At 44.2% G+C, this 144,179-nt stretch overlaps 2 protein-coding genes and 1 long non-coding RNA gene across 7 annotated transcripts; 2 read left to right on the top strand and 1 right to left on the bottom strand.

Moving 5' to 3' along the window:
- Nucleotides 1-3,162: 3,162 nt before the first annotated feature.
- Nucleotides 3,163-77,937, bottom strand: AKT1 (AKT serine/threonine kinase 1). 4 transcript variants are annotated; one of them, XM_055717071.1, is made up of 15 exons: nt 77,744-77,937; nt 76,103-76,177; nt 70,561-70,742; nt 38,425-38,553; nt 31,718-31,829; nt 28,776-28,923; nt 26,854-26,985; nt 26,624-26,689; nt 24,858-24,926; nt 24,012-24,137; nt 22,609-22,737; nt 18,113-18,327; nt 10,035-10,122; nt 5,200-5,302; nt 3,163-4,480 (listed from the first exon to the last, which is right to left on the bottom strand). In XM_055717071.1, the coding sequence occupies exons 3-15, from the start codon at nt 70,604-70,606 to the stop codon at nt 4,401-4,403; spliced, it is 1,443 nt and encodes a 480-aa protein (XP_055573046.1). In that variant the 5' UTR covers nt 70,607-70,742; nt 76,103-76,177; nt 77,744-77,937; the 3' UTR covers nt 3,163-4,400. The 4 variants fall into 4 exon arrangements, with proteins under 4 accessions (XP_055573046.1, XP_055573044.1, XP_055573045.1 ...); XM_055717069.1 differs by lacking the exon at nt 77,744-77,937 and adding an exon at nt 77,263-77,713; XM_055717070.1 differs by lacking the exon at nt 76,103-76,177.
- Nucleotides 77,069-82,762, top strand: LOC129736544 (uncharacterized). Its single transcript, XR_008733299.1, has 3 exons — nt 77,069-77,284; nt 78,645-78,850; nt 78,951-82,762. It is a non-coding gene; the product is annotated as an uncharacterized LOC129736544 (long non-coding RNA).
- A 26,692-nt stretch (nt 82,763-109,454) lies between these two features.
- On the top strand, nt 109,455-115,640 carry ZBTB42 (zinc finger and BTB domain containing 42). 2 transcript variants are annotated; one of them, XM_055717134.1, is made up of 2 exons: nt 109,455-109,626; nt 110,938-115,640. In XM_055717134.1, exon 2 carries the CDS (start codon nt 110,952-110,954, stop codon nt 112,380-112,382), a length of 1,431 nt encoding a protein of 476 aa, XP_055573109.1. In that variant the 5' UTR covers nt 109,455-109,626; nt 110,938-110,951; the 3' UTR covers nt 112,383-115,640. The 2 variants fall into 2 exon arrangements, with proteins under 2 accessions (XP_055573109.1, XP_055573110.1); XM_055717135.1 differs by lacking the exon at nt 109,455-109,626 and adding an exon at nt 110,150-110,250.
- The last annotated feature ends 28,539 nt before the right edge of the window (nt 115,641-144,179 follow it).

Below are 144,179 nucleotides of genomic sequence, written 5' to 3' on the forward strand. Positions count from 1 at the left end.
CACTGAAAAACCAGAGAGGGAAGCAGCGCTTTCACATACAAAGTCCTTGATCGGATCCTTAAGAAAAAACTCACCACGCTCACAAAACTAGGATGGCGACCAGCAGTTACAAAAATTCAAATTAAAAAAAAAAAAAAAAAAAAAAAAAAAAGGTGGCATGCAGGGACTACTTCAACAAAACGGTTTTGTTAAAAATGATGTCAGACACAGAGCAACTAGTCATCACCTGATTAGAATGCAGCATATGTTCCATTAGACAGCTACCCAACGTCTGTACACTCAGCTGCATTGGGGATAATAAGCTCCTGTTTGCTATAGGCACTGTGTGTTCTTTTCGTTTTACTTCTAGTGGCAATTAACCTCCCTGTTATTAAGAAAATTGAGCTAAAAGTGGGAGACAAACACACTCATTTGCAACACAGAAGAAACAAGACCCTTTTATGCTCACCCATTCCTTCAGATGTGTTTTTACCTCTGAAGCTTTTACAGTGAAATAAATCAAACCTTCCTCCTAAATTATCCTTTCCCAAACTTCGCGAGCAGAACACCCATGCAGCTTTCACAGGCGCTTTATGTGCGTGGGCTTCTTTTCTGCAGCTCCATCTCCTTGGAGTTTGGGTTCCCACTATAGGTTGTGACCTCTAATGTGGAACCACCATCCTAAATCCTGCTCCTGCAGATAAAAATCTGGCTTGGTATATGCCCTCTAGGAAGCAAAGGGTCTTTTCTCTGACAAAGATTTAAAGAAACACCACAAACGCTTAGGAGTGAGAAGAACACAGTACTCTCATACTGAACATTTAAATGCCCAAAACCAATCCAAAGTAGCAGCCAAGGAAATTCAACCCAAGTTAAAACAAAGATCATCCAGTTTGAACACATAAACTTCTTACCCTCAAACCTCCAAAAACTCTCTTAATTTGTTTCTCATGTGGCAAATTGGGACCAAATTCAAATAGCAGCTGAGATACTCGAGGTCTGCATCGCAGTGGGGCAGCAGGTGGAGGTTACCTGCTGGAGGGGCAATTGTGTAGGAAGAAAAACAAAGAACAGTTTTAATTTATTAGGGTGGGGGTGGGAGGTCATAGTTTGTAATGCCATAAACCAGTGATCTTCACCCAGTTTAAAGGGAGAACAACCTGCCATACCCTAATGGGACTGTACTGGATGTTTTAGTTACACAAGGGAATATAAAAGAAGTTTTCCACAATTACCTGGCTTCTGCCAATGTCTCTTAACCCCAAACAGCACAAGCAGCAGCGTTGCCTCCGTTTTGACCAGACCTCAGCTGACCTCATCTTCTGTCGGCAGTCAGAGGCATGCAGAGAACTGCATGTTACTTATTTGCTCCTGCAAAGGTGACTTTTTTTCCTGTTTTTCTCCCAGCCTGAGTTTACAACCAAGTTCCTGGGCTGTAACACATGTATACTACCAGCGTTCTGCACTGGGGATGCACCATCTTTGCTGCAATACACAAAACCAGAGCAAGATGACATTTTTCAGTGCCAGAAGGAAGAACGAGGAGGTTTTGCCTGTACCGAGAGTTAGGGAAGTTTTTAAGTTTCCAAATAAAAGAGCTCGAGGAATGTTAAGATTTAAGCAGTCTCTGCGTATATCATACCAAAGCAATCCAAGGTGAACGACACTCAGGTCACAGGCTTTTGTGCTAAATCAAAATGTAAAGAACACATTCTACATGTGCAGGTAGACAGCTGTAACGCTGGCAATCACTCAGTTACAGATGACGGGCACGGTGTTCTGAATAATGACAGGCAAAATGAGGGAAACATCCAGAAGACCCTGCATTCAGGTGTGGCCCTCCCAGCTTTCTGCTGCTGACAGTACTAAGATTCTCAGCTTTTTAGCAGTTTTGGGGGGTTTTGAGCTCCATTTTGTATATGGGAATTAAACCAAAAATCCGTTAGCAACAACCGGCAGGAAAATACTGTTCTGAGACAGGATCAACCTCAACAAAACCACCTGATCCGTGTCTGTTCCTGCATTTGAAAGAGCCGATTTTCCTGGGGCAGATTACGGTAACCTTTGCTCATTTGTGCTGCCTATATTTGGATGCACAAAGTATGTTAGTTCAGAGCTCGCTGGGGCTTGCAGACTTGCAGAAGAGTTCTTTGGACTCCATCCCTGGGCTGGCTGGCAACTCGGATGAAGGCTTGGAAGCAAAGGAAGGAGAGCAGTTAGGAGAGATCATTTGCAGAATGGGACAGGCTGTCCAGCATCAGTCTGTACAGAGACACAGATCCCTTCTTTCACCTTGCCTCCTTGCATAAAACATGCAGTAAATTGTACTGGGAATTATAGCTTATTCTTTGGACAAAAAAATGTTTTGGATGTTTAATGGCTTACTACAGTTGCAACTTCTGTGTTTAGTTTGAAGCATACTGCAGTTGTTCTTGGACACTCTTGTATTTTTCTCTGTGTTCTTGTTTGAAAGAGGACATTCCAGCCTTGTACAATTACCTCCTAGAGGTGGTTAATTTAGCCCCTAGAAAGGAAACACAGTATTACATATTGTACACTGGCCCAAGTGACTGGAACAGAAATATCTTTGAATCTTAGGGCCTTGGTAACACAACCTCAGTGGCATCAAGAGAACAGCAAAATGTGGCCTGTCCTCGTTCACCTCAAGATGAAACTATTTCTGGCACAGAGCATACTTAACAAAAATTTTCCGAAATTATCTTTGCATAATGATCAGTACAGAGATGACACAACTGAGGGGGGGCAGAAAAGCCTAAATCCCTCCGTTACATGCACATCAAACTCGCGGAACTGGAGCAGCTGTTGCATCTCCACAAATTCAGAAGGCTCCTACCACAAGAAATAAGAACCTAACTTGTTAAAGCAATTTTTATTTAAGTATTTGGAGGGAAAAATTCATATCATGAGTAAAAATACTAAAGTTGAATGTTGTTAAAAAGAAAAAGTCAAGATGATGGGCTCCCTGTGCAAACACAGCAGTTTCTGATGGAAAGGGAAAGCGAAGATGTTCATAACATACTCCCTTTCAAATAAAAAAAAAATAAATGCTAGTTAACTGCAGTACATGTCATCATTTTTTATACAGTCAAGAGAATGAAAAACAAAAAAAAAGGCAATTTAAGAGAACGCAACCTACAATGGAATAAATTCATTCGCAGCAGAGACAGAATAAGACTGCTTTTATGAAAATTACAAAGAAACATGGTACAACAAAAATAGGGTGTGGGGAATTTTCCACTAAGATTAAAAATGAAAAACAAAACAAAAAAAAAATCAGTTTTTGAACACCATTATTATTCAAACACATATGAAGTTTCAACCTATTTTTTTTCTTATACATGGGAAACACTGTTAAAGTGAATCTTCGAGAGTGAGAAGGCACCATGAACTGTTGGCTGATACCTTTAATGCACTCAAGAAAGAAGAAATGATCTGGCATGACGCAAAAAATCATTAAGTGTTTATATATATTCATGTATCTTTTCATTAAAAAAAAAAAGCGGCAACAAGTCATTACTTCAGTGCCAAAATGTACTTTTGTCTGGCTGACTCACTCATTAAGGTGATTTCTCCCTTAGACCTGTACGGTATTTCTAACAGTGGTGAAACTGGGTGATTTTGCATCGTTGCATTTCATATTAGATTGGTAAATCAAGCATTTTCTAGGTTCTGAGAAGCCAATCCTATGAAGTATTCCTAAACTCTATGCAAATGGAATAATTAAATGCACTGTCAAGAATGAAATACTCATCTGTACGATGTGGCAATTCCACTGGATTCCGTTTGATATGTAATGTCTTGTAGCAGATGTTATAACAAAAATAACTTTTGCTTTTTGATTTACCTCACTGAGGCCATTAATGCTGTTCCTATAGTTGGTTTTCTGGAGTTGGTTGACACTTCACTGCTGTCCAAAATGAGTTTGAACCTTAACCCTCCAGAGTTTGTTCACTTTGTTGCTTATATTATTGCACTAGCTACTAAAGTCTTATATCTTCCTATATAAATCTAATTGTTCAGAGTGCAGATTCTATATTTAGATAATGAACTGTATGAAATAAATAAAACAAGGGGATTTTCTGGTCAGAGTTGCTGATATGTTGAATACCTTAATTATTTCTAAAGTAAACAGTTTTGGTGTATATTCTTAAAAACCTACAGTCATTCAGCATAAAAGCCTTGACGTAATACTTTAAGAATGGATTTGTTTTCCTTCTCAAAAATGCATCAAAGAATTGTTTTAAATACAGAATCTGTGAGGCTTCCTACAAATTCATCTAAATCGTAATACAAACACAGTTTGTAATTCAGATAATATAGAAAGTTCTCTAGTGTCCATTGAAGTAAGGTCCCCAAAATGCAGTCTGTTTTGTTTCTGAATGGGAAAACATTGCAAAACATTAAGCGGTTCCACTGGCTGAATAGGAGAACTGAGGAAAATGAGGTCTTCTCTCATTATCTACACAATCCATGCTGTCATCTGAAAAATGAAAAAAAAAAACCACAAACCAGTAGATAACATTTGCTACCTTTTTGATTTTAAGTAAACAAACAGTAAGATAATGCATGGTGCAGTTATTTCAGAAAATTTCACTGTCACCTTTTTCTTCCACAACTTGAAAGGACAAAGAAACAGGAAGTCTTAAATCTCACCCCATTAAATGGGCATCACAGAAGATTCTGATTGTTGTATGTAAACAGCTGGTTGGATGTCCATTTAAAACTGCTAGGAGCTGCACTGCCTAAACCCATATTCTGTGGTCCGAATTTCTGGCAACTGCTATTTCAGAGCATCAAACATGCTCAGTTACCATGAAAATAAAATGGGTTTTGATTGAATATGGACATTAGTCCAAACTCAGTTGACTGCTCGCATATACACAGCGTGTGTGCAGACGTACACAGGCAAAACTCACGAACAGAATTATTTCCCAGTGGAAATGCGCAGATTTGGAAAAGACAACAGTACAAATAATTTCACTGTCTTCTAAAACAGGTTTTTTTTTAATTTCCCAAACTGGAATGATATGTGCAAAGTTTCACATTAATTTACTGACTCCTTGGTCAAATACCTATATGGATAACCAGCAAGTTTACACCAGTGCTTCTTCACGTGGTCTGAAGAGACCAAGTGACATTGCAGGAAATTATTTCTGGTGGTCTGGAGAACACAGTGGGAGACATCTGACAAAACTTTACCTTGGTCAGGAGGAGTGATTGTTATCATCTGTGCTGTGAATTCTTCATCAAAGTATCTTGTATCTGTTTCAGATGTAACTTGTGGCTTAAACAGAGGTACAAGCTGTGAAAATAAAAAAAAAAGGCAAACACTGTCTATTCACAGGTTCTTGCAGTACTGTTTGAAACAGGCAGAATTTAAAATAAAGTTACAAGCTACTGTGCCTTCTCCTACATTCCTAAAATAAGTTTTAAAAGCACCAGTTTGTAAAGAAGGAATCGTATAGAGAAAAATGTATTTATTTAGGTATACACTTCCTATTTATGGGGCATTGAAGGCAATTTTGTCTCTAGGATTTAACTGCACAGAATAAAACCTAGAATCCTAACATTTATTTCTGCAAGTAATAACTAACATGCTTACAAATGTTTAAAAATAACTGTATATAGTGTTTCCCCACCCAATTATATGGAAATGGTCGACTGCATCTAGTCAGATTTATGCTTCAGGAGGATGAAAAGAAGTAAGAGAGATGTTTAGTGGTGCCCGACTGACCAGCTAGACTCGAGGATCCCCGCAAGGCTTGTAACATTCACAGTAACATTTCAGCTGCAGAACTCCTGTGCCCATGCAGCCCTGACAGCAACTGTGCTGTCGCTTCGACCAAACTGGGAGAATTTAGGACAAGGCAGAAGCAACATTAAGCTTTTATACCTCCAGTCCCCCAAACCAGTTTGAGATCAACTCTGAACTTAGAAAAACTGCCGTGCTTACAAAAACCCGAGCACACCTAGCTGTGAACGGCCTCGTCTCGTTACACCCCGAGTCGCACTATTTGGGTTTTACTCTTGATACTCGCTCGGGCAGACAGGCTAGAAATCATCCCCGTCTACCTAGGCAAGCTCTGGCAGGAGGAACTGCAGATGGAGCGGAGCTGCTTGACTGGGGCTGGAGGAGGAGTGTGCCTGGGAAGCGGCGTGGTGGAGCTGGCTGCATACAGATGCACCGAGTTGGAACACGTACAGCTTCGGAGGGCGACGGAGCTGGGAGTCAGGTCTTGCTCACCTCCCTGCTGCACGATGCGGTGGAAACAGAACGTAAACACTGCTCCAAGCCCTCCCACAGAGGACATGTAATAGCTCTCGGCGCTGGGCTTCAGCTCGCCCACCACTGGGGTTAAGCGTGGCCATCTTTTAATAGCGCAGAGCCACACCAGGCAACAATTCAGGAGCGTGATTGAGGAAGTATACGGCTTCCAACCTGACATTGCAGAGAGAGGTTTATCAAGGCAAATGGTGAACTGCTCCAAGTGGAATTAAGCAGTGACCTCGAGACTCGCACTTCTGCTCTTACAGAAATAAGAATGACACCGACAGAAATCGCTATCTGGAAAACATCAGCAATTCTTGACTACACAACACATCTTTCCCCATCCCCAGTTTTTCCTCCTGCATAGATCTGAAGAATCATTTGCTTGGCAAGCTGGTAAATTAGAAAAGCACTGGCTTCAAGCTCCCTATCGCCAGGATCGTCCTTCTGATCTGTTTTGAGAGCACCTAACAAGAGTGTTGTCCCATCTTCCAAACAACAATCCAATGAAGCTCCTTCATTTTCAATGTAAAGACTTTTAAGAAATGTAACCTACATATATGGTGGTATTTCCAAATACAAAGAAACATTTACTGTTTAAAATCAATCCTTAAAAACTAAGGAATATAGAAATTTTGCTTGTTATAAGAGAGCACAGTTGTAGTATACATTCATCATCATCTTTTTTTAATTACTCATTATTTTCTGTGCACAAGAATGGCTTAAAGCAACTTCGCAAATGTTCCTGTCCAAAAAAAAAAAAAAAAAAAGGCCTTAGAAGTGGTCTTTATGTCCTGAATTTAAAAGGAAATGGAAACAGGATATCCCAAAGTCACTCTGAGCCTTACAGTCCTCCTAAAGCTACTGAAGAGGGAATACTTCACATTTTAATGTTAATAACAGTATTCTCAATCAAGTCACACAAACGTCTTATATGTAAAAACCCTGTTGAGGATGAGCATTCTTTCTTTCACAGTTTGACTCTATTCCCTTTCTCATTACAGCAGTTCCTGCCTACTCCTCAAAGCGAACCTTGGTTTGTTTTTGACGAACTGTGCGTGCACATGTCTGTGAAGTTCTATCTGTCCTTTTAAGCTAATGGTGGTTTTGGCACCCGCAATACTCCCAGTTGCTCTTGCTTGCTGTGCACAGCACAGAGTGATTTAGGACTTGGGCACTGCAACAGACACCTGAACTATGCACATCAGAATGACTTGGAGCAGCGATCCTAAGTAAGAACACACGTGTAATGGGCTAGCGCTGCCTGTATCATTTTCCTTTTTATTTTAGTATCTGTTAAAAGCAATTTGAGACAGATTATGATGCACCCACAAGACATTTTTTTTTCCCCTAGCTGTCAAATTCAGAACATTAAGCTGGAAACAGAGGGGAAGCCGCAGAAAGCTCTAACGCTGGCTTTACCAAGCAAATATGCTGCTTTACTGAAAAGCTGTCACTGCAATAGCTCTGCGGTTCAACTGGTAGAGAGGTGCCACCTGTAGCCTCCCACTGCTGCAGACCAGCATGACACCCGCAGGCTTATGTTGGTTTAAGAGACAAAAAAGACCAGAAGAAAACATGTGATTAAAATCTCATTGTGTATGTTTCGCTCGTGGGTGGGCAAAATACTGCAAATTAAATCACACCTCCTTTGCACTAGAGACAAATAACACCACTCTTCCAGGAGAGTCTAATGAATATTTAAAATTCTTGGGACAACCCCAGCTATTCAAAACTCCTTATAATTCAAAGGAAAGCTGTGTTTCCAAAAAGCTTAATTACAAAGTAAGTGTTCTCAATTACCACAAGCCTATATTCATAAACATATTCACCATCATCTGGAGATAGTGGGTAACCAAGCTTAGCACATGAACACCTCTAGGCAGCTGACAAAATTCAGCTTTTATCCGTGAGACTGCATTTCAGGTAAATCCTGCAGGAGTCTCTTTGGACCACCTAGAACGTAGGCAGCAATTACTCACAGGCTTTTTGAAATCTCTTCAGTTGCATAGCATGGACTATTTCAGATGCACATGCTAACAGGACAGGGGCAAAACCAGAATCGAGCCTTCTTGGATATGCCAAGGTCAGAAATAAGTCTCAATTAGCACACCATTTTCTCCAAAATATGTAACATTTGGAATTTCCTGGTAGTTTTCACAACAATCTGAGCCAGTACTACTACAGGACAACTTGGGAATTTTCTCAGTCCTATGGATAAATTAAGTTGCCTCCAGCTTCTGTGACTTCTCCTGCATACAGGGAACCAGGACTACCATCAAGTAACAACTTCACTGAAGACAACTTTTTTCCTTCAACTGCAAAAAATAGCAAAACCCCAAGTATTCAGCTTGTCAGCCGGGTGAAAATGGGGATAACCTCCTGTTCAGAACAGTAACTCTGACATCCTTTTTACATTACACTGAGTAAACTCCACACAACTCCCTCCTGCCCTCATGACTGCAAGCAATTCTCTCTCTCGGGATGCTTTGAAAGGACAGGTCTAAACTCCATCTACACTTTCAAGGCACAAAACCTTAGAATTTTTCAGTTCCCTTTAGCGACACAAATCTATGAAGAAGTGAGAGATGAGAAGGAAACAGCATGCTTTGTGATTGTATACAGGCACCGGACAATTCTCCCACTACGGTATGCCAACCAGCGGTGTTACACTCTATTTTTTGAAGAATACAAACCTTGCTAGTACATCACTGTGTTAGTTTTACCAAAAGAATCCAAGAATTAAAACCCAGTTTCTGCTACGTTTCTTACCTGTGCCCACCAACTGGAGGGAGAACTAAATGTTATCTAGAGATCGAACAAAATTTGGTATCATGAAGGACTGCAGGGAGAAAGAACGAAATCGGGAAAGGCTGGGATTCAGTGAGATCACGTGGCACCAGTAGATGGGACCCTTGAATCACCAGACCTAGGTTTTAGTTAACTACATTTCACATGAGCATCATGGAAAATGTGGCTGGTGAGAATCAAATGGGAAAGGACAACAGCAGATTGCCCTGACAGTGTGAAGCAGGGCATCTTGGAGGAGTGGAATCAGTTATCTGAATGAAGGAACAGTGAGGTGTAGACAACTGATGAAATACACTCATATGGAAAGGCATGCGCTCTTTGACTTCAGTGGCTTGCACTGGAGAGCCTACAAACTCACTGGGTCTCAAGGAAAACCAATGAGAAACACCATGAAGTGCAGACACTTCGCATCAGCCCTCTGCTACCAGAAGGAAATAAATAAAAAAAATATGTCTTGGATTGATGTAGAAGCCTACACTTCTCTGCACTTGCCTGTTCAGTCTAATTTCATCATTCAAGGCAGGAAAAATGCAAAGGGAACAAACAGCCCGTCTTCCACTACTGTTTCTAGGAAGTTTTGTTTCAGATGCTCAGGAACCAACAGTAACTCCTGGGCTTGCAAGGGATATGTCAGTTGACAGCAAGAAATGGCAACAAAAATTCACAGGAAAAGCTATTTTATAAGCTTATCTACTGTCTAAATTTGGAAGCAATTTTGGTTACATCCTATTTATTCAGTCACAGAAATAAGTGTCTCATTGTGAAAAAAAAAATTGGTTCAGAAGTAATCTGATTACAGTATTTTAAGAAACATGAAGTAATTTAGCCTTGTTAAAAACAACTGCAAACCTCTTCCATGGATGGCTTCTGCATACCTTACAGAGGGCAATAAAATTTGAACCATTCAGTATATCCATAGCTACAGTTCACCTTGGGACAACTGTTGTGTAAGTACCTTTTTCTCGTATACATCTTGCCAAACAATGCCAGCGAAGAATTTGTGCTGCATAATCTCCTTGGCATCATCAGGACCGCCACCTAACCTGTTTGGGGCAAAATACATAATTAAATGTTTGAGTAGAGTTATTTTTCTCATACAATTTTTATTAAATGGTAGTGAAGAAACTCTGAGTTTACATAATACATCTGGGAGCAGTTCTAGCATTTGTTTAATATTTAGGTTTTGCGTAAAGGCTGCAGGTTAGTCTATTTTAGGCTTCAGCAGAGTTCCACGAAGAGATTTGAAAACATGCTAACAAATAGCATAAAGGTCTCTCAAACAAACAAAATAAAAAGAAAAATAATCACAACTCAAAAGACCTGCCCTTCAGGAAAGATGCTGTCCTAGAGATCACAGTGGATCCTGCAAGTAAAAGGTCTGAGCCACACACCCTTCTCTCTTTCTAAATTAACAAGTGACCAGCCCTTAGAAATTTCTAGAGCAGAATGATGCCAGCAGTAAAACTGAATTTGATTTTGAAGTGTAAGAGAGGCAAAGCTTTTAAAGACAAACTGATTTATGCAACCTGATTTAAATTTCCATTAAAGAAAACAGTTGACAACTGCAGTGATAATACCATGTTGTATGCAAATCTTTCCTCCTCCTTGGCTTCACGAAAGCACAAAGGGTGTTTTATTGACTTAAGGTATATCAAGATAAAGCACTTTTATTCCAAAATAAAACTGTCCGCACAGCTTATAGATGTAATCATTTTAGGTGCAGTCTTGAGCTAACAGCTGCTTAAATTTTGCTGTGGAGGTTAAAATGTTCTCTAAAAGACTGAACCACGTCTGCAAGCAGAGACATGCACCGAGAAAACAAAACGCATATTGAGCCATCAGCTGCAGACTTAGTCTGAGGTAACAAGGTGAAGACGACGCTTGGGATTTTAAGTACAAGAGGTGCCACCATGTTCATCAAGGCTGACCTCCAGTGCCTGCCTGCTCTCCGGTTCTTGGTGCCACTGACAAACTGAGATATTATCCCTGTTTAAGAGCTTGGAAAAACGGCTCTACGTGACCAAGGCTAGAGCTACGCCACTACAGAAAAAGGGCCAAGGACTGTTCTTGGAACCTGAAGCCAAGCTGCCTGGTCAGGCCTCATGGGTGCTGCACAGCAGCTGGCCCTGAATCCCCTCCAGATGACATGCAGTAACCTGTGGCCCTAATACATGATTCTTTGGGGATAGAGGGCAGAGTTTTGGTTCAAAATATCAGAGATAACATGACAGCTGGGCTAAAGCCCACTGAAGTGGTATTCTTACAGCTTGAGACTGCGCTGCATGCTCTGGGATGTAGCTTGAAGGGACAATGCTATTGGGACAGCGCTGCACAATCATTTAGTGCAGAGGAGTCAAATATGGTGACACTTTGGCCATACTGCCAACTGGCAATGGCTCCTGGGGCATGCAACCCTCTCAGCCATGCCCAAGCACTGTCTTCGGAGAACACAAGCTGGCAGAGGCCACAGGTGTCCCAGAGAGACCAAGCAGCAGAGGTGCCTGACAGTTCGGAGTCCATGCTTGCTTCCCGGCCTTCTTCCATCCAGTGGCATAGCAACCTAAAGGGTTTCCTCCTTCACATTCCTTCAGGAGATGCCCAGGGAACAGGTTCCCAGTCTTCCAGTAGCAAAGTGTTGGGCACCACTCTCCTTCCCCCCAGGCAAGCACTAAGACCAAGCCTAAGTTCACCCTAGAGTCCCCACAGGCCAACCCAAGCCAGGGAGAGCCACCTGCCTGGCAGCCCGTGACACAGCTGCAGAACAGCCTGGAACACAGACAAACTGAGTAATCATCTCTCGGCTGGTTCCCCGCAGATCTAGAGGCTTTGCCAAGTCTCTACCAGGCTCCTTGTTACTTCCCCAGCACAGGTGACGATGGCCGGTCAAAAAGCAGGTGGAGTTAATCGTTTTTATCCACAGATGTCAACAGCCTGCACTTCTGCACAGAAGTTCAGGAGTGACTGTGAGCTAAGAAGAATGCGAATCGTGTTTTGCAGAAGCACGCAGGAAGGCCGGCTGGCTGCAGCCATGTATGAGTGCTTCGGAGAATACATTACCCAACACGATTGTTCCATGAAGGGCAAACACATACTCAGGGAAATGCCAGGAAAAACCCCAGATGTTTTACTTACCTTGTAAAAACCTACACTATCGAACAAATCCATTCAAAGCAAATGGGAAACAACAGAAACCTCATATTTTGGATATGGCCTTATTCCAAAATACACTCTTGTTTTTCAGAATTACTGTGAAAGGACCCTCTTCAAGGAGAGCAGAATTAAAATCAGCAGCTAACGCAAAAATCATGGTTAAGCACCACTGAGAACTGAAAGAGCAGCAGGTTTGTCTTTTGTAAGGACATGCAGTAACTGAAGAAATATAGCAGGACTAAAAGTCTTGAAAAGATTCTTGTACAATAAAGTTACATTCTGCGCATTTAAGCCTTCAAACCGACCAAAAATAGTATAAATAGGACTTAAAAAGAAAAAAGCTACTGAGATTTACAGTACACAAAGAAATACGACAAAGTGTAGAGGCCAAAAAGCAATACCCCCCCCCCCCCCCACACCCTCAAAATGCAAACTTCTGCCTAAACTGGTCTCCTTAAAAAAAAATCTGTCAAACAACTGTGGTTATTCATTTAACTTCCATCTGTGTTTGAGAACCTTTGTTTCTCTATTTCAGCTAAATCCCAAGGACAAAATTAATAAAGGGCAACATCAATATTAAACTGAAAACATTTCCACATTTTTAATTTTTATGAAATTGTGTATCGCTTGCAAGTTCCTTTAATCATTTAACAACAAAAGCCTGTGTTCCACAAATCAAGGGCAATCAGCTATCATTCCACAGACAAATCATGTGCAAATATTTTTTTAAGTTTATGTACTATGTTTTATATATAGATAAAAATATAAATACAGCGTATAAGCACACACTCAGCAGTGCAAGTATTATTACCACAGGAAAAATATACTGTTTCTTTACTTGTCTGTGTAAAAGTAAACGCTGCTCAGCGCCTGGGTCCACTGCAAGCTCTTTAAGAAGAAACCCACAAACTTCTAGTTTTAAAGTTAAGAAGTTTCTACAGTAAAGACAGCCAGGCTCCAGTGCAGGAAAGCAAAAAGCAACTGCCTTCACTGCCCTGCCAAAAAAACCCATTCACAAACTCAAGCTTCACCGTATCAGGAGCCGCAATACAGACCCTGACTGCGGGCATATCCTCATCTGAAGAGATTGTCATGATTTTCGCCGACAGATTTCTGCTGATTGCAGATTTGCACACGCACCAGGCTCATTTGAGAGGACAGCCAGTTTTAGGCACCGCTTCTGTTACCATTCTGTCTTCACGTGATTTCTCTGACTCTACCCCCCCAATGCCAAACCTGGTTCTACAGTGCAAATAAACCCACCAGGCTCAAGAAAATGGCTTGGCAAAAGCTACTGGCGTTCACCAGCTCAGAGCACAAGACGTGTAATTTCTCCTTCTCCAATACAGTCAGGATGGAGACTAGTAACATACTTTACCATGGCTCTGACCTTCAGAGGCGTCTAATAGCCACAGGGAAGGATTTGGGAACTGCATCTACATCGCTTTCCTGTGACCCGCACTATCAGCACAGAGAAGTCCTGGCTGGCTTTGGGAACAGCAGGATTTCATGACTCCAGATTCGGAAGGATAAGGCCACATTCTTCCCAAAGCCCTATACACACAGTTTTGGGGGGCTTTCCTGCTCAAATACTAAGCCTTTTGGAAAACCTAAGGCATCTCCCAGCTCTGTGCTGAGCTTTACTCCCCCACCTCTTCATTAAGCACATGCATGAGACATAAACATAGCGGATCCAGTAACACTGGGAACACTCCCCCTCCTCAACACCAGTAACCATGGAGGAGTCATGTGTGAGGATGCTGAGGCTTGGGAAGTCTCCAAACTACCGATTTCTAGAAAGCTGGGGTGGGGTGGGGCAACCTCTTCAAATTTGCCTTTTATGTTTTCCTCAGCTTCAATCTGGATCTCTTACAGGTGAACTGTGCGAGTTTTTCCAGATTCATTCTGAATAGCTTTGGACTGAACCAATTTAGACTAAAACTCTCATACACAGCAGCTAAATCTCAGTCTACCTCAAAGCACCTGGTGAGACACGTCTGCAGTCCTGATGAGCACTCTGCACCTCAAGTGATGGCCAGGACACCGGAGTTATCTGGAGACAGAAACACTTTTGTACTCAAGACACACACATTTGAGGGCAAACACGAGACACCTGTCATGTGTGGTTTCAAAACTCCAGATGCCCACAAGGCATGAAGTCTGCTGCCTAAGAGGTCCACCTACTCAAGGCTACCTCCTCCTGCCTGCCACCAGCTACCTGGGACCACCTCCAGGATCCTGCAGTCCCCATGACTGTCACCTCTACCTCTTCCAACTCCAGCAGCAGCTGCGTGGACTGCAGACCTAGCTGGGTCTGAACAGCAAGTTTGCTCAAGCCATCTACCCCTCGCACAGCAGAGCATCACAGAGGACACAGGCATACACCTTAACTACAAACCACCTCCTTTCACACAGAAAAAACCCAGGTAGTCTGGTTTTCATACAGGCAAAGGCTTGATTGACCCTGATATACCTGAGCATCTGCAGCCAGTGTTGCACTCTGGATGTGGAAAGAACAAAGTGTCAGATCTCTGCAAGGACTGATCACCAGTTCCCAGTGACTACCTTCAGCACTCCAAAGCCACAACTACAACTCTGTGAAGTCATTACATCTTTTAACAGGCTTTTTGAAATGCTGCATTTTCTTCCGCTCATTCTTCCTGAATGGCAAGGTCCAACAGCACCACAGAAGACAGAAGTAGATGAAGCAGCTTGTGACAAACCCCATCCGAAACAGGCTGAATGACGCTGACCTATGACAGGGAGCACTAACACATGTAATGAAAACACACCATCGAAATTCAGATGAAACCATGCTGAAGTTTTCTCAAGTTTTAAACCTGCCAAGATTCAGAGCTTGCGAGACACCCTGCTGCTTACAAACCCACCCGCCAGCCTGTTTACACAGGGCAAACTGATCCATACCCACTTTCACAGATTGCAGTCTCTCTATCGAGAGAAAGAATAATAAGAGTAAAAAACTTTGCTATTTTATGTGTGAAAAAAATGCTCTGATTACCTCCTTCCATTTGATGCATGTCACAAAGCAGCAAAGGAGAATTTCTGGTCACATTAAAAGGGAATATTTACAGAATACATTTTTTCCTTCTTAGGAAAATTAGGGCTCACATTGCAAGATTAATAAACTTATATCAATCCCAAAAGGAACTTCAAAATTCCTTTTCTCTTACAAAATGGATTTTATATAACCAAATTTAGAAAATGGCCATTATTAAAAGCAGAATGCAATTTACTGTTCTTCACATTTTCCCCATATGCCTGTGAGTTTGAGACTGAACCGATATTACTGAACGCAGAGTGCTAAGACTGCTTCTATATATCCAGCTCAGCTATACCAGGTAATTATTAAGATTTAATTCACTGATGAAGGTCACAATTCCCTAGTTCCTTGATATTTAACTTAAAATGTCCTTGTCACTGAGCTTCGTTGTATCAACCTTATTTGGCTAGTGGGTTGTTTTGGGGTGGGTTTCTTTGAGAATTTTACAGGAAGGGACAACATCTCCCAATTTCATTTTTCTCATGGTTCGGGCTGTCTCCTTCATCCCACTCTGAAGTTCATCAGCAGTTACTAAATGCTGCCAATTCTCATGTTTTTCTGCCACATACATCATTATGATGACACCAACTTCTGTCCACCACTGGGCTTTGTGGAAGAAGGGACTTCTTTTGAATCACACAATGGTTCCCCAAAGCATCATCAACAGACTAATGCCAACCAGACTATCACACACTATTTAACTTTTCACTGCATGTATTTTTGTAGCTATCTGGCTGTTTTTCTTCAATATGGCTCCATGAACTATGAGTCAACTACCAAGTATGCCAGGCGTCCACCCCAGCATACAGACCACACAGTAAAAAGAACATAAAACTACAAGGCCAGGACTCAGGACTTCTACCCCTAGTGCTTTCAGCTCATTCTCTGTACCACCTGAAACAGCACGAAGCACAGGGGATTTGCGGAATCACAACTTCAGTTAAAAAGTTCAGTCAACGGTGATTGGTGAGAAACCTGTATTTAAGAACGGTCCATGAGCCAAAAAGCGTGTGAAGCACCAGTGTAATTAGCAAGCTGCAGGCATGTGTGCAGGCTTGTCTAGTCTATAGTTATTTCTATCAGCAGCATGAAAATCATCTGTCCAACAGATCAGAGCATCGTTGGTTCCAAGCCTGCAGAAGATACATGTGAAGAAGTGGCTATTTGTATAAAGTGAGCATATTGTGGAGTCATTATTGGCATTGGGAAAACCTTGTAATTAGAAACAAGTGGGTGTTCTTTGTTTGTAAACAAATTGCATTTTGGTTCATCAGAGATGCTCCTTTAAGAGAACAAATTACAGCAGATGCTGTTTGTGTTTCCAATGATTGAAAGGCCCCACCTGAATAAGCTACAAAAGGGTCACAATTGTATTTAACCCAGCACTTTCCCGGACAGGACACTGCCGTTGGCAGGGGCTGCAACCACGCTGGAAGAGCACAGTGCCTGGGGGGCTGCTGATCAGTTACACAACCTTCTCCTGGAGATCCCCTTGCAGGCACCGGCTTCAGGAGGGGTGTGCAGCTGTTGCCACCCAGTACAAGGCTGGCCATGTTCCTGATTCCAACTGTTCCCAGCTCCCCATGTCACTGCAAAGTTGAATCCACCAGTAGTACAAGTTGTGGATTTGCATTAGAAGACCTCGCAACAGGATCTGCCATCAAACACAGCAATAGAAACAGCCTAGAGTGATGACAAAAATCCTTGCTACAAGTATCCATCTACTGGCAAAAAACATTTTCCTGCTAAGCCCACACACACACACACAGACTAAACAAACATCAGAAAGCACAGCAGAATACTCCGCCTGCACCTCACATGAAAGATTTCCTATTTGGGGCCCATTTAGAGTGGAAAGTTTGCAACAGGACATCAGGGCAGAGTCACAATATTACTTGTTTTTGAAATGTGTGGGTTGACAAGATGGCAGATTTTTAAACGGACATCTATGTTTGTCTGAGGGTCAACGTCCCTTTTTGGATCATGTTTTGTTTTCTGTTAGCTTTAAGGGCTTATGGTTTTTGTTTTGATTTTTTTTTCTGTTTTTAAATCAAGAGTTACTTTAATATAGCATAGCAAAAAAAAAAAAAATAATCAAAGAAACAAAACCAGAAGGAGGAAACAGAAGTAGATTAAGCATGGCATAAACCACCACAAACATGGTACAAACACCACCACCTACTGTCCAAAGCAGGATGCTAAATCACTGGCACAGATTTAAACAAAAATTTGGAAAACGGAAAGCAACTCGAACTGGGACGGAAGGTGAAAGCCTTCAGAGTACAGCAGCTTATAACCCACAACAGCCATTGGATTCGTTATAGCCAAAGACAGTTAGCTTGCTTTGTCCCAGGCTACAGTTCTGCATTAATGGCAGCCATCATATCCTGAAGTTCAGCCTTCTGATCACCGAAGCTGCTTCACGTTGCTATTTGCGGTATCAGCTCACGTCAAAAGTTAAAAAATGAGGAGGTGCACTTGCTGCACCTTGCTGGATAATCACTTTGAATCGATTAGAAACAAAACTGCAATTTTGTCTGAAATACCTTCCTCAACTTTAAATAAAAAAAAAGCCATTTGTGCAGTACCATTTTCAACTGGTTTTCAATGATGGGTATATGGTTATTTAATATGGCAGCACAAAACCAGACACTTTTAAGTCACCTGTCTTACAGATAGTTCCCTTTCATAGACATGCCTCTGCACAGCACAATTATTAACTTCTCTGTGAAGCCTTTAACACATTTACCAGAATTCTTTCTCCTGGGGGTTGTTTTTGGTATTTCTGAGGACACAAGTGCTTAAAAGTGCAACAGTCTCACCTTTGCTTAGGATCTTTCTTCAGCAAACCTGACAAGAGAGATTTTGCTTCAGGTGACAAAGTGCGTGGAAATCTGATCTCCTCCATAAGGATGAGTTCAAAGAGCTTTTCGTGGTCCTGATTGTAGAAAGGGAGCCGGCCACACATCATTTCATACATCACAACTCCTAAACCCCACCAGTCCACTGCACGACCATAGTCATTATCTTCCAGCACCTGCAGAAATGTAAGGAAAAGGCTTTAGAAGACATTCCCAAACCAGGCATGAACACAGAACTTGAGAGGCAAAATTTACCCCAGCAAGTTCATCTTTTCACATCACAGCAGAATCTACCAGCAGAGCATTTGCAGAAGACCCATTTGAAAAGAACTGGCATCCATCTTCACCGCTCTAGGTGAGCAGAAGGGGGAAAAGGAGGCAGCAGGTACGTTATGGCAGCTTCCTTCTTCTCTTCCTCCCACCCTCCCTCACATTATGGTCATGATAAGCACAACCTTCGAAAGCCCAAAAGCTGAGAACTGTTCTCATCTTACAGAGGCAGCTGTTAAAATTCCCACTTATTCATCACAAACTGTTCCAAATGGGATCCAATTTTTTAGAAAATCCCCAAACCACCAAGAAACCAGTACAGGGAGAAAAGACAGTCAACCTGTTACTTCACAAAGCGACAAGCCAAACATCCCCATCCTCTTCATATCAACCTGCACCCCCCTAAAGGGTGGCTCTGCACATCCTGAAAGACCACGCACAAATATGAAATGACTGATCTACATTAAACACTAAAAGCCAGAATGCCACTCCTAACATTTGAAGGGCTGTAAAGATGTAAAACAGTGGCCAAATTGTCTGGAAATGTTTCCCTTCCTCCCCTCTGCCTCCCTCCAAAGGCACTTGCTTGCAAGCTCTAGCACTCCTGCCTCTGCTTAGAGGGTTGCAAACTCAGGAACTGTCAGTGGCGTGGACTTCTGCCAGGTCTCACAGCAGAAGGAGTCCAGCGCAGCTCCTTTTTCCCTTCCCCTGTGTCCCTCCACCTAAAAAAGCCCCAGCTGGTGGCTGGGACTCAGGACCCCAGCAGTGCCCTCCATCTCTCCCGCTTGCCCTGGAGAAGCCCTGTCATTGTGCATTTCTTCTGATCTTCTGCACTGCAGGTTGCTGAGGGGAGCAGACAGTGTTTTGCAGCTTGGAGAGTGGATGTTACGAAGACTTCTCTAGACTTTGTGTCTCCTACACAGTTGTCTGTAGCTGACACCAGGAGTCTCATGTTCCAGACCCTGTCCTCAGGTTTTAGTTGTCATCCTTACTCTTTTCACAGGCCTGCGCTTAACTGCTAAGAGCACAGACCATGACCACACCACCACCATCGTGTTCTCTGGTTGCACTGTGTCTGTGTGAGCTTTACACTGCTACAATTCAGAGTAGCACCCAAAATTAAAAGGGTGAAAGAGCCAAATGAAATCAACACAAGTTTAACAGCAGCAGGATCTGAACCTTTTAGAAACCTTGATAAAGTTAAGCACACAAAAAAGAAGTGCTGAGACACTCTACGTAACAACCGTTTGCACTCTGCCTCTCTTTATTCACTAATTATTCCCCTTAATTATCTGAACGAGGGAAAGGGCCTGCAGTAAAATTCAAAAGGCTGCCAGGTATTAGATTACCCCACATTGGTCTATTTACAGCATCCCCTGACGTATGATTCACACCAAACGACAGCTGGCTGTGCAGCTGCCCCGTATATGTATACGGCGACACAGCTGCCGGCCGGACCAGAATTCCAGGAGCCGGCCCTGTCCTTCCCGAGGCAGCGGCCCCCCAGCTCGCAGGACATACTGTGTGACAGCGCAGTTACCGCTCTGAGTCACCCTGTTCAAGAAGCGCTTCCTGTTCGCACTCCCCTACACTTGGGTTACCTAAAATAAAACAGTCACTGGGCCTCCAATTCTTATTTTTATTTTTTAAACTGCCGCAAGAACTGCAGTAGGAGAGACTGAAAGAAGAAAACCACAGAGGCCTTTGTTGTGTGTGTTAATAAATGCTACAGGTGCTTTTGAAATGCAGCAAATACTTCAAACGTTACTTTAGTAAACATATTAATAGTCTGTATTATAATCTAGGTTACTAACAACTCTTTCCTTCACCTCCATTAATTCTAAACAGAATATAAAATGCTTGTTTCTTCAAAGTTCTTTATCACAACCAGCATACACTCATATTAGTGACTGCACAAAATACAGCAATGGTGTTAGTATCAAAAATACACCGTAAGAAAAAAGGTACTGCACTCATCCATGATTTATTGCAACACACAGGATAGCTGGGGAGCAGTAAAGTAACAAGGTCATTTAACTTAAATTAAAGGATCATCATTTCCTAACGAGCAGCTCTAGACTGCTGTGAGATGGAATTTGAAAGAGAAGGCAGAACAGCTGTAAACATCACAGCCATCGATGCATCTGACACATCAAAGCTGACATGGTTCAGTCACTGTCATCCATGCACAAGATGCCAGTATGAGCCTAAACCCAGCGATGCAACAACTGTACAGACACACCGCTATGCCGGACTCAAGTTACAAATGCAGACAAGAAGATTGAGACCCCTGCTTTTAAGGATGTATGACCTTAGACACATGGAATATTGCTCATGCACAATTTCCCAGATTTTTTGCATGCTATTGACCAGATGACAAAAGCCTCCAGAATTTAACACTCCAACTCGCAGATGGGATTGGCAAGTAAGGGAGAGTGCTGGGTTAATCAAAAGGATTTGTCCTTCAGGGTTTTGGATGAGCCAACTCATCATAAATATTAAAAAGGAAAATAGCAGCAAATAATATAACAGAAAGAACAACATAACGCCTGCACAGGGAATCCCCACATTCCAAGTTAGGAAAAAACAAAACCAAAACAGTAAATATTTTTAGTCTCCTCATAAAATCCTTGATGAGAAACTGAAGTTCAGCAATTGATTTTAAGTGGGAAGCTAAAATAACAGCAATGTTTATGAATAATAAACACTCTGCCATGCTGCTAATTACTCCCTGCATCAGTAAAACTCAAATTGTGGTGCATGAACCCCAATTTAGATTGACTGAAGACTTCTAGTGATCCATGGAGAGCTGGCAGCTATCATGAAACTGGCTCCACCTCCTTGCTGCAAGCTACTTCGACAGGTGCCCACGTTCTTCATTATTACAAAGAGACTGGAGGCCCTTGGAAGCAGCTGGGAGTTAAAAAAAAAACCAAAACCAAAAAAACAACCACCAAACAAAAACTGAGCACACTGCTATGCAAGCAGAGAGCGCAAAAGCGCCGATCAGCAAAGACATCAGCTCTCATTACAAATATTCCTCCTCCACTTTGGTTTTCCATACTTTGTACTTCTGCATACTTCAACTCGAGAAAGGTTTGCAATCCCCAAGCCTCTCATCCCAAAGAAAGGCTACATCCTGGCTGTGCCAACAATACATAATCTGCCAGCAGCCCAAGACTTGCTTCTGCCTGTGCTCTGAGCTAGATGGAAGCCTCAACACCACGGGTAGCAAAGCACCCACTGCAAGGCAACCAGCCCTTCTGCGAGACACACCGCATTAGCTCAGGCTCCGTGCCCTACTAATACCGTGAGTCTGCTTCCAGACAGCTCAGAGTGTGGGCAGAGAAAACTAGCGTCTGCCTGCAAAATACCATGTATACATATATCCTCTATCACACAACTTCACTTTTGATCTGCCCGTAACTAACTCACAGCTATAACACCACCTGCGTTGCACAACTTTTAGGATTATTTCCAGGATGAAAGCTGCCAGCTCACATTTGCATTCCACATTAAAAAAAAAAAAAAAAATTAGTACCAAAAAATCCCCCAAACATACACAGTTTGATCAAGAGATTACTGCTTGAATTTATTTCTTCCGAAACTGAAAAGTTCAAATTAACATTGAGAAAACATCTTGTGCTCTTACAGTCACAAAACAGTCAGCACTTTTAATGCATACCATTCTAAACGCTGCAGAAAAAGCTTGGTCTGTCCTCTTTCTGAAAACATGGCCTTATACTATCCTCAAAGAGTAAAAGAATTGGACAATACTTTTACATCTTAAGCAAAGTCCTGTTGATAGCTTTCAAACAGGCCAACACACAGCAAACAAACTGCAAAAGAAGCATCAATTCATCATGTAATATTTGAAGTTATTTAGAAGTCCGGGTTTTTTAATTAGATTTCTGACACAAGCAGCAAGCACTGTTCCAGTAAAATGTAAATATTGCCTGAAGTGGAAGGAAAATACTACCCTGCCCAAAAATTATTACATATTGTTATGCTGAAGATAAGTCCCAGAACATGATGAATAAAAGATTCTCAGTATGTGTTTTGACATAGCAGTAGTTACTGCATGAACACATTACGGCACAGGAATTTTTCTTTACTTTAGCATCCATGCTGGTATCATGGATGGCATTTGAGAAGATAATTTAGTACAACAGCCAACATAGGTGTACCTCTGGTGCAAGATACTCTGGAGTGCCACAGAAAGTCTTCATTGTTGCTCCATCCTTGATACCTTCTTTACATAGTCCAAAGTCTGTTATTTTTATGTGTCCATCTTTATCCAGCATAAGATTTTCCAACTGAGAAGAAAATCCAAATGAAAGACATTACTATGTATAACATACATGGCTCCTGAGCAAGCCAACGAAAGATAATTTCTGCAGATCAGTTTTCAACCTCATTCTCACTGGGGTCAGAACCATAGTACCTGCCAAAGCAGGTATGATGTAAATATACATTTGTGTCACTTTCCTCGGTTCTTTAGGGAACCTTACGTAACTGATTTGCAGTCTTTTGAGTAACTGATCATATATACAAAAACAACGCAGTATGCAGGCATTGTATTTATGCTTCTGCAATATTATCACAAGCAGAACACCTGTTTTTTTAAAAGTATATGAAGTATTCCCCTTCTTCATACAGCTCCATCCCTACTTTTACTCTACGTGATTTTATGAAGTATCCTGTACCAGCAAATGATAGCAAATGAAACAAAAATCAAATGCAAGGGAGGCTAAAGAACCATTTCCAAAGAGACTCTTCACATGAGAATCACTTTATACATTTACTCAGCACGTGGCATTCATCCTAGCATATGCCACTAATTTTTGAGAAAGTCATCCAGATTTCAGGGCAGAGTTTCCACTGTGTATGAAATAAAGCAGTCGTTCAAAGAAATCATGGTGATATGGGAGACCAAATCCCAGCAGAAATCCCAGAATGACTATGACATAGCCTGAAAACGTTACATGAACTACCAGTATCCCCTCATCCTCTCCTGCAAACACGTGGGGGTGGGGGTGTGTGGAAAGCTATTGTTGTATTTTCCTTAAGAACTTCCCAAGCTGGTTTGCAGATTTCTTGTCTGACTGGGGTTTTTTTTTTTCCCTTCTGTGCTCACCAAACAAATCAGCAACTTCAAGCTTACCCGATTTTCTAACTGCAAGCAGGTACTATGAAGAGAGTGCTGTGCAGCACGTTGCAAGGAAGCACAACAGCCACGCAGTACGAATATGCAGCTATCTGCTAAGGCCTGGCTTGAAGAGCCCAGGATTATGTTCCGCCACACAGAAGAGCCAGCAAGGTTTCTCTTGGAACATATGCAGGCGAGTGAAAATGAAACCCAAGAAGCTCGGTACCCCTTCATATTCTCTTAAACGCTGCCAGGGTCCTGATAACTGCACTGTACAACCTCTTAGACTATACAAGTGTTCAGCCATCCAACAGCTGCAATAACTGTTACGTAAAAGTTCAGTCAGGAAAGGTTTTCTAATAGTTCAGGCTCATTTGCTTTTGTGACTAACAACCAAAAAGACCAAACCCCCAAAGCCTATGAAATTACTGTTCTACATACCTTCAAATCTCTGTAAACCACATTCTTCTCTGAATGCAGGTAATCCAGTGCTGAAACGATCTCAGCTCCATAAAACCGAGCCCGGTCTTCAGAAAAGACACGCTCTCTTGACAGATGGAAAAACAACTACAAGAACAACAATTTGTTACCCTTAGACTGCACACGTTTCTGAGTTGTCTCGCACTTTGCAGGCCATGCTGCTTGGAATGTGGTAGTACCCGAGAGAAACCCCCTTCCCATCCTCACCCAGCTGGGTTCCCAAATGCGTTAAAAAGCATCATACATTAAACAAACAATTATATTTCATATTCACAGACGCACACTGATAACTAGTCTATGTGCTGCACATTCCTGTATGTACAGAAAATGACAAAAATTCATTTTGATTGAACTACATTTACACATTAAAACTACAGCTTAATCCATGATTTAGAGACTTGTTAATGTTCCAGCTTCCCCTTCTTGACTGTCTAACAGTAGCTTGCTATTTCTGGTTCTCCCTCCAAAGTAACAAGCGCTGACAGTATTCATTAAAAAGTGTTAAAAGTTGTCCAAAGAGCAACTAGGAAGCAGCCTTGCCTTCTTGAATTACTAGATGTCAGATTACAACATTACTGTCACGTAAAATATGAAGCTACACCCAAAACCTCTATTTTCTAAAAATGGAGTTAAGAAAATTAAGAGTCTTAATTCTTAGTATTAGTTAAACCTGCAAACAGCTGTTTAACTGGGACAACTTGGATTAACTGGAATTGCAAACATGGACCTCAGCTAAATAACATCAAGCAGAATTAGTAGTAGTAAAGGAAAATCCTGAAGTATTAAACATTTTTACGTTTCCCTTACCTCCCCTCCATTAGCATACTCCATAACAAAACACAAGCGATCATGTGTCTGAAAGGAATACTTTAAAGCCTGAAACAGATTCAAACCAAAACTTAGAAGACAGGTCACACCAACAGTTATAAAAGCATTTTAATAGATTTTCAGAAATGTTGACAGAGATGAGATTTTCTATTTTAATGGACTTTTTGTCCTCGGATCTTATATAATACTTACACTTCCCTGTTGCAGCTGAGAACTGATCCACCACCAGCTTATTTCATTAAATAAACTGAATAAAACGTTAAAACATTCCCTTGCAGAAGCAATCAGCAATGCCTATCTATAATGCTGTGAGACAAAGCCCTGGCTCGTTAGCAGCGATACAAAACGTCCCAGTAGCAGCTCTGAAGCTTCCTCCCCAGGCCACAAGCTCCCACAGTTTCACCTCACAGACAAGGGGCCACAACCAAACGCCAGAGCTCAAGGTTTTACTGTCCTGGCTACAAGCCCTCTTACATGAAACACATGTATTTAGACACACCAGCCTTCTGCTCTCTGCCCTGCTGCCTGCAACTGCTCCCTGTTGACAACCTGCCAGAGGATTGAGCAATGCTGTCAATACCAATTTGTGAGCAATTCACAAAAACAGACCAGACAGAGGGTGTGATGGAGCGTCACAAGGTGCCTTTGTACAGTGCTGTCACATGTGCTCCTGTGGCAAGAGTAACATCAACTTGTTTGTCAGAGTCTTAAGTTTTTTGGTCATAACCTAGTCTTGTAGCTGACCTCTCAAGACAGCCCTTGTTTTGGATATTTGGGTTTATGAAAGAAAATCAGAGAAAAGAAAACTCCACATACGGTATCATTGTCTTCATTACTAGAGAGGGCGTTTTTAAACCAGTCATATTTTTGCAGAGAAAGGGAGGATCAGGTATTAAGACATGCCAACAAACATTTCCTGATTATACCCAATACAGCCAATATTTACTTCCAGAGGCCACGCTTAAAAGGTCTAAATTCCAGCTAAGCCCTTGTGTACCTGGACAAAGGAAACAACCAGGATCCTACACTGGTCTCTTAGAGGGCTTAAGCAGCTGGAAACAATTCAGACCCAACTTGTAACAAATACTAGAAACAATCTTGAGGTGGAACTTAGGTATCTGAACTCAACCCAGGGAAATGCTGGCGTTGGAGGACTAAACTGAGAATATGGTTTGATTTTACAGCTGTGCCAATCCAAAAGGAAAGCAGCAGATAAAGCATGGTCTTGCTCTTTCCTGTCCCATCCCACATGCTCCCACCACTATCCTTTGGCTGGCATTACCAGTGCTCTGACTCCATAGCAAGCTGCTTCTGGGAGCTTAAAAAAACCCAACAAATAAAAGGCAAAATTAAAGGGTTTTTTCCCCCCACTGTATATCTTCCTAAATTTGTTTGTCACAAGATCAGGATCACCCTGATCTCTGCTACAGAGAAGAGACCAAGCATCTGGAGGACAAGGAAAGCAGATATTTCTCCCGGACATAGAAGCCATTAAACACGGGAGCCAGCAAGTCAAACCACACCCTGAAATGCTGTCTTTAAGAGGCACTGAGGACCTGCTCTGCAAGAATCAGAAGGCTTGAAAAAGCATTTTAATTTATGCTACCCAAAAATGGAAAGGTACAAAAATACACAGCTGCTCTGAAAACACAGATCTCAGATGTATTCTACAAATAAATAGAAAAAATAAGGAAAGCCTTGGTTGTCACGATGTCAAGTTACACTCAAGAGGATGAAATGCTTACCGTTAAGAATGGGTGCCGCGAGTTCTGTAAAACCCGGTTTTCTGTCAGCGTGTGCGCTACTTCATCCTGCAACACAAGCAGAAGGAGATCAGCAAAGCGATTCCCCAAATCAGGGGTTCATTTCAAACACTAACAGCGCAATTTTCTACAAGTACTCAGAGAATCCTTGGTATGACTTTCCCGAAGGCTGTATCAAGGATGAACTACATTCCCGTTTCCCATCTACTCACCTTTGCTACAATAACTTCCTTCTTCAGAATTTTCATAGCATAATACCGTCCAGTTGCTTTTTCTTTAACTAAAATGACCTTTCCAAAAGTGCCTTTTCCCAGTAGTTTAAGGTATTCAAACTCATTCATGGTCTGTTAAAGATACAAATAAACAAGAACTGAATGACATGAACCAACAAGAAGTACGTTATTCTCAGACTAGAACTTCTCATTCACATGAGAATGCTTTGCATATATTGCGTATGTGAGGTTTTTAATCCTTTTGCTTAGTAGAATTCAGGAGCAGAAGTGATTCTTCCACAAAAATGAGTACCAGTGCACTCCCAAAGATAATTGACAAAACTATTTAGGGAAAACCGTAAGCTTTCAATTAAGAGAACACTCTCACATGACTCAACACTCAACTGTGCAAGTACCACTCAACATATGATTATTCCATAGACATTTTGACCACTTTGTCAGCGCAGACTTTTAGTAAAAGTCACACGTTGCTCTAATTCCAGAGATTAAACCCATTCTTTTATTCTGATGTTCCCCACCGCTCTAGGGGACCAGCTTTCTTGTGCTTCATTGAACAGCACCAAAACTCACAGAAAAAAACCTGCCTCACAGATTAGCCATTCACTCGTATTTGTCTCACCACTAGAAAAAATGTTGGGGGAGATCAGAATCTGTTGCAGGCTGAGGATAGTCTCCGTACTGTCACACCAATGACCACTGCCAACACAGCAACAGTGAGACTTACGCAGCCAAAGGTTACTGCAGCCTCAGGCAGAAAAAAAACTTAAGATGCTCCCAACAGCAAAGTTCCTCCATATTCTTTCCCAAAGCTGGATGAGGAGACTTTCTGATCATTATTCCAATACTGTTGAATCCAGAACCCCAGTAATCATTTTGCTTATCCTCACTAACATGCCCAGAGACAGTCACTGTCTCAGAAGAACGTGTATATTTGACCAACAAGTTGGTTCTTGCATTTCTATGAAGAGCTGCACAGTAAGAATGGTAATCTCTTCAGTCAAGGACACAGAAGTCTAATGGCAGCTACAATTGCTGCTCCTGTGACACAAGAGTGACACACATACTTAGTGATGACGCTGGTGGATGGATATCTTTTTTCTTTAAAAACTTCATCCGTTTTCCCAAAACTGAAACAAACTTATGAAAGTAAGTGGGGATGATGATGGTGAGGTAAGGACACAAAGAAGTGCCTTGGTACAATCCGCCGACATAGCACTCACGTGGGAGAAGGTTCTATCAATTCTTTCTTACAAGAGTGGGTGGAAATGGTTCAGGCAATGGAAACCTAACAGAAGACCACAAGGGGGTAGAAAGAAGTTAAGGGATGTTGAAGACAGATAGCTAAAAGGGGTCTACAGGGCAAAGATCTCCCCTGGCACATACTCCTTTCAAGGAAAGCCATTGCTGAGCTGTCCCTGTGCATTCAGGCAATGCTGTGCTTGATGCAAAAACCCAAGCTCTAGGAACACTATGGACACACACTGCAGCATCTGTCTGGGAGTTAGCCTAAACCCTTAATCCAGAGCAATTAAATCCACTAGACCCACCCTAAATCCCGCAAATCCACTGGAATATCTTTGCACCAACCTGCAAAAGTTTACACCATCACATGGTCCAGCAGGAGCTATGATTTCAGGCCCTGTACCACAGGAAAATAGGCAAACCAAATCCAGACCTGAGCTGGCCTTTAAAGGCCACCCAGTGACGACATCTGAACTCAGAACTCCAGTGGACCCAGACAGGCTTTGCCTGGTACTTGCTAAGATCAGATAATTGTTTTCTCCAGAAGCAGCATCCACAACCATGTAATTGTTATGGGAACAGGTATGTCTTGATGGCTATTCCTTGTCTACATTCAAGAAGACCTAGAGATACTGTTATTCCTGGCTCTGCTCACTTACCACTTTGTGTTTTGGCTTTGTCATAGAAACTTCCATTTCTTCAGCACCTGAATTATCACTGGGAGAGCCGGATCTAAAATCCATCATCTCTTCCTCTTGTTTCTTGAGACTGTCTGCTACTGTTTGGATGGCTTTTGTCCATTCTTCCCTGGCAATATATAATCAAAGACATTTGTTACTTGTGACGTTAGATTACTGTCTGCCATGGCAAGGGTCACAAAGGAATACAGAGCAACTAACGTTCTCTGATGATGAATCAATGCAACATACAAAGAATCATGTGCATTTCCAAGCTCTGTAAAAATGCATTTTAAGAGCACGTTTAACAAGAACCTTTATAAATCATACTAAAAACAAGAAACAACTGAAGTTCTCCCAGTCTGGATACAATACAAGGCTTTTCTGAGAACAGAATTTCTAACAGGCATTCAATCAGTGGCTACAGATATGACCTGGTAATAGAGATTTACGTAACAAAAACAGGTTGCCAAAACCAAAAAGCAAAAGGTTCCCATGCAACACAAAGCAATTAAACACAGCTTCTCCACTTCTGTGGCACACTGAAACAAACATATCTAACTGCTGGGGTCACCGTGCCACCTCTTTGCACACATATCCTGAATTTTAATGGCAAGGGGTATTCTAGAAGAAAGTATTAAAGCCCAGGACAGTCAAGTTATTCCTCTATTCTGAAGATGATGACAGAAGTACAGCAATTCCTGTGTATAGTTTAGCAGAATGTCAGCAAAAGCAGTGACATTTTATCTTAGGCACAGGCACAGGTCTTGGTCATAATAAAAGTTTCCGCAGCTGTTTCAAGCAATGGGTGCTCTAATACTGACCCCTTCGACATCCATGGAGACCACTTCCACTCCAGTGTTCTTTGGGAAATTTCACACCTTTGGAAACTACTGAAGTGAAAGTTCTTGGCGTTCACTTCATTTCACTGCAAATTTATTGAACATAAAGCACACAGCTCGTAAGGTTTTACAAGGTTTTGGGACAGGCTTTAAGGCATAGAGGGGCTGAAGACATATTCAGTGGGCTATGTGAATTTACCATGGTTTACTACCTTTGCATCCATAGGGAAAAGGACATAGTGTTTAATTCATATTTTCCGGGCACTGGCTAAACTCTTCTCCCAAAAACAGTGCAGGTAAAACTTTGCTACTGCGGCAGAAACAGAAGTAGCCAATACTGAACAACTCTACAATCTGCAGTGAAGCCATACCATCCTTAGCAATGTAAAACATTTCACTGGTTCTGTGACGTTATTAAAAAAAATCTGAAATATCATATCTGAACATGTGAATTTCAGTTTGTGATGGACGGAAGAAGCAGATCACCCCAGAGGAAGCAAAGTCCATGCAAAAAGGTACCCAATGTAATATTCTAATGAAAACTGCACCAATGACACATAAGGTCTTTCCCACCCTGTACATTTTTTATCTGTGATTTTGTCTGAACATGCACTATCCAGCCCTGTCTGGGGCAGCAAGGTAATGCTAAACATTCTGAACATTCCCCCTATACTCCCAGCACAGACTACTTCATTCACCATCACAAACACATTCCTTTACTTACTGGTAATTTTTCATATTCAGAGTGATTACAAGAAGAACTTTTTCTTCTATATTTTTATCTCTGTATCTCTCTCAAAAAACAAGTGTTGGTTTTAAAGGCACAGAGAAAGCAAAAGACATTTCACATCTCTTTTAAGATTTTTTACTGACTTGGTTGAGATCTCGGCTCTCCTGGAGTGATTATCTTTGATTTCTGAGAGACCAGCATTTCACCCTCAGCTTTCAAGTCTCAAGCTTACACGACAGAGGTGACTAACACTCTGAGCCCTGAAGTGTTACAAAGCTGACTTAATTGGCTAGGAGGGAACAAAACAAGACTGCAACACAATCTTCCCCCAAGTGGAAATTGTTATTCACTTGCTTTAGGGTCACTGACCAAAAAGTTACTAAAAGAAACAAGGACCGGTTTCTTTTTCTTTGCTTTTAATTCGAGTTCACCTCCTTCTGATCATTCTAATAGAATCAAAAGCAATAAACAGGAACTTCCTTTTAATCAGCGCATGCAAAGGCTGTGCAAGAAAAAAAGCAAAGAATATTAGGCTGAATTCGCTGGTCTTCAAAATAAACATGTACCGGTTTCATATCTAGGGAGGACAATGGTTTTAAAATACCCCTTCCCCTAGGGCAACGGTACTGGAATAATTTAAATTCAGTTCCTGAAGAGCAAGTAAATATTTAAATACTCTGTAGTTGTAGAATAGCTGTGCTGGAAAACTGTTCTCTCAGGAGGTAAGAGATCAATTCTCCAATGATGAGAACACAGGATGCATGCTCTTAGCTTTGTTTCCTAACAGCTGAAACAGAAATCTGCACCTGCAGCAGATAACTATCACCTTTATTATCTAATTTGCATAAAACATTAGCAATCAGCAATGACACAACTAACTTTTTTCCTTTAAAAACAAGGTGTCTAAAAAGACTCTATAAAGGTCAGTATTTCGATACAACTCAACTCTGCCTGAATCTCTGTTTCACTGGTGCTCATTCTTCCAGAAACTCCCAGGTCAGAAACCCTTCATTTCACATACCACAACATTTCCAGTGAGAAATGAACCTTAAGTTTCCAGAAATAACTACCTGTGTGCTGGCGCACACCTGCATCTGTCTGCTTTGGATACCCAACGTAACAACACTTCATTTACAAATACTACTCAAAATCCACTCCCTGAAACCCCATTTATGGTACCTTTTATACTGGAATGCTCTGAAACTGAGACGCTCAAAAAATATTTGTTGCTTTTCAGTCTAGACGTACATCATCTGATAAATAAGAGCTTCAGCAAAGGACTCGCTATTAATGCTGAACACTTGCATCTGCTTTTGCAAGTAGTTTATGTATTAAATATGAATGAAACATACCGCTCCTCTGGAGTCTCCACATGAAATGTTCTTTCAATTACTGTGGTCCACTGGAGGCATCTAATGATAAATGTGTTTGGTTTAGGTCGTTCTGTCTTCATCAGCTGGCACTCTACCACAATCAAGGAAGAAAGAGTCATGGTACATAAGCAGGTTTAAATAATCATTTGTCTTTATTCTTATCTAGCAAACTGTTGCAATTAATCAGCCATAGAAATCTCTGTAAGTACTTCTTCAGGAGACTTGAGACAATTTACTGTGTTGATGAAACCAATAAATAGCTTGGGAGATAGTCATCTAAGCAGCACCGAAATCAAATTCTGCTTAGAAAGGCTCCACATTTGGTCTGCCCATAGAGGTAAGGAGAAACATGATGTGATGACACAGAAGCCATTCAGACTCAGGTCCTACACTCCAAAGGTCATCCAGAGCACGGCACACAGACTAAGTCAGCTGATAATGCAGCAATTACACCCACTGAAATTAAAGTCAAACCCCCACATTCCCTCCCTTTGACTTTCCCGACATAAAACCCTGTCCTTGGCTTTCAAGGAGTTGGTAGAGAGTGTGTTTGGCCTTTTGCAGCAATCAGACGATCATCAGACTCAGCATTTCCAGTCCTCAAACACTAGAGGGAACATCAAACTGCACAGGCACCCCCAGAAAAGACCCCGTCGAAACGCCTTCGGGACAGTGGCTGGATGCTCCAGGACAGGCAGCCAACAGCTTCCATCATTGCCAGGAATTAAACACAACCTAAACAGGCTACAGAAGTACGGCTGCATGCAAAACCGCCGCTTCCTTCATAAAAATGCTCTCTCTCGAGCTATGAATTTCTATTTTTTATTTTAAAATCACACCTACTATTTAAAACTTCGTAAGATGTTATGAGTGTTTATCCTTCAGATTTGGGCCTGAAAATGCCCCTTATTAAAGGTACACTAGCTATACTAAAAAAGAGGATCTGAAAAACAAAAGAAAATCAATGAAATAACAAGAGAAGGCAAAACACCACATTTTTCAGATTCATATTACTAGAAAATCTAATGCTAATTAAACAGCTCCTGTTAAAGGAAAGTCAAATTAAGAAACCAAGTGAGCGGGGTGGGGATGGGAAATAATTGGGCTTTTTTTTTTTTTCTTTTTACATTAAACTCTTTTCCTTGCTGTTAATGAAACCACAAGCTTGCTTTTATTTGGTCTTCAGGTCCTAAATCAACTACTAAGTAAATAAAAAGGCGCTATGAAGACAAGAAGAAATGTTTGCTTACTGCTAGCTATGAACATCCTCCACCATCAGCAATGCGCAATTTGAGGACAGAATCTGGCCAAAATAACAGTGCATGTTACTAAGGCTACACTGGTATCGTTAGGTTAATTTTATTATTGTGAAAATTCAGAATGCTCAGTTTTAAATTCAAGATCTTAATTAGCACCAAGATAAAATATTTACCACCAATGTTTTTGGGTGCTGTATTTTTGACAATATATTTCATGCCTCATTTGTTACTGGAATTATAAGCTTTTCAATGAGTAACTTTGCATTTTTCATGACGAGAAAATCTAATTTTTCTTTACTAGCACACTGAGGTTATACTGCATCCTACTAAAGCACTGCAATTAGATAAAAGAAAGTTTATTAATGAGTCATGAAAAGGTTTTAGTGTGATGAACGGCACTCCTTCATTCACCAAGATTAAAGAACTTCCACACAGCGACGCAGCCGTGCTTGCCATATTTAGCCTTCCAGCCACCTCCATCCTCTTCTGCAGAATGGCAGTGAAAGCCGAACATAACTGCACAAGCTGGGGCAGCCCAGTAAGCCCAGTTCTGGTAAACTCAGCTCGAAAGATCACATTCCTGATCGCTCACCTTAGCTCAGCTGCTCTTTTTTTTTGTTTGTTTGTTTGTTCTGCCTCCCATTTTTGTCTGCTTAATGTCGTTCAATTAAGGCTGGGGTTGTCCTCTATGAGCCTGCACAACACAGCCCTAACAGAACCCAATTTTCTTCTTCAGCCAAATTCAGTATATTTCTAGGATCATGCTAATCCAGAACTGTTCTGCTATACTAATCCAGAAGTGCAACATTACAAAGAAATAAACTGAGAGGTTTTGCTTATTATTTTAAAACAGACCTTAGATTCACATTTAGTGTCTCAGATTAAGCATTCTGAAGTAGCAGCACAGTATTTAAACTAGCCATGAACCCTACATTTTAACCATTTCATTTCAGCATAATAAACCACACAAGGCATTTTCTGTCATAGAAGGTGACCAATTAAACATCACCACTTTTCCCCTAAATCAGCACTGTCCATTGATATTTGTTAAGCTTGCTGATCCAGCAATCTTTAAGGCATACAGCAAGATGAATAATAGAGATTTGTCAGTTAATAACCACTATAATTCAAGTATGTCACATAGAAGTGTTTTGTTTAGTGAACAATATGCTGTCTAATTACCCTGCTCAATCATAACAGCACATATCAAGAAATACAGAAGGCTTTATTTTTAAATTGCTTTACCAAAGTGCTGTGACACATAGGTTTCAGAAACTTTGAAGCTACCACTTAGTTCTCCCCATATACAACAATCACATGGATTTTATCAGCAAAACGATGAAGCAGCAGATTTTTTCTTTTGAAACCAACTCCATGCTCTTTCCTGTAGTTGGCAAGCTAGAGAAGCACCAAACCTGCCTTCTATAATCAGGTACCACAACATGCACTACTACAGCAGAGCACACAGAGAGATGCTGTATAATGCTAGGTCTGATTCATGGCATGTTTGGGGGTTCTGCTATAAAAACATTCAAACGCGGGCCAAAGGTCACTTACCCGCTTTGAAGACAGTTTTTCCTGTCAAACAGGCCAGTGTAAGTATCCCCCATTTGCAACAAAGTAAGCACTATAAACAGCAGCCTGTTAAAAATGATTTAAATTGCTCTAAAGAACCTCTTGATTCTTTCCTGGCTTTGGTCTTTTAAAGTAAGTAGGACAGAGAAATTGTTCCTAACAGGAATAGACACCAAGGCATTCAAATGTAAATTACCATTTTGTATTTGAAAGACACTTAGTATTATCCCAGTGACTTTCTAAAATGTCACAATATTTGCTTCCCCAGCACTTAAGCTAAAAGGCAGATTACTCACGATGAAAAGTGTCAAACTCTGCTCCCTATATAATGACATCACACTTAAAACAATAATGTCAAGGAAAGTCTTTCCCGTTCCTGCTTTGGTTTCTTTAAGGAAGGCAATGAGGGGGGAAAGACAAAAAAAGAAAAAAAAAAAAAGGAGGTACATCAGACAAGAATAATGATGAACAAATAAAACTTTGGAAAGGGAAACAGGCATATTATGTTGAAGTACTCCTTTTCTGCTAGAACCACCAGACAGATTCGCCCCTAAACAGCTCAGCATGGCAAAAAAGAGGAGCTGGGAGCCCTGCGTTACAGACCTGGGCTAAGATGGCCTCTAGTAACAGCAGACAAAAGATCTGTCCGCTAATCTGGCCATCCTGTGCCCTCTGATAAATGCTTGACTGCAGACACGTAGTCCTGTCCCAAAAGGAGCGAGCATATTGTTGATCAATTATGTTTTCAGCTGTAAAACAAAACTACCACAGTCCACCCTCCTTTTTGGCAGTCGGAGAAATAATCCCCTCTTTCTAACAGGAATAGCCTCTCTCTCCATGTGGTTTTTCACAATATACTGCTCTTCTCAGCTATATGGTTTTAAAGGCTTATAACCTAATAGGCAGACATACATGATAATCCGAGATTACAATCGGTATGAAGGCTACTTAACTTGCAGATTCACAACACAGGCTCTATTGGTTATTTATCTGCAGGGTCTAGCAGAACTATTTAGGTACAGGCTTTTTTATTCCTTCTGTCTTGCTAGCATGAACACAAATATGACTCAAAAATCACAGTTAAATGCTCAGGCACCATCTTTCAGAAGTTTTGCTTTGATTTTGGTTTCTGCCTTTGTTTATTTTTTTAAATAAATCACCAACAGGTAACTTCCAAAGAAAATAAACTCCTTCAACATATTATTAAATTTAAAACATAGATATATGGCTATTTTAAATGTAAAGTTAAGTGGAGAAAAAGGTACCTAAAAATATGAGCCTCTCTTTACACACTGGGGGGTCCTAGAAACAAGTTTTCAAGGACATATGATCAAAACCCCTCACAGACTGAAAGGAAAAGGCTAGGGTAGGAGAAAGAAGAGAGTCAAGCGCACAGAAAGCACACTTTATTTATTGCTAATACTTTCCTCATACCTGTTAAGAGAAAGGACAGATCATTAAGTGTTACCTTCTTTCACTGTTTTCTCCTGGACTGAGTGTCTCCTACCTCTCAGGGGTTGACAAAAATCACTCAATATGAATTTTACACTAAAAGTGTAAAAAAACTGTACACTAAAGTCCCCTAGTCATGAAAAAAAGCACCTTTTACTTGCAAAGATAAAAAAGCCTACACTATTTTACAACAGAAGAAGGTAAAGATTTTAATCAGAAACATGGGACCACTTCCAAAGAACAGACTGACAGAGACAGCCTGCCATCTCATTTAAAAAAAAAAAATATCCCTAATTCACCAATTAACAAAAAAGTCAGGGCTATTATGATCTCGGGGGGCACAGGAAGGATTAATTTTTACAAAATATTTAAGCTAAATTTCCCCCACCTTTCACTGGCAGAAGGCTTCTACAGGCGCATGAGGCTGTGTTCTGGCCTGAGCCTTCCTCCAGAGGCAGCTGGAGTTCACTCACGCTAACTCAACAATTTAACCCAAATGAAAACACCAGGCAGGCATGTTCAAAGGGAAAACTTGTGGTGCAAAACACATCCAATTGATACAAGCGTGGAGGGCACCCAGAAGGGAACCACACATCAGGTGCTGGCAGCACCGCATGCCAGTGCCTACATGAGAAATTAAATCCTGGTGGGGCAACAGCTGCTTCTGTGAGCCCAAAGCCACAATAATGACTGCTAGCAAGGAGGCCCCCACTCTAATCATTGAGTCCTTCCCCAACCTGCCACTGGTTCACCAGGTAAGAGCCAACACTAGAACATCGTTCCACCCACCACCATCCCCGCAATCCCCCTTCACAGGGGCTACACCTTACTCTGTAAGCATGTGTCACATCTTTTTTGACAATGCTCCAATACCATGGTAACAAACTTGTTTATCTATAAATGCCAAGACCGATGGGCTTAATCTGCCAAAAAAAGCACCATATTCCTGTTGTGAAAACCAATTTAAGTTAACCCATTTTGAAAGGAACTTGCGACTAACAGAAGGCAACGGATACATCTTTTTTTTACTCCTTAGCACGGAGCTGCAGTAAATAATTATGGTAAGTAATGCAGTTAGCAGCAACAGGATGGAAGTGTCCCGCAAAAAGTGCATTTGTTAAAAGCCTCTGGCTACAGACCAAATACTGAATTAATTTATGAATTAATGGCTTTCCGCTGCTTTTCTTTACCTTCTTGATCCATAAGGAGATACCAGTCTAAAGAGGAAAGTATAGTGTCATTACCAAAATGAAAACACTACAACAATCCTCTCTCAAAAACAAGGCAAAAACCCAAAAGCACTCTTGGCAACCTGCACGGAGGCACCAGGCCACAGCATGTCCATTATTTATTCCCAGCATCAGTCAGAACAGGTATATGTTGCTACCAGCAGAAAAAAAATTAACATCTGCATTAACTCCTAGTACTGCCCAGCCCTCTTCTAGGGCCAGGGTGTTCCAAAACAAATCTGTCTGCTTGAAGGTCAACTACAAAGATGAACCCCATATATTTCAAGCTACCCTGTACTGAAGAGGGAAAGCCCCTACCCCTTCTCTCTGCAGAGCTTCACTTCTACTAGTCACCAGGAAGGCAGAACAGATCTGTGTTAATAACAGGTGCCACAATGATCTATTTTTAAGTGGTGGAACGAGATACAGGCAGATCATGAGACAGGAAAGATTAAGAACAGGAGAAAATAAAAGCTGGAAGTATACAGTGAAAGGTTAAAAACATGAGCAAGAAAAGGAAATTATCTTCAGCGTCTTCTATCACATCCTCTGCTGCAGCACCTGAGCAAAGTCGGAAATGTTTGCATAGGACAGAGTGCAGAGGTTAGGAGGTGTTATTATTTCCAAACCCTTTTGCTGGCTCTAACAGAAGAAATATGGTTTTGTGTTCAAAATTAAGAAAAACTGAACGTGTTTCATTAAAACAAGCGCTCACTCTGCATTCTCTTATGCTAACAATCAAGTAACTTTGACCTATGTCAACGCCACTTGACTCCAGATCTGGCAGCAGAACAGAGGCTGAAATGCTTTGGCTGTGCCTACCTGCCAAGTACCGAGACATGCACCTGGCTTACTTTTCACTTTCAAGCAGCTTGCTGAATAGCAGACATACAAAATGTTATCAAATAAACCCATTTTATTCTATAACCAGAAAGAGTAAATTAGTAGAAAACTGGAGGGGGACTGGGGAGGGGGAAAAGCACAGCATCAAACCTGCACATCACAGTCACTCCTGAGAAACACAGCAGGGTTTTATCATCTCAAACACATTTAGTGTTTAGGTACATCGCTCTGGGCAGATTCGAATTTTACTGACGCAGCTTAGTGGTCTTCTGACTGCAAGATGACATCAACGCCCAAACTGGATGAGGGAACAGGTAAAAACACTTACGAGCTACTGAGAAGTTATTTAAAGGTGATTCTCGCTGGTCAACGTCCTGCGGTCGTTCCTTGTAGCCAATGAATGTGCCATCGTTCTTTAAAAGAAAATACCGCGGCCTCCATGTTTTTATGTACTCTCCTGGAAAGAAAGGATGGGCAAAGGGAGAGAACATCAGAAAACACCCCGAAACACTGACTCACCAATAATTTTATTTTTAATATTGAAACTATATGTCATCCTGACATAGCAGCAGTTTTAAGAACATTCTGTTCATTCTAATACAAACAGTGGAAAAATACAGGCACTGAGTCAGATATTGCTAGCGATGTTAACCATAAAAATGGGACTTCATAAAAGGTAAACAGCTACGTTTTGTTCTTCCATCTACTCCGATTTCCATTCAAATTCTGCAACATCTGCCTTAAATGCATTTTAAATTTAAAAAAAAAAATCAGAGCAGATGTCCTATGTATTATTTTTGCTATTGTCATTTTTCATACTGACAAGTGGAGAAATTTTTTTCGTTTACATTTTGCAGCGCAAGTATTTCAAACAACAATGGGTAATTTACTAATTAGTCAACTGCTTTATCAAACCAACAGTCACTTTTAGAACATTAGAAGATAATTCTCTGCTTATGTTACATAACATCATTCACCCCTCTCACAACATCTCAAGCATGAAACACGAGATGATATATCACAATATGAATGGGAAAACACTGGATGATGTATAGCCACCACAAAGAAGAAAACAAACATCCATTCCAAAAGATATTCCACCTTTCTTTGTCAGAGAAAGCATCCCTTGCTTACACCATGCTACTGCTCATCTGAGTAATCTGCACAGGTGATAGTTATGTGTGTTACGGCCACATCCAAAATGTCCAGCAGCAGAATAAAAAGGAAAGAGTTGATCACTGGATTTCCTCAGCTGGGCTTCAGGGAAGGAAGACCAGGGTTCCACCTGGGGCTGTTCTGGGTGACTTTATTAATGTGCCTCAGCTTCCCCCTTGGCTCATTGTTCATGTTGTCACCTTCTCAGGCAGTCTCCCCAGAACCTCAAACAGCTTTATGTGGTGTTACACTGGGCCCCCCAAGTCCTATAAGATCCTGCAGTAATGTTTCTATTCGGCTGAATCACAATAGCCTTACTCAAGGTGCTATTCAAACCAGTCACACTTTTCCAACTCTGCCTACCCCTCCAACTGATTAAAAAAAATACAAAACAACCACCCACCAAAAAGCAAGCGGTCACTACAAAGCACCCGCAGCTGGGCAGAGCTATGCCTTGCTCCCTCCAGTATGGTTTCTTGCTTGTTTGTTCAACATCAGGGAGAGGACAAGGGAGCAGACTAGGAGCCAAGCTTCTTTCTGGTCTGCCACAGCAGGAGCACGCCTGCGCACGGGGTGATGCTGCCCCTGCAGCGGCTGGTACCCAGTGCCCACGGTTTTATCTGCTGGCGAGCTCTTCATACAACCGCTGAGGAGCAGTGAGAAAAAAAAAAAAGGCTCCCCAGATTTATTGGCTCTGGCAATCTTCTGCTGCTCTCCTGTTCTCCCAGGCTCTGCTCACACCCTCTCTTCCTGCTGCTCAGCTCTTCTCCGCTGGTTTTTTCTCTCCCAGCAATGTGCACCCTGCCCCAGTAACTCCCCTGCAGCTGCTTTGCCTCTTTCCTCTCCCCGCAGACCTCCTCTCCTTCTGCAGTGCAGTTTCAACCTCCTTCGGGTACCAGCTGTGTCATTTCAGAAGAACTCACACTCATTCAGACTCACACTTTTCTCTCCCACACACAGAAGCACAAGCAACCCCAATGCCCGTGCCACACAGCCATGGGTGCACACAGCCCTAGCTGCTGCTTTCAGCTGTTCAGCACTCATTAGGCTTTTAATTTTCTAATCTAAAGCAAAAAACCAAGTTACTGAACCAGTGGAGAGAGTTGCGCAGAGCTAGCTTGCCAGCAGTCATGTCTGCAGAAAACATCCTTTAGCACTGATGAAACAGGGCGTGAGGCAAGAAAGACAAGAAGAAAAGGAGCACAGACCTTCTCAGCCTTTCTTTTAGAGAAGTCTGTCACAGCTGTGTTACGCTCATCTATAAGGGGTTTACAAAAATGTCACCATCACTTTAGGAATTTCAGAAGTAGCCTATAGCTGTCATGTCTTAACATTTATAATCCAGGCAGTAAATGTAGAAGGTTTTCTTATCATCATCTTTTTAATTCTGACCTTAATTAAAAGCTGAAAACTTTCTGGGATCAGTAGGAGATTGTGAAGCCTTTCACATTTAAATTATCAGTCCAACTCAGCCCAGATCAGTGAGATTACTCCAATCTCATTACTATAACACCACAGATGTGACTACAGGGACAAGACGACACATGGCATGCTCAGCCTAGCTCTTGATGAGAGGTTGGCCAGGTAAGCAGGTCAGGGAGGTGGCTGCCCAGACTATCACAAATTTAGAACGCACTGTTACATACGTGACTCGTTGGTATTTCCTTCTTTTGCATAAAGCACTGCCAGGAGACCTAGGAACCATCACATGTCCCTTACCATACCTGCATTTAGGACTAAATCCAAATTGGATGGGATGAAAAATATCTGAGGAGGGGCAAGACAGAGAGTTTCCATTTCCCTTGCTCCCTTATCTATGCTACATGTCTTCCCCATCGGTATTTGCAGAGGAGACATTTACTTTTTGCAGATTCTGAAATTATTATCTGGTTATTTTCAGTGAAGTATGAATAATTTTACACAAAATTACACTGTCCTGTCACAAGAGACTCTTCCTCTTAGATTAGATGCTTATGTTTGGCTCTCATACTTTCTTACAGCTTTATTCCACCGATCTGTTTCTCTGCTAGAAACACATCATCTAACAGGATTAATCACAGTCTTTAAAATTGTGTATTCCATACATATATAGCATCCTCCTCCACACTCACTCTTTCTTCACTCTATGTGAAAAATCAAGGATTTCATTACTGCCAGGCATTTGGCAAGGACCATTCCACTTGGACCTTCCTTTATTCATTGCTTTAGCTGGTTCTGGTTCCTGATCCACCTTTTTAATGTGCAAATAAGTAACATGATTTCAAACTTTTTCCACATGTCTGGAGCTTAATGAATACTGTACTATTGCAAGCATACATGTTATTAATTATTGCTCTTGCCAAGGACAGTGTGAGGCACACTGCAGCATCTGTGGTATAAAATTTATTATATAACACACTGAGGTTATACTTCAGTACCTTGCAGCAAAGTGGCAAGATGCTGCCTGGTGTATGACTTCCCAACTAGACAATCTGTAAATATAATTTTACATTCAAGCCTGAGCAAACTATTGTTCCTCTACACAAGTTCCAAAACACAGAATCACCAATGCAGTCATCAAGAAGAATACGCAATTTGTACATTTTAAGAAACTAGTTTTTTTTCTGATCAGCTAAAGTGAGAAGGGCTACATTTGTCACAACAGCAAATCTGAGTATTTTAGGTAGACAAGGAGTTTGTCAATACAGACAAAAAATAATTATGTGGAACCGCTGGGACAAAGCTGACTGAAAAACATTAACACCTTTTCCTTCCTCTGATACACTCAGTAAGCTGTCGTGCCTGAAGAGTGAACTGAGCTGTTTCAATTTCTGCCCCGTGTTTTTTGTTCCTGTTGCGGTTTTGTTTTTAAGAATCATAAGCAAGAAGTTACTTGAAGTCACTAATATTAGTAGTTATGTAGTCACACTAGAAGGATTGTACCGCGTTCAGTAAATGCAAGCATGTGTGGCAAATTCTATCAGACAACACTAAAAAAACCAACAAAACAAAACAAAAAAAAAACTAACCACCATGGAAAAGTGAACAATTTACAAAGCAAAACATTTTTTCCTCTGTGATTCATTGCTTGTGTAATGCCCTGGCAGAGCCTTCTTTGTTTTCAGTAACAGAATGCTAACACTGCAGAGACAGGAAAGCAAAAGCATGGGTTATAAATCCTACATATAAAATCCTGGAACCAAATAGACTCCTCTGTAGCCTGCTAGCTTTATTATTTAAAATCTTTATGTACCATTCTGTTTACTCCAAGCAATTTCCAAATTGCAAAGATTCCCAAACTGTATATATCTGGAAATATCCACTAAGATTGTTATAGACCGATTTCCCTTTATTGCTTTGTGTCTACCCCCACACACTGCACATTAAAATACTTAACACACACTTAGAATGTAAATCCATCTCATTCCAGAAAAGCTTTTCTACAGCAACACGTACTGCGAAGCACACTTACGCCTGAATATTTCAGGAAAAGTTAAACACAAAACTCTTTTGGTTCATGAAAAGTTAATTCTACTGAGGATTTACAATAATGCAGGGTTAGGTTATTTTCCTCTCCTCCCCACAACAGTATCTCACCGAATCTGGAGCTGTCTACCACTGATAGAGTGTCTAACATCAGAAACAGCTGCCACTCCCTGGGAAGCTCACGGGGTAAGTGGAGAATAATGAGCAGCAAGCACCAGCAGAACAAAAGAAAATCCATCTTTATTTACCAACTGCTGCATGCTTGTTGCTGCATCAAGCTCATTCAAAGCCAACACCACACCCTTTAATTCAGAACAGACTATATTTAAGAAGCCTCTGTTTTGTTGTTGGTCGTTTTGTTTTTTTTTTAAATCAACTCATAAATACCAATTGTTTGGAAAAAAAAATATCATTAGGTTAACCAAGTCAGTATCCAATGATACCCCTGATATGTACAAAAGCACTGGACCAGCTATTAACTTTCTTATGCTCCAAAGTAACCAGAACAACCTGAAAACAAGGTCTCAGTGATATGAAATGCACTCAAGTAGCTACCACAAATCTATGGATAAATAATGCATTAAACTTTCTGCTCTGAGCATCAGAAGCAGCACCATTAATTACAATTAAGGTTAACACTCAAAATATTGGAGCTTTTCAGTTAGGCAAGCCTTCTCTATGGTCCCACACGCTCCGAAGATGTTCCTCGATCGTGCAGCCCTGAACCGTCCGAGGGAAACACGGAAGGTGTGCCAGTCGCAGTGCTAACGTGCCACCAGTCCAAGGCGGACTGACTCCTTCCTGAGCCTTCAATGGTCACAAGAAAGGGTCCGCATCCTGTCGGCCTAATAAGGTTTCCGTGAAACAGATGCCAGCTTCCTTAAAGACGAGAAGCTTTCAGAAGCTGCCATCTCACGTGTGCTGAAGAGTGGGACGGGGATTTATAGTTAGTTTCTGCTGCTTGAGTAAATAGGGTAAGTGTCCGCTTGCTTCAAAAACAGCTGAAATCAAAACAGATTTGGAAAAAAGAAAGCCGGACTTGAAAACTTGCCTTTGCATTTCTAAAGCACTCGGAAGCAAGTCCTTTCCAAATGCGGCAAGCTAATTCTGGATCTTAACAACTTGACACCAAACAATTAAGTCCAGGGTGACCCAAATGAAATCTTTTCTTTCAAATATGTATTTTAAAAAAAAAAAAAAAAAAAATAGCTGCAGAGACACCCATCAGGCTGGTGGGACACTCTTCTCTTTCCTCAACAAACTGTCAAAACAAGATATTTAAACACGGTGCCAGGGTTTTGGTAGCTTGAAGAAAGGAAAAAGGAAAAGAAAGAAAAGGGGGAGGAAAAAAGAGGAAAAAAAGGAGGTTATGCTAATGTCTTTCCCAACACACTCGTGGAGAGAGAAGGACCTCTGGTTTGTCTGCCTATTCAGAGGCGCAGCGAAGGGGGCTGGTTCTTTGATGATTTTCTTTTTGGCCCCTCTCTGGATGCCTCCTCGGCCGCCTCCAGCGTACAGCTGCGGAGGCACTGCCTGTGCCCTGCATCTCAATGAGGCGGCCGGCCCGCCGCCGGGGAGGTCAGCCTGCAGCCCACCGCCCGCGCCAGGCCTCGCCGCCCACGCCTCTTGCGGCCCTCACGGGGTCCCACGGTCACGGCAGGCTAATTCGGGGCACAGCAAATCTGCTCCCCGCTTTATTCTCCCTTGGGCAGCTGGAGGGCTGCGCGGTGTGCCCAACGCCGAGACTGACGGGGCTGCCAACAGGTTCAGAAGAAATGCCTCCTCCTCCTCCTCTGGGCTCCAGCTTTTCTAAACCCACTGCCGTTTCTCACGCTCACAGAAAGCTGCAATACAGGGCACCTGCCTCATTATCATATCTTGGGGGAATATGCGGAGCGAGGGAAGGAAGAGCGGACCTGGAGGTGGGGCGAGAGGGGACAGCTGAGCAGTCTGGCCTTCGAGCGACAAAGGCAGCCCCACCGGGTCACCTGGCACCCCACATCTGTACCTGAACTTCAGAGAGCCACAAACAGCCTTGGCTTCGCACCTCCCACAGAGCTCCGCGGAAAGTACACATATGGGAGGCTACCTCTGCCTTTAGCTACACAACAGCGCGGATGGGCAACACCTACCAAAGGCCAGGAATTGGTGCTCTGATTCACAAAGCCAGGCCATGGGAGAGATCAGAAGTCAGATTGGGGAGAAAGAAAAACAGATTCTCACCCAATACTTTCTCCATGCAGGGAGTGGACAACTACCACGTTCCCCGATTCCATCTCTGTCCAAGGGTTTGAGTTCACCAGCCAACACCACCACCACAGAAGATGACACCTCTGTATTTTTTATCACTGTAGGGTTACGTAAAACTGAAACACCAAGGCTTATCTTTTTCTTTATTTTTTTTTTGCTGAATTTCAGTTTAGAAGGTCAAAAATGTTGCCATATTGCTTACAGCAATCAATTTAAGCAATACCAGATATTCCCAAAGGAGCAAAAGAGAATTAATCAGCATGTAAAAAACTCCTTACTCCTACCTTTGGCACAGCTTAGTCAGGCCAGTCTTAACCTACAGCTGTCTCCAGTGGGAGAAGATGTAAATGAAGTTTCATTAAAAACAGCAGTTTTAATGATAGCTACATAAATTACAGGAAAGTATACAGCGATTTCTTAAGCTACACCAAAACCAGAGTGAATTGCATCTCCACTACCTCATGGTGGGAGCAAAAGGACTTAAAACTACCATGAGTTTGTCCAACACAATGAGAGAAATCTTTTCAGTAATATGCTCACCAGCAGCTACAGCATTTTAACAAAGTAAAACGTTCCCATAACAGAAAGTGCTGTCACGTATCCCTCTGCTTTTGACAGGTGCCCAACTCGCTGTCATTTTCATAAATAAATAACAATGACAGAGGAGGTGTCACATTCACTGAACTGAATTAAGCATGCTTGGAACAATTTTTTCTCCCCAAGTAATTTTTACCTTGACACTATGATGGAAAATAGCACAAGCAGCTAACAAGGCACTTAAGCTAATAAGCCTCCTCAACTTTTTAAATACCTTCCCTTAGAGGAGGGAGGTACCTACAACTATTCCTCGAGCTCAATATGAAGTTAATACAATCAGTATTTCTGCAAGTCAGGCTCTTAAATACACTGCATGTATTTATATAAAGGGTGTGACTTAATCCTCCAAAGATTTTATGATCTCTACTAAAAATGCAAAGAAAAAAAAAGAAAAACACCAAACACACCACACCCTGATGTATTTGAACAAGGAAGGGCTTTTCTAGACATCATCTAAAAGCTGATTTAATTATTCTACCTCTTAGCATAAGCATCCTTAGCTGTGACTCTTGTGCTTATCTGAACACGTGCTGTATTTGTATATGACATACTCAGTTTTGTTCTTCAGTAAATCCTGTCTAGAGCCAGACAGATAGTGTAAAAGGGGACAAAGCAAAGAAATGCAGACAAACCAAAGCTGTTCCAGAGATTAAACAAAATAAGTCCAAAAGCACAGTTTTAGCTTGTATTCCTAGGGCTGCATGCACATAGATGATGTTCAGGAAAAGCATCATTAATTGATTAAAAACTTATTTTAGGTCCCTTTCCCTACTCTGTCACATTAAAAAAAAAATTAGGAGAGCCAAAGACTCAGGCAAGACTGATTTTTACGATGGATTTATTTGCTTTGCAAACATTAAACCTGAAAAATTCTCAGCAGAGTGTCCCCATTAAAATCCCAAAGCTGGTGAAGCTGAGAGGTAAGCTGGTAACTTGGAGGGGTAAGCGCATACAGGAAAGCAAGAGCAGGGGAGGGAAAAAGAGGATGCAGCCGCGCAGAAAACATCCGTGGGGAGGACTCCCATGTCCCTGGCTTGCTCTTCTAGGCTCCCATTACTAGATCATTGTGTCATTCACAAAGCAAATCAAAACCTCTGGGAATTGCAAAGAAACGGTGAAAAAAGGCTAAGGGACATTAGGGGAGATTTATGGAAACAGCAGCTTTTTTAAAACAGATGATATGGACAAACTTCAGAGGAAGTTTGAAATGGGAAAAAAAGCTCTATTTGTAAAAACTAAGCTGCAGAACATGGACTTTTATAAATAAGCAATTCACGGAGGGTAAGAAATTAACACATTGTATTGTTATCCTTTAGCTTCTGGGTTTGAGTCCCAATTTTCAACATAAATACACAGAGCTGTTTTAGGCCACTTACAATAAAAGCTCTACCAGCAATTGTGTGATCATGCTGTGCATCAGGAAATCTTTGAAAGTGCCAAGAAAAAAAAAAAATCAATGCAAAATTTTAAACATGTTTATACAAAGAGTTACTGGGTAAATATTTTATAGAAAGATGCATAGAAGCCAAGTTAAGTAAATATTTCAATGGCAAAAATAAGAAGCAATATAAAAAAAAAGCAGTGTACTGTTTGTATGGCTGGGGCTAATTTGCATTTCCCTTCTTCATTTCATCACTAGCAAGTCTGTAAAACCCTGGAGGAGCACATGGAGACCATGTTAGTTCTAAGAAAAAGTTTCATTTATCTTGAGCCATTTAATGGCCATCAATGGAAAAATTACAAGCACTTCCCAGAAAGCAAGTTCTAGTATTTGTTATCATGGCAACCTCCTGGTTACACCTCCAAATTTAGTATTCCACAGATAACTTTTACTGAGTCACTACCCCAAACTCAGCAATGAAAGTCTCCTCCAGATAACAGTTCAGTCCAGAGGAATTTTGCAAAGTAACTTAATTGCATACTATTTATTAAAGCAACTTCACCGCTGGGTAACATGAGAGCAAACTGTCACTGCAGCTCTGGTGCTAAGCTCAGCTGAGTAACACTGACATAAGAAACTTTGCCAAGGATTTTTGTGCTCTGGACTGAGGTGTGTCGTCACTATAAAGCTGAGCACAATCCATGCTGCTGCCTCAGAAGGGACACAGGCTCAGCTAGACACACTTCCATCACTTTAAACACTATTAAAATTTATTTTCACAATACATCACAAAAAATACCGAGTCTCAATATATTCAAACAGCAAAATTCCTGCTGGATTGTCTAGTACCACTATTTAGCCCTGTAATATTGAAATATACATATGTACTACTAAAACTACATACATACAACTGTGACTATTATTTTTTGAACCCCAAAGTAATCTATTATAGTAAGCTCATCACACCTCTCCCTAACAGCTTAAGCCCCAGATGAGATGCATTCCAGTGACACAAAAATCCGTTTCTTACATAAGAAGAATGAAATAAAGACCCACCTCCCTGACATTGTTACCATGAATTAATTTTCATGTTGCAACAACATCTTGCTACATTAAAGCCACTCTTCACTTTAGATAAAGTATCAAAAATGAAAGGTATATGCCACACAGAAGCAAAAAGCAGACAGGCACAGGAAGATAGGAGCTTCAATTACACTTTCCAGCCCGCAATGCCATACGCTGTTGTTTGAGGAAGACATTGCAAAAATTCCAAACTCCTCTTTTAAAACCGCTCCTATTCCCAGGGGGAAAACAAACATTACCCTCTAACCCCAGTCAGCCCTAAACTCACACCAGTTTCCACGGGCATCAAACCTGGCACCTGCTCCACTGGATTTTCAGAGGTCAGGGACTGCTGCATCAGTCCCACTTTTCCTCTGCAACTGATCTTCCAAGCACAGCACACCATGAAGACTGCCTCTACCAAGTGAATCCTAAGAGCTCCAACCTGTAACTGAGCAGTCTGCTCTGTGTAGTTCATCTTCTGACTCTTACTACCATGTCCCCAAAGAGGAGAAGTAAAACAAACATCAAAACACATCCCTTGCCTAGCTGGGTTGCAGCTACTCTTCAGGTTTGTAGGAGAACTTTCAACAACCACAGCAGCTGTCCAGGAGACTTAGATTCCCATACTTTGAGCATAAGGACATCAGAAAGCCATAAATAAAGCTTTGAACTCATAGGAGGTTTTTTTTTGCTTTGTCTAGTTTCTAAGATTTTTTTTTTTAATTTAAAAAAAAAAAAAAAAGGGCAAAAAGAGAGAGAAAAATCCTACAGGTCACCCAGGGTAATGTTCCTGAAGAAGGTCATCTGAGACAACGTTCATGCCTCAGGGACTTTTGCAAAGGAAGGTACATGCACACGTACAGAAAACACTGCACGCAACCCCTGCTTTGTCGTTCAATGCTTAGCACACACTGGTTGCAGCACTTTCTTCCACTGGTCCCTGATCTGATGCTATCAGCTCAGGCAGCAGCTGCTAGGGGCTCCTCTGCTGCGCCGGGGGTCAAGCCAACCAAGGCCACCCTGAAGACGCCACTGCTGCTGCAGCAAGGCAGGAGGGGAGAAGGAGAGTGGGGGAGCACAGAGGCACCTTGTGGAGGTTTGAAGAGCATGAGAGACATGAGCCAAGATGCGGTACCAAAATTATAGCTGGAGTCTGCTGCATCAGAGAGGAGGATGCTGACAAAGGGACAAGTGGGGGTGTTCCTAGTGGGCCTGCAGCAGGGCAGGGATAGGTGGCAGCCTAACCCTCACCCCAGGCCACACAAGCTCTGCATGTGGCCATCACCAGTCCTGGTCCTGGTCCCATCCCAGCAGCAACAGGGGGAGCTGGAAGGGCAGGCTGCATCCAGCCCAGGGAGAGAGTACTGCTCCCCATTCAGGATCTTGTTCTGGAAACATCACCAAATCCAAGCAAGTTTAAACAGCAAAGCTACATCCTTTAGAAATACACACACCCCTATGCATGTCCACTGAACAGAGCTAACGCAGAGGCTGGCCATGAGCACTGCACACTGACCCCACTCCCTCACAGGCAGAGCCAACACTCACAGTGAAATCTTTCGAAAGTCAGACTGGCCATGAACACTCAGCCCACCCTCTGGTCTGAGAAAGCCATAAACTTTAGATTATTCCCAAATTAATGCTTTCATGCATTTATTTCCCCCTCCATACTGTGAGAAAACCATTTTAACATTAGAATTACAGTTTCAGTATCAAGCGAAGAAACAAAAATGTTTCCAAAAAGCATTCACTGCACACTTGCAGTGGCTAATCTGCAATTTTTGTTTATCCACAGCACACTAAACGAATCTTTGTAGTGGGCAGATCTTCTGGTAAATTATGTTCTTCTAAACGAAGCCACGCTTCAATACAGAAATTAGAGAAGGTACAGGTAACACCCTCTCCGTTAAAAAAAGAAGAGGGGGAAAAAAAAAAAAAAAGAACAAAGGACCCACATGAAATTACCATCATGATACTATGTTTAGTGATAAAACTGCAGTCCAATGACAAAATTAGCTGATGCACAAGTCCACTACTGGGTCACTGTCACTGGTTTGAGAACATGTTTTTCTTCATACTCTTCTTCCACTCACCAAAGAATCCAAATTTCTTACTTTAATCATCTTCCCTTTTCCAAAAGAAATGGGAGCCTTTACACAATGAAAACATTTAAGTTATTGAATCGGGGGCAGAACCAGATTTAAATGGATTAGAAAAATTAATCCAAACTAAATGTCTCCATTATGATAAATTCTCCCAATGAACTTTAAATCAACAGGTTCCCAATTTCAGGTATAAAATCTGATTGAAACTGCTACTGCTTTGCAAAACTACTGCTCTCTCCTGCCCCTCCTTACTAAAAATGCAGTCTGAATTGCTATTGCTATGAACAAATATGTCTGATATTGACAAAAGTTCTATGAAAAATTCTTGATGGCCTGCAGGGATTCCTGTACTTAGGTCAAAGGTAAAATTTACAGTAGTCTATCATATAAAAATCAACTGCCCTGCAGGTCAGAGCTCCCTTTCCATACTGCAGTTGGAATTTCTTCCAAACAGGGGCTGGTGGTAATTAAATAGCTTCATTTGCAGTCCTCAATTCTTTGCACCTAATTCATGACAGAATACAGGATGGAGAGAAAGGTGATTATGGTACTCTATATACTCTGCATTTCATCAGGCATGCTTCCCTGTTTTAATCTTTAAAAAGGAAACTGTAAACAGTAAGCTGCATAAAGGTTGGTGATGAAACATCAAAAAGACAGACAGGGGTGGGGGAAATAAACGGAATTAATAAAAATGGGTTTTAGCATTACAAACATCAGTACCTTTTAAAAATCAGAGGTCCAGCCATATTTCCCCTTTCCTTTGTACTGAAGTTTAATAAACATTTTCTCTAAGTTACCAATTTTCAGAAAATTGCTGGATAAACACTTGTGTTAACCCAGTTACATGGCTCGGTGCCAAATGTAATGCCAAACTTCCCAGTTGCAAAACGAGCTGTTTTTACACACCAAAGTAACCACGCAGCAGGCCTGCCGAGCCTGAAGACAGCTGACAGAGATGACTGTTGCTGTCCCCCCATTGCACCGACATCCATCCAAATACCAACATCTGCTGTGCTACAATTTACTTTTTACACAACATTTAGCAAAACAGTGCCTCTGACTGCAACATCATTAAGGAAGTAACAACAAATAAATCGCAAAGTCCCATCAGACAATTGTAAAATTAAAGCATAGTTTGTCTTGCATACACTGAGCTTTAGTTCAGACGTATTGGACTTCAGAAATAATAAGCATTAGAATCTGTTTTCTTTTATTAAACACACAAGACAAAAATCTGTAAACTATGACAAGCGTAATCCATCATTACAGTGAAAATTACAGTTTTGAGGATATTGACTTGACTCAATAGGCAGAGAAGCAGATGCCTGCAAGGCAGCCTGGCCTGCCCAGTACCATCCCAGCAACCCAGACTCCTAACAGGATTACACGATGCCTTGAAGTGTAAGACAGGGCCCTCTCCTTTTCAAACACTCAGCACATATATTTGTGCTTGCAAAGTAAGGAATTAACATTCCTAAAACCTAAAGCGCCCTTTGCTTTAAAAGCAGGACCGAGCACAGGGGCCAAGGCAATCACATGCCACCCCACAGAGGTGAGGTGGCAAGGCAGGCTCCAGGAGCCAGTCCTGTTACAAATTCATAGCCTGTGGGTTCAAACAGGGATTTAGGCTCCTAAGTGAAAGCCCGGTCTGGTTAGCAGTTTCACCGTACTGCCCAACACACGTCCACATGTCGCAGAAGCCCCTATGTGATCTGGTGCCCTCCAAGTAGCTGTCCCTCACACCTGCGTCACCTGGGGTGCTGCAAGTCAAAATGGGGCAGCACTGCCATGGGGCTCAGGTTTCCATCAGCACACAAGCAAAAGAGGAGGAAGAAAGAATTTTAATCTTTAACACTGCGACCAGTTTTCAAAACCAGTTGTTTCTTCCTCCTGTCCTGCAGTAATTCTACAAAAGCAACAATAAGCAAAAAAATAACAAAAAAAAATATCTCATTTTCTTTTGAAAGCAGATACTGAATGAAAAATTTCATGAAGAAACAACTTGAATTAATTCTGTCGGGCATCCTATGGGGTTTTCCCCTCAGTCTTTCTGCTCCTCATCACCACCTTAACACAACCTAAAAATTGCTTAAGTTACAAAAAATGGTATTTTTTGTAGGAGCAAACACTCCCCTCCTATATCTCCAGACAATGTCTCTGTCGGGCACAACATACCCAACACTCAGTCTAAGATACAGAACTTGGCAGGCTGAATCTCAATGCAGTTTCACCAAAACAATACAGTTTCCCTCAAATCCTGATTAGTTTAATAATGGAAGACAATAATATTTCAGATAACATAGGCAGCAAACATTTTGGTAAGTTCAATGGACATTCTCTATCCAGCTCACAGATAAAACCAGTCAACATTCACAGTTAGATTAACAGAAGTGCTTAAGTAACTCTGTGCTTAATTAATGCCAAAGTCAAGGGGTTAGGCAGTTAAATACTTCGGGGGGATTTGGCCAGTGGTGATTTGTGTCAGACTTCATAACTACATATATGTATCTATATGCCCATCGTGGGACACAGGAGAAGCCGTGCAAAGCATGGCCTATGCACTGATCTCTCCTGAGCAGGGATTTAGGGGACAGTCTCCTCTGTTCTAGCTACTACATGTTTGCACAACAGGAGTCAAGGTCCATCAGAAACTTATCTGAAGAGTTGCTCCTGCGCAAACTTTAGGTTCAACCTCCGAGTTCAGAACAGAAACGCTATTTGTTTGTCCATTTATCCCCTGGCACGGTTGGCTTTTTGTCAGCCAGATGTATGCCACATGCAAGTCATTTCCCAACCTCCCTGCTCCACCTCCCTCCACGGACTCTGCACACACTCTGACCCCTCAGCAAATGTTATAAGAGAGGAGGAAGTGTTTCTGACAGTTTGCATACTCTTCACAACAATTTTATTGCAGGGTGTAAATGTTTTCTCCTGCCCCCCAACCCTACTTGTAAGGAAACAAAGCAAAACAAACAAAACATCCACCACTTCCCAAACAACTGAATGCCCTAAACCCAGCAGCAGGAAAGGGGAGGGAAGGGGTGGAGAGGAAAGGACAGAGAAGATGGATTACACTGAAGTTATTTTTGTCCTGTTCAAGTGGACGGGCAGAGACAACTAAATATAGAATTTATCAAAGCAGGTGAACAAGGAAGATGACATGAGCCACACATTTCAAGGAGCAAGCAATGAACAAAGTACACTCCTACCTCCTGGCCCAAAAAACTCCCCAATAACACACTTCAATTTGCATGAGCGAGATTTGATTGAACTAACACGCAGCTCACCACAGCCTTCCCTTTGGACATGTGACAATGTAAATGTTAAGCAGATAGGTTTCCTGTCTCTTACCTGCTTGTACTATATATAAACAAGCACAACAAAGTCCACAGTAAAACAGAAAGGTTTGCACTCTTCTCTGGTGTCTTTGGACAGAAATTATTCGGAAGAAAGTATGTTTGCATGCACAGCTTGAAAATAAAACTTTAAGGAATGTTATGTTGTCAGTGGCAACACAAAGGATGTGGTTTCTATGAAATTTAACCCATTATATCAGGACAATTGCTTTCTTCTGGTCAGGCTGCAGTCCAGGGCTTGCTTAGAGTAACTGCTACAGTAGTTTGAATTTCACAAGTGAAGATCCATTCATACATATTTTTAACTCCTTCCAGGGTCTGAGCAAGCCTATGACATGCACTGGGTGGCTGTTGCCAGAAGCACATACTCCATTCACTCACTGTGAGCAGCCCACACTGGCAAACGCAGGAGTAGCAAGTCTCACCCAGGCTCTTAGGCTCTCAGAGCCTGCAGCCAAGGATGCTAACAACAGCATTTAGCAAGGAGTGGTTTGCTGGTATGCATGCCGTAGTGAGCTAAGAAACATTCGGAGAAAAGGCTTAACACCAGTCAAGCCACAACTTCAGTGGAAGCCACACTCACACCAGTGCTCTAACCTACCACCGAGCTAAAAAAAAAAAAAAAAAAAAAAAAAAAAAAGAGAGAGAAAGCTTTTATGCAGAACATTTCCCTTCTTCCATCTGTGCTCCCAGTCACCACAGTATCCAAAAGCCCCACAACCTGAGCTGCATTTGTCCTCACAACATCCCTGTGAGGTAGGGAAGTGCTGTTATCACCACTTTACAGATAGGGAACTGGGGCACAGAGAGATAAAAATAACCTTATCCGAGATGATCATATAGGAGGAAGTTTGTGGCAGAGCAGGGCCGGGGGGGGGGGGCGGGGCGGGGGGCAGGCTGGCTTCGATTCTCAGTTCCAGGACAGTATAATACACCAGCCACCTCTGCAGACTCTAGGTGCTCTGCCTTAATTTTGACCAACCTGCCTACCTCCCCTGGGCAACAAGGAATGGGGAATGCCTACTACAGCTTTTACTAACAGCACAGCAAAAATGGAATAGGCAATGCAGGCATTGCTTGCCTTCAGAAGTCCAAATCCGAACAATGAAAACGATTTCCAAAACAGTCAGCACTATCCTGGCATTGTGGGAAAAGGAAGGAAGACGTATCAAGTTTTCAGAGTAGGGAAAAAAAATAATCCATGGCAAGTCATGAGCACAATTTTAAAATAATTGGTGAAAGTTTTAATAGGAAGCTGGTATTAGACATGCATCCTTCAAGAACCTACTTGTCCTGGAGATTTTAGGTTATAAAACAATAAGAAATAAAATAAAAAAAAATCTCTTTAGAACTACAGCTATCTCATTTCAGACACAGATCTAAACACAAATCTGACGTAGTTTCATATGGACACCTTGGTTCCACACTTCACACAACAATCTTGTCTCAGATAAAACAAATTCCAGAGGTTGGAGACTGCTCAAGGTTTTCCATTTCTGGCTGAGCAAGATTTCAACCCTGCCCTCAAAGGCTCTCTTTTCTGAGTGAAATGGCACACCAGGTCCAAAATTTACTCTGTCCTTTGGGACGCCACTTGCAGCCATCCAGAGCACCAGTTGTGAAATAAGCTTCTATAACTTAAGGAAGGGTATTCCTAAACCAGCATTTAATGCCAACTGTTTGAGGTAACTATTACCCTGGAAGAAACAGCAGAGATCCATCACCCTAAGGACTACCTGGTTTATTGGGTCTGACTCCAAAAGGTGTCTGCTCATCATAACAGCCAAAAGATGACAGACTGCTACTCTAACCATTACAAAAAAGGCCTTGATGAAAGATGCGGTCACTCTACTGATTGGGACAAAGGAAGAAATTTATGAGTTGGTGCTAGCCGAGGACACCAGATCAGCCATGCTCAGCTTCCAGGTTGCCTCTGCTATCAGTAGACTATCCTGTCAATCGCTGCTGACAAGGTGGACCTTGCAGCCCAGGCCTCTACTTTTATAACAGGCTGTTGCTGTAACCTTCAGCCACCTGTAACACACACATCCTCTGCCATGGTCAGACTGTCAAGGAGCTGCAGCCAACCAGCTGTTGCCAAAGGTGACCTTAATGGCACCTAATTCAACTTCCATCAGTGATATAAAGTAACTGAAGCCTTGCCTGGAGAGGACCAGAAAAATGGAGGTAGCCCTATGACCCACCCTGCTACCCCTATTTCTCCCCCTTCTTTTACACCAGGACTACAAAAGAGTGAAGGAGAAAGGCTGGAATGAGGTTAGAAACATTTCTATTTTCTGAAAGCAAGCCTCACAGCAACAAGAGCCAAACAAACAAACAAAAGAAAGCAAAACTCCCAGCAGCTTCACAGCTACATAGCAATCTTAGTAAACCAGACATTCTAGTAATTAAAGCAAAAAGCAACTTTTAGTTCCAAAGCACAGACCCAGAACACTAACAAGTAGTAAATTAGCGAGGTTTGTTTATTATTCCATGTTTTGAACCTTTTCCTTGAAAAACCTCAACTTCTGTATTTGAACAGATCAGCCAACACTGAAAAATGAAAACGCCTGTTGACAACAGAAGAATTGCTATTTATTTTCTGTTTGACGGCCATCACAAGGAATATCAAAACTAAAACCAAACACTTCCACAAATAGGGTTGGTTTTCTCCTTCAAAATCAGGCTGGGCTTTGCATGAGATTCCCAATATCAAAGCAGCACAGAATCACAGAATACTTGATGTTGAAAGGAGCTGTCAGAGGTGAGCTGGTCCAACTGTCCACTCAAAGCAGGGCCATTCAAAATGCTACAAAAGAAATCCTAACACTAATAGTACGTGTAGGAAATTCAGGAGAATTATAAAAATACAAAGGCAAAAAATAGAATGAATGCAACTTTATCAGACTGCAACTTTCAAATCAAATTCAAGGAACAAAACCTCAAGTCTGCTTGGCCACGTGCCCTCATTTTAATCTCCTTGCCTCCAGTAACTGGTTTGAGGATTATAAGAGTCAGCAGAAAGATGAGTATCAATAAACATTCTCTGTGTGTACTGGGCATAAAAACGAGAAATGCATTCTGTGTTCCTCCATGTTTTATTTCACCACATGAATGATGAGAGAAATAGCACAGGACTGTACATGGTCAGAAAGGTATGCAGGGCCTCTGAAGTGTGAACGTGTATCTACAACCACATATCCTGGTGCGTGTCATTCCCCTTCTAAAACAGTGCCTGAAAAGAGAAAAGTCTCCAGAAACATGAGGTTTTGCCATAAGCACACCCAGTCTAGTCATGGGAGTAAACAAACCTCTTCAAGACCCCAACAAGAGGTGTTATGAAGTAGCCCACTCCTAGCAGCCTGGAGCAGCTACTGAGAAGACAGCTTTCCTCTGGCCATAGGGAGGAGAATTCCTTAAAATGGGAAGAAAACTTCATATATTCGAAGTTTTGCACATCCCTGCCAGTAACCTGTGAAGAGGGTTAACACAAAAAACCCAAAAGACAACCACAAAAAAAACCCACCACCAAAAAAGCACCCTTAAAACCAGATAAAACTTATCACAGTAAATCTCTCCCCCCCCCACCCCCACCCCCCTTTTAGATACATCTTTCTATAACATGATGATTTGTATTACTGCAGTACACTGCAACTTCAGACACACATCTGGAGCCAAGCCACCTGCTGTACAAATAAAACACCGAGACAGCCCCTGCTCTGCAGGGTTTACTGTTACAGGACAGGGACAACAGAAGGCCAGACAGACACATACACAAAAAAAAAGGGGGGACCAATACTGGGCATCACAGTGAACAGCAGTCTCAGTACACATGCACTGCAAGTTCATCAAAGCCTTTTATAAGCAACACAAGGAGCAAGAGCTTTTAAAGGGGATAATAAAGCAGTACTGCAGCTGTTTACAGGGACCATTTCCCAAGTGTGAAAGTATAACACAAGAGAAAGCACAGAAGTGCTTGCTTGCCCCTGCATTGTAGTCGCAGTATAGAGACATGCTAGGCTAACTGAAGGCAGAAGTTAACAACTTAATAGCAAATTAGAGATGGTAAAAATAGGTATGAAAAGCAAAAGCAGCTGGTTTTGCAGCTCAGTGCAACAGAGGAACTAGCAGATAGCAACAAAGCAGCAGGCAAAAAGAACGAGCTCTGCCTTGCTCAGGCCAGCACTCTGAATGGGACATTGTTACATGCCAAGCATACAAAGATACAAGATGATGCAAACCTTCAAGAAGTATATTCCGCCTCCCCCCACCCCCCCCGTCCCCCGCCCCAGCCCTCCACGTTTTGCTTTTGTTTTCCATTTTTGTGAGTAACAGTATACTCCAGCAAATACAGCCACTTTGAAAACACCAACTTCTTTGAGGATCAAAAAATATAGACTCTGCGGACAATCTGGTTTATAGCTGCTGTAGAGCTGAGACAAGTCACTGTTTCAGAAAGAAATCTGGCCACCTGCTGCTCTAAGCAGAGGTGGTGGCATACATGTAAAATCATGCTTTTCTCAGAAATTACAACTGATATTACCCAGGAAACACAGACTAGTCTGGGAAAAAATGCACTAACTCCAAATGGTGCAGTTAGGCTGAATGGAGCTGTAGTGGCTGGCTAGTAGTCTTCACTCAATTGTCACAGGTTTGCTCAAATCAAAATAATTTCATATTATTCCCAATGAACAATCTACTACAGCCACTTTAGACCTCTGGCTTCCTTTCAGGTCAGAGGGTGGCTACCAGTAAGGCTGGGACATCTCAAAACCTCAGGCATTAAAAAAAAAAAAAAAAAAAAAAAAAAGTTATAGCAGTTACTATGGAAGGATGAAACACCTACAATACAAAAGGTTCCTAACGCAGGCAAGAAAAGCACGTTCTAACCCAATAAAAGCAATCAGCAGGTCTAGTTCTAGAGCTCACGTGTGATCAGATCAGTCTGTGTCAATGACAAGGTGTAAGTTTTAAGCAGTTGCTCTTAATGCAGCTGAGCTACCATGGCTGAAGGGAAGACACTGCTCCATCATATCTGTTCTTTAACAGGGCTGGCTGCTATGTTCAAAATGCAAGGCCATATTTGGTTGCTACATCTTTGCAACCCCACTGTGCAAAGGGAGAGAATTAACCCAGCTTGTAAAGGCAACAGTCCAGAGGAAAAAATCCCTCATTTTACCTGAACATGCTGAATCTGGCAAGAGCTGACGGTCAGGGAACACACAGAACCCTTGAAAAACACACAACATCATTTATTACACTGGGACAGTACTTTGTGTTGCACAATCCAAGCTTTTGTTTCAAGCAAGAAAATGTTTTCTAAATATTTTGTCACCATGACAGTCTAGCCTTGGACTCGAATTCTGCCCTCGGTCACTCCAGAACACCCCTGTGAAGTCAACTGTGTTGTACAGTTTGTCACCGCATCCCGGGCTGCCGGGAAGGCTCACCTGGCAGCATGGCTACCAGCATCCTCTCAGCCCAAGTTAGTCTTCCTACCCACAAAACCAGACATACTAAACACCTCCCCAACAGGTTCAGCTTTATTTCAGGAATACAGGCCAAACAAAAACCATTCCCAAGACAGCAGAATGAAATATTTTAAACACACAGAGAAAAAAGAGACTTAGAAAAATATCCCAGCTTTGAGGGCCCTGTTCCAAGTAAAGATATTTCTTTCAGGGACATTAATTTGGCAAAATAAATCTGAGCAGATACAGCCTAAGCCCACAGCACAGCCCTAAGAGCAGCAGCGGAGCATTTCTGTATGACTCAGGAAGCCCAGCAAAGACTTCTGCAGAACAAGATCAACAGGGTGTTTATATACAGCCAGCAGCATCATGTGAACGGGCAGTTTAGTTTGTAAAATGAATGTTTGCATTGTTATTTAAAAACACAACACAACAAAACACGCATACAAACCAAAAAACACCCTCTATTCCACACTTACAAGTTTCCAGCATTATAGCAGGGGAAGGAAGTACTCCAGCAGCCAAAATTTACAAATTCTTACCATAACTTTGGCACAGTAAACTTCTCCAGTGTCACAAAGGCCTATTCTTCAGGGGGCTCCGGTTGTCTTTTTTTTTTCCCCCTCTTTTTTTCAGAAGGACTAATCCACATGTGAAGGCTATTAAAGAACACACAAAATGCCAACAGAGGCATAAACATGCACACTTGCATGTGTGTGTGTTTTCAAAGTTTTATCTGTCTTTCCTAATACAAAAAGATACCTAGGAGCAGCCTGGAAGCAGGTATTTCTGCTGTCTCTCTTTTTATTGTGAAGCTTGGTAAGCTTTTTCCTTTCCCCCCCAAAATGGCAATACTATTTCATTTTAATTCATTCAAATCACTGACAGAAATTCATCCTCATGAGTTGCATTCAGCAGCCAGGTTTGAAGAATTTAACAAAACCCAAAGATTTTGATATGGAGGGGAATCGTTTGTCTGTCTGACTAGAAAATAAATTTCTAACAGTAACCTTTTAACTGTTGGAGGCACCGTACTACAGCCTCAAAGAAAATGCTAATACTCTAAGTTATACTCAACATTTCTGCACTGCAAGAACAAATCCAAGCTCTGAAAGTCAGCACTTTTCCCTCTTATTATCTGAAGCTATATAAAAGCCCTAACAGAGATTTGAAAGAAATACAACAGAAAATCCTGTCTGATCTAAATACATAGAGCTAAATTTATCTTTCAGTTTTCGAAACACCGCTTAGAGATTGGGCATTTAGAGTTCTATTCACTAGCTAGAAAAAAGCCAAATGGTACATTTTAAAAAACTGACTTTGAAATATTGTTATGAGAACAGGGACAAGCTATGTAAACCCTAAAATTCTGTGGGTCTTTGTATTCACGATTATTGTCACAAACTAAAAGGCTCATATTCCCTACTAAGCAAACATTTACAATTAAATCCATTCTGCACAAGGCATTTGCATTTTGAGATAGAACAGTCAGTTGTTCAGCTGCTGTGATTTAGATGGATTGGTTCATTATTGCTGCAGTTCGTTTTCAGCTACACTGTATAACAAAGGGGTGCCAATGTAGTCTTGAATGGCTTTAAAGCTAAGTATGCTGGTATTCTTCCATGATGATGTAATTTAACTATCTCCCCATCTCTCTGATCATGATATCTTGACTTTACAGGCTAAACTTCAGCGAAAACCACAGAAACAAGCTGTCACAACACTGTTCAATAGGCAGTATCTCTGCAGGTCAGCTGAAGGCTGTTGCTGGCAAATTCGCAGTGATTTTCCATATATGAAAAAGTTGGTTTTCCCCAATTCTTATTTAAAAGAAATACTTTTCCTATCATGCAAGTAACAACTTTCTTGTAATAACTTTGACTTCCACTCCAGATGTATCAGCTGTACACCTTCAAATACTCATACAATAGTGAAAATGTATCTGTACCAGAAAAGATGACCTAGAACTACAATGTCTGACACAAAATTTCAAGTTGAAAAAGTCAAGCGCTATCCTACTCCTTCACTGCCTGAAACACACCACCAAAGGTAGTATTAAAGCAGTGAAACCTTTTTTTCTATTAGCAACCATGTAAAAAGGCAAGATTTCTTCTTCAAAAGTAAAAGTCACGATGATTAGTGGCATTTAACCTCCCAATCTAAAGCATGGTCTTCAAGGCACTGCCAGAGCAGCACAAAGAACACTTTACCACAGAATGACTTGATTACTGAATTTACAGTGGCAAAAGATTCATATCCTATGTCCACAAATCAATTTCCACCTATAAAACTACTTCCAAGCCCCAGAACCAGCACTGTCACCATAGACTATCACAACTGAATTCTAGTTTGCTCCACATATAAACTTGCAGTGGAATAAGAAACATATAATATAGCTAAACCTATGGAATGACACATTTAAGTCAACTACTGAATTATGAAACAAATGCCTTCTCTTCTCTTGGTGTTCCCAGAAATTTCATTTCTACTTAACAAGAATAGAAGGGGAAAGAGACTACATGACTGAAAGTTAAAAATTAAACAAAAAAACAAAAACCAACCACCCCCCTCCCCCAAATATGCATTACACTTTCATTTAGTTAACTGACTGCTATTTATAAAAGGTTTACAGACCACAGGCAGATGCAGGGATGTATAAAACACACAAAAAACCACCAGTCCAGACAATCCATGCCTGGAAGCCCCTGAAAAGCAACTAGCAAATAACAGGTAGCATTTTCCACTTTGCAGCTATGAAGAGGCCTGACAATGGATTTTGAACTGCCTCTCAGGTTTGTTCAAGGGTGTAACTTGTTACTGACACTGCAACTGTGAAGCTCCAACTATGGCATAATGGGAAGAATATACAGAATAGCATGTACCCTTATAGTTGAGGGCATAAACCGTACCTAGTGCAAGTATTTTCCACACCAGTGTAACTACAACATTCTCAACAAGGTGGCATTACATTGGCAGGCGTAATATGGCATGTACAAAGGGTCACATCAAAACACATGGCAAAAATTTTAAATACTTTTCTCTTACATCTTGAGATTTAGTTTAATTGCAGTTTATATTTTAACTGCTTTTTTATCAGTCAGTTTCATTTGTATGTTTCTATTAGCCATCAGACCCACTGAGCCTCCTGCAGAAAAAAACAAAAGTTATCATTTCATATTACTTGCTTACTGAAGTGTAATCAGGATGCATTTCTTGATGCCCAGATGCTCTGACATAACCGCAGAAATAGTAGGGTATACTACTAAGACTAAGAGCTCAGAAAAATAAAAACACACATTATAAATTATTTATTTTAAATCCTCTACTTTTTGAGATTTTTCACTAATAAATAAACAGCCTTTTTTCTTCTCCTTTGTCTAAACTGTGAAGGCGGCACTCCAGTTATGTTTTCCACTTTTTTTTTTCTACATTATGAAGATTAGCAAGCTCCTCCACTTCAGAAAGAAAAAGGGGCAAAGCTCTCAAAATCTTGTGACTTCTACAGGTGGGAACTGATTCATAAAGCCACCACAAACATAAGGGCTTCACTTCACATTTGACAATTAGCAGCAATTCTTCTAAGCAGCCCTGACCTCCATCAGCAGCTGAAGTCCATTCCAGTAACACCATTGTCAACCTCATGAGTCAGACTTTCATATTAGCATAATAATCCTTGTCCTGAAGACCTCTCCTACAAAGAAAGGCTGAGAGAACTGGGGCTGCTCAGCCTGGAGAAGAGAAGGCTCCACGGAGACCTTACTGCGGCTTTTCACTACATCGCAGTAGTGTATGAAAGACTGAGACAGGCTTTTCACCAGGGCCTATAGTGACAGGACAAGGGGTAATGGTTTTAAATTATAGGAGAGTAGATTTAGACTACCTATATAGAAGGAAGAAATTCTTTACTATGAGGGTGGTGAAACACTGGAAGAGGTTGCCTAGAGAAGCTATAGATGCCCCATCATTGGAAGCATTCAAGGTCAAGTTGGATGGGGTTTTGAGCAATCGGAGCTACTGAAAAGATGTCCCTGCCCAGGGCAAGGGAGGTTGACTAGATTATCTTTAAAGGTCCATTCCAACCCAAACCATTCTAAGACTGGAGCTCTCTCCCAAAACAATTATCTTCTACGAAGGTATTTCATAGGTGGTTCACGACTGACACAAAACCCACTCCTCTTGTATGCATGTTCTGTGGGACTCGTTAAGGGCACATTAGTAAGACGCAAGCAGAGGATAGCCCTGTAAATGATCTGGATGCTGCACTCGCTGTTAGCGTGAAACACCACAGCACTCATTCACAGAACCACTGACTCCAAAGCATATTTCTACATGCAGTTCACCAAAGGCCTGGGCTTTGGACAGCACTTCAAAACACGCTCTCCTCACTTACCCAAGAGACTCAGGGAAACAGTAAGCGACTTGCCCACAGTCTGTGATGATTGTTTATCTCAGCTGTCCTCAAACATGACCATGCACTTTTGAATAAACTGACAAATTTCACAATATTGTTTGACCAGCTATCTTTTGCACATTTTTGGCTCAACTTGAAGAGGTGGGAGAATAATCCCAGAGTTCCGTAACTTGTTTTCCAACTGCACTCAAAGTTGGTCTTCATTATTTCCCCCTTTCAGTTGCAGTAAATATTTCTCACAGAAGCACAGTACTTCACACCTAATATGGTGCTATTCTTTCTCCATTCTTTTTCTTCCTCTTTCCTCACATAGTTTCCTGGTTTTTGTTCCCCCTTTAAGTGGCACATTGTACCTGTAACATAATACATCTGAAAATAATAATCCCTCCTCTGTCTTTCCCCCATGAGAGAAGACTATTTAAATAAGATTTAACTATTTTTTCTTAGTAAATCAGTTACTTTAATATTAAAAGGGAGAAAAAAAACCCAGAAGGCTGACAGTTGTTTGTTTTGACAATGCTATGTCTTTTAAAATGCATTAAAATTAAATGTTCGAATGTTAAGCAAATTTCTTTCCAATACATATTCAGGTTTGTTTTCTGAATGAGTCTGAGACCAATGAACATCCTAACTTTGAAGAGAATTATTAGTAACATAAAAAGTGGATAAAAGAAGATATAGTGCACGTCACCATGTATTGCTCCAAGAGCAAAGTCCTAACCAGCTTGTTCAGATGGTGAAGTCTAGGGCTAAGTGTGCTAACACAGAGGAAGTTTAGGCAGGGGAAGCCGTGGGCACAAGTGAGGAGTGCAAATGACGGTGTTTAGGCAGGGGGACCGCCAGCAGGGAATGCTGGAAGGGAGGGAACATTCTGGCATCCATCACAGAGGCTACAGAAAATATTTTCAAGTAAGGACAAGGCACCAAATTTAAAATGCATGGCACCGTACCTTGCCTAAAACCACTCCTGCAAGAACAACGAACAAGCTTTACTCTCGTGCTCTCCCTTACCTCAAAATAGCATACTCACTTAGTACTTCTTTCTTCCTAAATCCAAACCTGATGACTTCTCAATATGCTTACTGAGAGAAAAAAAGAACAGAAAACCACACATGGACAACTGTTTTTGGGGTTTTTTTTTTGCACAGGCCTACCTTTTCCTTCTTGAAAACGAGGGAACTATGAAAAAAGAGGATCAAAGCCAATTCAAGCAGTTTCTGCATGACCCAACGTATCAAGCATTCTCACATTGACTTTAACAGGTTTAGCAACGTGCTACATCTCTCATTCTCAAATCTCTTTTAACAACAAGTAACAGTAATTTATGATGCTACCCCACTTTTAGAGATAAAATTGAGACCTGGTTTGTTTTGCTTCTGATGTGCAATGATACAGAATATGAAAGTAAACTTCCAGGACTGACATAAATATTGTGGGCATCAACACCTGAGCTCATCCTCTTTGCCATTCAAACCAGGAGTGTGTTTGGTGTCACTCACATGTAAGTTCCAGTTTACAATCACAGAGAAAAACATCTAACCTAGCATGAGTTCTCTAAAGAACTAGAAGTATTTTGCAAAAAAGGTGGGGGAAAATGTAAGAATAAAAATTTGGGGGAGTAATTTTTACTGAAAAAAAGAAATACCTCGCCCTTCAAAAATGTAAAGCTGTGGCTTAAAGAATGGGTTTTGCTACATGAAAAAAATGTTCCAAAACAACGACTTTTCTAGGACAATGGAAAGTAACAAAGATGGTAAAAGACTTAAGAAGTCTGCTCAGTGGAAGGAAGATGAGCAATCTCGAGGTTACACTAGCTCTTTCAAAGATGTAGTACAGTATAGTTACACTGTACTAGGTAATTCTCAGCATTTGAATGCCCTGTCATCCAAAACAGACTTTTCACAGTACACTGGATCCAGCCTGTTTCCTGTGATCTCTCCACAAATAATTCCATCAGATGAGATTTACCCTCCAAAAGTCTAGCTGACTAGCCATTATCAGCTCATATTTCTCCAGATGTTTTGTGATCTCATCCTTTCTTAATGTCTCTAGCATCTTGTCTACCACCAAGGTCAGATTTATTGGTCAACAATTTCCTGGTTCCTCCCCAATCTCCTTTTCCCAGAACAAGGCAAGCAAAATAAAAGCAACCGAGAGCTAGCGTTGCAAAATTATTGCCCCTTGTGTTGAAAAAGAGACACACAAGAAAAACCACAAACTGACACAGCTTATCTTTTGTTTCCAATAAGAAGAGCAACAGATTTCCCTATAAACTCAACCCTTCAGCTCTGGAAGTGGCATCAGTTTCTTTCCCTCTGTTACAACCCCTCCGTTCTTTGTTGAGCCCCTACCTTGTTTCTTACCTTTCCTCTTCCCCCCAGTTTTTCCTCTGAAGCAGCTGTGCCCTCCATAGCTGGCATCCTCAGAGTTCAGATGTGTCTTAGGATCCTTTGTATCAAGTGCCACAGCCACTCCTTTGAAATACCATGAAAGGCAGATGTTCCTTGAACTAATCTGAACCTCAAAGGTTCTGGCTACACAGGCCATCAAGAAAGTGCACTGCTATATCCCAGGGACAGGCAGAAACCATGGTACAAAATAAAAAACACCCCAAAATAAGACACACATACACACACACACACAAAGAGGTAGGGAACATGGTGAGAACAGAGAAGAGAGAAGAAAGAAGAGGTGAAGAAAAACAGCAACACAAGAGATCTGCTGGCTTTTTAAAAAAAAAAAGTTAACTTTGCTCATACCTTATAAGATTCTGTTTTGGTTCATACTAACAGAATACCCAAAGTATGAACCTGTGCTCAAAATAACAAAGCTAAAGTTCACAGTCTGTGCATTTCTCCTAGAGAAAGTTAAAAAAGCAACAATTAGCATTTAATTCCTGGCTTGTATTTTACATATGGATCCCGCATTCATTTTATGAATGAAGCTACAGGAAGACAAATCACAATGGACTACTGGTTATTTATTATGACATCTGTATCACTCCATTTAATTACAGAAATAATTCTCTGAACAAAACAAAAGTTGTATTTCCATAAGTAGAATAAATGTATTTTGTATCATTCCTATAATAAGTATCTTGTGTGTAATTTCTCATTCAAGGACCTCTAGTAATTTTCATCATCTTGGAAGCCTGACTCCTAACCAAACAGTTTCACCTGCCTAAAGTCCGCACAACTTCACATTGGTTTTCACTGTTAAAATTACTGTATGGTGTTTATAACCTATTTAAAAACAAAGCAAAAAGTAGCTCCACATTTGCTGCTACATATTAATTGATGAATACACAAGTCTCTCCTGCTGCTTATAATTGCTTCGGAGTTCTCAGAGTGAGAAATCAAGATCTCCATTTCCTTTTTCAAATGTCAGTGTACAGTTTTCCCTCCCCCTCTTTCCCTGCCTCCAAAAGGTTCCTTTTTCTATACAAGTTTATGCCCTAATAAGAAAGCCGGACATACTAGGGAAGACAGAGATGACAGAGTATCAAAATGCACAATCCCCCTCTTTGTTAGCCTTGCAGAAAGACTTTTTTTAAATAAAAAAATAAGAAAACCCACACAGGATGAAGACTGAAGACAATAGAAGGACCTTTATAAACAAGGACCAGAGCAGAAAGATGCAAGAAATCCAGCAAGATCTTTAAAACGGATCAGTAAAGCAATTAAAGTACACTTGGGCATACCTCTTTTACAACACATAACCAAAACTAAGGATATTCACAACACATACACAGAAAATCTATAATCTCAGAGTTCAACAAGCAGCAATTTGGGCAGATAATTTTCTCCTTCTCCCCTCATATCCAATCACAATTACAGCACCTCTGCATCGACCCATTTCCCCCATCCTCTCCTACTAAAATAACCGTCAATGTAACACAATCAGGGACTACACATTCCGGACATACACATACACCAACTCCAAGTCTGAGTTTCTTCACATTTTCTACGTGTGTGTTGGAATACTTCAGCCACGCAGTTATTCAAAGAGTGGTTAGTATTTTATCTACTGTTTCCGTCTTCACACAAGAGTATCGCCTCACTGTGTAACAGCACCAAAGCACTGCCAATGGGGAAAAGGGGAAAAAAAAGTTCATTCATTAATTATTCTATTTCTGCCTGGTTGAGACTAGACATGTCATGGAGATGACTCTGGCCCCTGCATAAACAAACGTCTGCACTACTGGAAGTACAGCTTCCTTTAAGGGACTGACTTACAGAACTGCTGAGAGCTCTCGGCCAGGCAGCGATGTTTAATTTCATTTCTCCATTTGTATTTTTAATCTTGGAAACAAAAACAGAAATGTACAGCATGCTGACAGAAGAAAACAACCCCACAATTCTAGAAAGCCCTGCTATTTCCCTGCCAGGCCAAAACACCTGCTCCTGCTAATGACTGCTTTATGCTTATATACACCTGCCATCCAGAAGGGCTCCAGAGCACTTTGCAGCCTGATTTACACATACACAAATCATTAAACCCACCAAAATTAAGCCACTGCTGGGGTGAGATGTAGCCAACTGTTTTAACTGCACACAGTCATGCTGTTCAATTGCTCAGGACGTGAACTACAAAACACCATATCCAACCAAAGCTATAGGGGAACGTTAGGTAGACAGCATCGATGCCCAAACTGGATTTTGGCCAGTCACTACTTAAAATATCTGCATGTGGAAAGCCCTAGGATCTTTAAAGAACACATGCAGTGCAACTTTTGGTTTTATAAATGATCCAAAAGGCAAACAACATAAGTTTCCTATATCTAAAATCCTTCTTTAGCAGTCCCTCCCTGCAGTAATTACTGTTTATGCCTTAACTTCAGAAGCTCACAGTATCAGACATCAGTTTTGGAAACATCCTGTGGTTGAAGCACTTGATCTTGCAGAGCCAGCAAACTGATAGGGTCTGGCAGTGAACGTACATGATCAAAAAAACCCACAACCCTCTAGAAAACACACGCGCATACAAGTGGATCAGTTGTTCTTCCCCCACACCCCCAGCCAAAGTTGAATTTGTCAACTGATCCTGAAACAGCTACAAAAACCAAGAAGAGAGTAACGGAGCAGACATGCTGGCACGCTGAGGAGGAGAGACAGCACTGCTTTCTAAAATCCTCCTTGCATGGACAACACCAAATTAACAGCTGCAAAGTCAATGCAGTGGAATGCAATAGGTGTCACCACACATACCAAGAAGGCAAAAAGGCATTGGGGAGCAGGTTAAAAAGATTAGGAAAGCTAGCATGCAAAAAACACCTGCTTAACAGTTTGGGCATTTGGGCACAAATTTGCAGTCTCAAATATGCAGAACATGCAGAGTAACATTTTGGAAATGGGTTCAGCAGATAATCTCATCATAATATTATCACCAAACCATCAAAGATCATAATCTGTTTCTCTAAGGTAATTGAAAAAAAAAAAAAAAAAAATATCAGGGCATCTTTTACTAAGAGCTCCTCCAGAGGTCTCCTTACTTGAAAGTAGCTTTATCATAATCCTAGAAACAATGAAAAGTAAATTCTCAAGAGTAAATACAGACAAGCTTGAAATGCAACACGACTGTTTCAAAGTTTCAGGCACATCTGCCTCTGAATCATCCTGACAATACAAAGCCAGCTTCACACTTTAAATGTTTCTCCCCCAGATTTTTGGACTTTTTAAAATAAATGCTTCTTCCCCAGGATTTTTTACTTTTTAAAACAAATGCTTCTCCCTCAGGTTTTCATTCAGTGCTCCTCAAAGTAACACTTTGGGTTTTTTAAAGTTACAGGTAAGTGCAGAAAGAATTGTAACAACAGTTAGTTTACAAAAAAGCTTAATCACTTAATTTAAAACTAAAAACTTATCTCTCTGATTTGAAGAGTTTCTAAATTAATAAATGGGAATGGGAAGCATAATTCTGTGTTACTTTCTCCTGTTTTACCCAAACACAGCATAATTCTCAAATACTTCATCAGAACAAGGTAGCCTGGGTACACCAAAATTACTGAATGAGTTAAGGCAATGAGTGGAAAGGCATTTCTACCCGAAATAAACAAGAACAAAAAAACCAAACAAACAAACAAAGAACTTTATCAAAATATTTTTACATCATCAGACAATATGCTAAGCTAGGCTGCACATCCAGCTATTAGAAATCTCTATTTTCACCCTTTTAAAACACAGATTATCATCATGTTTTCCAAATTCTTAGAAATTTCTTATTGTTGCAGAAGAACCACCAGCCTTTATCAAGGTTATGATAATACATTTCCATTTTCTTCCAGAAATAATTATGCTACACCTTTGCACCTTCAGGCAAGTTGTTGCAAACCCTCTAGAAAAATCCTGAGCCTGCAGAACCATGCGAGCTTCCCTACTGCTGGAGCACACAGATTCTGTTTTTGGTCCAAAAAAATGACGGTATTACGGAAAGTACCTAACACTGCTCAATCCCTTCCAAGAAATGATAGCAGAATACAAAGAAACAGGTGAGTCAAGTACCTTATAGGAGCAATGCTGCAGTACTTGAAAACAAACACCACCTTACCCCCCCAAAAAAACAGCCCCGGTGTTTTGGGAATCAGACATTTGAAGTCTAATAGCTATGTTATTTCACGTTTGCCACCCAGTCAAGAATAAAGATTTTTAAATAAAAATCAAACGCCATTAGTGGTACAACAGAAATGCACAGGGTGCACAAACTCAAGGTTATTCTTCCTGACTAAGACACTGGTACCAAGAACGGTTCAGACTCAAACCAAACGGCGCATTCTCTAGCAAGTCTCTGCAACAGCTCAGCATTGCTCACAAAATACAGGCGTATTTTTCACCATTCAAATGAAGATCCACCTCAAGACAATTCTACCTTCCAACATAAAAAGAAAAGCTGCAGACTTACATATAAACCAAAATAATTTAGAACAATTTAACCTTTAACGCTCCAAGCAGTACCTCCTAAGTTGCTATCTTTATCGCCATTTTCAAAGCAGCTGACACTTTTCAGTGAGCGTACACACACGCACACCCGCAAAGAAAACCCCTTCTATGTGTGATTTCTCAAACTTAAGAGAAAGTCACGCACACTCCTTACATGCCACTGCCCGTTAGGGTGAATGGAAAAATAGCAGACTATTTGAGGACATGCTGCTAAAGGACAGATCATCACACGAAAGTCAGTCTACTGTCCTGGAGTGAAGAGACACTTACCTCGTTTGTGAAGCCACCCTTCCTTCACTATTGCTACTTCATTCATAATGGCAGGAATGTCTCTTGAAAAACCAGTTTATGCCAAAAGATCACTCTGTTGAAATTCCTGAACTCCTGCAGAAGGCTCCACAAAAGGGATGGTTTGGGGTTTTTTTTCCCGTTTTCCTCCTTCTCAGCTATTTCTAAAAGGATCAAAAGAAGAGTGAACTGTCATTTTGATGTATGTCACATATGTACAGTAAGGGATACAACAGGGAGTAGGTTTCATTGTTGGGTTGTTGGTTTGGGCACTTTTTTATTATTATTATTATTATTATTACAAATCCTAAATGCGGGCTTAGCTCTTTACGAGGATTTTTGTATCTCGTGGGTGGAGATGACAAAATACATGCTTGCTGAAGTCCTGCTTCTTCACTGAGCAGATCAATTGTGGACAGACTCACAATATCACCAGATGCTGTCTGAGTAAGAGGTGGATGCAAGCTCTTGCCCAGCAGACCTCCATCTCTCCAACACCACCTCACTCTCCACAACAATAACAATTCTGAGATTTCACAAAGTCCAGTTTTCAGTATTTCCTGATAAGACGACTTCTAGAACCTCTTCTGGAAGGTGTGTTTTTTTTACAGTCTAATGTATAGTAGTCTATCAACTAGCAACACACAGGCATCTTAGAGATAAACTTCTGGCAATAAAAATTCCCAATACCCTGCTTCAGATTTTCCTACCTTCACCATCATCCTGTTAATCCCACTCAGATCTCCTCGACTCCCCAGGAAGTGTCTTCTCTACCTTTGTTATTTATAACTCCTGCCTCTGCTAGAGGTACACAAAGTCTCAGATAAGCTCACATACCTTTCTGTTATCTTAAATCAGCCCTTAGAGCACCCTGATCAATGTTATTGCTCTTCCCTGAATGCATCGCAGTTTGCTGCTGTCTTCCTTGCAACGAAATACATCTAAATACAACTTAGGATTTTTACTCCTCTGCTTTATGAGATGAAGTCCCTATCTAAATAGCTTAAAATTGCCCTATCTTATTGAAAACGTGTCTAGTTCATGGCTGACTACCACAGAAATGTTTTTTGCGTTTTTCTCCCTCATTGAAAGTAATCTCTTCCCAAATGCATTAGCTTTTATTATTTTTCTAAATTGAATCCGATTATTTTTCTGCCTGTGGTACAAACGTTCTCTGCTTGTTTTTCTTTAATGACTTCTGTGCTCTCCAAAGTGTCCATACTGCCATTCAATTTGGTATTACATGGGTGATCAAAAAAATGTAATTGGTGACAAATTCCCAGCAGTAACGAAGAAGTTTAATAAAACAAAACTCAGCAGCATTTGTCACCCGCCACCAAAGACCTGTTTTTTACTGCAGTCACTTTTGAACCACAGAGACATCACATTCCCACCTGAAAAATATTTACCATCTCTGCATGCATTTGGCACACATGTATCAATTATCTCTGAGCACACAGGTGATATCCATCCATCAGAAACTCGATTAAAAAAGCAACTAATTCCCCATAACTCATTAAGACACAACCCTGGATGGAAGAAACAGGTGATCTGAATGAATCCAACCCAGAACTGAAACCCCAGCTGGGCCAGAGGGCTCTGTACCGTACATCGCCAGTGCTCTGAAATGGGCAGCCTTCAAAGCAGGGAGGCCAAATTTGAACAAGTCCCACCACTGCCAGCAGAAACAGACTGGGAGAAAGGAGGTCCCTCCCCTGATACTTTGCCTATGAACTTTCACGGTTTATCACTATTCCTCAGTTTTTCCAGTAACACTTTTATTTTCTGGTTTTCCCCCAGAAACAAGGAGTAGTGGGGCTGGGTTTTTTCAAATTACAAATCTGCCATATCTCACTGGCTATAATTATCAACTCCGAGAAACAGATAAGATGTTTGCCTGAGGGAGGGAAAACACACACAAAAAAATGACATTGGAACAAAAGACATGTAAGAATGCCTTAATTTCATTAATAAATATGAGAACACCATATGCTGCAGAATAGAGACCAGTAACCCACAGCTGCCAGAGTTACCTTGGAACAAACTCCTTTGGCTCCAGAGGAATTAGGATAGAACTTGACGACCACTGCAGGCTTTCATTCTCCTTTCAAAATTGCATGCACAAGAGTCACGCAAGCTAGACTTACTTGTTCATGTCAAGGGTAGACCAGACCTCATTTAGAGGCCTCGTTTAAGCATCAAGCCATTTGCAAGGTGTTAAACAAAACCCCTAAGATTATCACAGCTTACATCTGGAAATGCAGCACCCAGGTGTGAAAGTTAATGCTTCTAACGTGCCATAATAGAACACAGGGACTGTGCAACCCACCTCTGCACCTTGAATTCAACAATTTAGCTGCATTAAACAATCAATATCCTTTTCAATAACCATACATAAAGAAGGAAGCTACAAGCCAAACTAGTCTGTAGAAAGGCCAATTCTATTACTAAAAACAGAAAAAAGCGCGAAGGCCCAAAATTCTGCAATCTGCAGCTAACTTACGCCAGGTTTTCTGGGTTAACGCTTGCCAAAATTACCACTTGGCAGCCTCCTGCTCCCATCCAAACTGAAATCTCCTAATCTGAATGACAATACAGCCCAAAAAAGCAGATCAACAAAGAAATTCAAAGTTCAGAGGAACTACTTTTTTCTACTCTCTGCAGCATTCAAAAAGTTTGGACTGCCTTTTCCCTTAAACTTGTACCCAAGAAACACTCCCCACTCGCTACCGCAACCCTGCTATCATGGATGTGTCCTTACCTGCCTGTCTCCTTCCAGGGGAGAGGGGTGGTGAAGGTGGTAGGGGGTATTATAAATGAGACACGCGCAGAAGACTGGGTAGTACAGCACAACAAAGTGGGAAAACGCTAAACATTCCCCGACACCAAACTGCAGCATGGGCTCCACCTCAGTCCTTCAGTCAGCTATGCCAGAGCGCGTATTTTGTAAGGGGGAACTTAAGCTTATTTTTCTTCACACTGCAAAGAGCTGGGGATCCCTTCTCGCTGTCCAAAAAGATGTCCATATACAGTTCCAACAGCAGCAAACCCACTCTTATCTGCTATATTTTAAAACTAAGTTCAAGCTGTGCCTAATATATCTATTTTAGTAAAAGATGCTATTGAAGACAGTGGCAGCAAGTAAGAGCTATTTCTCAGAATAGAAGAGCAAGTTAACTACAGGTCAATGTACTACTGAAGATGCGTAAACCAGAGAAAGTTCCTTTTCCATAAAATCCTTAGAGGGGAAAAGAAAAAAAAAAAAAAAAGGAATGATTACAGTCCTCATTTATGGTCATCTAGGAATGGTTCCCAGCGAACTGAGGGCATTTGAGGTAAGTATGACCTGGCTGCTCCAGCCTGTGTCTGCACATGACTGAATACTGTCAAAAGCTAAACAACTCAGTCTTTCTCTTAGCCTGATGTTTGCTTGTTTTTCAATATGCATTTCTGTAATACCTTTTTCAATACCAACCTATTCCTCACATGCTGAAGTGCAGTAAATCACGAACAGCACATCAGCATCGTATCACGGTGACACTGGTTTTACGTGTATATTAATTCCTTAAAGGTTATTAACTTCTTCATAAATACTGAGATAACTCACTTCCCTAGGCACTGCAGCAGCAGCAAAACCTGCTTTAAGGAGTCAGTCAAACCAACCGTCCAACTGAAGGTGGAGCAGAACCATCTTTTCCGTATTTGGGAGAGTTACATCAGAGCTCCTTCGCTCGTTCTCTTCCATTTATTATGCTCACCTTCTGAAAGGAATTCTTCCATAATACTGAGGCCAAAACCTAAGCTTACAGGATGCAAGCAGCATCTACGGTCATCACCTCATCTTCCTGAGGGACAGTAAGAGACTGAATGTGGATCACACTCACCAACCTCAGCCCTGCCACTGCCTCACCTGGCACATTAGACTGTGCTCAGGCTCTACATGTTAGCTCAGATCAGAAAGCAGGTTAGAGCAAAGCATGCTCCAGGACTAACACTTTGCCCATCACACCACCAGTTACTGATGCCCGCTGCCCTGGTGTGGCACAGTCCTGATGCTCCCAGAATACCCTGAGCCCTCCTAACGCACTACACATCCTTAGGTGTTGTTACAATGCACAGCAGCAGCACCAGGCAAAAAAGGATCCAGCTGCTCATGCCTGCATACCCTGGCCACATGACACTGTCATGAGAGCAGATGAGACACGCAGTAACTGGAGTGGGGCGGGGTGTGTGTGTGTTTGGGCCCATTACATTTATACCATGAGCAACCTAAGCTCTCTTCCCACAGCAGATCCCACATCCCAGCATAAGCTCACAGCTGAGAGCCAACTGCACCTGAACAGCACTGACACAACAAAGTTGGGCTCCAGCCAACATTTCAAGTGGAGCATAGAGATAACGTGTCCCCACCAGGCTTTGACCAGTGAAGTACATCTCCTGCATTGCACAAATCCTGCCTTGGATATTTTGCAGGAGCAGCAGCATTTCCAATGTGCTCAGGGCCCTCTAAGCCTGCAGCAGCTTCGCACCATGACCCAGTTACCAAATCTGGGCAGACGGTGTTCGAAGGACCAGGTTGTTCCAGCATCTTAGCTTACTTTACAAAAACATACTGTGGCCCATGAGTTAGGTGTGGTCACTAATATTTGCTACCGTATGTTCTGCGACGAATGACATCACGTCTACGCTTCATGGCAGCAAGTGCGGCTTATCACAAGGTTCAGAAAGGCTTCTCTGATACTAAGCTACAAGGAAAATGGTAAGTGGAGAACAAAAAATCTCTAAAGCCACATCCACTTTTCTTTCAGTCTGTTCATCTAATCTAGGTTTACAAAACTGTAATGTGAAATACTTGTGCTCTCATGCCTTCGCTGATCAATAGACAGGAGGTTGACACTGTTCAGGTGAGGGGGCCAGAGTTACGACATCCAGCTGTCCAAGCTGCAACTACAACTACGGTTTGATAGGACAAACTAAGCTATTTCAAAACTGAATGATGGCAGAAAAGAGACTTCTTCATACCCTCTCTGTCAAAGACACAGCCCAGACAAAATCCTCTTTATGTTCCCAAACAAGCCCTTTTACAGTTTCTGCTCATATAATTTAAGAACTGTGCTGCTCAGAACTTCTGTACCAACTTGAGATGCATTTAATCAAATTCCATTTTGACGTATTTATAACAGAAGTTTTGTTCTGTCCCCAAACAAACCACGTCAGTCATGAACCTATTTCATTCTTAATGTAATCACTTACAGGACATTTTTATAAGCCGCCAAGTGAATGCTGGAGCTATAAGTTATTTGTGGACATTGGATCAATTCTTGAATTTGATTTACCATCGCTGCACACCAAAACCAGTTCTATAAACATCACACACAACAAAAACCCTCCTACTTAAAAAATCAAAGGTAGTTCCACAGCATCTTTAAGTCTGTTAACTCAGACAAATGTTGTGGCTGTCATCAGAAAATTAACTACTACATAAAAGTAATTACTAGTCATGCAGTATGTCAAATTTATTTACCTGTAAACAAATATTCTTCTGAATTAAGTGTTAGTAACTCCCCTTTATAACTGTATTTTGAAATGTACATCCCTCCTGTGGTATAAATAAAACAAACAAGAGCAAATCAGGGATTTGCTTCTTAAATGTTAAAAGGTGGTAGGAGAGCAAACCAAAAAGAACAGTTAAATACTTTCCCCAAGGGGGTTGGGAGGAGCAGGGGGGATACTGTAAGGTGCAAGCTGCATTAGCATCAGTAGCATACTGTCAGTAAAATATATTAGAAGTCACAGCACGCTCATATACTCGATTATAATTATGTGCTTTAGAAGGAAACAGAAGTAAAAGTCCTAGAAGTCTCTGAGAACATTTTGGTAACTGCAGAATTTCACCTGAGGTAGGGGTGGGGGGGTGGGTGTATCTGCAGACAGCTCCCTACAGCTCTGCAAAACAAGACTGAAAAAAAAAAAAAAAATCAAGTCCCCAAACGCTGCACAGCCACCTACACACACCAAATGCCCACGGAGATAATCACACCCCCGTCGGCAAACAGTGGTCCGCAAAGCGGAGCTGGGCTGAACAACGCGGCTACAGAAGACAAGGGGAAAAAATGGGGGCGGGTGAGGTGGGAGAAGCGGGGGCACTCGGCTACTTTTATTTGCCACAGTTTTAGAAATACACACACCCCCCCCCGCCACCCCCGTTTCCATGGGGGATGCTCGGGCACGTCCCGGGCGGCCCCAGCCCCCGCCGGCGCTGGAGGCCGCGGCTCCGAGGGAGGCCGGGTGGGGGCAGGTCCGAGGGCCGCCGGGGGCTCCCCCCGCGCCCCCCCCGCCGCATCCCGCGGGAGCCAACAGCTTGCTGCCCGCCCCGGGCCCGCCGGCAGGACGCCGGCCGGGGGCCGCCCGCAGCCCGGCCCCCCTCACCCCCCCAGCCGCCCCGGCGCGCCGCAACCCGGCCGTGCCCGGTGGGGCGGCGGGGCAGCCCCCCACCCGCCGCCGCGGCCTAGGCGGGTCAGCGGCCGCCGCCCGGGGAAGGCGGACGGCGGCCGCCCCCCTTCCCTTCCCTTCCCCTCCCGGCCTCGCACAATGCGGCGGGCACGGCGCGGCCGACCGGAGCAGGCCCCGGCCCCGTCGCTTCCTTCCCCCAGCCCTTCCCAGCCGGGGGAGCGGGTCACTTACATGGCTGGAGCCCGGGGAGGAGGTGATGGGAGGGTGGCGGCGGCAGGGGAAGGGAGCCGGGGAGGGAGGCAGGGGAAGGGGAGGGAAGGGGGGAGCGAGCCAGCGAGCGAGCGGGGGGAAGGGGGAGGCTGGCGAGGCGGGCTCTCCGGCGGGTGCCGAGCGAAGGCCTCACTGGGCTGCCGGCAGCCGCCGCCTCCTCACCATCCCCGGGCGGCGGGCGGCGGGGCGGCTCCTCCTCCCCCTCTCGCAGGCTCTCGGCCCATGGGGCTCACACGCCCGCTCCGGCTGCCGGCTCGCCTTCCCCGCCGCTCCGCCTCGCCCCCGCCGCCGCCCTGCCTCCGGCCGGGAGGGGGAGGCCGCCCCTCGCCTCGCTCAGCAGCCCCCCCCCGCAGCCGCCGCCGCCTCCCCCCGCGCCACCGGACCGAGCTCCCGCAGCCGGGGCCGGGCTCGTCCCACACGCGTCTCCGCGGCGCTCGCTCACATCCTCCGGGGAGCGGCCGCCGGGTCCTACCGCCGCCGCGCTGCTTCCCGCCCGCCGCGCCGAGGGGCCGCCCCGCGCCGCGCCGCTCTCCGGGGCGGGGGGCACTTCACCGCCCGGCCCCGCCTCGCCGCCCTCGGAGCGCCCCTCGGCGCGGCGGGGCAGCGCCCTCCGCCCACCCGCCAGGCCGGCCCCGCGGCGGTTCCGGACCCCGGCGCGGCGCGGCCCGGCCCGGCGGCGGGGGTTTCCCCTCCCCCGGCACGGTCCCGGCTGCCTGGGCCGGGCGCTCGGGCCCTGCGCGGTGCTGTGGCCTCTCGCAGCCCGGCCTCGCGGGAAGCCGCCAGCATTAGGAGCCTGGCGCCCGGGGCGTGGGCAACTCGCCCCAAACACGGGGGCCGGCCCGGCCGCAGGGGAGAGGCCCGGCAGCCCCCCGCCTTCCAACCTCGGGGAAGGGCCAGGGCCCCGTGAACCTCCGGGGGGCCGCCAGCGGCAGCGCGGGGTGCCAGCCCGCTCACCTGCGCTCGGAGCCTGCCCGTGTGCCCATTGATGGCACCCCACGGTGTCCCGGGCCCCAGCGGGCTTTTCACCCCCCCGGTGGGCAGCAGGGGGGCCTGAGCGGTGGGGAGGGTGGGCGGTGGCCCCAGGGCCCGGGCCGGTGAGCACGGGTGCGGCGCTCCAGGCTATCCCGCTCTCCCAGCAGGAATGGCTCCCACCACCACCAGTTACTTGAGCTGTCGCTTTACCGCACAGCAACATATTGTGAGATTTTTTTGAAGAGCTGTTCTGCTCTGAAGAACGATGTTGTGGAAATGTCTTCAACAGATCTGTTACTTCTCCGCACTTCCAGCATCAAAATTTGGCCTCTTTGGTCATTAAGGGATTTTGTTTATTTTCTAATTGACAGTGCCATAAACACCAACTGGGCTGCAAGAACTGATGGGGTTTCTTCAGAAATGTGGGATCACCAATGACTGCATTTCTGCACTCGGAAGCTAGCTGGACCTGAGAAAACAGCACATCTTCCCACAGCTTTGCACTGTTAACAACACAAAGGTGCATAAAACTCATTACAGTGGTAAAGCTGGGGACTACGACTCTGCCTTTTCACGGGTAGGAAGCCTATTTGATATCATAAGAGGCTTTTCTACCACATCAGTTGAATGATTGTACATGTTCAGTGAAATTCACTTTCTTCTTTCATTTTGATCAGCCAGGTCTGCCTAATCGTATCTGTCACAAGGGTTCCCAAGCGTCAAATGGATGGCTGGATTTTGGGTATACCAGTGTGCTACAGGAGCCAACGCTGGGAGAGAGGAGAAGAGGCTTCACTCTTCTTTGTGGTGGAGGGATAAAGGCTGAGACTGCCTTTCCCACCAAGGAACAGCCCTTCCTGCTACACCAGCATTGTATTTTTTGTGGTTCACCTTTAGGTTTACTGTGGCATATTTCAGCACAGTTTTAAAAATGTACCATTCAGGCATTAGCAGAATAAGCAAACCCCGTGGTACAGGCTCAGTTACCTCGTTTAGTGTCAGATCTTCATCTGCTGCAGTCAGTGGAAAGATTTCTGCTGATAGCGGGGCAGAATGAAATGGCTGTGAGAGGTCTCTAAGATGCAAAGGCCGAGGAAAGGAAAAACCTGGGTTTGTGATTGCATTTCGACCCACTGTGCATTATGTACAGAATATCCAGTGTAGATTAAAATGGAGGTAGACATTAAAGATATATTGACAATTAAATTAATCGACAGTATGCAAATCTTGCAGGCAGCTCAGAGGACATGTACCAAACTTCACAAAAACAAGAAGGAAATTCATTTAGGAGCTAATGTTGAGTCTTCAGACTGCAGTTACACCTAGCAATAAAGAGCATGTGTGAGTACAGGAGTTCACTGGTTGTAAGACACTTCTGTCCAGGCAGGGGGATCTCTGGTAATATATCTGATTGCAGGAGAGCTTTCTTGCTTTCCTGCCAAATCCTGTCCTGATTGATAAGTTCCCAGGCGGCGTGGTGAGCAAGGTCATTAGGACTTCCCCTTGCAAATGAAGCAGCAGTTTAAAAAATAAAGCTATACAGTAAACAGTTTTCCATCCTGAAGAGAACAAAATAAACCTCTGTTGTTTGCTAGAAAGGAAGTACAATTAAAAAACCCCAAAATTTCAACACGAACAGATTGTTTAGATTTGCCGACTGTTGATTTACCATGATGAAAGACAGGCCCAAACTAGAAAGTTTGGATCCCGATCTGGACCTGACATGCCCCAGATTTGAGGGGAAAGTGCAATTCAGATTCTGGAGTAAGGGCTTATCTTTCAAACACAGCAAAGTACTGTGGATAAAAATACCCAGGTAAAGTAGGAAGTGCCTGGTCTGCAACAACAAAAGTGACTTTGTATTAACAATGAACAAAAGCAGCATTTTTTTTTCCTTTGAGAACAATGAAATCACTCAAGAATTGTTATAAATGCAAACAATGTGGGTTTTATCACTTAGTTATCATCAATAGGATTATAGTCTATAAACCCTAATTTTCAGGGAAGTCCCTAGATTTCCCAGAGCGCTTCCTCAAATTTCATATGTGTTGATTCCAGGTTATTAAGTGCTTCAGAATAAGGGGCATCAATTGTTCCTTAGATTTATATTACCTGAAAATACTGAACACAGGGGTTTAGTGGCAAAGAATGATTGATTGCCAAACAGTCTATTGATACCACAGCAGGAGAGCAGGCACTCCCGTTCTCATCCATTTTTAACATATATATAGGTAAGTAACATGTAATTCAATGTAACTTCTTGAAGTTATTTTAAAACATTGAAATTCTGCAGCTTTGGATAAAAATGTTCTTTATCCAGTCAAGCATAAGAAGAAAGACTAGCATGTTAAGATGAAGTGGAATTATTGAGTTGAACCCCAGCAGGACAAGTTCTGTTCCATGACTGCAAGTAATGACAGCATTTTTATGGGCCAACAGTGAGTTTCTTCCTCCCTTTTTAAAAGGTGGGCTGTACTCAAAGGTACTCAAAGGAAGAGACTATATGACATCCTGTTAGAATTACAGAGCTAGTATCTCAGTCTAGGCATTAATAGCTTTTAAACAAACAACTCAGGTTTGGTCTCAGACAAAAATATAGCTCAATAAAAATACATATTAAAAGTGCATTTCACAGCACCAAATATAATGAACACAAGTTATGCTTCTAAAATTGAACGAATCCAGTGTTTGAAGGTTTATTTCTCAATAGCAAAACAATAACAGGCTATCTGGAAAAAATAATAAATATAGTCATACTGAAACATTGTAGTTTTACTTTTTAGAAATTAATTTTGTGAATCAATAGTTGTATGATTATGTTTGTAATTACCCAACGAATTTCCTACAAGAATAAGCATCAGCTAAACTGGTAACACGAAGAGCAGTGAGCTGAATGATGCCTGTTTGCTGAAGCATTTTTGGGGAGCTCTTCTTCCCAATGGCTTGCTAAAGGCCTTGGCAGAGGTCAGGCAGGAGACCTAGGTTTGGTTTCCAGCTTCTGTTCCTGGTCACCAGGATGCTAAAGCTGGGCAGCCCCGGGGTGGCAGTCTGCTTTCTGCAGCTGGAGTGGGAGGAAGAAGGCACGTTTCGCATTTACAGTCCAGCAGAGCTGTTCTGGCTGGGTCACAAATGCTGCTGACAAACTCCACGGTGCGAGCAGCACAGCCCCCTTCACCAGGAATAAGCATAGCCATGACAAGGGGCAGCAAACACGCTCTGGAGAATTTGGTATATAAACAGGAACTGCATTGGTTTGCATAGAAAATGCGCTAGTTAGATATAGAACATATAAAAATAGCAAATATATCAGTTCTGTCCCATATACCACTGCAGTTGCTTTTGTTGTTACAGTACTAACCACAAGCCCCAGTCTGAACCAGGCAGCATTAGCACTGTAGAGACACATCATAAGCCATGGTCTTTGATCTGAAGGACTGAAGTCTGCTTCAAACCGCTGCATTGCTTATAAAGTAACATGTCAGGAGTTCTTAGTTCAGGGAAGATACCTGAAAATGCTGAAATTTCAATGATCTGTGGGAGGAAACATCATGCTCTTAACCACAGTCAGAAAGGCAAATCCTCTGAGACTGAAATGCTGAAGGTATAGACATACATTAAAAGAAAAATAAAAACTTGTCAGGTTCCTGTTGCTTTCCCAACTCTCACACACCCAACCCTGATTCTGCTATTAACCCAAAATTATGGAGTTGAATACAATGTGGGCATATTCCTTTGGATGCAGTTGCAGTGGCTGATCACCCCTGCAAGTCCTCACGTGGAAACGTGGAAGGAGCAGCAGCCATGCTGCGGGATGTGGACACTGGCACAGCCATGGGTTCTTGGGGCCCTGGTCCTCCTGCATTGAGCTCCAGGGGAAAGCCAGTGCAGAGCAGGTCATCTTCCTCATGATACGTGCAGTTTTCCTAGAGATCAAGAGCTGTAATCGAGCTGTTAAGGTTTGAGGCATCATGGTGACAGGGGCTTCCTAGATCCTTTAAAATGTCATACATATGACATTTATCCAGTGGACTGGCAGGGGCTTTTATTGTTTGCATGTTAACGCTAGAGGAGAAGGGATTGCTTTTAATTTCTTCAGTGCATTCTTAATGGCATCTGCATGCACGTGAAGATCTGCTGTCCTTTGGATCACTTCAAAATTGTATCCTTTGGAAACTTTTAAGGGCAGAAGTGATCATTTCAGCATCGTTCTGGTCTGACCCTCTGGCTACTTCAGACATAAAATTGCACTTAGTGATGTCTTCATCTGTATTCACATCTCATAGGTAAGAGATGACACTACCATGAATAAAAACAGGAAAAGCGAAGAAAGAAATTCCTATCTTTGGTGCACTCTTTACTTCAGAGCCCTGTTGTGTACTTGTTTCTACAGCCACGCTGATCAGACACCAAATAAAATGCAACAGCTTATGGAGGAAAAAACCCAGATGAGTTTCTGCTTATTTATCACACAAGAAGCACTTCTACGAAAGAAGAGTCCTGATAGTAATTTTTATATTCAATAAATCATTTATTAATTTAAATAAATATATATTTAAAATATATCTTTTGCTGCTTGAGTATCTCTCTCCTGTAGCTCTTTCATGTCTAACCAAGTTTGAGCTCCTGCTACTGTTTGCCCTCACTGAAATCACTGAGGTCTCCTTTTCTGCTTGACTTCTTACTGTCACAAAGCTTTCAAGTGCTTTTGCTACCCTTTGGCTACATCTAGGCTGGGTTTCTTAGCTGCACCTACAGAGAGGTTTGTGGCTGTTGCACCCTGTGGCCAGAGCGAGTTATTGCCCGTCGTGTTTTGAGGGACAGGGTCCCCTCCAAGCCCAAATCCTCTTCCTCTCCCCTACCCCAGCCTGCAGTTCCCTGTGAGCAGCAAGCCATGATGCCTGAGCAGCACTGGCCACAGGAGTGGTTTTCTGGAGTGATCCGGTTGGAGCTGAGGATCCCATCTCCACACCAAAGGTGCTGCAGTGAAGTGGGGGGGGGGGGGGCTTCGGGCTAGCTGTAACAGGGTCCCAGGGACTGCTTGCCCAGTGGTAGTCAGAGTTCATGTGGACTGGTCTGAAGGATCTCACTGGTTTAGGTTCACTGGAAGGAGGCCCAGTTCATGCACTCCTAGACTGGTCCGTGTGATACAGACCGAAGCACAGTGAATTGGTACAATCAGGAGATCTGCTTTAAAAGCACGCTCCTGATTCAATGTAGACACAGGCATTGAAAACGTTGCTGCCACATGAGCTGAAGGCATCCAGAAATTAAGAAGATACTAGGAAGAAGTAGTAGTTTAAGAAGATACTAGGAATAAGAATCAGGCACATGCATAAACACTGCAAAATTCAGGCTAAAAAACTTGCTTGTGTACTGATACAACAAGGACCTATTTAGTTGTCCTGCCCGCCCCGTCCCCCCCCATACGCAGCACATAACTGGTTTTCTTGGGCCTCAAGCTGTCCGACATTGCCTGTTTGCTGAAATTCCCATCCCAGCCTTGAACAGAATGCTCACCCATTAAACTGGGTCCACCAAGAGCCTGCACAAATCAGGATGCGACCATCCCTTTGGGGCTGTGTGGAACAAGACCTACCTCTTAGCAGGTCCGTGCCCAGTGCCAAGGGGAGTCTCTGCAGGACCTTCTTGGTGCTTATCTAACAGACACTAAACATAAAAATAATAAAGGCAACTGTGAAAGAAATCAACCTGTTGACCTGCCTTGCAGTCTTCCCTGCCCTCAGCCTTGCCATCTGCATTCAGCTGGAGAAGCAGCTGCTCCTCGGCCACACACTCATTGCCAGCCGGGAGGGAATCGGGCCCAGGGTATTTTTCTGCTACATCTAGCCTGGCTCTCACACAGCATTCCCGCTGCAGCCCCTGAGCCTGCCAGGACAGGCTGGCAGTTGTAGAAAATGATGTCACCGAATGGAATGGGCAGGGCTTCTGTGCCACCGATAACATCTCAGCAGATGTCCTCTGAACGTGCTCACGGTTCTTCTCATTATAGCATCTTTATTTTCCATGTACCTTTCACCGGTGTCACCTTTTAAGTCAGCAAAGAGGTTACTCTTTCCTAAAGACGGATTATGAGAAAAAATGAGAAAAAGAGTTTTGCTGCAGTTGTTTGAAGTATTTTTGATTTATTCTTGGCCAGGAAAACTTTGCAAGTCAGTAAAACACCAGTACTCAGATACTTCAAAGCATACAGGTTCCAGTCTCCCACTGAAAAAAGTTTATGATTTTCCCTTGTTCCTTTACCCTCTTCAAAAATAAAACAAGGATCAACAAAGTTGCTACACTGCATACCTCACACAGGCACCCCTGTGATCCCATTACCTATAATCTGTTCCCTATAAATCCTGCAGGTTTATAATCCCGCCTACTGCATCTCATCCCTATTTAGAAAATCAGATCTACCCCAGGGTATCCTTCTGGATGTGTAGAGTTCCACTGAAATCAGCGGGGATCTGTTTAAGGACATGCCTGCAGAGAGTATCTGTTATTCTATATTTACACAGCACCCAGCATAATAGGACATGAAGCCTGATTACAGCCTCCAAACACTACTGCCATGGAAATCAGTCTTGTTATTGACTGATGACTCAGCATGTCCGAATTTAGATGGAAGAGGGCTACTTTCAATTCCCAATTCTTTTATAGCCTCTTTGCATAACCTAACCAAGTCACTGCATCCGTACCTCAGACACTCCTGTATTTAATGCAGAGAAAGTCAATCACTGATTAATTCCCTTCCCCCAGTCCCTTCTTTGGTTTTTGATTATAGAATCCTTGGGGATAGACGTTACCTCTTGCAAGGTGCCAGGACGCTGCATAGCACCAGGGAGCTCTGGCAATCTTCTAAATGGTAAAATAACAATCGTCTTCAGAAGCAGCTGTGATTACCCTAATATTTGTCCTCACAGAGTCATTTTTAAATTGAAAGCACACCTGGGACAATTCACTTCCAGAAGAGGCTCAACCTGATCCTGGGATGATGACAACCCCAGAGTAACCTGAGCTACAGCATTGCCTTTAACAAAGTAAGAAAAGGTAAAATGAGGAGAGTCATAGGGTTTTTTTACAAAACGTAAAGCAAGATGGATGAGTTCAAACCTTAAATAAAACACCAGCAGCGACACAGCTTTCCCTCTTCACGAGAACAGATGTGGAAAGCTATTATTATAATTTGCAAATAATGTTACCCCCCTTATGTGTGTCACTGGGGCTTTTTTATGACAGGGCTTCGGCTAGACAGTTTCTTACATAATGCTGTTATTCTGGTTTTGTTTCAGACATAGTTCTTAGGTGATGGGTTTCCATGTAGAGGTTCTATTAACAAATAGGCATCAGTTACACAGCTAGTTGTCGCTCAAAAAATTCGTATTTTGAAATTGTGAAGATATTTCCTAGGTTAGAATATCTGCTGAAAGTTAAGCCCAGGAGCAAGCACGGATCCCTGCAGGTATGCCATGCAACTTGCACAGACGACCGTTATTAATACAAATCACTTCAATTAAAATTGACATGTGAGCCAATTAATAGTATGTACGTTAATTGATAAACAAGACCTTGCTCATTGTACCCAGGCATTTGTTAAATACCTGCCTGACATTGCAGCTGACCGGTGAGGACGCACTCCTGCCCTAGGAACGTGGTGGGTTTTGTGTGTGTTCCAGTTTACTGCTGATCTGCTGTACCTTGAGAACAGCAGTATTTTTGAGTCATGGGATATAAAGTTTTGTGTTTGCCCGCATCACAGCTGGGATACAATATGCATGAGTTCATGCATAATAAGGTAAATATTATCTGCCATGTGATGCTACTGTAAATTCTCATGTTATTTGCTGACCGTATGTTTTTTCCTTCTCTCCCCTATTTCCCCCCAGCATCTGACAGCACTGGCAGCCTCCACAGCACTCTGTAACAGCAAGCACACTGCGACACTGTTGCAGGGGTTCCGTACAGCAGAACCTTCCCAGTGCCATTGATCAAGCCACAAGCACTAGTTAAGTAATGCAAGGTTGCTCTAATTCCCTGACTCATCTCCTGTTCTCCCTGGAAATCCTAAACGTGGTGCTGGAGACCAAACTGCAGTCCCCTGACTGCAGCAGGATGAAGTAACTTTGATTGCTGAGTCACGATGTTGACCCGCACAGCTTGAATTTCTGTTCGTCGTTAGCAATAGTCGAAAACGCTCATTGTATTCTTATCACAGTCCAGGTACTAACTGCACATTCCCTGGGAATGCATTCAGCCCAGCTTTCAACGGGGCTTAGATTCCCCAAATCACTATTTGCATAATGTTTACAAAAAAACACATTTCATTTAAAGTAGCCTTGGATTATTATATTCTCAGGGTCCTTTTTTTTAATGCGTATGTCATCTTAGAGCTAATCAGCATTCCACTCTGGCATTCACAACTGCTGAGAAAGTCAGATCTTAAAATGCCCTAAGTCCCCAACAATTTCTGCCCATCAATAGTTCATACAAGCTCTCTGGGCGTAGTGAGTAGTGTGGAGGAAAACCCGGGATCAAATTATTCTCAGGTATGAATTAAACCTATTGCTTTGTAGCCACTGATGTGTCTCCTTGCTCTTGGTGATGAAATTCTCATTATGTACTGCATGCTTTTACAAACGCTGCTATCCTTCTGAGCATGATATATGTTTCTCAGATAGAAATTTGTGTTTCGCTACAGTGGCATCACTATGCAACATTTCCGATGATGTTAGCTATGAGTCCTGCTGTTTTAGATGCAAACCTCTTGTTCTGGTCCGTGATGTGAGATGGAATATATTTGACGTGTGCCTGGCTGCAGAGACAAATGGAAAAGTAGAAACACTCGCGTGCTACACTTAGTTTCTAGAATTGATCTTGATCAGTCAGCATATGTGTTTTGTCATATGTCATGTCAACGTGATTGCCATAATGCTCTTTCATTAGGAAAAATGATTCCTCTCGGACACAGGGCAAACAGGAGTTGAGTGGGGATGCCTCTGCCACCCCTTCAAACTGGCTGATAGAGAAAAGTCTGCTTGCAATTCACAGCAAAATATGAAAAGAGACCAATGTAAATAAAGATGAAGAGGAGACTCGCATCAGAGAAGACACAAATGAAAAGGCATGCGACCAGTTTAAAATACGAATGAGCTTCTGTTAAAAGAGCTCTCTTTAGTGACCTTTCCTGCCATGTGACCAAACTCTTCAACCAGCCACTGCAACCCAGTACTGAAATTGTCTTTATTTTCATTTCAGATCTGGCTGTGTTAGCCTATACTTGCTGTGTTCATTTATTGCTCAAATAATCTCACTTCTGCTGAAGTCAAGGGGTGTTTTTGTTGTAACCCCTCTCCCAAGGGCCTGGGGCCAGGCAGCTCTGTGCTGTTATCAGGTCCGTCTGGGAATGGAGCAAGTAATTCTAAAGCCAGCAAGTGGCTGTGGAAGAAAGCTGGGCTCCGTGCAAGGTCCTGGGCTGAAGGGCAAACCTTTCTGACAGCAGCCAGCGCCAGGGCGGTAGGGGGACGCTGCCTTTGGCATTTCTATTGAACCAAGCCAAATGTCCCAACACAGGCGTGGAGAGGTAGCAAGGTGGGTACCTGCAGCTCTGCAGCCTCTTCAATTTATCAAAATCCCCACTGCATCACACACCTGCAGGCAGCATTCGCTCGCTTGCACCCAGTGCCAAATGCAGCAATATGGTAACTCCTTCTCTGCTCCCCCCACTTAGACTTCCAAGGATCACAGAAGAATTTCTGACGTGCTCCAACATTGAACAAAGCAATCTCTGATCTTAAGGAGAAAAAAAAAAAAAAAAAAAAAAAAAGAGACCAGTTTCATACAGGCAACTGGCAAAGATTCAAATTGCATTTTATTTTAGCCAAAGCAGTTCACCAATCCTGAGGAGGGATGTGAATTTTCAGCTCCAGTCAGATGCCTAATTATTCATTTCTCTTTATCTTGCTTTTAAAATCTTGCCAAGGCTGCACCCATCCCTATATCTCTAGGCATTTGAATACCACTCGAGAAGCACCTGAACTCTGACAGTAAGCCTGGTTTCAAGTCACCATGGAACCTCTCAGAACCCCCTGCAGATGACGGAGTGCTGACAAAGCGTACCTCGCACCGGAACGATGCTGCCTCTTACCTGTAGAGGTACCACTCCATCCACCACACCTGAAAGGATCTCTGGGACTGCCAGCCGAGTCTCACCAGACAGGAGCATGCCCTTTGCTAGGGGATATTGAAGCAGCGCTACCGTGTGTGACAAATAATACCATCTTTTTTGCTCCAGGCAGGGCCCAAGATTGAACCCTCAATCTGTTACTCACGCCACAGTAGGGGCTTCCTCAAACTGCTGAGTCTAAAATGAAATTGAATGAGAAAGAGGGTAAAACACACAGGTGGCGCAGCATAAAATTAGACTTTTCAGAAATTCCGGTTTTGTTTTCCTCCCACATTTGTGCCCCACTCAACTTCCTCATCTTCCATTCCCTCCCCACCCATGTTTTCTGCAAAGATGCCTTTCAGAGATGTGCCATACACTTGTTTTCTTCAGAGCTCGACTTCAGTCTCACCTAAAGTCAGTCCTGAAGAAGGGCATGAGAGGATCACATCTGAGCCCCAGAGGAAAGACACTTTGGCTTCTGGCAGGGCATCAATTATAAAGCCAGGACAGATAGTATTTTATGTGCCACTTGCAGTTAGAGGAGTGACCCGAGTGATGGGTAACCCTTGTGCAGGCTTTCCACAGGGGCTGGTTTCACCCAGGTAAGGGTTAGCCCCACTAGGAGAGGCTGATGGCATCTTGTATGTCCCGGGAGAAGTGCTGTACAAGCCACAGGGTTAGTGTCTCAGCAGATCATGCAAGAGGACACTATGGTTTCCTATACCACCTCCTGCTTCTAGATCTGCTTATACTGTGTCACTTACAGAAGTGATTATTGTTCATTACCTTTGGCTTCAAAAATGGCCACCTGCCACTTTGGAGTGCGGGACATGTTGAGAATGAAATTTATTTCAGCTCTCTCTTTTATTGGTGGCTTTGCGCATGGTCTTCTGGTTTCAGGGAAGAAAGTTTAAACAAAACTGAGACTGGCTGATGCAGAACCCAATTGTCTTTTTCAACCTTACAGACCCTTCTAAAACGCAGCATTTTGTGTGAGCCCTGGAGAGCATGTGACACCAAAGCCCCTCTCTGAAGAATCTGGCTGCATTTCTCTTATGCTTTAGACAGAGCAGGCATCAGTGACTGATACATAATTTAGTCAACACCTTCAGGGTACATTAAATTAGCAAATTCTCTAATTTGCTAAGAATTCACATAGATGAATTGATGATTAAATAGCTGGTTGAACTGAAGAACCCAAATGGAGCAGTTTGTTGCTAATGTAAATGCCATCTATGTCTAGACCACTCTCCTTGTTACATTCTAATTGACCTAATTATTTCCAAAAACACTCTTTTTGTTATTTCTTTTGCATTTAGGTTCTGTGTGGGGGCTGGATGTGGGAGGAGGGCTGTTCTGGTGTATTCCAACAGCGGAGAGTATTTTAAGCATTGACTTTGGATAGCAGCAGCAGCGAGTGGTTAAGAAGCTGGAGAGCTTCATGTAGACGTGGGGAGAAGATTGTGGGCTACCTGTTTGAACTTTGCTGCCGTACAACCACATCCACTTTTATGATGTCTTAAGAACGAACACATCTCCAAAGAGGTCTTCTCATTTTAAGTGAAGTTGCAAAGTTAGTGCTCAGACATTCGATCAAGTTACTGCCGTTTGACAAGCTAGTGCTTGTCAGCCCAACCGAGCTGGGCAACTGTTACAACTGCGTGCATGCTTCGTCTCTTGTAAAGGCAGTGGAATGGTACTTCTTGTGGTGGGGAAAGCAAAACTGAAATAGCACAGAGTTGCTGTAGGGAGCTATTGTTATTGCTTGCAGGAGCAAGTACCTGCAGAGTTACCACATCTCAGCTGACATGAGGTAGCTTGTTTGCTAGCAGTAACTGGGTTGTGCGTCTGAGCCCTGCAGAGACCTGGGTTTCCCTCACATAATAGTGTTACCTTTAATTTGTAGTAGTGAGGACATCAGCTGTTGGATGAAGGAAAGCTGAATGTTCAAACACATTTCTAGTCCTCTAGAACCTCTGCCTTTAATGTCAGAAAACCATCCAGGCTGCCTGAAGATATTCTCCCTGGAGTCCCCACCACTGGCAATGGTAAGCCATTGCAGCGGTTCATCATCTGCTCTAAAAACATGCCCTGCACATTCAGGCTGGGCTGGAAACATTTCGCCTTCCAGATTCTGTTCCTGTTTTACATTTGGCTGTTGAACTATCACCAGAAGTTACATACAACCATCGATGGAGCCAGAATGGCTGTCACTATCTTTACCTCTTCTAGACTGCACGGGCAGATGTCAACATGTGTGACCAAAGCAGTCTCTTGTTTCCCTCATTTAGAGAGAGAAAGTGAGGTGAGGGAAAGGAAAACAACTTGCCCAGGATCATACACCAAATCAGCGATGGTGCAGATAGGGGAACCTGGGTGGCCTGGTTCAGGAAAAGTCTCATCAAGCAGGAACATTTTAACCAAACTTCACGCTATCTTTAGCCTGCCCTTCACTTCACTTAGCTGAATTACCCCTGTCTCGGATCTGGTGGCTGAGAGAAGAGAATGAGGCTGAAGATGCATAAAACCGCATTTTGCTATCCCTGGTGGCTGCTTTGATTTTTCTCAGCTTTCTGTAGCTGGAGATGTGTCAGTCAGATGCTGTGCCAGATGTTTCCCACAAACTGTCACATAAATGAAATAGCTGAAGCGAGGTAGGAACGTACCTGATTGCCGACTGGCTGCCAGCGCCTGCTGACTGCCATTGGCAAACCACGGCTCTGCTCTTCTTCCAGTCAACCTCAGAAGACCTGCCCAGCCAAGAGCCCCAGAGCAGATGGTGATAGCCACAACAGCTGGGAGTGGCCACCAGCTTAAGTGGCCACCCTAGACCAGGCTGCCCCTTTCCCTCACTCCCATGTGTTCCCTCACTCACATGTTCAGGACTTGTTGGCAGGGGCTGGTTGGTGTAGGACCCCTTTAGTGGTGCTGAAGCCATGGGAAGCGGGGCAATTGCACAACCGTGGAAATTGCCCAGAGCTTGTTGGTGTGAACGGTCCTCTTCCAAAAAACCTTCTGACAATTTCCCGAGTAAAGTTTCTTTCCCAAATCCGGACTACCAGGTGGATGTTTCCTTCAGATAGGACTACACCTGGATCTGGGGCTTTATGAGAGGTTTTCAGCTTACAGAGCGCTGGATGTCTTGTGTCACGTCAGGCCACCAGAAATTTCTCTTGTGTACTCATTTCTCAAATTAAGTGCTTAAAAAGATGGTGCAGGCAGCCAAGTCTCGCACAGATCCGCCCATGTACTGCCAAATCTTTACGCACCGCCACTGACCGAGGCAACTGGCAGCCAAAAGCGCCTCGCTAAATCCAGCAGCCTCCTCGGAGGTGATGCACGATGTGCCAAAGCAGAGCACCCCACCTCCACCGCGTCCCACCAGCCAGCAGCCCCCCAGCCTGCCCCCCACTTTCCCAACGCCACGATGCTACACCAATAGCAAGGAAATGGGTCTTTTCCTTCCCTTGAGACAGTGTCTCCCTTCCCACTCTTGGATCCCCCAATTCCTGTGGATTTCATGCAAGAAATAACTCTTTTTTAGGGAATTCAGAGATACAAATTGGTGTAACAGCAGCTCTGTCCTTCCAGTGCTTTGTGCTTTATTATTCAGCACACCTTTGGATGTATCTTAGTAGGAAATCGACGGACACCTGAAACAATGTCCTACATAAACCCTTTAACTGCACCAGCGATCGCTCCGCTGCCCATCACAGACTCCACTCCCTCGTCTGGTACCTCAGGGAGCTCTTTGGGCTTTTGCAGGTTTTCTGTGTTAGTCCCCTGCTCATTTGGTGTGATCAAATTGCAGATAAGTTCATGAGGCATTTGCAGATAACTTTTTCTTTTTTTTCCTTTTCTTACTTACAGCCTGATTTTTCAGTTATGATTTTCACAAAACGTGGGAACTAAAATTCTTTTTATGCGTGCACAGTATTTTTCTCTGAACAATATTTCTGCACGCAATTAAAAAACCCTGATTCTGTACATTTTATAAATAAAGCCTCTAGACTTATATTTAGATTACAATGATCTCTTGGGCATGAACTGTCTTTCCAGTCTCTATTTATGAAGCACACGACACAATAGCAACAATAAAAACAATGTCATCTAGTTGCATTCAGACAGTAAAGATCCATTATCAGCTATATCTGGATATCCTCCTTTCATCAGCAGCGTGTGAAAAAAAAAAACCACCACGAAAATTTCTTACTGGAAAAAAAAAAATAATTTCCAACAAAGAGAAATATTCTTGGGAAATTTCAGTTTTATTCGTTTTGTCATCTTCGTTGGGCACCTTAAATCCCTCGCAAAAAGTTCTGGTCAAACAAAATTTAGGGGTTGGGCATGCTGAGGTAAAATACCTATAATTTTTGGTTTCAGCCCAAAACTACCAACAACAGAGGATGTTTTTTAATTAAAAATCAAAAATTCCTCTTGCTCTTCTTTTGTGTTTTTCAGCAAAACCTGAAAAACAGCAAAAACATTTTCTTGCCAACTCTAGCACAAATAACCTCTCTTCTGGTTTTGACAACTTCCTTGGGATTATGTTGCTCTATTTCAAGTTCTTCCTTGTTTTCTTTCCTCTACCTTAATGCCAGCATTGGCACCAAAGCTTCCCTTAATGATGACATATGTTCCTCGCTCATTCAGAATATGATCTAGCTCTTTATATAGAGCATCTGTTTATTTATCTGTGGGACATGTGGCTAGAACATAAACTTGAATGAGCTGTGGGAAAGGCCAATTTTAAATACGAAAATAGACTAACATTGGTGCACTTACAGACACTCGCAGCTCCCTTATTTGATTACTAGTCACAGAAAATGCTTAGGCATTCTCATGACAATTAGTATAAACATTATTCTTTCCATTGGAAAAAAAATATTATCATAGCTGGACAAATAAACTGACCCACAACTTGAAAATGAATGTCATTTCAAAATTGCCTTTGAAGGCATAATTCAGTATCGGTGCTTAATATTCTCAGCTGTCATCAACCATGCAGTAATTAGTTTCAGTTCTAATGAATATTTATTTATATGAACAAGGTATAAGCATTGCAAATATCATACATATTTGACCACAGTTTATGATGATGATATTGTATGATTGCATGTATGTATTCGTTATTATTGCATGAATATTTCATAGATCAGTGTAAAATGTAATTACACCATAGTATGTTTGATTAATGCCAGTGTCAACAGTTTGATCGAGATCAGCATAAGACCAAGTCATTTTCTCGATAGGGATCCACGTTTCTCATCTCTGGTATCAGGATCAAGATTTTGGGGATCGTAAATCAGAGCAAGGTGCTCAGGGTACTTGACGTTTGCCACAGCTTGAATAGCTTGATAGAAAACTTTTCCTCAACTCAGAGGCAAACATGGGAGAGGGGGGAAAATCATGTTTAGTTTTCCTGGATGTTTAATCCTGGAAGAATCAAAGACACAGAGCATTTAGTGACTGAGCATGATGCAAAGATCTGCAGTCAGCTTAAAGACATTTATCCATCGTTCTTGCTAGTTTCAGGAAGAGTCCTAAATCCAAGAAATCTTTGTATCCTGCTGTCAGCAAGAATGAGATATTGTTTCATTGCATGCTACAACCTGAACTCTCTGTTACATCAGTTGTTTAAAAATTTCCCTTTTGCCTGAAATGTTGGAAGTTCTCCGTAATCATAATATCCCGTAAAAAATGAAAGATCAGAGAGAAAATAAAACACTGCTTTCTATTTTTGTCAGTGTTTACTTTGTTTTGTTGTTCACAGGTCAGACACGAAGCCATTTCAGTTTCCTCCAGCAACACAGTTTCTTTTGCAGTTTCAGTGTCTTTCCCACAAAGCAAGATGGCAGAGAAATTGTTTTAAAAATAGGAAAATGTGATTGTGAGACGACAAACTTGTGTTTTGCACAGAGCAGAGGTGAAGATGGTCAGAGAGAGCTACTGCACAGAAATCCCTTTAATCTACGTTTTGAATTGGCAAAGTCTTAGTAAAGATGAAACTCTTCACTTTTGTACTCACACCAGCCTTGGTATCAGAACCTGGGTACATATGTGCATGGGAGATGATTTCTTAATATTATTCAGCTACATAATTTCTCTTTTATTTTCTTGTGATTCCCCATTTTCAGCACCTTTCACGTGCTAGTACTGCTGCCCTAAATTGTTCATAATTTCTAAAATACTTCTGCTGAGATCCTAAATCACAAAGATTTCACTTGATTCATCGGTCAGTGCCGCAATGCCAAGGCAGCGCTGTGGGACTTGGCTCAGGTCCATTGCTGCCTTGGTGCCTTTTGCTGTTGCCTAAGGTTTGGGGGTTTTTTTTGTAATTGGTGATGGGCTGGAGGGGAGTGTGAGGTGGGAATGAAACCTTTCCATGGACGGGTTCACATACAACTTGGTTTTTTTAGCCTCTTAATTGTGAAGTGTGTGCTGACATTTTCTACTAGTTGCTCTTGACAATCCCTGAATGACGTATACGGTTTTGCTTAGAACTTGGCATTTACTTGCCTTCCCTGTGTGTAGGGTAGAACCTCATGCTCTGTAAGGGGTGTATTCCCACCAGTGAAACCTGCTGGTGCTGCCCCAGGTCCCGTCCCTTTGAGCGTTATGGACCCAGACCACACATGGATTTCATGAGTGGTTGGGGGCAGAGGTGTGGGAAGGGCTTGTGAGGTTCAGGGTGCTGAGGAACCCTGTGGAGGCAGTAATCTGCTGGTCAGAAATCTCTTGTGAGGCTGTGAGTGGTGTGCTCCCTTGGAAGAGCTTATGGGGTTTTGTTGCTTTTAGGAAATTCCTTGGTTTGGAAAAGTTCTGGAAGAGGAGACAGGATTTGTCTTTGCCTAAAGTCCTTCTAAGTCATGTTGGTTCACGAGGCTGAGATGGTTCCCAGGTGTTTGGACCAGAACAAGCAGCCGAGGTGACGGTCTGCACACCGTTTGTCACAACATAAGGCACATAGTGCCTGGCCCAGGCTTTGTCACACGTTGAGTTATGGAGTGCCCAGACCCCAGTGCCTCTGACACTTCTCTCCAAAAGGCCACCAGCTACCAAAGCCTCGGAAGATGCTTGGCAGTGGGGTGACAAGAGCCACAAGCTTTCTAGGCACTGCTGGCTTTTGGTTTGTGTAGCACTCGCTTTCATCTCACATGGGCTGTTGTTCATGGCGAAACAGGTTGATTTCAGCACTTTGCTACCTCGCTTCTACCAGCCGTTCCCACAACTGGCTGCAGAGCCAGCACTGTTGCAACTTCGGCTGCTAAGCCTTTGGCTCTTCTTGGTTTTAATCTTCCTGTCCTTTCCCCCGTTTCAAATCACAAAGGCCCATCCTCATGCAGAACAGTTCTTGGCTCATGTTGCTACTGCTTGTTCTGCAGCTCAGTCTTTCCCTGGTGCTTTGCATCCAAGGCATAATACAAAGCCATGCAATGCAATGTGCTCCTTCCTTATTATTATAGATTGATGTTGAAAGGAGGGCTGGATGTAAGATTTTAATCAAGAAACTGCAGCAAGTTTATGAGCAATATATATCTCTCTTAACTTGGCCAGCAATGAAAATATGGTTGGCAGGGCGAAAAAAGAAAACTCCTTCTCTCTCACCAATGTACTTTCCAACATGAAAAAAAGGATTTTGAATAAAGTGGCAATATGGAGGCATTTGAAACAGCGAAATGTGATTCTTAATTGCTCATGATTGTCTCTCCAACAACTGGTAGGTTAACCACGGCAGGCTGACAGCCTGTACTAACTGACAATCAATATTGTTGAAGCGCAGAACCTTTGCCTGCGAGACACAAAAACATTTCATTTTCAAACACTACAGGACATCTGCTTCTGGAGAGAAAAAGTTGCTGCTTCTCGGCAATATGCACCGACTTGTAACTCATTTTTTCTCCTTGCTCGGAGGAAACAAAAGTCTTCTTTATACCATATCCTTTCCACTAATCTGGCAGCTATCCAGTGTGGGTTTAAACAGATGTTCTGGAAAAAAATATGGCATATACAAATGAGATGGAATCCAGCAACTCAGTCATGGATTATTACAGATATAAAATACGAAGGGCTACATGCTTCCCAGATACACATTCTATATAATATTTGGCACTAGATGTAAGAACAGTACACAAACAAATCATTAATACCCTCATTATAATAATTATTATATATTTAGCACAAAGACCCCAGGCTGGCTTAAACCCTTCGCGTTAAATACTGTACAGATGCACGTTCAGGCTGAGGAGTTTATTCAAACGGCTGCATGCACCAAAGACTTAGATGTGTAAGTAACTTTACTTGTGCATGTTTACAGGATTAAGCCCCACATGTGATTATATTATTGGCAACAACAGGCATTTCTTACTTTCCATGCTGCAGCCTTTGAATAAATCACACAATAATGAATGATTTGATGTTAAAAGGAAAGAATTTGAGCCTTGCTGCACGTAAGCCTGCTAAGCGTTAGGGCTGCCACCGAGTTAGGAGCTCAATGGTAGAAATCATATGGACACAGACTTCATAAATATCTATTACACACAAGGCAATGAAACTGATAAAATTAGCTTTTTAAATGCTGAAATGCATCATACGCTCTCTGCTGTGAAGGGCAACCACCTAAGCCCAGAGCTCTGGTAACGCTCCCAGGACGACCTGTAAAAGCAGCCAGGAAGGAGAGCCGGCACCACGCGATGGGCCAGCTGCGGGCTGGGAACAGGGGGTGCTGGCAGCTTTGGGAAAAGAACGAACAAAGACATTGCTTGCAGCTTTTACTGATATCATAGAGAGAATGTGGTCTGATGGACAGAATAATATCTAAGAGTAAGTCTACTTGCATGGTCTGTGGAGACCCTGGTCTTCCCACGCTTCTGGATGAATCCTTGTCTCCCATATTCAGCCTGAGCTCCTGGCTGGGAGTGTGCCTACCATAACCTGCTTTTCTCCAAAGCTTTTATTTTTAACTTTTCCCATTTCCCCCCCTCCTTCACCTTATTCCATCTGAATTTGAAATTAATTTGCTTCAGGCAGCTCTGGTGTCCTTTCAACTAAAAGTGGGCTCCCAAAAAACAACCCCCTTTTTGAATAGTCCTGAGAATGTATAACAATGAAGCCCAGTACTTATGGAAATAAGCTAAAAAAATCACTTTTTGAGCAGTCACAAAGGACATTTGATTACTTGATAAATAATTCTGTTTCTTATTGTTGTTATTGCTGAACAAAATAAAATGAAAGATGTTGGGGAGATGCCAGGGTGAGGATTGGGAGGGATTCATTTGTCCCCATTTTCTAGATTGCTTTTCTTTTCAGTGTCTAACTTCTTATCATTTCACCAACTTCAGAAAAGTTACAGGGAAATGAAAGTACAGCAAACTCTGGCTTTTCTACCCCTGCACTTTTTGAAATGAGAGCTCACTTAAAGGGTTGCAATGGAGGAATAACAAGAAAATGTAAATGGGGAAGACAAAGAACTGGGCAGGTTTCTTTTTTCCCCTGGAGCCAAGGTGAATCATTAAACATCAGAAATTTGTGAAATCCAAGGATATCAGAAAATCGCCACCTAAGAAATAGCCCAAACATAACTGGAAAAGGCGCTGCATTTGAAATGCCGTGAACAAAAAACAACCTGCACTTTTCTTTCCAGGAGTGTGACAGGTCCGTTCTTTCCTTTCCCCGCGGCTGCCTGTTGCTGCTACATGTATTTTTTGCCTGAGTGCTGCAAAGGCCTGGGCTCACCCCAAGAGCAGCACTGCTTGGTGCCGGTGCTCTGTGCCAGGGGCAGATGTTTTGGCGCTGGGAAAGCAGGGGTGCTGGCAGTGGGAAAGCAGGGGTGCTGGCACTGGGAAAGCGGAGGTGCTGGCACTGGGAAAGCGGAGGTGCTGGCGCTGGGAAAACAGAGGTGCTGGCACTGGGAAAGCGGAGGTGCTGGCACTGGGAAAGCGGAGGTGCTGGCGCTGGGAAAGCAGGGGTGCTGGGGCTGGGAAAGCAGGGGTGCTGGCACTGGGAAAGCAGGGGTGCTGGCGCTGGGAAAGCATTGGTGCTGGTGCTGCCCGTGCCAGCCCGCATTGCTGCATGCACCCACCTCGATACACGCAACCACACAGACCCACCCAGCATCCACGTGTACTTTATGCCTGGTACAGAGATGCCAGTGAACAGCCACGCAGAGGTGGTTTCATTACATACTCTTCAGCAATTTTAACAATTTTAATGACAGAGAAGGAGCTGAATTGAACATGCGGGCTGACTGCTGCAAACTACCTGGTTCTGGTTACAAGCTCAAGAAACCGAGTAAAACAAAGTGCAAAGCTTAGTGTATCCTCTCTAAGCCAGTGAGCATGTCAGGCTTAGTGGGTTATTTGATGATATTTGACTCTCCTTCTATATGAATAACATCTGCAAATAAGCTGAGTCTCTTTGGAATTGTTTTTGGTTTAAAAGAATTTGTTATTTAGAGCGTTTCAATCAGTCACTTGCTGTTTTGGCTGGTCACAGTATCAGGTTTGAGCCCTCCCATCCCCTGCCTCAAGAAACATCATTCTCGTAATAATTAGGTGTTTGTTACAGAAGCCTCCAAAGATAACAGGAGAGAGCCCTGATACTATAAGCCTACTGCTGGGGGTTAGAAATGAGGATGATGCTAAAGCAGGAAAAGAATACAAAATTAAATGAAGAAAGAGATCCAATTTCCGAAACTCCGCTGGCTACATTTAGATTTCTCAGTGGCAGCCAGCTCAGTGTTAGGCTAGCTCACGCATGTGTCCTGCCCTGCGTCGGTGCACCTACCCCGCTGCTGTGGCAAGGCCAGTGACACCAGCTGCTTTAAGCATCCCAGCCATCCCAAAGGCTCTTCCTGAACAACGATGCCTGGTCTTTCCAGGAAAAAGCTCAGGAAGAACTGTTTGCCCTTTTCGCACCAGTCAAGTCACAGGAAGGAATTAGAAGGCTACCACATCTACCTCCATCATCTCCACCATACGCCTAGAGGGCTTCTGCAGTTGCCAGCAGTAGCAGAGTGAAAGCAAGCTTTCCTCCCTATCTCAGGCTAAGAATACGGAGAAGGCCATACCGCGGCAGACCAAAGGTGCATGCAGCCTAGCACCTCCTCTCTGACAAAGAACAGCGGTGATATGGAGGGACAAATGTAAGAACAGGGTGAGAGATCAGTGATGCTTCCCCAGAATATTCTTCACAGCGTCAACACCGTGTGGCTTTCTAAGCCCAAACTGGTGCACTGCATTTAACACCTTTTGGTGAATTTATTGACCATGACATTTTCTCACAGTCCTCCAAACGCCTGCAGTCTTGGCACCCTGAAGGTGCTGTACCAAGGAGATCCACACTTTAACTACAGTCCTGTAAAGAGTCACCCCCTTTAATTCATCCTGAACCTCCCATCTTGCCAGGTTTATCTACTGCCCCTGCTTCTGATCATAGAAGAAAGAGGGACAGGCTGATCTCCCTGTACTGATCTGATCCTGCAGGCTCCTGCTTTCCTCCCTTAGTCACCTCACACCAAGGCTGCAAGAGCTGTCCCTCTGCAACCGCTCTGAGGCAACGCGGGCACAGTGGTTTGACATCCAACCAGCCCGGACAGCAAATTTTGGATCGTGTTACGTCCAGTGTCTTGGACACAAGCTCTGTCAAAGACAGTCTCCTGTCTGGCAGGACCTTAAGCCTCACCCAGGCAGTGTGGTTTAATTCCTCAGCACCAGCAAGGAGTGCAGGTACCTAAGTGCAAGTCACTGCATGAGTGCCAGCAGCATGGCAGCAGATGGATCAGCCTGTACCGCAGCCTCTGCATGTGTTTAGACAGACAGCAATGTTTTGCAATCAGAATTTCTCCACAATTTGCCCAACCTTACCTACTCTTTCCTTCCAGACCTTAAGGTAAGCAACCTTAAATGCAGCTCCAGAAGTGGGCAGAGGCTAAAGAATAAAGTCCCAGAAAAGACATCTGGGCAGAGAAAGGTGGGAGGGAGGCACATGCCCGCACGCACCGTCACCAGGCTGCCTGGAAGATAACTAATATCATTTGTGTGGGATTTTCCTCCCCCTCCTGCAGATCAAAAGGACAGCAGCAATGCAATCTGCTGTTTGTGTAGGAAATGTGTCAGAAGAGGGAAGGAGGGGATACACATGGGAACATCTGCTCTAAGAAGCCACTTGAAAATTAACCATTTAGGTCCTGATCCGAGGAGCACCTGCTTAGTGCTAAGCCTCAATGACACTGGGGCTGTGCACGTTCACGGCACCTTCTGCAAAGTTCTGGAGGAGGATGAGGGTGACGAGCAATTCTTCGTTCACCTTCCTCCAACTGGGCTTATGTGGGCAGAGTGGAGCCCTTCCTGGTGCTGCTGTGCAGGCATGCACAAGGGTCACTGACAGCTGTGCTGAAGATGTGGGAAGAGTCGTGCATGGCCAGTCACTCATCTCCACCCAGGCGCACCTGGACAAGTGCAAGATTTGCAACTTGGTGCCCTGAGTCAATGGTGCCAAGAGCAGGGCATGGGGGAGATGGGACTTATTATCTCATTTGTCTATCAGGCTTTTGGCACCTAAAACCCCGCTGCTCCTGCTCCCGCTTGTTGCTCTCTCCCTCTTTCTGCATCAGCTGGACCTGGTAGCCCACAGCTGAGGAGCCTATTACAGAAAGTAAAGGTGGGGGGCAGCACAACCGGGGTTTTCTCTTCTGTCTGTGACTATTACAGGTGTCCTAGTCACTCACAGCCACCCACCCCCTGTGACCTTTGCACAAAAACCTGTCACCGGAATAAAGTATTGCTGACCCAGCTTTGTAACATTGCCACAATTATTATTTTTAAAATTTTTATTTTTATTTAATATTAATTAAAAATTAAATTACAAATATAAATTGTAACATTACCACAGATGAAGGTAAGTACAGTGGAGAAAAAGAAAAAAAAAAGAAAAAAAAAAGAAAGAAGCTTGCCTTTTTTCTTCCTTCTGCGTATAAAATTGAAAATCTCACATTGTCCCAGTGCAATGCAGTTGAGCACAAAAGGGAAAAAACAGCCCCATGTTGTTCTAGGCCAGGTGCCAAAACTACTTGGGCTAGTTTGTGCTGGCAGCAGCGTTCTCCAGCAGAGGGTCCGCACTTGGCCACGGCAGAGTCGTAACCACCTCCCAGGTCACTGAGTCACCTTCCTGTTAGCCCCCTGCCACCCTGAACCTCCCACGCACTTAGGCAAAGGGTTGGTTTGGTTTTTTGGGTTTTTTTATTTGGTACGTCTTGTAAAATGTGTCCCATGATTGTCGTTTACTGCCTGGGGTGGCATACAAAAGACTGTCTCTGTGAAAGCATCAACCTTAACCTGGGTTTGGATGCAGTCCAACAAATCCTTTACCCACAGAAATACTTTTACACAAGTATTTAAGTCAACAGGATTCTTTGCATGAGTAAGGGATTGTGGGATTTAGCCTTTACCCATCTTATTTTTCCAGTAAATAAAATGTACTTTTTTCAGCATCTCTAGAGAACTTCACCATCTTTATCCTTTTGCTGCTCTTCAGGATTTGCCTATTTCCCCAGAGTTCACTTCAAACACCATCTAATTTGCAATTTCTTTCTTTCCAATCTCTCTTCCATATAAATCCCTCTACATTTGCCCACGTTACCTGCAGACATGAGTTAAATCGGCAATCTGATCTCCCAGTTAGGAGAGAGAAATTGTTTGGATTTCAGTTTCTGCATCAGAGCCAGTCCTCTCAGTATTGATTCTGCATCAAATACAGCACTGGAAGAGCTGGGAGAGTTCAGGTGTAATGCCCAATAACCAAAGAAAAAACCCAAAATTCCAGGGCTTTTTTTCATTGTAACTGGTCTTAAAAGGACCTCTACTTTCCTTCCTCTGCCTTCTTACAAGTCTGGTCTAAGTGCGTATAGTCGCAGATCCTCTCCCATATCCATCCCTAAGACGCAGCAGGGAGCCTGAGAGTATCCCAGTTACAAAGTGTAGTTTGAACATTGCTCCGGACTTGAGCTGGAGGCTATCTCTGCTTCACTCAGCTGAAAATAAGTACTTAGCCTTTTGGACTATGGAATTAAAGGCAGACATGAGCAGTTGCACATCACTTTGTATATGCTGCTGGCTACGCAAACAAAGATCCTACAGTCACCCCAGCCAAATGGATCACCTAGGCACATCCTCAAGTCTGGGTCTTGAAGGTCAGCCATGCTAAGAGAGATATAAAATCCACAGGGTTTTGGCCCACTACTACTTCTTCTGCAACTGTCCTAGTCCGTTTAGTGTTAGTTTAGTCTGTTTTCTGTTTTCTGCAAAGGGACATTTCATCATCGTGCCAACTGCTGCAAAACCCCTTTGTATTACTGAAACGGAAAATACTGTCACCAGCACCATTGCCATGACAGTGGTCCATTCATCCCACCCTGCTTCAAGCGGGTGACATCCTACCAGTGACACCCACAATCCCTAGCAGGTTATTACCATTCCAGGTTGTTTCCTCTCACTTATTAACTGTTACAGGCTGATCTCCAGTTAAGTGCGGTTCTGAGTGTCTTTTGGCAGCCTTTTTTCCAAACGCTCTTTAATAAGCATCACCGGGCTCGCCAGACAAGACCAACACTTCGCAAAAGCATCAGCAGTATGTCTTAAGGAGCTGGTATTTTTTCCCCAAGGTTCTGCATGTTTTCTGACATCTCTTCCATCCTGTTGTGTTTCCATGAGCAAACTACTAAACACCTTCTCCTCCACGGGTGCAGGTGGAGCTCAGGCTCTTCGCTGCGTGGCAGGAGGAACTCACTAGTATAGTAGCCTGGTTCTCAAACTGCAGCCTGAACCTCTGATGCTGTGAAGTCCGTCGCTTCGTTGTGGTGAAGCCGTGACGCAGGAGCAAAGCATTCAGTGCACAATTACGGGCTCTGAAATCAAAACCCTTCCACGGGCAGAGGGGTCTACCTGCCACTACACTCAAACCTACTCTGGTTTCAGGGAGCCCCCTCCCCCTTGCTACACCTTCTTCACCTGGGTGCTAAGCACTTGTCTCCCCGTAGACCCAGCCGGGTCACCAGCTTTGTCTCCAACTCTGCAGACGTATTCTGAAGCTTAATGATATTCACATATTTCATTGATTCATTAAAACAGAACTTACACTGAGAGTCTAATTAAGACCAAAGTTCCACATTCATTTCCAGAGCAGTAAAAGGCAAGTTATGTAAACTCACAGCAAGTACTTCTTCTTTTACCAGAAGAGCAAGATAAAAGCATAAAACACATCCATAGGCAAAACAGTAAAAGAGGGGAGCAAAGGTTTTGGCAGACAGTACATAAGAGAAGGAAGTCTAGAAAGATATTTTTATTTGCATTTCTTACATGACACTCTCTGGACTTCCCCTCGACCTGGAATACATCAGAGGGAAGTGGAGCGACCAGTGTGATGGCTACTACACAGCCCTGAGACAACACCCGCTCTTTTTAACTAGAAAAATGGTCTGTCTTGCTCTCCTCATCCCCAGCCTCCCATTTCTCTCTCCATCCCTGGGGGCTGGACCACTCTCAGAGGTGCAGGCTTGGCATCCAGGCTCCCAAAGGAGTCAGGCAGAGGCTGGGAGCACACAGAGCCCAGCTTCTTTCTGCACAGAGCTCCCAGACTCCCTCCCAAATCCTTCCGATCCAGTGCTGCTTCTCCCAAAATCCTCAGCCCAGCTCCTCTGACTAGGCTGGGAATGACACCAAAGAAATGTTGAGGCACAGCAAAGAGCAAGACAGATGCTCATGCTGAAGGGGGCCTAATATGACAGCAGAAAAAGGATATAGGGGTGAGGGAGGAAGAAAGTGTCCAGGGAGGGTAGGGAATGGGGTTGGAAGGTGATGTCAGTATAACTACTCCAAATTACAGAGGGTCTTGGAGGTGGGACAAGGAGCTTAGTTTTGATTCAGTACCTGATGAAAGAGTAAAGCAATAGCAGAGGTGATTGCTGCAGCTATCCGGATGGGTTTGAGAGGGTGTAAGTGGGCATCACCGAGGCCAACAACAAAGAGATTGTAGCAATAACGATGTGAACTGTAGCACATGAAGGTTTTATTTAGTGTGGGGAATGAAGAAAAGTGAGATGTTTGGGATTTTATTATTTTAACTGGCATCTGGGATGCTTATGCTTGTTTGTATTTGCTCAGGCTGGGTTAATTTGGAAACCCCATTGGAAAAGCAAAAACCATGAGAAGACCAAGATTATATGCCACACGTGGGAAAAGATAGTCTTTTATGCCCGAAGTTTGCAAATTTATCTAATGAGGATCACAACACTTATTCTAAGAATATGTTCAGGCAGCCCCACAAGTCCCAAGAGAGGAATGTACCCTGCTTAAGGGACCTTTTACAGACAGCAGGGCAGGTATGGCAACCCTCTGCCTCACAAAGCTCAGGCTAATAGTTGGAGGTAAAATTGATTTATCCTGGGACAAAACATTTTCTGAGGAACTGCTGCTAAACTGGCACCAGAACATCGCTAGTACAAAGCCCTTTATTCTAGGTTATATTTTTGCTTAGTGAGTATTTCTATTGTGAGATTTCCCAGTCCTAATCTAACAAAACACTTCTGCAATATTTAGCTCTCTTTCCTTCTGGGAGTTACTAAAATAAAGTGCGTTGTTAACATGGTGTATTATTTGCTTACAAATAGAGCAACGCCAATTAAGAACTTCTCCTTTAATAAGAAATTAGTAACTCTACGCTGGACCCTATACCAGTGCTGCTCAGCTTATCTGAGAATGCATCAGCTTCTGATTTAAAGACTTTTGTCTGGGCCTGATAAATCTTACGCCTGGTCCCAAAGCAGACACCAATTTTGTCTCTCACTGTCCACTGGTATTTATGGCCTTGCACCACCATTCTCTATATATCCTGCTACAAACTTCTACACACCTGTTAATTTATAGCCTGGGCTCTCAGATTTCCTTCCTGGGGATGGATAAATAAATAAAACAAATATCAAAAAGGAAATAACATGCTTAATTGTAATAGATTTTTAAAGCAAATGCACATTATATTCTGAAAGTCCCAATGAAACCCCAAGCAACATTAAAATATGGCTGCCAGGCATTAAAATATGGCTGCCAGGGTGATGAGCAAGGGTGAAAGAGGAAAAAAAAAAACCTCTCAAAGAGGAGGATGTGCCTTATCAATGCCATGCAAATTTCCTTCACTGCTGCAAACCAAGAAGCGTGCTCCCTTTGCAGAAAAAAACCCAATGGATTTTTTAAAAGGCTGAAAAAGCACCTTCATTTACCACTTCTAGAAATCCAGAACACAGCGGACTGTAAGAAAACCAGAGAGAAGCTGAGGGTTAGGCAGGCTGGGTGAAACTATGGAGGATGAATGACCGAGGAAGCAGTCTCCCGGCTCTGAGAAAGGAGCTAAGTACAGGTGTGGTGTTAAATGCCTGGCTGCTTTGGCCGGGGGTGTTGCAAGCTCTTGCTGCGGAGTCGAATGTGACCTGCGCCGGTAGCACCTCTGCAGAGTCCTTTGCGCTGTGAACGTGTGTCGCTAGATCGGTGTATCCTTATTGACAGCCGTGTTGTAGCAAATACAACTTAACACGTAATTATATATGCAGCTTAGTGCTGTGAGCCTATGCATTCGGTCGGATGATCTGACAATCGGCCCTAGCTGCTACAATATATACTCACAAATACTCCAGCGCACACAGGGTCTCGTTATCAGGGAGGAATCTGCAGGACAGCCATAAACCAAATACGACTCACATAAGCACACTGCTGAGGAGACTGTCTGCAATATATGCTCTGATTAATGTCTGGAATGGCAATAGTGCAAGTTAATGCTTCCTTGAGTCTTAGATGACGTGCTCGAAAAGATCTTTGGGAAGGTCGTGCCCACTTTTATGACTTGACTGCAAACCGAGCAACCCCCCGAATGCTGACCTTGGATTTGACGGCAGGGTAAGTGCTGGAGTAGATTGCTAATTGGGGAAGATTTGTGGACGCCAATGGCAGCTCCTTCTCTTACCACCACGGGGCTCAGCATCCTTTGGTGTTACATTCCTCCCTTTTTCAGAGGAGGGAATGAAGCATTCGGTCCTTCTAATGCCCGCTGCTGTCTGCACAGGATAAATCAACCTTTGGAAAAGTTTGGAAGAACTCCTGCAAAAAAACCTCGCTATGACAAACACACTTAAAATATCTTCAATCCTGCAAGTATCAAACAATCTCAGGCCCTGACTCCCTCTGAAATGCAACTGGACTACCACAAAGAAGTTGCCCTGGGAAAAAAAAAAAAAAAAAAAAAGAAGGAGGAGGGAAAAAAAAAAAGAACATAAAAGCACTGAAATCATGTAGAAACAAACACAAAGAGGCTCCTGCCCAATGCGGTGAGAGAGAAAATGATTAAATCACATGAAAAACCTGTTACTACCACTTCTGCATTTGGCCAACAAAGAGGGCTAGAGAGGCCCCGCTCAGTAAATATATACTCTTGTTGGATCAAAGGGGTAGGGATGGAATCAAGTCCTCAGGCTTCATGGACCTGATCCAGTTGGTTTTTCTACTAATTTCTGTGGGCTTTGGCTGGTGTCCAGGCAGCATAAACAACCAGAGCAGGGCTAGCCTTGCTTGGCAAGCGAAAGCCCTGCCAGCACCACTGATTTTTACTCTTTCTGCCCTAAACCTGGGCTTTCAGCTCAACTCGAGAAGGCTCCATAAGCAGCACAAGGCTCACTGGTGCCCAGGAGGGTTTCAGCCGGACCCAGGAATGCTCGTGGCTGCACAAAGATGCTTAACATGGTGGCCCCTGACATCTTCCATCAGTCCCCATTTGACATCTTCCATCAGTCCCCATTCACGTTCAGCTGTCCCCATGACGGTCGTGATCCCCCCCGAGCATGGATATGGTCGGAGAGCTCCGTATCAGCCAAGCAGCTGCTGCCTGGCTCTGTTCCCTCGAGGAAGGATGGACCATGGAACCTCTTCTGGGCTTTGCGGCAGGGGAGTCTTCAGCCTGCAAAGGGCTCGGGGGCCAGCAAGGTGGAAGCTAATGGTTTCTTGACCATGCCATGCTTTCACGAGGGCCCTCAGAAACGCAGGAGCTCTTGGAATAAAGTTTCTGGGGCAGTTCTTCCTGTTGCCTTGCCTCCAGAAATGACTTGGGGCTTGTTTACATTAGAGAGTTGTACTACCAGTATTTTATACAGCCATAGTTAAATCAGCACAACACCTGTATTGTATCTATTGCTGCCTTGGTGTGAAGATGAGTATAGTATTTCTGAGTCCCGAAAAAGCAAGCCAACAACACGAAAAATGGATACCTAGAGAAAAGAGGGATGCTGTTGCGTTTTCTGACATTTCAAACTCAGTAATGACCACAGACTTACTGTGAAATTGTAATTGGTTTACTAAAAATAAGACACTGCTAGATTGCAGAAAATTATTCCTAGCTTACAGCACCCAAACAGGAATTAAAACCTTGGTTCTTTTTTTTTTTTAATCTTATTTTTTCTCCCCTGGTTATTAAAGGGAAGAGGGAAGAATGAACAATGAATTAAACAAAATAAGGGTTTTCTGCCAAGCAGCATAGTTCATATGAATACAAGAGACTGTCTAACGTTTCCAGTGTACAGAGACAGCCAAACTCCACAAGTCGACAAATCGACAGAGTAACTTAATGGAAACTGCACTTGCACTTTGGGGAAGAAATTGTTCCACTTTTGGCAGAGCCTGTATTACCAGGCTGCGACTGTGGGATGATGCCATCTTTCAAAGGACAGAGAGCTCCCGTTCCCTGATCGCATCTGCCATCATGGGCAAACGGATCAGGCTCTGGGCTTCTGTGAGAGTGACAGATTTAACCTCAGGACCTTTAATTCTTTCGCTGGAGCTGGGCACCTCCACATTCTGGGCCGGAGTTTCCCAGTTTGAACAGTATGGACAATGGCATTACCAATGTGCTTTGTGGCAATGCGGTCGTTGATGTTCAGAAACACCCAACACCCCAGCATTTGCTGCCAACGGAGTTAAACCAGTTGAGGTCTTCGAGAGAAGCAGTGTCAGCAGTGCAGACCCTGCCCTCTGAGACAGAAAGCCTGAAGATAAAATATCAAGGAAAGGGATTAAACGAGTAACAAACACACCAAGCAATAAACCTGAGGTTTTAAGGTGCTAACGCTACCACTGCGCATCACAGAAGACAGACATTGAAAAAAAAAAAGAAAAAGTTGCGACCCTGCGGGTGGCAGCACCCAGGCAAGGCGGCCCCGAGGAAGGAAGGGAAAGGGGCTTCCCCGCCGTACTGGCTGTAAGCTGCAGCGGGGCCGGGGGCTCGGGCCGGCCCGGGGAGGGTGCCCGCGGGGACCCCCCAGCGCGCCCGGAGCCGCCCCCCGCCCCCGCAGCGCCCGGGACGCCCCGCGGCGGCGCCGCTACCGGCGCACGGAGGTGGCCGGCGCGTTGCGGTGGTACCGGGCCCGACCCCGACTCCCGACGCTGCGGTGGGAACCACGGCCGGGCCCGGCCCCGCGCTGCCCCGCAGGCGCTCGCTTTTGATGGGATTACAGCTAATTAAAATTTAAAATTCTAATCAACTATCGAAAAGGTCATCTTGAAAAATCCGTAGGCATCTGGTATTTATTAGCTGACGCGCAACCGAAGATCAATCCGGGGGAGCGCCTCGCCCCTCGCCCCAGCCGCACCCCGGGGCAGGCGCCGCGGAACTCCCACCGCCCTCCCCCCCGGGCTCTCCGCGGGCGCGCAGGCGGCGCCGCTCCCCGCCGGGCAGCGCAGCGCAGCGCACGTCGGGCTGCAGCGGGCGGGCGCGCCCTCTGCGCGGCGGCGCAGCGGAGTTGGGAGCGGGACGGCCGCGCTGCCAATGCAGCGGCCGGGGCGGGGGGGGGAGGAGGGAGGCGGGGGGAGGGCTCAGCCGGCAGCGCACACCGGCCGCTGGCGGCGGGGCTGGCCGGGGCGGTGGGGGCTATTGTGTGCACCAGTGGGGACACGCACACGCGCACACACACACACACACACACACACACACACACACACACACGCACACACACACCCGCGGCTCGGAGGGAAAGTATCGCGAGAGCGGCCGGCGAGCAACCTGCTCCACAACACCGCCGCGCGCCGGCCCCGCCGCACCCGCGCAGCGCCGCGCACCGCCGCGCACATGCGGACGCTGAGCCCTGCCGCCGCACGCCGGTAAGTGGGCGGTGAGCCGGCGGGGGGCGGCCGCCCGCCCTCCCCGCAAGGGGAAAGTCCTCCCTGCAAAGTTGGGGAGCGCGGCTGCCGTGGCGGGGGGGGGCTCCGAAAAGCGGCTCCGCGCTGCGACCCCCCCCCCTCCCCCCCTTTTCCCCCAGCGCTGCGCGGAGCCGGGCGCCGGCGAAGGTCACCGCGGCGGGCTGCGGGGAGCAACTTTGCGGCGGGAGGTGGCGTCCGGGGGTGGGGGGGGAGCGCGTTGGGGGGGGGGGGGGCGGGCTCGGGGCAAGTTTGTGGGATTTAATCGCGGGCTATAAATGGGGCTGCTGGAACTTTAAAAGGCAGCAAGCTGTGGTTGGCTGGTAGCGAGATTTGGAGTAACATATGGCATTAAAAGGCGCACAGCTGGAGGTAGCATTTCCATCGCAGTGAAGTCAGAGCAGCTGACTCTCCAGCTTGCGGTGTAATTAGCAAACCGAGCACTCCTCCTTCCCTCCCTCCCTCCCGCCTGCCTCCCTCCCTCTCCCCCCTCCCGCCGCGCCTCGCTCGCACTCGCGCACGCACCCGCGCCCGTGCTGCCCGCCCGGCTCCGCGCCCGCGGCCGGCCCCGCCGCGCCCCGCGGGAAGGTAAGCGCCCGCCGCCGGGGGGCTGCAGCCTCGGCCCGGCCCTCTCGCCGTCCTTACGCCCATTTTCCTCCTTGCCTTTTAATAACTTCGAGGGAAACTTTTCCCCCTCCCTTCCCCCCCCCCCCCCGCCCCTGCCCGCATCCCCCCGCCCGCCCTCCCGCTGCCCCGCGCCGCCGCCGCGGTCCGGTTGTGGTTCGGTGCGTAACGACTGAGGATAAAGTTTAAATGTGCGTGTGCGCGCGTAACGTGGGTAATACGCTTTATTAAAAGATGCCCCGAGTTAGTGTTGCCGGGAAGACAGACAGCCTGGGAGTTTATGCTTTTTTTTTTTATTGCTTTTTTTTTTTTTCGTGTGTGTGTGTGCTTTCCTCTTAATTTTATTAAAGTGCTTAGTGGGAGAAACAAAGGTTGGAGGGGCTGCTGCTTTACTAGCTTTTGTTTACTTACAATCAAGTTTTTCCTGTTCAGAGCAGGTGCGAAAGGATGAGAAGCATGTTGTGTTCTGTTTTTTTTTCCTCTCTCTCTCCCCCCCCCCCCCCCCCCCCAAACTATCACAGACAATTAACAGTAAACGTTATCTCCAAGGCTGTTTCTTTGGCTTGTGTTACCGAAAAGCCGATCTGTTTGTTACAGCTGCTAGGAGGCTTTAGTTTACAGTAGCATTCAAGTTTTTCCTGTTTTGAACAGGTTATGAAGGAAGAATGGAGTTTCCAGACCATAGCCGCCAGTTGCTGCAGTGTCTGAGTCAGCAGCGTCACCAGGGCTTCCTGTGTGACTGTACTGTTTTAGTTGGAGAAGCTCAATTCAGAGCTCACAGAGCCGTTCTTGCCTCTTGCAGTATGTACTTCCATCTTTTCTACAGGGACCAGTTAGACAAAAGGGATATTGTGCATCTGAACAGTGACATTGTCACGGCCCCTGCCTTCAGCCTGCTGCTCGAATTCATGTACGAGGGAAAGCTGGAATTCAACAGTCTCCCGGTCGAAGATGTGCTGGCTGCAGCTAGCTACCTTCACATGTATGACATTGTGAAAGTCTGCAAGGGCAAGTTGAAAGATAAAGAATTATGTTTGGAAGAGAAGATTAATGATGAGGCGGCTGGTTTGGAGAAAGCGGAGCATTTTCTAGATGCCGGAGTGCCCCTGGTCCACGAGTTTGACCCAGGAAACAAACAAAAATTCAGCGTTGCAGAATACGAGAGAGCAGCAGGCAAAGAAAAGGTCAGCAGTCACCCCGCCTGGTCCTCTGATCATATAAGTGTCAGCTCTGTGCCGACAGAGGCAGAACCGTGCGCTGCAGCAGCTGGAAAAACAAAGGCTAATGTCAATAGTTCCACAGGACCTTTGTCCCAAAGGTCTGTTAACCATCCCCTGGCTTCGAGTGATGTGGACTGCGCGCTGGATTTGTCTTTCAAGCCCGTGCCGGGGAGAGATTCCTTACACCCCTCCTATGTCTTTGGACAGCTGGCTTCCGACAGCCAGCAGCAGGGTACCGAGCCACTTGTTAAAGATGAACAAGACTTGCTGTCAGATCAGGAGGACGGCGAAGCCAGGAGTCCGGAGAGTCAGCATTTTGGGAATTCAGCCAAAAGCCTAGTGACAGGGTTAGGACACATGTTCGCGGGGAATGGCAGCTCTCATGCCCGAGAGGAGGATATAGATCAAGAGCGAGACGAGAGCGAGGACGACATGGATTCGTCGGACATCTCCTCCTCAGGCGTCCTCGTGCCTCCTGGGCATATCTGCATTTGCCCCCTCTGTAGCAAGGTGTTCCCGAGCCCGCACATCCTTCAGCTGCACCTGAGCTCTCACTTCCGTGACAAGGATGGCTCCCGGACCCGCCTGTCCCCTGATGGGTCCGTCCCCACTTGCACCCTCTGCGGAAAGACTTTTTCTTGCATGTACACGTTAAAGAGGCATGAGAGGACTCACTCCGGGGAGAAGCCCTACACCTGTGGCCAGTGCGGCAAGAGCTTCCAGTATTCCCACAACCTCAGCCGCCACGCCGTCGTGCACACCAGGGAGAAACCCCACGGGTGCAAGTGGTGCGAGAGACGGTTCACGCAGTCTGGGGATTTGTACAGACATATCCGCAAATTTCATTGTGGCCTTGTAAAGTCCTTGGTTGTTTGAGAGGCGTGATTTTTTTTTTTTTTTTTTTTTTTGAATCCTCCCCCCCTTCTGGAAAAAAAACCCCAGGAAAAAAGAGGCAGCATCTGAATTACTGTTTCCCGCACCCCCCTTATTTTATTTTGGTGATACTTCAGGTGTATGATCTTTAAAAGATGCAGAGGTGTACACTCCAGAGGCCTTTTAATGCAATCCTTCCACTTCTCCATCTCCCCCCTTCCCCTGCCACCCTCCCTTTCCAGTACTGTCCTTTAGGTCTTCTCTTGCGCACCCATGTTACATTATTAATGTGAAATGATCTAAGTAATTCTGCAATGATTTAGCATCTGTTTTCATGCTGGAAGTACTTGCTTCGTGGTCAGGCTTTTTTGGTTGGTCGGTTGGGGTTGTTTTTTTTTTTTTTTTGTTTAGTTTGAAAAAAAGATTATCAGCAAATTCCGGAGAAAAATTTGGATTCCATTAAGCTCTCCTAATGCTCTCTGCGTGTTGCATAGAAACATCTGAAGAGATGAACTATGATTTAAATACATTTAACGGTAGAGAAACTTGTCCGCATATCGCAGAGTAAGCGGATGTACTCTTGTTTTATAGAGCTAGATGAGACCTTAAATCGGCCCAAATTATATGGGGGTTTGAGAATTCCTGGCTACATCTTTGGTGCTGGTCACATTTGATTCTCTTTATTATATTGGAATAGTTCTGTAGTCGCTCCTAAAATCAGAATGAGAAGTTTTTTGCCTTGGGACTGGACTGAAATTTCCCCCTCCCACCCGTCCCCCTCCCCAGGCTGACCTCCTTGAAAAGCTGCTTTTGAGCGTAAAACGTGGATGGAAAAACTCTTTTCGATCTGCAGCGTATCCATTCCCGAACTGTTGAAGGATGCACGCTAGGACATATGAATAAAAAAATCATAGGATGTGCGAATATTTGCATTCCTGTATTGACCCCCGGGGGCTGATGGCGTGCCCCCCGCTGGGACAGCACCCCCAAAGCGGCTAAATAACCCTTCCAGGTGTCAGGTCCTGGGGTTTCTTAGTTCAAGGCAGCTCGTACCGTGGGTGTTAGGAGATGCCCTGCTATCTTGTCCGAAAAGTTTGCTGCTATGCTAAAATCAGCAGTGTGGGATTTTTTTATGAAGTCACTGATTCCCTCAGAGCCAAATTCTGTGCAATCCCTGGTGTTTTGAAGGGGCAGTTTGAAGATTCCGCCCCCCCCCATGTCCCACCTTTTTGGGGAGGTTTGTGGGGTATTTTTAGGCTTTTTGTTTTTTTTTCATTTGTTTGTAAACTGAGGCTGCCTGTAATTATAACCAGTTTTACTCCAAATAACTCAATTACTTGCCTAATAGAGCATCCTTTGGTCTGTGCATGTCAGTAAATATCAGATTATTCCCTTCCAGTCAAATTACCCATTCAAGGTACATGTATACGGGACTGAAATATAATAATACCTGAGGGTTTTGAATGTTGTTCTGCTGCATTAGCGTTGCTTCACCAGCTTTCCTGACACTCCTGGAGTTGTTTTGTGAAACTTGAGCATTTATGTAAAATTCATTCGAAGCACTGAGTTAGATTGTTTCGGAAAGTTGTGCTTAAAATGCTGTATTTCATCTTAAGAAGAAAAAATTTCCCAATGCCTTCCCCCTCTGGTCCCAAACCTGAGCACTACCTACGTAAATAATACGGGATTTTTTTTTTTTGTTGCTTTTTAAATAAGTACTTCCTTTTTTAAAGAAAATCAGGATATACTTGTTACAGCCTCCTTTTATTATTCATCTCTTAAACTATGAATGTACATGTAATGTGAAATTTTGCTTCTATTTATAGTTTTGGGTTTTGTTTTCAGTCGAATTTCTTGACTGTAAAATATTTTTGCTGAACCTGTTACATATGAAAGTTGTGGGAGAGTACTGTATTTTGAACATAAGTGGCTTTGGTACTGTGGTCTTATCCTACTTAATCATTTTTTGTTTGGTTTTTTTTTTTTTTGCTGTGATTGGAAATAGCACTGAACAAAATCTACTAAAATTAAGTTATTTTTCTTTCTACTAAAATTAAGTTATTTTTTTTCTCCTGAAGATACTTGATATAGTATTTATTAGATTTTTTTTTTTGAAGTGGAATTATTACTGTTAATCTATTTCAAAACTAGTTAATTTACACTTCACTTTAAATTTCATAACAATGGGTTTTGCATGTTGAACAACATGTAAAGAGTTTAATGTAGAGTCAGCATTACTTAAGCTGGTAATCTTAATTTTGCATTCTTGTGACACTTTTTTTTGCATTTCAGTCTTCAGTTGTTTTTTGTTGGTTGTTTTTTTTTTAAGATCGTAAAATAGTATGTGCCATAAGAACATCATGAGCGTATGGAGCAGGGAAAACTTGAAACAAATTTGTGTCTGATCTTAGTGTAGAAATAAATCATGAAACTGATGCTATGAGCATGCTCTGTACTGCAGTGAATATGGGGCAAAGGTTGTTTTTTTTATAAAAAAAAAAAAAAGAGAAAAAAGACTTTCTCATTCTTGACTACATCACGAACACACTGTTCTCATAGTCTGGTATTTGTGTTCCCACTCCTCATAGCTTGAATTTCTAAAGTAAAAAAAAAAAATGTTTGCACTTATTTTTGTTCTTAAGGTGACTTTTTTTGGCTATCTGTCCGTGTGTGTCTCTTATTTTTAAGTTGCAATAGCTTGGAGCATGTTTTCAAAATGGTTCACAACTCTACAGAGAAGTACTAAAACCATGGCACACTTAACGCTCGGCTCTTCATAAACTGTTTCACCGTGGGGTGGTGGCTGTCTCTGTAGGGAACAGATCTGCTCCACATTTTAAACACTGGATTTGTCTTCTACAAACAAATACTGTGAAGTTAATGTAAAAAAAAAATCATTGATATTTTTAATTGTTTTTAATCTTGGTGCAGTTCAGATTAAATATGTATATTTAAAGACACTAATTTTTGTGGGAGAGTTTTATAGTATACAGTATGTAGAAAAGCTATTGGAATGGAATATATTTTATAAAAACGTTCTATCACTGTTTTATAGTGAACTATTTTTTCTTCAGTGTTAGTGTAATACTGTTAGTCTAGATACGACAATCGCAGGAAGAGTGATTCAAGCTACTGTTAGCGCTTAGTTTTGCGTGGAGTTCTGTTTGCAACTGTATTGGTATGTGCTGTACAATGTGACAATCGTGACTAGGATTGTTGTCTTTATAAATTTACACAAAATAAAATGTGCTAGAGTTGTAAGCTTGAGCCTCCTCCTCCCCCCTTTAGCGGAAGGGGTGTGGTGTTTGGGTTTTTCATCGTTATTTATTAAGAATATTTCATTGTTATGGTTGTGCTGCTTTTGTCGAAATTACTATTGTGTGTTATAATAATTTTTGTTTTCCAGGGCCACGTGGAATTTTAGGCGTGTGAGGAGCTGCCGTATCTCAGCCGGACCCTGACGGAGCGTTTCCTTAGTCACGGGGCAGGGCTAACACCAGCACCACTTGAGCATTGGGGAGCTTTGGGGGCTCAGCTCTCCCTTGGATGCCCTGAGCAAGCCTTGGACCAGCGCTGTGTGGCCACGGGCTGGTGCTGGGCACCGGGTGGCCAGCAGGCAAGCACGGAGGCTATGCAGTGTGTGAGGATGGCTTGGCCAAGGCATCCCAGCGTCTTGGGGCTGACCCAAGGCACCTTGGCTTCCTGTGTGAAGGGGTCCTCTGATGTGCCAAATCTCCCGGGCTTGGGGGGGCTGAGGGCTGACCCAGCTCCTGCTGGGCAGCCTGAAAACTTTGGCTGCCTCCAGCAGATCTGGGATGGGGAGGAAGAGGGTAGGAGCTGTTGGTGCTAGCTGCTGCTGGGGGGAGGAAAGTTAGCTGGTGGGTAGGTTTGTGCCTGTACTACATGCGCCACATCTTGTTTTTCTTAAATATTTGGAGGTGAAGGATCCTGGCAGAATCAGACTGCGTCGATGGGGCTGGTTGAAGGATGGGCAAAGTATAGTTAATGCTGGAGTGGAGGCGCAGTTGCCTCCTGCTGTCATGTAGCTGCTTCTTTGCAATCGTCTCAAAATAAGTATTTCTTGCGTTGGAGCATGTGTCCCGCCTTGCGGTGCTTGTGCCTCCATCCCTGTCTGCAGGGAGGGCAGAGAGCTGCTAGAGATGCACAGTGGTCTTACTCCAATGTGGTGAAGTGTTAGAAACTATAAATGTTATATTTTTATTTTTTGATTTCTACCATTGAGGGGTGGGTGTCCCTGCAGCTGCTTATTTGTGGTATGCTCTGTTTTGAGTTTTCTGCTGTTGGGAATGTCTGGAAGGACATTCAAAGGTGTTTTACAGTGCCCGTCCCCAAAAAATCAATGTGTCCAAATCTGGGTGCTGTCCTAGGGAAGGGGGAGGCAAAAGGCTTTTCTTTGAGGAAAGGAGTGCTCAGCAAGAAGCAAGCTTGCAGCTAAACCTGGGAGGTGGATGGCTTGCAAACAGGCTATAAATAACCATGAGTAGATTGAGGAGAGCAGCCCACATCTACTCTGGCATGGGCATGCTGTGCCCATTTTCTTTGTTGATAGCAATTGCTAATGTGAATTCTGGCACTCCAAATCCTGATGCCTGTTGTTCTGATAACATAATTAAATCTTAGGAATGTGAAATATAAAAAGCTTTGAGAAGAAACCAGGCCACTAAGCGGATACTGGAAAGGGGTGTGTGTGGGGGGGTGACTGTACGTACCAAATAAGCAATGGGATCCCTCTAGGCAGGGTTCCCTGCCTGCCAGCTCATGGTTGTGCTGGGAGTGATCCTGCCCTTCCCTACGGGAAAGGGGGTGTCCCCCAGGAGCATCGGCTATCCCAACTCCAGGCTGCAAGAGCTGTCATCTTCCAGGATTACAGCACCGTGTAACGGGCTCCTCAAGGCTGGCAAGGGTCAGTCCTACCGACGCCAGCAGCTTGGGTTCCTGCTGCCCTGGCGCAGCCTGGTTCTCCTTGGAGTGAGTGTTGTGAGACATTTTTATTTATTTTTAGCTTTTGTTTTGAAGTGCAAAGTGCCTTCTGGAGGTCGTCTGGCCTTGGTATGCACAGGGGTGGCTGTGGATGTCTGGGTGCATCTGGACATGCGTCACCGAATGCCACTGCGCAGCTGGAGATACAGAGGAATGGCTTTTTCCTAGCTTGGGTGGTGGGATGCGGGTTTGGATGGAGTGCCTCCCAGCCACTGAGGAGAATTCATGCTGACCAGTGGGGATGTCACCAGGTGAGGTCCCTGGTGCTGTTGGATCCTGCATTGTGGGAAGCACTGTGCAGATGGACCATATTGATTGCCCAAGTTAGATTCTTGTGGGTGAAATGAGCTTGCAAGTCTGTTAATGGATGATGCCCATAAGAAGGAGTTAAGTAGAGGGATCTTTGTATTGCCCAGTCTGCTGGTAGTACTGTCACCATGCAGCTTCTACTGGTGCTCAGGATCAGATTGTGCCACCCTGAGCTTTGCTGGCCCATGAGGACTTTACTGCACCATTCTGCTGAGCAAGGTGCACAGCAGAATGTGAAACAGCAGCTGCTATCTGAGGCAATCAATGGCAGGTGTGACCCAGCAAAAACAGCCGATGTAGGACAAAGCTGGGCTCAAGTGAAACAGAGTTGAGCCTACTGTGCAATTGGTGTGTGAAAATGCCTTGTCCTGGGGGGAGGAAGAATCGTGAGTGGGGTTGCGACCAAGCTGCCTAGAGAACGTTTTGTGTCAAATGACTTTGATGTTTTGTGCCAGGGCGGGCCTGGCTGGAAGTGCTGCAGGTTGAGCAGCTTCCATAACAACTGGACCAATGGATCCTGGTTTCTTACTTTTCATATGTGGGGATAAGCGGCTGCAGATGGATGCTGAGCATTTTCCAAGCGTGCACCTTCTGTGTGTGTGCCGTAGCCCTCTGCTCTCTTCCTAACAAGCTCTTTTCATCCCAATTAAAAAAAAAAAATAAAAAAAATAATTGCTAATGCTGTTTAACAGGAGGAAAGTGAGCAAACATGTTAGTTACTGTTACCTGTTTCCTGTTTGTTGTTCCCTCTCATACAGCTGCATGCTTTGTACACAGCTGGCTCCTCTGCCCTTTCAAAAAATGATCTGTTGCAGAAAAGTAAAGTACTTGCCAATGTAGCTTGAAAAAAACCTCCAGACAAACCAAAACCGAACATAAAAAAACCTCAACCCCCTGTTAATATTCTTGGGCCTTGTATGTGCGTCAGTTGTGCAGGTGCCCTACCCAGCGAGAGGCATGTGGTGCGGGCAGGGATGAAGGTGGGTGCTGCCACCAGGCAAAGCAGCCTGTGCCAGGCAGCCCTGCCAGCGTTTTTCCTGTGGCAGAAGGTGGGCTCTGGCATCCCGAGAGGTCTTCCAGGCTCTTCCCAAAGGGTTTGAAGCAATGTATAATGTAGACCTCAGGACAGAATTGCTAGGAAAGGGGTGTTATCAGTCTTAATAACATAGGAATTTGGGGAAACAAGAGTGCAAACAATGACCTTATCCACAGGTTACTTATCCCTAGGGATAACTCAGCCCACACACTAGGTACTCTCTGTTCCCCAACCTTCCTTATCTCTCTTTTTTTCTTTCTTTTTTTTTTTTTTTAATTCTTTTCTGTGCTATCCAGGTGGTGTTACAAACCATCTGCTGCAGTGATTCAGCAGAATCCATTTAGCGCTTTCCCAGAGAGGCCAGCATCTGCCAGGCAAAGGGGAGCTGTGGGGAAGCCCAGCACATCTGCTGCCCTGTCTGCAAGGGAGGTCTGGGGTCAGCCCCCAACCTCCTCCCGGCCACCCCGCGGGGTGCAGGTCGTGGGGGGGGAGCACTGTGATCTTCACCTTCATCATCGTGGCTTGGCTGGCTTGATCCGGGTGGTTAATTATCAAATGGCTGTTTTGGCTTGGGCCGTGGAAGGGAAGAACCTCCCTTGCACTTTGTGATGTTCTGTGGTGTCTGGCTGGCGCTTGGCAGGCGCTGGGCTTCCTGGCTGGCACAGGACAGGAATGAGACAGTGCCACCTTCATTCCCAAGGTCATACCGAGAGAGCTTGGGCTTGAAAGCAAAGTATATAAATACACAGTCTCCGAGATGAGGGGACGTGAAGGACGGAGTTCCTCTGTGGGGCAATACGGCAGCTCCAGCCCTGCAGGACTTTGCAGAACATGTGCTGTGTGGGGCTGGGCTGGGTGCAAGAGGGGGGCAGAAAAGGTGACGCTAATTCTGCCTTGGGTATCATAAATCCCACCTCTTTGCCTTGGAGGGGGTCCTTGAGCGTGAGAATCACTTGAATTTTGCTCCAGGATGGGTGGGGAGGATGATCTTTCAGATAATATGAAGAATTTCATTAGCAGTGCTGACTTCCCAGCCTACTGGTAAGATGGAGCTAATGTTTGGCAGCAACTGCCGGCACCTACTGAGTCAGTATAAAAAGCAACTACCTGGCAAGGTGTTTTGAAAACCTGTACACATTTGAGCCTCTGGCAGGAAACATAATAGATCTTGTTCAAAAATCCATTGCATCTGTGCAGTGGGTTACGGAAATGAGCACTGAATGAGGACCAGGAACGGGTCGTGACATTTCTCATGCACCAGAAGCTATCTTTGTGTTATGGAGGACCAGTGGCATTTGAAAGAGCAGAAGCTTCTATCTCCCTTACTTTGTAAATGAAAAAATTTGGTAGACTAGGAGTAGTTGCAGTGACTAGGATTTCAGCCCTTCTGATGTCTAATCAGCTGTCAGAAGCTGGTTTCCTTTTAATCACATCCTTGGAGATGTTCTTACACATCTAACAGTTTTGTTCCTGAAAGTGTTTTGTAAGCAAACCCCTCCACCCTGTTGCTGTCAAAGAACGTACACAAAATCCTTGGAAGAGGAGGGGAAGACACCTTCCCTGGGCACCTGGTCTGTCCTTCTGCTCCCGGGCAGGGCCAGCTCCCTGTTCATTTTACCTGACAAATATGTGCCTAACCCACCCGTGGGAACCTCCTCAGTCAATCTGTCACGGTGCCCACCTGTCCCTTAGCCTGGAAGGCTTTCCCCACCCCCCTAATGCCTGGCCCAAGTCATATGCTTTTGTCTTCTCAGGTGGATAAGGAAGGAGGCTCTACCGGTGGCATGATGGCTGAGCTGGAAAAATGGGTTTGTGTGGGGAACTGGCCCTGCTTACAGACTGGACCTGGATGCAGTACTGGGCAAAGCAGGCAGCTGTGGAACAAGCTTCCTCTGAAGCCTCCTGGGTGTTTTTATTTATGGCCGGCAAGGTAGAGGAAGCCCTAGGGCGTAAGTACTGTCTGTAGGTGGGTGGCATGAGAAGCGGGCCATTGGGTCAATGCATGCAGAAGCGCCTTCTGTAAAAGGTGTGAGGTTCAGACCTCAGCACTGTGCTTGTTCTTCAGGAAACGGAGGGAGCGACCTGTACTTGGCCAACCATTGGCTGCGCTTTTCTGGGGCTTGTCTTAGGCTTTTGCTTAAGGTAGAATTCTGATCTCTTTTTAATGAACATCACTGAATTTTTTAGAGGAAAAAAAAAACCCAGACATGATTGCCTTCTCTTTCTTGTAGCCTTCAAGCTAAATCTCTGGTTCTGACTTCAGAAATAACCTCATTGCCCTCTTAATAATGAAAGTAATTGCTCTTGCATTAATTTGAAAGAAGGATGTTCCGATACGTCTTGCTAGGAAAACGGGGGCAGGGGCTAGGCTACACCAGGGGTTATTAACATTGTGAGACATGTTAGACTGGAGCGTAGGACAGCATAGCCTGTGGCGGTGGTGGTGAGTGAATGAGGCAGTGAGTGTGACTGTCCTTCCTGTGTTCTGCCCTGTAAGGTCTGAGCGCTTCAGCAGACATATGTTGAGGGTATGGTGGAGAAACTCATTGCTGGAGGGGAGAGGGTCAGGCGCCGCAGGGGGACCATCGGGAAACACCTGGTCTGCGAGACCTGGTGCTGCAGGTACCCGTATCTCTGCTCTGCTCCGGGCTGATGGAAGGGTGAAGTGGGATTAATACCTGCTCACCATCATCTCCTGGTCTGGACAGCGCTTTGTCTCCTGGTGCTTCTCCTACACCCGGCAAACAAACGTTCAGCTCCATGCCTCAGAGGGAGTGTGGGAAGTTTGCTTAAGCTCAGGTTTACCCAGGGGGGTGAGTTTTGCTCCAGCTGGGGAGCAGGTCTGAGGGAGCTCTGCCCGGCTGCCACCCAGCCCTAGTTTTAATGCCATAAAACTGAAGTACTGAATTCTGTTCAGCTCCACGTACCCAGAGGCGGTGCAGTCTCAAGCACCCAATGGTGTCTTGTCTGGACCTTCTCAAAGCTGGGGAAGGAAAGGAGCTGGAGTCAGTGATGCTGTTCAGTGCAATAAGCCTGGGGTGGCAGCGCTTGCCTGGGAGGAATGCAGGCAGAGCTTCAGGCCTTTCACAGCCTTTTGGGACTTAAACTTGCTGTTCTCAACCTTACTGCGTGCCTCGTTGCCTAGGGTGCCGCCAGCAGTGTCTGCAGGTTGTTGGTTCTCCATCCCCTCCTGCAAGGGCATGACTTATCCAAAGAGATGGCAAAGATGAGAGCCAGGCTCTGCACCTGGTGGATAAGGACAGTTTTGGGGAGTAGGGATCTGGGGTTGGAGACTTGAACACAAAAGGGGTGATTGTTTCTTGGAGCAAAGCGTGGGGCTTTGGGCCGTGGTCTCACCCTAAAACGATGGTAATGGTGCTGCTGCCCCTTGTTGCTGGGGCTAGCGGGGCCGAGGTGCTGTGGCTCCTGGTAGCACAAAGTTCCAGTGGGGCAGGGAAACTGCAGTACCTCCCAAGTGCTGCATTTAACTCCTCGCCATCAGCAGAATCAGAAACTCTTGTTACCTCTAAAATTAGGCTAAGAAGTCACCGGAGACTTTCAACAACAGAAGCCACCTGTTTTATTGGGCTTGGGGTTTTTTGAGCCTTGGTGCTTGAAAAACTAGAATTTAAAAGATCAGACAACACTTTGTTCAACAGTATTTGCAAACATCAAAAGATGCCAAAACTTACTGAACACTACTCTGAAGTATGGTACGAGCACAGTGACTTTCTTGCAGCATTTTACTGTGCCTCCAGTAGCATGCTGGCAAGTTCTTGCAATGCTTTATTATTCACCTTCAAATCAGAAGTTCTGGCTTTTTGTTTCATTTATTTCAAACCCAACAGGAAATGTCAACTGCTTTCAGAATAAGGAAACATAGGAGATTTATTCTGGAAAATGATTTTTCTAAAATAGGCCTTTTTGTGTGTGTGTTTCTCTGTTTACTGGGTCTTCAGGGTACGTGATGTGGCTGTGTGCAGCTGATGGAGCACGGGGGGAGTGTGGGGAGGTATCAGGAATGTAACTACAAAACCCAAATTTGTCCCCCAGGATGATCTCATGCACAGTCATGATATCTGGATCTCTTAATTCTCCTCTCAAGTTGACATATCTAAAAGCCTCATTGCTAAAATGTCAGTGCCGGGAGTTTCCCCGGGAGAGCCTGTCTCCACATCATGACCTGGCACAAACTCCTGCAGCTTTTACAACTCTGTGGTGTTAAAGAGTTCTGTGGAAGAAAAATAGATGTAGCGAGAGCTCTCACTGCATCGCTGGCTTTTGGCACTGCAGCCAAAGCTGGCTTATTCAGTAGATTTTAAAATATGGCTTTAAATTATGATATCTTTTTTATTATTTTTTTTAATCTACTCGGGAAAGCATTAAATTTGCAGCCTTTTCAGTAAAAGTTTTCAGATCTGCCATCCCCATAGATTTGCATGCGTGGAGGTACTGAACTGCAGGAAACACAATGAACTTTTTCTAGCCAGTCGCTGGCTGTGCCTTGCGAAGCTCTGCCCTGGTGGGGCAAAATCCAGTGTGGTGCTGCAGACCTGCCCACGTAAAGGCTGCCCAGCGGGCTCTGGTGTTGCACAACTTCCAAGCGGGCACAACAGCAGCAGCTACCTGCAAGCCTCTCCCTCTTCCTTGTGTACTTTGAAACCCCGAGGGAGGGAGAGTGGAGAATGAGTAAGTCATCAGGAACAGATGTTGCACAGTAGCAGCGAAACAAATATTTTCTGTTTATGCTACTTCCATTCAAGGGTAATGTTAACACCGATGTGTCTGTGTTAACGTGCCCTTTTCTCAACATACTCCCGCTGCAGGGCCACCAGAGCTGGTTACTAATAAAGTCTGCTTGGAGCTTGGGATGAGCGCTGAGCTCCTGAATATGTGCCGTTTGGTTCCCGATTCTGCAAAGCTTGATGGTTATTCCCTTGCTCATGTGTCATTTCTTCCCCTGGCTGCCCTGTTTGCTACCCCCTGCTGTGAGCAGTGGTTTGCTTTGCATGGGGAGCAAGGACACTACCCAGAAGGACTCAGAATTTTTTTGGCAGCTTTTATGGCTCCCCCACCACCACCACCAAAGGAGTTTCTGGGTAAGAAGCAGATACCCTGGGGTGTGTGTGTGGTTTTTTCCTCCAAAAAGACCTGCCTGTGCCTCTTTCTGGGCTTTTTCTTGTAGACATGATAGGCTTGGGGTGCACAGCTGCCCCTTCATCCCCTTGTCCTCGGCTCAGCCAGCTGAGAAGCTCCCGGTTCCCCGGCCCTGGAGGATATTATCCCCGTGGCAGCATCTGGCTCTTGGCAGGCTCTGTGGGCAGCCGCGCTGGCAGGGCTTGGAGTTCCCTTTTAGCTTTGTCGTGTGGTAATCTGTCAGTTGGCTCTTTGGGCTGCCTTGTTCTCCTGCATGCCTTTTCTTCTCGACAAACCTCTTAATTCGGACTTGGTCAATGAGAGCTTTGAGAATGCTCCTTGGAATTGCTCTCCGTGAGGCATTTTTTTTTTGCTTTTCTCCAAAGAGGGACTTTCAGCAAATCTTTATTTTATTATAACAGTAGCAAATGGGGAAAAAAAAGCTGATCAAGTTCCTAGTAGCTCGGTGGAGTCTGTTAGTGTCAGCAGACAGGATAATTTACTCAGCTGATTGTTCTGGCTCTGATTATTTACAGTAACCCTAAAAGCGTTGCCTCCCTCCCCAGGAAGGAAGCACTGGTGGTTTTAAACAGCAAGAAAAGACTTTAAACAAACCAAGAGTAAAATACGAAATGCCAGCTCTGCTGCTTCTCTTGAAAGCAAGTGTGTTTGGGGACAGATCCTCAGCTGAAGCAAATCCTGCCTGTCCCCGGGATTGTGTCACCACGCACCGTTTCAAAACCGTCCCCCAAGGATATTACTATTCTTTTATCTGTGTATGAATAAGCCACTTACAGTGCATAGTTGCTATATTACAATTTCCTAAGAGGTGCTGGCATCTGGAGAGATTACATTCCACTGGCCCCTGGGATGGAAAGACTGAGTTCAAGAACAAAGAATGAAATCCTCACTTCTGCACTCAGAAATCCGATATTCACCAAAGGGTAGGGGTGAGCTGGTAAGTGGACCTCGACATTGCTGGTGCTTGGTGCAACCTTCCCCTTTTCTGCCAAAAACTGGGCTGCACTGAACGATCCATAAAATTAAACTTAACGCTGCTCAGGCTGAACTTGGACGGGTGGGGGAAATAAATCTCACTGGTGAACTCTGTGACACCGAAATGTGTAGGATTAACAGCTCTGCGATCCGGCATCTATTTGCAGGACTGGCACGGTTCATGCTGTGGTCTTGGCAGCCCCGGCACAGCCCCGGCACCTTGCTCTGCAGAGACACCTTTCTGGGTGGGAGGAGGATGCTGAGCGCCTGGCTGCCTGCCAGCGAGCCTTGAACCACCGTGCAAATTGCAGCGTGGCTGCAAAAAATTGAGATCGCCCACTCCTAGCAGTTTGTGCCATCGGCTGTCTGGCAGGATTGATGGTTGTCACTACCGAACGCTGTTGAGCTGGAGCCAAAATCAAATGAGTGGATGTCCTCGTGAGCCTGCTTGGGGAGGGGGGGGAGAGAACCACAACCAACCCTTAAAAAAATCTAAGAACTTTCTTTTCAGTTTAGAAACGAAACTAAAGCGGCTTGTTCCACTTTATAATTGCTTAGCTGGGAAGAAAGGCTGGGAAACGTTCCTGCTGCGTGCAGAATTGGAAGGTCACAGGTTTTTGGCTGTCTCTGCTTGGTACTGTTTTGGGGTGGAGGAGACCCCTCTTACAGCAGGAAGGAGGGAGCATCTTTTCTTGTGCTAAATGTCCCTGGGACCCAGAGGGTTGTTTAACCATGGCCAGCCCTGATCTTAATGCTGGTTGTGGCAACAGGGGACAGGTTGATGTCCTTTAACTTTTTTTTCCTCTTCCCACATGGATTAACCAGGCCTGGGCGTGCTCTAGATCATGATCGTAGCGGTGGTTGATGCATGATGGCGGTGAAGCAACTGGTTATAACCTCCTTGGTAAAGCATAGAATTGTAGAATATTTTGTGTCGGAAGGGACATTTAAAGGTCATCCAGGCCAACCCCCCTGCAAAATCAGGGACATTTTCAACTAGATCAGGTTGCTCAGAGCCTCATCCAACCTGACCTTGAATGTTTCCAGGAAAAAAAGTCAGGTATAAGTTTCCTGGATCTAAGTGACGGTTGTAACCAAAGGGGTTTTACAAAATCCTGGTAGGAACGTAGACTTAGAACCTGGTTTGGCTGTAATGGCTGCATGGAGATAGATCTACACTGGCAGAGCAGAGATCGAGCCCTAGCCTAGCCCTAGCACGGGGTCTGCTCACCTTTCAGTCTCCAAGTCATTCACAAAACAGACAAGAAGTACCTGGATCAACACATCCTGAAGGGTGAGAACAACCTGGAGAATGGTATGTGTTAATCTCTGCTCCTTCATCTCTTTAAAGAGGGACAAAAGGAAGGAAAGCAAGCCAGAAAGGAAAGAGAAGTGCTTCCTTTTCTCCTCTATGTTGAGAAAAAAAAGCTTATTCTTCTGCCTCCTTCCTCTTTCCTTCCCTTGTGTCCTCAGTGTGGTAAGACACAGAGAATAAAAAGTGTTTTCCTTGACCGTGTGTGTCAAGTCCCTCTCCTGGGATGGGGTGCTGTGGTGCTGCTGCTCCCTGGGCTGCAGAGGGCTGGGTCTGGTCCTGGTTCTCCCTTTATTCCCCCTGGTACTGGTAATATTTTTTGAGGGGCAGATCTGAACCAGCCGAACTAAATCCATAGGCCATGCTAGAAAAACGGTACAACATGTTCTGAGTTATGTCAACAGATGCAATGCCAAAGGATGTCTTTGAGCCTTCCTGAGCTGAGGAAAAGCCTCCTGCCTGGTGCTGTGTCCTCTTCAGGATGCATGCTTATGTTTTCTTCTAGTGTGACTTGAGGGGACTGATCCTGGCAGTGAAGGTGGGTACTGCTGTGTGGACATCCTAGTGTCTGTGGTGGGGAGCCGTGAGGGAACAGGGGCATGCTTCTTTCTGTGTCATTAGCAGCACTTACATTGTTCATTCCTGGGCAGTACCAAGTTGTAAATCTAAAATGGGATTTACTGGCTTGGCAGGTAGCAAGGCTGTAGCTACACATGCTGCAGAAATCCGCGTGTTTGTGATCTCACTAAGATGCCAGGCACCAGCTGCGTAGCCCCTCCTGGTACAGAACAAGTGGAGAAAACCCCCAGAAGGACACAATGGCAGCAGCAAGGCAGGGACTGTGTCCCCTGCCCTGCAGCCCAACGCTTCTTCATGGTCCCATCTTCTGAGAGACAAATCCCTCCCTGGTGCCCCAGGCAGGGAGGTGAAGCTCCCCTCTTCCTCAGGAGCTCCTTCCCTGCTTGGCCGGCAAACTCTGCTCTTCAGATGGGCTGTAAATATTTACAGGAGGAAGCATAGGAGCAGCGTGCCGGACAACGCCGCCGTAACTTACAAACCTAGATTAGTCACGTGAGTCAAATTCTCAGTTTGGAGGTTACCTAAACAGCATGTTTGAAACAAACACTTCCTACCTCCCTGAGCAGGCATTTCCTCTCTGTGTTGGCTTCAGGAAGGATGCTCGCCCCATGCTGCCTCCTTCCTGACTGCAGTCCCAGGTCCAGCCCGGCTTTGCAACCCCACGGTCACCTTCAGCCAGAGGGATCCTTCCATCGCTTCTCTGCTTTAGAGTAAACCAGGTCCAAGTGTTGCGCCTACCCCCAGGCAGGCGGGTGGAGGATTAACTGGCCACTTGTTTGTATCCCGTCAAAGGTGATGCTTGGTTCGGTTCCTTATCCCTCCCTTTTCCCCGCTAGGTTGGATGGTATCTTTATATTAAGTGGTGCAAGAGAAGAATGAAGATTTAAACTCATTTAACCTTGAACATAGCCATTAGTTAAGCAATTAAAATTAAAGGGTGAGTTAATGGGCAGTGTCAAACATTCGGAGAAACATCTGTTGTAATAGAAGTCTGCTTTTTAGCTGATGAATAATTGATCTGCCGTTTGTCAGCACCTAAGCCCAGCTGAGGCAGTAGCGCCAGCACTGCTGGAGCATCTCAGTGCCTCCTCCCCAGCTGTGGGCTCCAGGAGAGCAGGGGGACCCGACCACCACCACTTGATATATTAGGAAAACAACCCGTGTTGCACCCCCTTGTCTGAGGTTGTCCCTGTTGGGTCTTTTGCTTTCCTGGGATCAGACGTGTTATTTCAGGTCTAGAGGAATCGATGGTCTGTTTTTAAGTCTTCATTAATGCATGTGTGGATGGATGCAGCATCTGGCTGGACACGGATAGCCAGGGATGTGGATGGCTTAAACCGCTTTGCATTGTATCACCAAGTTAAATTAACTTGCTTTTTGGCAAGCAGCAGATGTGAATGAACAACTTTACTAATGCATTGAGAGCAATACGGTAAATATTGATGGGGGTTTGGGGGGTAAATAGCAGAAAGCGCTTGTCTCTTGGCTGTGGTAGAGCCAATAATGCTGAAATCACTTCTGTGACATTGTCACCTGCCACAGAAAGCCCCCTCTCCCTAGAATAACAAACAGCAAAAGGTATTTAGGTGAAATCTTGGGTCCTGTGAAACGAAGGAGAACTCTGCTGTTCCCAGCAGCAGGGTGGGACATTGCCCTGCAGACCCACCTGGGAAGCGCTTCCACGCTGTGCAGAAAGTGGTGACGGAGCAAGGTGAGACATGTGGGTGCACTGCCTGCATGAGCTGAGTTTCAGCCAAACCAGGCTCCACGTGGGGTTGGGGTGCCTGAATGGGGAGGGGGTGTGACAGACCAGGGTCTGGTCCCTGTGCTGAGCTCCTCAGGCTGTGGCTGGGAGAAGTGCCAGAGTGACCCAGACACCAAACGGAGGGCATGGAACATTTGTAGCGTGGGATGGGGGAGAAGGAAGCCTGGGTCACAGACTATTCTTGACACGCTGTTCTCCGTATTACTTCTTAATCCCTTACAAAAATCAAACTAGGCCTGTTGTGGGATTCCTTGAACCTCCTGCGTGTGCAAAACTGTACAAGGAGCTGAACTAAGCCAAGCCCAGCTTCTCACTCCAGCTTGGAGGGGGCAGCTGGTTAGCAGCAAGTCCAGCTGAGCCCCTCGCCCCCGTTCCGGGTGCCCTCGGCACGGGCTCCTCTGCAGAAGGCAGTTGGGAAAAAGTGGTTGGGAAGGCAACAGGAAAAGGAGGAGGAAAATTAACTTGAGGGTATCTTGGAGGTGAATGTTGACAGAACGTGAGTTCTCCCCCAGCATCAAGATGAGCCTGGTCAAGTTTTTACCCTTTGAGGTACAAGTCAATAATACCTTTGGCTGCCTGCTAGAAGAGTAACAAAATCACCTCCGCACTCCTAAAGAAACCAGTTGTACTAATATTTGGTTTTCATATACTCATCCTTTTTTTTTTTTTTTTCCTCAAGACTATCTGTAGAACTTGAATTTATGCAACGGTTCAGGTTTTGTTTCAAACCATGTTAATCTGTACTTGCATCATAAGCATAAAGAAAGGGAAACAAACTGGGATGGGGAAATTATCTGCGAGTCTTCAGCTTGTTTTAGCTGACAACAAGCAGAACCTGTAGCTCAGTTTCTTCCCTCATCTCCCCCTCTGCATGCAGAGGCTGCCTTAGCATCTGCTTGCACTTCTGCTGCTGCTTCAACTTCTTTCTCTGCTTCTTTAGAGCAGAGCAGCTCTTTTCTTAATATAAAATTGTCCCTGGATTATTTCAAGTGTTTGATGCTTTGCTCCACTTCTACCTTTCATTAACCCATCAATATTGTCTCTAATGACATGTGAATGCAAACAGACTTTGCTTTGAAGCCTGTGTATGGCAGGCAACAGATTTGGCTTGCTCAGGAGCTCTTTGAGGTGAGTTGTCTTTAAACAAAATTTTAACTGAGGTTATGAATGTGCATAACTGCCCATCCGAATGTGTGTGGGACGTGTACAGAAAAGACATTCATGTTGAACTTAATGTGGAAATTTTTTTAAAGATAACTATGAGGATGGGGAGGAATTAGAAATATTTTTTTTTATCCTAGAGGAATTTTGTTTGAGGAAGTGAGACAAATTAAATAAGATTGTATTCCAAACTGTAATTCAGCCAGTCCAGCTCCACCCACCCCCAACGAAAAGAGCAATTTTCAAACTTCAGTAGCAAAAACACCCCTTGGAAACAACCAAAAATCTCAGAACTCTGGCTTTTGAAAATTACCTACTTGCATGTTTGACTATATTGTAGAGCCAAAAGTGCATTTTTTCACTTTAGCCAAAAAATGCATATTCATAGCTCCAACTCAACCACAATTTCGGCATTGTCCCTGTGGTGATATGAGGGACATTGTTTCCATTATAATAACCGGGTTACATTTTCTTGACCATAAACCTACAAAAATCATAACTGTACTTTCTTTCACTCAAAGATTTTGTGTGAAGGATCTGGGAAGAAGTCTCTGCTAAGTACTTTAGCCGAGGTTCACGTATATTGGCATAAATGGAAGCAGATCTGAGCCTCGGGAAGGCTGCTGCCCTTCAGGTAACTTTCCCAAATGCCACTTTTTCATGTGAGGTAGCTGGATATTTTCTGAGCTGACTTATTTTCAGTCCTTCTGTTTACATTGACAGATAATAAAAGGGGATTTACCCCAGAGCTTTCTGGCCTCTGATGAGCTTTTGTCCCCTACATGCCAAGTCTTCTCAGGGAAGGGAGCAAAACGATGCCAGTTTATCGGAGGATGCAGGTTACAGGAGCAGCTGTTTTAGAAAAGTGGAGTTTATGCATGTGAATATGGGATAGCTGGGAGCTGTCGACTAATCTGCTGTAAGCTTACCCTGTACATTGTTACAGCAAAGGATTTGGGTGGTAATGCTTAATTTATAATGGCATTTTTATTAGGATTATCAGCTAGTTATTTCATCCCCATCAGTGGTGGCTGGGCAGTGAGGAAGGTGAGCAGAGCTACATGCACAAGGGCATCCATCCTCTGCCTTGCCTGGTCCTAACAAACGCCGCGGCACTCTCCTGTGCGGACAGACCCAGTGTCTGCTCCAGCTCTGCAGAGCCCGGACACAGGGGTCCCCCCCCGAAGGAAGGAAAGGCTCCGGGAGCTCTGTGGGGCGGGCTGTGCTGCTCCCTGACCTGCCTGCTGCCCTTTCTGCCCACCACTGGGTCCGTGCCCGGGGCAGGGCTTGGCGTGGGCACGGCCGGGGGTACACAGCTTGCTGCCCCTGGCATGCGTTGGGAAGAAGCAGGCAGAGCCAGGAATGATGGCTTCGCTGGCCCGCATCAGCCACACGGATGAGCTGGGGAAAACACGCTGATTCGGCTTATTGGTGTGTTGGTGAGTTTGCCTTTTTTAAAGTTATCCTCTTTCCAAATGGGAGAAAAAATGTGTTTGGAGGCCTGACACAGGTAGGCTTGGCATAGCTGGTGCTCTCCTGGCTCTTGGAAAGGCTGAATTCAGGTGCATGACCTCTTCTACAAGGCTGCTTTTGGATTTCTTAAGGAAAAGATGAGACCGCTTCTGCCACAGCTGGGGGTTGAGCATCTATAAGGAGGAGGCAGCAGGAAAGAGGGCCTGAGCCTGGACTCCCCCTTGCTACAGTGCAGCCACATCCAGGGCCCTCCACCCGCTGCCCGCAGGGTGATGCAGGCTTTGAAGCTTCTCTTGTGTTGCCACCCCAGCTTCACTCCCTGGGAGACGGGCCTGAAGCCATTCGGATCAGGTTGGGCTGGTGGGTTTGAACCGTCTCTGTCCAGAGCTGCTGCGGTTCCTTAGCAAGAGCAAGTAAGGGCACTGCCTGCTTTTCCTTTCGTCCCTTGGTCTGGCTTTTTCCAAGGTGCCCTCAGAGCCACCAGCCCCTGCAGATGCTTGGGAGGACAAAGTGAAGTTGGGGAGGAAGGAGGAAACCTCTTCATGTTGCAGAGACATCCTGAAGATGCTACTGGGGAAAGTCAGAGTAACTACTGCATTATTTCAAAATAAAAGAGGAGTGATTTGGCATTTGCTTCTGAAAAGTTGTTTGCAATGTTAATGACTACCTAGGCAAAATAAAGGAGAAAGGTACAACTTCCCAAGCCTTGGGTCTTATCCCCCTGCCACCGACTGACAGCTCTGCTTTGCCTGTCATCTGCAAATGAGCCGAATTCCTCACTGTAACAACGGTTGAAAGAATTTGTTTTTATAGCCTAGAAATAGGGGTTTGGCCTTGGCCCTTCTTGGTAATCTGTTTGGAATTCGGTGATGGTGGTGATCAATAGTTGTTTAGAGCTGCTGGCAGCCCGCTGGTCTTCACACAACGGCTCGGTGGTCTTGGGCTCTTTCCAGCTCTGTGCATTAAACATTGCTTTCCCATGATGCAAGGAAAAGGGTGCAGTCAATGCTAAAAGGCAGAAAATTTGAACCTGATGAAAGGAAATGCTTTTCTACACAATTAGCCTTTGGGATTTGTTACCACATGGAGCTGCTTAGGCCAAACATTTTGCACATCTTTGGAAGAGGAAAGGGTATCTGGAGATTTATATGGAAAACAGATTTTCCGAGGAAAAAGGTTCAGATTCAGATGAGGGGTCTGAAATCCAGAGCAGGAGTTTCAGCTTCAGTTGAGTGATTAAGATGTTCTCTGGACTGCAGCAAGGTCTTGAATTGCAACCTGCAGTTCCAGGTGAGTGCATGACTACTGGTTACACTATTCTTCTGCTTTTAACTGGTTTTCCTACCATAGGTTCACTCAGCACCACAAACTTCCCCACCAGAGCAGTTTTGGCAGTGGTACAGTTCACATGACCTTCCTCCTGGGTGCCATCCCAGCACTGGGATGGACTAGGCTTGATGGTTTTGTGTGTGGGTGGCAAAGGCGTTGGTCACTTCCCCCATCACTCCAGCTGATGGGTGACAATGTGCCGTGGGAGAGGCTGGAATCTACCTTCTCTTCAGGCAGGAGCGAAGTACAGAAAGTTTTGTGTATGAAATAAGCTCTGCTGGGTGGACTGTCAGGGCTGAAGGCCAGAGCAAGCCTTGCTGCTGAGAAAGGTTTCTCCTGGCTGCAGCCTCACAGGCGCTGGGATCCTGGAAAGCCACCCGAGTCGGAGTTTTAGCGTAGTTATGATGGCTACGGCATCCTCTAGTCACCTCGTGTTGAAATTTATTTCAACAATTATTACAGTGGGTTTTCCTTTCTCTTTTGTTTTGAGAATGCCAGGACAGTTTTTAAAAATCAAAAAGTCCCCCGCTGGGTTTTCCAATTCCCCCTGAAACTGCAAGCCCTTCATTTAAGATCCTTTTTTTATTATTAGTTTGAATCTCACTTGACAGTCTTAATTTGCATCCAGGTGTTTCGTTACATTGGATTTGTTCCAGTGCACTGCAACGGGTTTCGTCCTGCAAAATGTGGCAGTGAGCTGAAAAGGGGCTTTTACAGAAAAGTCGTTCAAACCAGCAAAACAAACCCAGAGCAGAGCAAGACACTAATGCCATTATAAACAAGCACTTGGTACAAACACAAATCTCTGCAGAAGATCCCTCTTTAACGGTGGGAGGGAAGGCACCGCTGCGTGTCTGGATTATATCTGTAGATGTAAACTTGGATCAATGGGAGCACTCGGATGCTCAAGTATGTACTTAAACTTTCTGCTGCCCTCCATCCTCCAGGCTGTTGTGTGAGGGCGTCTGCCACCCAGAAATGCCCTCGTGGTACCCCAAGAGCGTCCAGGAGGATGGGGACTCCGGTTTACGCCCCGAAGCCTGCGCACCGAGAGCCCTGGAAGCCGAAACTCGGGGGTTTCGCTGAGTCCTGGGGGCTCCTGCCCCGTGGGAGATGGGGGCTGGGGGTGGGTGGGTGCTTCTCCACAGTGCTGAAGAAATTCGCAGCGGCTCCAAATGTTTTCCTTTCCTTTCTTTTTGTCTATGATAATGAGTACAGCATGTGAGCATTTAGAAAGGGCCTTTATCTGATATTTGCCCCATATTCTCTCAAAATTTTGTCCCCCCCCCCCCCAATGTATAGTGAATAGGTGATTTAAAAAAAAAAAAAGAAACTATTGGGCTTGTCTAAGTCCCTGCCTGCCCGCATGTATATTTTAAATGCATGTTGAGTAGTAACAGCATCGCAAAAGCAGGGGGGAGTATTTTTTGTCTCTACTTTCTCATTTGCATTACACTTCTGTCCCTGCGTGAACATTTTCTTCGTATCTTTTCTAAGCCTTGAAACAATGTCTAAGCCTTGGCTAAGCCTTGAAACACTTTCTGAGCCTCGGAAACGTCTGGGAGGGCAGAAGCAGTTTGTCTCTCACTGGTGACCCAAGAGCATCCTCTAGTGTGTATGTAAGGTAATACTGACACGTCTCCTGCCTGGTTGATTTACGAAAAATTATATTGTCAAGAGCAAAAGAGCAAAAAAACCCTGCCTGAAGTTCGCGGTAGAAGGCAGCACGAGGTGCTGGCTGAGGGAGGAAGCGAAGAGAGGCAGTAAGTGCCGGCTGCCGCTCAGGGCTGGCTGCGGGAGGCGTTCCAGCACCGACCCCCCCGGGGCTGAGCCTTCCTGGGGGCAGCTGGGTACCTCTCCTCTGTAACCCCTCGAAACGGGGAGCCAGCCAGTTCCTCATGTTCAATGTACTGACGTGACCAGGTATGTTAAAAATGGAAGGCTTGCTGCACACAAGCACTTTGAAAGGTATTAAAATGTGTATTATGTGCTTCAGATGACAGTAACGTCTGTAAGGGGAGTGTTTCGATGAGAAATGTATTTTGCTAATTAGAAAAGGTAAGTGAAACCACCTTTGAGGTTGTGGGATTTTTTTTTTTCTTTTGCTGTGAAAACCTACTTTATGTTTTCGGTAACAGTAAGCAATTTTCCCACACCGGAACATTTTGATTTTCTCTGCACTGTGAAACATGGTGCATAATGAAGAGTGCAGCTAAAGATTTTAAAATAGCCATTACATGGCTATTATGTGCATTTATGCTATTATGGTATTATATGACACAAATCTAGTGCCTTATTTTTTCTTCTGTAAAATGGAAAAAAGGCTAATTCTCTTGCCTCAGAAGGGAGCAAACCTATTATCCTGAGTACTCAGCTAAAAGATGATGGGGAGCTGTATAAATATTACAGGTGGGTGGACACATGGGCAATGACAACATATTACCTTCCAGCGTCTGGACAGGAGAAATGATCCCATACTTTACCACCTCACTGTGCCCCCCTATTTGGGCTTTCTTCAGGTAGCAAACTACCCCTTTCCCACAAAGTCACAACCCCGACACGGTTTCCTCTTACTACCTCCTATTGCAGAAAGTCTGCAGCAAGCCTGACTTTGTGCATGCACATGTGCATGTTCATTGAATGGTTTGGGTTGGAAGGGACCCTAAAGATCACCTAGTTCCACCCCCCTGCCATGGGCAGGGACACCTTCCACTGGACCAGGTTGCTCCAAGCCCCATCCAACCTGGCCTTGGACAATTCCAGGGATGGGGCATCCACAGCTTCTCTGGGCAGCCTGTGCCAGTGTCTCACCACCCTCACAGTAAAGAATTTCTTCCTAATACCTACTCCAAATCTACCTCCTTCTGGTTTAAAACCATTACCCCTTGTCCTGTCACTACACTCCCTTGTTTAAAGAGTCCCTGTCCATCTTTCCTGTGGGCCCCCTTTCAGTACTGAACCACCTTGCTATCAGAGTGGTTGGGGGTTTGGTTGCTACTGTTGTCTGCTAAAAGCCTGGGGCAAAACACTCTGAAAACTTCTTCAGGAAAGGAAGGCAGCATATATGCTCCAGTTTGGAAAAGCGCAGCTATTAGGACAAGTAACACACTCCATTTACTTAGAGCAAAATCTAAATGAGTAGAGAGGAAGGGTGAGATCAGGACAGCCACAGGTTAGATTAATCTCACCTGAGCGGGATAAAAGGTTTTGAAAGAAACTTTGAAGGGATATGCACTTACCAACATGGAAGCAAATAGAAAAAGAGATAACATCCAACAGAGCCTGCCCAAAGTCGACCATGCCAGCCTAACCTGTTAGCTTGCTTTGATAAAAGAACCGATCTTCCAGATAATATCTAATGCATCCACACATTACCTACCTTCTCTCTCACAGCAGCTGATAAAGTGCCATTTAGGAAATTATGCATGAAGTTGGGAATTACTAGGAGTGTTTTGGTGGGGTAAGGAACTGGCCAGGGCATTGTGAGTGGCAGGAAAGGCTTTTGGGGAAGCTGCTGGAGCAGTTCCTCATGAAGGAGACTGGGAAGCCATTGACAGTACAGGAAAGCTGGTGTGTCCCAGTGGGGTTGCAGATGGAAAGAGTAGGAGAAGGGGATGCAATTCAGTTGCTGTGAGCATCAGCTTATGGAGTAGCAACAGAATTTCTGCCATGAAAGATGTGCTCAAGACTCGGGAACGACTGGGAAAGAGAACACCTCAGTGCCCTCTCTGAGAGCAAGAAGGCTAAGATCCACCACCATGCCATGACCCTGACAGTGGTATGTTTGTTCCTAGGATGTAAGGGGCGGGGATGTATTTCCAGTAGATACAAGGTGAGATAAAGGCCATGGTACAGAGGCTGGTGAGACTTCACCTACGATACTTTGCTTAGTCTGGTCCTCTGTGTGAAAGGAAGGCAAATGTAGGAGGATGCAATGAGAAAGGAGCACTTGAAGGTGGTGTGGCCACTGAAGGGAGCAGTGCTGCCACTGAAGACCTGCCCCAGGCTAAAACAATGTGTTTTGTTCTTTTTTTCTTTCATTTTGTTCATGCGTCCAATGTGAATTTTGTACTAGCACAAGCAAGAACTACCCGAGGTGGGAAGCAGCAGCCCTGGTGAGGAAGAGGAAGGACAACTGTTTCCAGGATGGTATCACACTGCACAGCATGGAACATGCTCTTCTACCATCACCTCTCATGCAAAAAGTATTGGAGATGGTCAGTGGGGCCCAGTCAAGCAAACTAGAGCTGAAGGGGCCATGGCCACATCTCTGGCCACACTTGTTGCAGTGCGGCGTGATGCAGGGACCATGTACTGGGGAGAATGAAGGGACTGGCTTCTGGCTTCAATGCCAGGTCATCCTGTGAGTAGTTTTGGCTGGGAATGAACCAGCTTCTAACTCTTGGGGATGGAAGAATGTCCTTGTGGGAATAAGTATCATGAAGAGAAGCTCAGAGTGATTTTCAAGGTAGACCCTGATCTGTTTATAGGTGGGGTGTTGTATGGCATTGCCTGAGGCTAACAGAGCGTCAGGCTCACCCTGGGAGGCAGCTAAGCATTGAAATACACTTCAAGAAGTCTATGCTAGAAAGAAGAAACGGGGAAGGGAAAAGGACGTGAAATTTGACAGCATTTGTATTTCAGGGGAGGAACTTGAAATACTGAGCAGTAAGAAAGCCACATAAGGCAATATTGTGTGAGTGGTCTGAAGGGAACTGATGATCTGGTATCCCGCATCGAGTGTGGATGTCGAAGGAGGGCTCATTTTAAGGCATTCCCTGATGCCGTTCCACTCTGTATTGCATCCTGGATGCAATCACTCAGGTGCAGAGACAATTCCCGTTTCTGTTTCTACCTCTTTCACTATAGTGGCATCAACATGAGAGACAATTCTTCACCTATTTTCCTCCTTCACACAGGCACAGTTTCTAGTATAAAAGGGATTGTGATAATTCCTTTGTGTTTTCAGAAAGGAAGATGGATAGACTGGTATAAGCCTGTGTTACGCCGGTGGGCTGCATTACAGTAAGTTTATTTAGCTTTCAAAAATACATCTCAAAGATTCTTTAATGTTGGGATTTTCTTTCAATTAAGCACACGCTAATCTATACAAATATTTATATGTTTGTATTTAAAGCCAATCATTGTGGTATTCATGTGCTACCTTGTACGGAATCAGTGTTGAAACAGCTGAAGGAATCGCAGCAAATGCAGGAATTTAGAAAGTCCGTTACACATGAGGGAATCTTAACTTCCCTTATTTCATTTAGACCGTCTCCAAATTATTTTATAAATACCTCTTGATGTGATCAAACATGTGAAGGAACAAGTTCACCACTTATTACAAATCTTGGAGGGAGAGGACTGAAACCACAAAATGTTGAGCTCAGTTCACATAATACCTTTTATAGGTGAGGCTGGCAGTGCTATTTTTAACTTCTTCTCATAAACCTGTTTTCACTTAGTTATATGCAATTTAAGGCTTAGTCGTTTGGGTTAAATCCCTCCATCCTCTCTTTGCCTCAGGCCCAGAATGGAAGTCAAGTTTCTATTTAGCTATTTCGAAGAAACATCAGAAAGGAAAAGAAATGCTGGCAACCCTTTCTCTTTAGAAACTCCAGCAATGAGCTGGTTTTCAACAAGATGGCGAGACGCAGCAGGATCTTCACGCCTGCCTGTCTGCCCCACCTGACCCATCTTCCTCACTCGGACACACTGACATCTAACCAGATGGAGATGGCCAAGTGGCCACCTGTGCCCCTTCAGCTGCTGTTTTCCATTGCCTAAGCCTTCAGAGCAGACTCAATGATCTTAAGAGTCATTTCCAGCCTAAATGATCCTGTGACCTATGATTACAAAGGAGCAAAACAGCACCTGGATGAACCCAGAGCATGTGGCTACGGCCCAGTCCTTACACCTCAGGTTTCCTACCCCCATATACTTTTACACTCTTTCAAGCCATGACAAAACAAGAATTCCAGAAATCCATCTTCGCTGGCATCAGGGAACTTCAGTAAATTCAATCTAAAGCACGTGCTTGGCATGTCAAAGTTTAAAATAAATGTTTCTTGTGGTAAAACTACAAGTAACTGAGTAAAGTCAAATCCATTGGGAAGCACTGGACATATCTACTGGGCAAATAGGTAGCTCTGGGAGAACACACATAGCTTTTTGTAGGCAAATATTGCAGCTGGACTACACGATCATTGTAGATCTCCTCTATCTGGATCTATTCTAGTCTACTCAAATACCTTAAAGAAAACTGCTGGGCATACACCATGATTTTGAGCATACTTCTTTCGCTGACTTGTGATTTAATCAGATTACAGAGCTAAACACAAGATGAACAGGTTCAAGCAACACAGATCTTGAAAATCAAAGCAGAAATGTTCATGACACCAAAGCCACTGTGGTTTTTTTTTCCTATTCAGGATGCTAACTGAATCACAGGTTGCTGAGTTCTGTGGACTGATGCCCTCCCCCCTGCAGCTGGGGTGGATCTGGGCATTGGGAGTGTGTGTGTGAGTATTTGTCCATGGACTTGCAGAGCTGATTGCTCACCTCCTGTCCTGCATCCTCCAGGTAACCCATTGCAATCCCACCTTGAGAGCACACACGCAGCATTCTGTTTATACCAGCAGTGGTTTCAGTAGGACAGTATGGATAGCAGAAGCATTGCAACAAGTGTTTATCATGACTAGACACAGGTGGGGCCAAACAACATGTCATCTGGTCACTGGAAAGCCTCAATAAATACTCGATCTGGATTGTAGAGCTGCATAGCAGTGGCGAGGGGAGGTATTGCTGGAGTTATTCATCCAGCTTTATGCAAAATCTCATAACCCCACACCACAGCCCATCATGCCTTTGGGCATGAGTTGTTGGCTTTGCTGCCGACTGAAATGGCCATCAGATTGGGTGCTGCTGAACACAGTGTTTTCTTCTACTCTTTAACTGGTAATGCCACCTGCAGCACTGACTGCCGGTTTTCCCCTGGGATATTAAGTGATGCTGCCTCTGCTGCTTTCTTGGTATTTTTCTTCCTTCTGTCTTTCTAAGCAGGCTTTTACCCACCCACTCAGCCTATGCTATTTGCCCCATGCCTGCTGCAGGGCGTGGGGGGCTCTGGAGTCACCCCGGTGTTGCTCTTTGACTGTCTCAGCACTCTCAAAACTAGCCAGCTGCAACAAGGCTTTTACCATCCCATACCAGGTTAACTTCAATAAGTAGCTCCCATGCCTTGCCCTGGCATGGCCACCAACCCCCCCACAAGGTTTCAAAAGCTCATCTACTGTCCGTGCTGTTTCTTCAGCCTCTTCAGACCAGTCCCTCTGCTGCTTCTTCCTTCTCCAGGCTCCTTTTTTCCAGCCAGCCTCCCCTCATCCAGGTCCTCTTCTTCTCTCTGCTTCTCCCAGGGCCTTGCCTTGTCTCTCCTACATCTGGGGCACTCTCTCTCCTCCCTCTGTTTCTTCCAGGTCCCTCTTCACCCAGTGCTCCTCTCCCGTACCCCTTAGAGCTATTTAACTACTTAACAGAACCAGCCACAGCTGCACCTTATCCACATCAGCCAGCCCACTGCCCCTGAAGCCAGCACACAGCTGTATATTATCAACATTAATTAACCTGCCTTCATTCCTCTCTAATTCCTCTACGCTTGGCTTCTGTCATTTTTGTGGCAATCCACACTACCTTCCCAACACCCAGCCCTGTGCCCCCAACCCAGCTTTCTAGCTGTGCTGTCTCCCTTCAGCTCTTAGATACCCAGAAGCTGATTCTCTCCAGAAAAGCAGCTAAACTTGACTTATAAAGTCAATGGCTGAGATTGGTGCACACAACTGCTGGGCTTCTTTTAAGCTTCTCCTTTTCCCTAGAAGGTTTAGCAGTTGCAAGATCCTTTTGTATTCACCTCACGGACTTGCTGAGCACAGCGATTGCTGTGGGAAGCCTTCCAGAGCCACATTGCCTTGTGCATGACTCAACTCAGGTGAATCACTGGCACTCAGTGCCAAGAAATCACAGTAATTGCATAAAGGCCTGAAGGAAAACTCAGTGCAAGCTGATCTATAACAACCTTCAGATGCAATAAACCCAAATGCAGGTGTCCTAAATCCCCTCTGCCCCCACCCGTACTGGGGAGCCCACAGTAGCCTGGTAAAGGAAAGCAAAACATGACCTCACATGCCTTATATCTCTTTGGTGCAATATTAGATCGCAAATGATAAAAATTATCCTGAGTTCAAGGAGAGGCTGGGCAGGTTTGCAAAAGGCTGTTTAGCAGAGGGGAACCACACAGACCTCAGGAAGCCCCTGAGCTGTGAACAGCTGGCAGCCAGGCAGCACCCAGGGCAAGTAGGTATTTTTGCTTTTTTTCCCAGGAATTCACTTTGGCTGTGGCCAGAGAGGCACCGCTGCCTAGGTGGCCCCTTGCTTGATGGGGTACAGCCATTCCCAGGAAACCCATTGCTTCCCAGAGCACAGGTGAGCTCTTGGGTCTATTGCTCATCACGCACTGGCTCTGCCTGCGGTGGGAGCAGGTCCCTGGGGCCCGGGGAACCTTTGCAGTCTGCACCTTCCTGCCTCACGTCAAGAGCAAAGCAAAAGCTGGTGTGCTGCCCAAAATGCAGCTGGCAGTGCTACTTTTAGGTCAAGAGCTTGAAGTTTCTCTTCAAATAGCAAAGGCTGCCATTTAAGCCTTTCCCTGAGCATGGGGTGATGCGTGTCCCTGACAGACAAGGACACAGTGTGTAAGAACCTGCCTCACTGAAGTCAGCAGGAGTTTACCCCTTCACTTGAATGGGGGGGGTTTCTGGCCACCCCCTGCTTTTCCATTGCAAAGGAGCAGAGAGATGCAGTCCCACGCAGCAGTCTACAGTCAGCAAATCCTCCCATCGGGAGCTGTGAATTTATGAATTTTCATGGTATCTATTAGTAGTAAGCAGAAGTTGCCTTGAGACAGACCTTTTGTTTATTAACCGTCTGAACACACACCTTTGTTTCTAACTGGTGAATGAATTCAGTGTTCAAAGTCTTTCCCACATGCCCCTGCTTTTTTCTTTTTCTCTTCCAGGTTAATGGCTTTGTAATCCTTCATGGATAATAAAATAATTACCAAGAGGCAAGAGCAGTAATTACACAGAGAAGAATAAATGCATGTGGTTGGACCCTCTGCAAATGTAAATAGATTTAAAGGGATCTATTCCTACTAGACGAGGGTGTTCAAAGCCTCTCCTGCCCTTCTTCCTCCTCAAGAAGAGTAAATTGGAATGTAAATTCTCAGGGATGTGAAAACTTGCTGTGTAAGGATGTTAACATCTCCATGTTTACTTCTCAGCTTTTTATTTTTACACTGTCTAGCAAAAGCAGTCGGAGCACAGACGAAGCACTCAGCTGTGCTAAATACTCCCAGCAGGACTGCTTTGGTAGCCAAAACCCAGAACTTCAAATGCTGAGCCTCTTGTACTCCGGTGGGTCCATGAAGCTGGACCGCAGCACACAAGGTTGGGAGGTTTCCCGGAGCAATGCTCGAGAGGACATGGCCCGTCTCCAGCCAGTGCGCAATCTCCTGATCCAGAAGGGTCAGAGGGCTCTGCTGAAGTGGAGCAGTTCAGATCAACTTGCTTCTGTGTCCATCCAGTGCTGCCTCCTTCTGCCATGGCTGGGGGAGAGGCCCCAGCGCTGAGCTCCTGCCCCACACATGCTCTAGACCTCCTACACCCAGAGGCACCAGCTGCAGCCCAGTTATACCACAGTAGTTTTTCGTAGCCAGTTGCAAAGGAGGCAGTGGTACAAAACCAGCTTCAGCGGGCACTCCTATAAACCATCACATCCCCATTTTTTTTTAATTTGAGTCAGTTGTACACAAACTACACAAACCACTCACCATAGAAAAAGCAGCAGGGTGATGTTGGCTGCGGTATCGGGAGCTGGTTGCACTCTGGTTTCTCTCCGAGTCTTTATCGAAGTCTGTATTTTACTTAAGACTTGCCAGTTTGTCAGTTCTTAATTCACTTACCTGGTACTTGCAATTTAGTAGTTATTGTGATAACATATGTGAGTATTGCAAATGATAAAGCAATCTACAAAAGGAAAATATCTTACATCTATTTAGTAGCTGTTATCAACCCAACCAATAATTTAAGGAAAAGAGAAAACAAAAAGTTTCTTTCACAAGACTTTTGCCCTGTATATCGTGTTGACCCCTATTATTTCCACTGACATTCTTTATTTGCTGACTTCTAAACTAGTATTTCATTACTTAGCCCAGAATTGCTAAGCTGACTGGCTCAGAATTACTTACATTGCCCTAGTGTTTTTTTTTTAATTATTTACTCAAAATGCAGCATTTTTCCAGTCCTCTAAAACATTTGCAGTCCTCCAGGATTAAGTCGGTCAGAGATCCCTTGAACCGATTCATTTCAGTTGTGCAGGTGACAGTTGTTTGGACCTGTTAAGGTAATAATGTTTATCTCTAATAATTCTGTTTAATTGCCTCCTTGGTTATTAATGGGATGGAAAGTGCATTGGCCTCATGACATCAGTGTATGATTCTTCTTGTTTCCAAATTCAGAACAAAAATACTTATTGAACACAGTCCTTTTCACATCATCATCAGCAATTTTACCGTTTTAAGAAGATGAAGTAAGCATCTTCTTAAATGTTAACTAAAGCCAAATGTCAGCTTAGTTGCCCTGTCCTATTTAATGTACTTGTGACTGATACAGGGCTTGACTGTTCAAGACTGCAGCAATATGAAAACCCCACTGAAATCCTAAAGGGTCTTCGGGGGTGAGCTCAACCTCCCAGATGTTGGTATCTTTGCTACTGACTGCCAAAATTACTTCAGAGATTGAAATGGGCAATGACTGACACAGCATACGGTCTTATCGATTTCGTTAAAGCTAGAAATGGCTGCAATTCAAGTTTTAAATTAGTCTGAAAGGCAGCACGGTACTTTTCTTAAAGCCAATGGCATTCTTAAATTTTTTTTGCAACAGCAGGCATCTTTCATACAATGTTTTTAAAGGCTGGATCCTATGCACCATCCGCTCTAAGTGCTTCTAATGTAAAAAATTAACCAGCTGTAGCTCAGAGATGGAAGAAAATAGCTTAACTCTGATAGCACAGTGCAGAAATGGCACAGAGCTACAGAAATACACCATGGAAGTGCCCGATGGCCAACGACATCGTTGCTGCCGCTGGTAACATCAACTGACTATGACCTGATCTTGTGATTAGGGCTCTGAAGGTACCCACATCCCTTTGGTTGTCCCAGGGGTTATGTTACATCAGGCAGATTTCTCTCTCCCTGGGTACTCTGGGGCTCAAGCTTGGTGCTGCCGTGAGCGGGGCAGCAGAGGGGGGGCTGCATCCCTGCTGTTCAGAGGGCTCCTGCGGTGGGAGCACCCCAGCCCCACCGGCGTGGTGCTTCTCCTCCTGCTCACTGTGCATGGGGCTCTGTGGCATGCTAGGAATGACACTGTCGCTCTCGTCCTCCAACTGCATCCCCTTTTATTTTATGGAAAAATGAAAAGCCTATTTTAAAAGATAGCTATTTTGGGTGTGTGTATGGGGGTGGTGGTGTTATTATTTCTTTTTTATTGCTTTAAAGCAAGAAAAGTTATCCCTTTGAAAGCTGTTGTGCCCATTTCTGTTTGCAAAGGCAGATCTGTACGGACAAGGAAGCCTGAGCCATACTTCTGCATG

This window comes from Falco cherrug, chromosome 7, assembly GCF_023634085.1.
Source record: "Falco cherrug isolate bFalChe1 chromosome 7, bFalChe1.pri, whole genome shotgun sequence".
Lineage (NCBI taxonomy): Eukaryota > Metazoa > Chordata > Aves > Falconiformes > Falconidae > Falco > Falco cherrug.

Coding starts and splice junctions, on each gene's coding strand:
- ZBTB42 (XM_055717134.1), top strand. CDS start 110,952: ATGGAGTTTCCAGACCATAGCCGCCAGTTGCTGCAGTGTCTGAGTCAG.
- AKT1 (XM_055717070.1), bottom strand. CDS start 70,606: ATGAATGAAGTAGCAATAGTGAAGGAAGGGTGGCTTCACAAACGAG. Junction 31,830..38,424: donor AAATAACTTCTCAGTAGCTC/GTAAGTGTTTTT, acceptor TGATTGTGGTAG/AGTGCCAGCTGATGAAGACA. Junction 4,481..5,199: donor AATCACTCCTCCTGACCAAG/GTAAAGTTTTGT, acceptor TTCATTTTTCAG/ATGACAGCATGGATTGTGTA.